Source organism: Rana temporaria, chromosome 9, assembly GCF_905171775.1.
Source record: "Rana temporaria chromosome 9, aRanTem1.1, whole genome shotgun sequence".
Classification (NCBI taxonomy): domain Eukaryota; kingdom Metazoa; phylum Chordata; class Amphibia; order Anura; family Ranidae; genus Rana; species Rana temporaria.
This window is the reverse complement of record NC_053497.1, coordinates 15,441,382-15,576,574: the sequence shown is the minus strand read 5'-3', so window position 1 is coordinate 15,576,574 and position 135,193 is coordinate 15,441,382. Positions and strand designations below refer to the sequence as shown.

The 135,193-nt window shown below is 45.0% G+C and overlaps 1 protein-coding gene across 2 annotated transcripts; it reads left to right on the top strand.

The window, feature by feature from the left end:
- Positions 1–52,457: 52,457 nt before the first annotated feature.
- ITIH6 (inter-alpha-trypsin inhibitor heavy chain family member 6) lies at positions 52,458–133,732 on the top strand. 2 transcript variants are annotated; one of them, XM_040322847.1, is made up of 15 exons: positions 52,458–52,755; positions 71,163–71,198; positions 94,665–94,819; positions 101,330–101,440; positions 106,313–106,560; positions 109,512–109,681; positions 109,777–109,893; positions 113,560–113,731; positions 115,562–117,115; positions 121,295–121,324; positions 124,349–124,405; positions 125,801–125,842; positions 128,150–128,263; positions 128,873–129,253; positions 133,381–133,732. In XM_040322847.1, exons 1-15 carry the CDS (start codon positions 52,651–52,653, stop codon positions 133,620–133,622), a joined length of 3,534 nt encoding a protein of 1,177 aa, XP_040178781.1. In that variant the 5' UTR covers positions 52,458–52,650; the 3' UTR covers positions 133,623–133,732. The 2 variants fall into 2 exon arrangements, with proteins under 2 accessions (XP_040178781.1, XP_040178780.1); XM_040322846.1 differs by having other exon boundaries at positions 125,798–125,842.
- The last annotated feature ends 1,461 nt before the right edge of the window (positions 133,733–135,193 follow it).

The window sequence follows — 135,193 nt, the reverse complement described above, 5'->3', positions numbered from 1 at the left end:
GTAGTGTGGCACAACGATGTATTGATGGATATAAATTCCTCCAACACCCAGTGACATGCATGCAGTACGTGAATTCCTCCACCTGAAAATCAAAGCCTCTTACCAGAAGGTAAGAACTCAAAGCAGATGGCTATAGCCCAGCCTCGGCCTTTATTTTCTCCAGGAATCCCGGATCAGGAGTCCGCAGTGTCACAATCAACAGATCACAGTCGCTCCATAGGAGGGAGTGTATAAAAAAAGGAAGACGCATATAGCGTAATACAGTACAGTACCGAAATTTATTGAAACAGTAGTCTACTTACATCAATGTTGATAAAAACAGTCATGTGTTTAAAAATTGAACAAGCCGGCCGGCAGACAGGAGCCCTTCCTCCCGAGCGTGGTGACGTCACTGACGTAGCCTCCCAGACGCGTTTCGTCACAGGTGACGTTACCCATTGATAACGTCACCTGTGACGAAACGCGTCTGGGAGGCTACGTCAATGACGTCACCACGCTCGGGAGGAAGGGCTCCTGTCTGCCGGCCGGCTTGTTCAATTTTTAAACACATGACTGTTTTTATCAACATTGATGTAAGTAGACTACTGTTTCAATAAATTTTGGTACTGTACTGTATTACGCTATATGCGTCTTCCTTTTTTTATACACTCCCTCCTATGGAGCGACTGTGATCTGTTGATTGTGACACTGCGGACTCCTGATCCGGGATTCCTGGAGAAAATAAAGGCCGAGGCTGGGCTATAGCCATCCGCTTTGAGTTCTTACCTTCTGGTAAGAGGCTTTGATTTTCAGGTGGAGGAATTCACGTACTGCATGCATGTCACTGGGTGTTGGAGGAATTTATATCCATCAATACATCGTTGTGCCACACTACATGGAACAAGTGTCTTTTTATCATTGAGTGCAACTTTGCCTCTGCTTTAAAACCCACAGACTTTATCCATCGATAATTTTTATATTGTAGTAGTGGACTTTATCAATCTAATCTTGGCGCGGCTTTTTTGTCTTTTATGTTTATTTGTGTACTTCACACGTTAGCAGCTGCCTTGGTGATCATTGTGTTGTAGCGCAGTTTTTTTTTGTTTTTCTAATTAATCGAAATTAGTCGATTAATCGATTAAAAAAAAAAACGATTGATCGAACAGAAAAATTTTGATCAGTAACAGCCCTAATACAGACGTATGAAAATTTGAGAAACAGCTCTCAAATTTTTGCTGTCGGAAATTCCGACAGAAAAAGTCCGATGGGGCCTACACACGATCGGAATTTCCAACCAAAAGCTCACATCAAACTTTTCTTGTCGGAAATTTCCGATCGCGTGTACGCGGCATAAGAATAGAGGTCAGAATGCAAAAAGGTTAACTGATGTCTTTCTTATGGTCTTTGCCATGAGATGTTGGCCCTGGAACTATGATAAGTTATCAAACCACAGATAAAGGAACCCCTAGTATCTTCTGGAGGAATTCTAAGGTCCCAAGGATTCCTGGTTAAGAACAGATAGTGTAGGGAGAGCTGCAATATACGAATGCAAAGAGTCAGCAAATATGTGAAGAGGGAACAACGTGTGAACAAAGAGCTCTGATTCTGGGTGGAGATAGCGTGACATTAGGAGCAGATTTTACCTTTGACCAATATTTACATTATTTATAAATGCAGTATCAATACTTTTCTTACATATGGTGATGGGATGGGAGTACATAATGGCGTTGTTGAAAAGGCCATGTTGTGATGGTGGACCAGCCTTGTGGCCTTTGTGACAAAAGCATTGGGGCTTTATCATGGTGATGGAGGGATCTATTATCTTGCTTTGGTGAAAGAGACATTGGCCCTGATGCAATGGCAATTCAAATGATCAGCCCTAGTGCCATGGTGCCAAATGGCACCATCACAGGCAACAGGTAACATGGCACCTTTGGATATTTTTGCTGGCTGTGAAGGAGCAAAAAGCTGACAGGGAGCACAGGTAAGGTAAAAATATGGGAGTCAGGGATTTCCTTTCACGACACTGCATAGGCAAGGTGACCTGTAGGTAGATTCAGAAAGAGTTAGGCCGGCTTATCAGTAGATAAGCCGGCCTAACTCAGAATCGACACCGCCGTATGTTTAAGCGTATGCTCAGAGATACGCTTAAACATATCTAAGATAGGACGGCTTGCGCCGTCCTATCTTAGATTGCAATTTTTCTGATGGCCGCTAGGTGGCGCTTCCATTGCGGCCGGTGTAGATTATGTAAATGAGGGGATACGCCGATTCACGAAAGTACGCCAGGCCGACGCAGTACTTTTACGCCGTTTACGTAAGAGATAGGCCGCGTAAAGTTAGAACTAGGCTCTAGTGGAATAGTAATGTTAAGTATGGCCGCTGTTCCCGCCGCGAAATTAAATTTTTTTACGTCGTTTGCGTAAGTCGTCCGCGAATCGGGAATTACGTCGTTTACGTCCACGTCGAAATCAATAGGCCCGTACGGCGTACTTAGCCGCAATGCACACTGGGAAATGTAGTCGCCCGGTGCATGCGCAGTGACAAAAAACGTCAAAAACGTGAGGTCAAGCCTCATTACCATGAAACACGCCCCCCCAACCCATTTGAATTAGGCGCCCTTGCGCCCGCTCGTTTTAGGCTACGCCACCGTAAATTAGCAGGTAAGTAGATTGAGAATCATTACTAGCCTAGCTAATTTACGGCGGCGTAGCCTAAACAGGCTACGCTACGCAGCCCTAAAGTTAATCCAGTGTACCTGAATCTACCTACTAGTACCAGTCTGCCCCTGGCCTCATCGTTCTAAAATACCCTACAACCTTTGTAGATAAAAACAAAAATGAAGACGGCTTCTCACCTACTTCCTTAGAGCACACTAAGCCCTTCTATAGCAAATAAAATGGAAGGTCAGTTTTACTGCCATAATGTCAGGATTGGCATGCCAGTAGATAAGGTGGCTCCTATGGGCGGACTTGTGTGCATCTTCACAGGCTAATCCACATTCTTTCTCATGCATGCAGGAATTGGGCACATGCTAATATTTATGCACATGCGCACGCATATTAGTGCGCATACACGTGCACGTCTGCATGCTCGTGTGCACCCATCACAGATAGAGGCACCAAATGGACCAGTGCTCAGGTTTGGGGGCTACTTTGTCTTCAGCCTTCTGTGTTCTGAGAACCTGTGATCCTGTCTTCAATTACTGACCTAACTAACTACTCCCTGAACTCTGCCTGTACTGACCCCAGCTTTCCTTCTGACCACCGCTTCCCGCTTCTGCCTGCTCCATTTGCTACTTTTCCACTGATCGGCTCTTGACCCGGATTGAACATTGACCATGCATTTGCCTGTGCCCCTGTACCTAATCTGTCTTGCCAGTGCATGACCTTGCTTGCCTGACTCTACTATTTCTTCTGCTGTCACCAGGACCTACCGGTCGATTGGCTGCACCTGCTTACCCACTGCTTGCTACCAGTGTATGCCTCACCTGCCTGCTATTGCCAGTACCAGCCTGCTTTGGTCTGCTGTTCACCAGCTGCCACCCAGCCTGCTTCACTTAAGCTCCATTCACATCTAGGCGTTTTCACGCCAGACGCCCGACGCTCGTGCCGCTGGAGGGAAGATTTCACATTGATGTCTATGGAGATGGTTCACATCTCACGCCAAACGCCGAAACGCTGTACGCCTGCCGCCTGAAAAAAAGCCCCAGACCCTTTTTTTCAGGCGGCATTGGCGTTCGGCCATAGACAACAATGTGTTGTCAAAAAAAAAAAGACCCGTTTTGTCGCGGCAAATCGCGGGTTAAATACGCCGCAATTTGTCGCGGCAAAATACGCCAAAATACGCCGCGTTACAGTGTGAATGCGGCCTTAAGACCTCTGGCGACTACATCTGCCTAGCGTGGACACCTGCTCTGCTAGCAAGACCTACAGGCACTCGTGCCTCTCTGCACTCCTACGCCTTCTGTTCACATTATCAGGGGCCCGAGTCAGATGTGTAAGAGAGGCCTTCCTCATCATATCAGGCTCTGCTACCAGGTAAGCGATACATGTATCTTAGTGGGAGGCAGTGGTGACTGGTACTCAATATTTTGCTGGGGGGGCACAGAAAACCAACACTGCCTCGAACAAACCAACCCCCCCCCCCCCCCGAGAGACGAACGGGAAGGCAGCAATTTCCCCTCCTACAGAAGACGGACGGGATAGCAGTGATCTCAACACCCCCCCCCCCCACGGGAAACAGACAGGTGAGCAGTGATCAGAGGCCTCCTTACCTTAGGAGGCAGGTGACAAGGATCTCGCTCCAGGGCCATTGCTTCTCCTCCTGGCTGAACAGGAAATGGGTCCTGAGACCCGACTGGCCAGGAGTTCTAAGTTCTAAGACCACTTCCTGATTGGCCGGAAGGAGAATCAGGAAGACAATAGTGAATATTAATTCGCTATTGTCACACAACTGGGTGGGCTCAGGGTGCAGTGCTCTGCGCCCTAAGCCCACCCCTTTTTTTAAGCTAATTAGAGCCTCAGGCTCTAATCACGTTCTTAAAAAAAAAAAAACCCTGTTGGAATCCATGCGTCCGATGCCCTGTATGTAGATTAGGGGCTGGGCACATGGATTAGGGGGGCTGCGCCCTTGTGCCTCGTATGGACGGGCCGCTTTTCAAGAAAATTCTACCCTTACATGGAAGGGCCGCTTTTCCCAGCCCTAGTAAGATATTCAACAGATGTTTAAAGTATGCAGTTCTTAAGATACTAAATCTAATCATCCAATCAAATTTCACAAATTAGAAAGCTTTTCCTATGCACACCAGTAGTAGTAGTTATATTTATGCTTTGCAGATTTATTGAAGCACAGTTCCTTAAAGACTGTGGGGTAGATTCACGTAGAATGGCGTATTTTTGTGCGGGCGTAACGTATCCTATTTACGTTACGCCTCCGCAACTTTTACAGGCAAGTGCCGTATTCTCAAAAGAAAGTTGCGGCGGCGTAGCGTAAATAGGCCGGCGTAAGCCCACCTAATTCAAATTGTGAAGAGGTGGGCGTGTGTTATGTAAATTAACCATGACCCGACGTGATTGACGTTTTTCACGAACGGCGCATGCGCCGTCGGTGGAATTTCCCAGTGTGCATTGCTCCAAAGTACGCCGCAAGGATGTATTGGTTTTGACGTGAACGTAAATGACGTCCAGCCCCATTCACGGACGACTTTTCAAATTTTGTCGCGGGAACGACGGCCATACTTAACATTGGTACGCCGCATATACGCCTCATATAGCAGGGGGTAACTTTACGCCGGGAAAAGCCTAACGTAAACAGCGTAACTGTACTGCGTCGGCCGGGCGTACGTTCGTGAATTCGCATATCTAGCTGGTTTACATATTCTAGGTGTAAATCAGCGTACACGCCCCTAGCGGCCAGCGTAAATATGCAGTTACGATCCGACGGCGTAAGAGACTTACGCCGGTCGGATCTAATAGAAATCTATGCGTAACTGATTCTATGAATCAGGCGCATAGATACGACTGGCCAGACTCAGAGATACAACGGCGTATCTGGAGATACGCCGTCGTATCTCTTTTGTGAATCTACCCCTGTATTTTCCCATCACATTACCAGTGCCTGACATAGACGCAGTTGGTGCCCTGATGGTAAATCTAAAGATCACACCATACAAAGCTCAGTAATGGAATAAAAAAATATATATCTCATTCAGTTGAATTTTTCATTTTTTTTTAAGCAGATTAGCATTACAGGGAATTTTAAGGCCCGTACACACGGTCTGACTTTTTGCCAACAAACTTCAAAATGAGCAACTTTTCAAAATAGTCCGACCGTGTGTACGCTCCATCGGACAAACTTTTTCGGGTTTCATAGGACAAAAAGTTCGGTCTGCGAACGGACAAGCTTTACGCCAACAAGAGTCCGATGGTGCCTAGTCTGACCGTGTGTACAGCAAGCAATCGGACTTTTGTACAAAGTACAAACGCGCATGCTCAGAAGCAAAGACCAGCTGGAAGCGTTCTGTCTGGTAGAACTAGCGTTCGTATTTGAAAGATCACATTCGTGAGGGTGCAAGTTCTAAAATCAAGAAAAGCAGCGCACATTTTCTTCTTCTTTATAATGTCATAATACTAAAAGCTGCTGTAGCGCCCGCTTACTTTCAGTAAAGGCACTACGCTAAAGTTAGTGGGAGAATGAGAGAGTTATGTTGCTCTCATTCCTAATTGTGTTAAATTTGGCTGTTGCCAAATCTGGATTGTTCTGTGGGTCAGACTGCGTTCTAGGGATGTGGTGCCATCCCTGGGCGACAGGTGGCGCCAGAGAGGTCCAGGCGGAGCCGCTTCTTCCCAGCAGCCAATGAGAGGAGTTGAGCCTCGCTGTGCATGCTGGGAGGGGGTGCAGCACCCTCCTTTAGGGTGCGCGCACATCGCGGGCCCCACCACTATGGCCCACCTGGCCTGGGGTCACCCGCTACGCGGAGTTCCATACTCTGGGCCCTCCTGGCTTAGAGCAACTGATGCCACAAAGGGGCCCCAGTGACTGACTGGGTCCCCCTTCTACTGAGGAGATCTCAGGCTGTGTGCCGTTCGGTGGGGGATCGGCTCAAGGAGAACCCGGAGGCAGGTTGTCTGAGAGACTTGAACGAACCATCGGGGATCTGGTGACCGGTTACTGACAGGTACACTGAAACTGTCAGACGGTGACCCTAACGTGACTTATTGGGAAGATTCGCTCTGCGTTCACGTTGTCAGCATTGAGCCTGTGGCAGAGGCCTCAACTGGCATCTTAATTCAATCAGAGCCAGGCCTGTTCCTCCCAACAATCCCAAAGTGACGCTCCGGCTGCCAGGCCTGTGGCAGGGGTCTGTCCGGGGGCACTTCACCCACTCTGGCTGGAGTGGCGACTAATTGTACAACTACTGCTGAGAGCAGGATTGCTTTCCTTCTATCCAAGCCTGATACTGCAAGGTTCTTCTACTTCATCAACCTTTTCTGTCCCCCTCCTGTTGATGTTGGCCATGTGTTGGGCCGAGAAATAAAGAATTTAGAAAAACCTCATTCGCTGATTGGACATCTACTAACTCTCGATTTGCAGAAGGAGCCCAAAGGGTGACGCCGGAGAATTTAACTACCTCTTTTAAACTCTCGTCAGTACGTTGAAACGTCACTGTTTGTTGCCGAAAAAGTTCGAGCGTGTGGATGCTATGGGTGTGACCGGACAACTCCCTTCGGACAAAAATCCAAGGGAAAGTTTGTTTGATGTCCGATTGTGTGTACGAGGCTTTAGAGTAATATTTTGCTGGAGGGGTTACAATAAAAGCCCAATGCCTCGTACACACAAGAAAGATGGCTAGAGAGAGTGATGGGGAAAAAAAAAGACATTAGGATAGAGAGAGATACAAGGGAAAGAAAGGAGAACAAAGAGAAAGAGTGGTACGTCCAAAAATGTACCATAACGTTTTAACACTGTACGAGTGGAAGGGACTCAGGGAGCGCTAAATGTCTGTGGGTTAGGGGCACAAATTACTTGTCTTGCCACGCAAATAATTTTACTGTTTGGGGTCCCCACAACTTGGGAAATTTTATCAAGGGGTCACGGCGCTAGACGGTTGAGAACCAATGCACTAAAGAGTTCTTGGGACCACTAGGGTTTCCAGCCCATCTCCACCACAAGGAGCTGTGGTGAAGACCAACTGATACTTATATTCCAAGCCCTGGGAGAACCAACGTCACCTGCTAGAGTATATCATAATATATTGTTGAGTTGAGTTGCCCTTTAAATATGGTGCAAGCGAACATAATAGAACAACGTTCGGTCCAGCAGCCAGCAATACAAATTATATTAGTATTGTAGCACTGGTATTTTTGTCATGTAATGCTAAAGATTGCATACCACTAGAGGGAGCCAAATGCCAATGTGAGAGATATATTAACTTACACATGCAGAGCAGAAAATGTTTATTGACTGTGAAGAGACTCACTTACCCATAATGCTCACTCACTTACCCATGAACACTAAATGGCTGAACCGCATGCTGGGTGGGAAATAAAAGGGAGAGTGCAGCCATTTTCTGTCTCTTCTGGATGCATGGTCTGCCTGCAAGGATCTGTGAAGGAGTGTTCAGAGAGGGCCTACATCGTGCAGAGCAGAACAACATCCATTGACTCTGCCTTACCACAGTGTGCTGGAGAGGCAGTGTGATCGGGTCTGAGGACCCAGGACCCTTGATGGAGCAAAGTGGATGTCCGGTTTGCTTGCGGAGCGGAGCAGTGTGACAGTGCTGACTGGCAGCAGGACTGAGACAGCCGGAGCGGAGGTTCACAACTTTCCAGACCTGGAGTGGTGAGAGGGCTGTCGCCCAGAAGTTATTTAACACCCGTAACACACTTAGACTCATTTCACAGTGTTGCTGGGACCTGTAGTCCTACGGGGAGGTCTCATTCAAATAGACTGAGTTCAATCTGGTTTAAAAGCCTATGCTTCATTGAGGGCTGACTGATGATTAAGTTATACCTACACCGAAGGCATCTACAAGTGTGTTGTATAGCAGGAATTGTTATCACTCTTCAGTTATGTTACTTCATTACTTGTTAAACCATTGGATTACAAACACTGCAGTATAATTGCTAGCCGAAGACAAAGAAGACCAGAGACTACACTTCTCATTGGGAGGGTTTGTGCTTTGGATACAGTAAGACAAAAGGCTGCCTTATACCTCAGGGGAAGCTCTTGAGAAACTGTATTGTGCTGTGTTGATATCTTTGCATTGGTATGTTTGGTGTGGCCGTACTGGAAGTGGGAAGGTGACCAGTGTCAAGGCATTGTCACTCTGAGCACTAGTCCCACTTGGAGACGCGCCGCAGTAGAGGCTCAAGGGACCTTTAAGTGTTAATAATTTGTGTACACTCATTGCACTATTATAGTAAGTTGTATGTTGATGCAGTTATTATAACTACTGTCTTTATACTAGTTCCAGTAAACTTACATTTTGGTTGATCACAATTGGTGTGAGGCTTGTTCATTATTCTAACAGGTGGAACAACGGATGCCCAGATAGCGATAAAGGTACACTATATACACACTGTTATGTGGGGTTGTTCCGTTTAGTGAAGGTTTCACATCCACACTGTTACACAGCTGTGTCAAGCGGGTTGAGACAAATTATTTGGGGTAGAAAAGCAGAGTACAGGCCCAATCAATTACCAGCAGCTCCTTCGGGGGTAAGTGCTACAAGTGGGGGCTCGTCCGGGATCCTGTTACTCTGAAATTAAGCCCACCTTCTTGGCACCAGTATGGACCCAGTCACAGTGGAGCGGTGGTGTGAAGCAGAAGGCGCTCGCTCAGAAGCGAGCGTGGCAATCGCACTCCCAGGAGAAGCTTGGGAGGAAGGACAGGTCAGCCAGATTGTAAAGGCATTGTCCCCAGATAGAAAGGCCTGGGTGATTGCCATCAGACCAGATTGTGGGACCTCTCACACTTATGCCCTATTGGAATGGAGAAAGGGAATTCCGGAGAACTTTAGAGGCTCGAGTGTGCAGCTAGCTGGCAAAACCAAGTTTTACCTGACGCACCCAGAGGGGGCTTGGAGGGAGCTCTGCCAACTCTAGACATGTTAAGCCAACAATGCTGGGAGTTAGTTTTGGGTCAACTCCAACCAAAATCAGTACAAGGCCCCCTTTGGAGAAGGAAGAGGCCGTGGTTGACACGCACAGGAGAGGTTCCCAGTCGGAACGACAACTAGCTGACCTAAAACGGCAGTACCGCAATATACAAGAAAGGTTCAAGGAGACCTCCGGCATGATCGCAGGACACATTGAGTTAAGTGTCCCGTGCAAGGACTCGAGCGGTGGTAAGCAAAGGCAAAGACCTGCTTCAGTCATCCAGAGACGCACTCATAGCCACTTGCCAGAGGTGACGATCCGGAAAGATTTCAAGATTGAAGGTCAGATAGGAGAGAAGGAACAGAAAGGCAACCTGTCCTATACAAATCTTCTGCATCAGATTGAACTGGGACTCCAAAGAGGATATCTTGAATCCGAAATTGTAGATGCTGTAGTCAACGCCATTAGCCCAGGTCTGAGTATCAGAGGCATGCTGGAAATGAAAAATGGACTGACTTTAGTACAACTCAGGAGAATACTAAAGAGCTACTACAAAGAGGAAGATGCTGCTGAGCTATATCATCAACTGATAAATATGGCACAGAGCAGTCAGGAGACTCCCCAGAATTTCTTATTCAGGGCCATTGAATTGAAAGAACGCCTGTTGTCTGTCTCGAAAGGAGAAGATTCAGATGAACACTTTGGGGCTGAACTGATCCAAAAGAAATTCCTGAGGTCTGTGGCTACAGGACTGAGAAGTGACTATATCAAGTTCCAGTTAAGGCAGTACTTGGACGATCCTTTCACTACAGATGAGGTGCTCATTGAAGAGACTAATGAAGCAGCCAAGATGGAGATGGAAAGGGAGAAGAAACAAAGGAAAATTCAGTCCAGCACCACAGTAAGAACCAAAGGGCATCAATCTGAAATTCTACAGGGCTCCCAGGAACCCAGTGTCCTGACGGTGAACACTGATCAAATACCCTGGTCCTTACCTGTACAACATCTGCCCCAGTCTGAATTAGGAAAACTGTTTCAAATGCAGAAAGAGATGTTGGAAATGATGGCCCTATTGACTGCTAAGCTGGTTGGACCACAGAGGGAGGAAGTCCCGGCACCTAAGACCCCGATGGATCCTACAGCCGCTCAGACTGAGAAACCGGCGAAGCCAAAGACCTGTTTCAACTGCGGGGGAGTTGGACACTACCGTCAAGTATGCCCAAGCCCGGCAAATCCTGAAAAAAAAACGTCAAAAGCCGGCGGAAAAACTTCAGAGGGCCCCAGTGAAGGAGCCAGCTGGGCGCCCTGTTACAACAGCCAGCTCCAAACAACCTCATACACACCAGGTCCCTGGGGACACACTTAGGCCGAATCCGGTCAAGAGCCCACAGAAGCGAGGCGTAAAAGTGCAAACTACCAAACAGGCTAAACCTGCCACTCCCCATGGATTCCCTCCTGAGCTAGTGGGACATTCTCCAATTGTCCCCATCCAAGTGGAAGGGATTTATACTAAAGCCCTGTTGGATACTGGAGCCCAAGTGACTTTACTTTACAGTGACTTTTATGAAAAACATCTCAGACACTTGCCACTGCAGAAGCTGGAGGAATTGGAGATATGGGGCCTAGGGACCCAGAATTTCCCTTATGACGGCTACCTACCCATTAAGCTCACCTTCGACCCGAGTGTGGCGGGAAAGGCCGAAACCTTCGATACCCTGGCAGTGGTATGTCCCCGCCCCCCAGGGGCTGATAGAAGTTCTCTCATCATTGGGACAAATACCGACCTGGTCCGAAGACTTTTGACACCGCTTGTCCAAGTACAGAGCACTCCAGCCACGAAGGTACACCCAATGCTAGCACAAGTGTACCAGAATCTATTGCATGAGCAGAAAGCCCCGGCGGAAGGAGTGGGAAAAATCTGGCGCCTAGACAGAAGTGAGAAGATTGTGCAACCAGGTGAAGTAGTCTGTTTGAAAGCTTCTATCAAACTGACTTGGAGACAACCTGGCCCTTTCATCGTCCTTGAGACGGACAGAGAGAAGGAAGATAAGGAGTTGGAAATAATCCCAGAATTGTTATCGACCAAGGCGCTGAAGCGGAGCAGAGGGAAGGTCTCAGTCAGTGTCCGGAACACCACAACCTCACCTGTGAAGATGCCAGCTAGAGTGTTGCTGGGGCAGGTGAATCAAGCAACCCCAGTCTTATCGTATGGTATCGTGGGTGGACAAGAGGGAGAGATTCCTATGGAAGAGTTCTACCCGAAAAACACCCCCCTAACACCTGATTGGATGGAGAGTGCAAAAAAGTCAGCTCCTAAGATGGAGAACTGCGTTTTCAAAAAGTGAGTTTGATGTGGGGCTTGCAAAAAGTGCTGAACACAAGATTAGATTGGAGGAAGATAAACCCTTCAGAGAGAGGGTCAGGCGGATTCCATTGGGAGACTTGGAAGATCTGCGGGAACAGCTGGCTGAGCTGAAGAAGACAGGAATCATCCGAGAGTCTCGGAGTCCGTATGCTTCCCCAATAGTGGTAGTGAGGAAGAAGAATGGGTCTTTACGACTGTGCATTGACTATAGGACACTGAACCGAAGGACCATTCCCGACCAATACACCACACCCCGAATAGAAGATGCTTTACAGAGCCTGTCGGGGGCAAAGTGGTTCAGTGTGCTGGATTTAAAAAGTGGGTACTACCAGATCCCCATGCACCCCGAAGATAGGGAGAAGACCGCTTTCATTACTCCTGTAGGATTCTTTGAATTCAATCGCATGCCACAGGGTCTGTCTGGAGCCCCAGCCACTTTCCAGAGGTTGATGGAGAAGACTGTAGGTGACATGAACCTGATTGAAGTGCTGGTATATTTGGATGACGTCATAGTGTTTGGCAGAACATTGGAGGAGCACGAAGAGCGCCTGGAGAAAGTCTTGAGGAGACTCCATGATGAAGGCCTGAAGCTCTCCATGGAGAAGTGCCAATTCTATCAACCTTCAGTGAGTTACTTGGGCCACATTGTGTCCGCCGAAGGAGTGGCCACAGACCCTCAGAAGCTGGAAGCTGTCACCTCTTGGCCCAGACCCACGAATGTGACCGAGCTTAGGTCATTTTTAGGGTTCTGTTCATACTACCGTAGGTTCGTAGAAGGGTTTGCCAAGATAGCTCATCCACTCAATGAGCTGTTGAAGAACCAAGAGGAAGCTGGTTTAGACTCGGACAAACCTGGAAAACCAAAAGAGGGACCTAGGAAGAAGAAAGAGTCCATCGAAGACCAGTGGACTCCGCAATGCGAAGAGACCTTTAGACAGCTGAAGTGGAGCCTTACCACTGCCCCGGTCTTGGCCTATGCAGACCCTACCAGACCCTACGAACTGCACGTGGATGCCAGCCGAGATGGACTAGGTGGAGTGCTTTATCAGGAGTATGACAGACATTTACGACCTATTGCTTATGTGAGCCAGAGTCTTACCCAACTCACAAGCTTGAGTTTCTGGCCTTGAAGTGGGCAGTAGTAGACAAATTAAAAGACTATCTATATGGCGCCGAGTTCGTGATTAAGACGGACAACAATCCTCTCACATACTTGCTCACTACAGCAAAATTGGACGCCACAGGCCATAGATGGTTGGTTGCCCTCTCTGCATTTACTTTCAGCCTGAAATATCGACCAGGAGTTGGGAATCGAGACGCTGATGCACTGTCCAGAAGGCCCCACTGTTCCCAGGACCACTCAGGAGGATGGACCCAGCTTACCCCTGAGAGTGTGAGAGCCCTTTGTGAGGGGGCGGAACAACAAGTGAAAGGTGGAGCCAGGGCTGAAGAAGTCGGAGTGTCCGCTGCGGGGGTGCCTAAGTGCTATTGTAATGTCACTCAAATTGTGGAGGAGGGTCTACCTAAGCTATCTAGGAAGGACCTCCGGAGAGACCAACAGGAAGATCCCCTTTGTGGCCTGGTATTGAAGGCTTTGGAGAGCCAACACCCTGATCTACTTCTCCAGAGCGCTCAGAAGGAAGCTCGCCTGCTTCGCAAAGAGTGGGATCGGTTGCAGCTGCAGCAAGGGGTGGTCTACAGAAGGGGCCCCTCTGAAGATTCTGAAGAGAAGTGGCAGTTGTTTTTGCCAGAGAAGCATAGAGAGAAAGTATTAATTGCCCTGCATGATCACCATGGCCACCTGGGATCAGAAAGGACTCTCCAACTGGTGAGGGACAGGTTCTATTGGCCATACTTGAGGACTGAAGTGGAGAGCTACTGTCATTCCTGTCTCAGGTGCATACAAAGGAAGACCTTACCCCAGAGAGCCGCCCCAATGGGCCATTTAGAGAGTCAAGGGCCAATGGATCTAGTATGCATAGATTTCCTATGTTTGGAATCTGACCTGAGTGGGCAAGGAAACATTCTGGTAGTCACTGATCACTTCACCCGATACGCTCAGGCATTTCCCACCAGGGATCAGCAGGCATCTACAGTGGCGAAGACCTTAGTGGAAAAATTCTTCATTCACTATGGCTTGCCTCAACGGATCCACTCAGATCAGGGAAGAGACTTCGAGAGTACCCTTATTAGACGACTGTTGGATCTACTAGGCATAAAAAAATCCAGGACTACTCCCTACCATCCACAAGGGGACCCTCAACCAGAGAGGTTTAACCGAACCCTTCTCAACATGTTGGGGACTCTGGCCTCTGAACAAAAACAACAGTGGAGTAAACACATCACAGCCATGGTACATGCCTACAATAGCACCGTAAGTGATGCTACAGGGTATTCGCCTTATCGTCTGATGTTTGGACGAGAAGCCAGACTACCGGTGGATTTGGCTTTTGGCACTTCTCTGGACCACACCTCAGAGACTTCTCACCGAGGGTATGTAGACAGATTGCGGAGAAGTTTGAAGGCCGCATATGAAAAAGCCCAAGCCACATCGGACACAAGAGGAAGTAGAAACAAGAGGAACTTTGACCTCAAGGTACGGATTCAAGATCTACAACCTGGTGACCGAGTCTTGTTGAGAAACCTGGGCATACCATGGAAACACAAGCTGGCTGATCGCTGGAAGTCACAGCCGTACATTGTATGCAAACGACTCCCAGGACTGCCGGTATATCATATCAAACCGGAAGGGAGTACAGGACCATTAAAAATGTGGCACCGGAATCACCTCCTACCTCTAACAGAAGCAGTCCGAATAACTTCACGACAGGAACTACCGTCCACGTCTACTGCTGTACCTCGACCTGTAACTAGGTCTCAATCTGGATCCCTTGCCACAGAAGGTAGTGAGGAGGAGGAGATGGAGATAAGCTGGTTGTGGTCACCTGAAATGCCAGGAGTTGATGCAAACTGTTCACCCCACAGAAGAAGAAAGGACAATGGAATTCTTAGACCAGAAGCCCCAGAATTTGTGTCACAAAATGGACATTCTGAGGATCACTCGTCCTTTAATGACATTGAAGTACAAGAGTCTGAAGTGGGAGAGGATAGTACCTGCTCGAAGATAGTGCCTACACCCAAGAGACAAAGAGTTAAAAGAGAGATTCATGCACCCAAAAGATTAACGTATGATGTGCTGGGTGAATGCTCCAACCAGACTCGGTTTACTGCCAAAAGAAATTCTGAAATGCCTGGTCTCTCTACTGTCAATTCAGAAAGAGAGAACCCCAACCCACCCCTTGACACATCTGTACCAGACACTACAGTGTCAGCTGTGAGTGCACAGAACAGTCTCCCATCACATGAGAACTGGTGGGAGGCTCCTCTGTCAGTATTGTGCAATCGCCTAGAGGCAAAAATGTGTAATAGAGCTAAGAGTTTGAATATCTTTGGGGACCAAAGACTTAAAGTGGTTGTAAACCCACTATTTGGACTTTTACCTACAGGTAAGCCTACAACATGGCTTACCTGTAGGTAAGGATAATATCTCCTAAACCTGCACGGTTTAGGAGATATTACCCCCGCAATGCGGGCGGCGCATGCGCAGGGGGGACTCCACGGCTGAAGGACCGGCATCGCCGGACCCTGCCGATTTTAAATCTCCCGCGCGCACGCGCGGGAGTGACGTCATCGCCGCTCCAGCCAATCACAGCGCTGGAGCGGCGATACCCGGAAGACACGCCGGAGCAAGATGACATCCTGCTCGGCGTGGACCAGGTAAGTGGTACACACCTCGTTCCGAGGTAAGTATTTCATAATAGGCTAGTATGCGATGCATACTAGCCTATTATGCCTTTTGCATTGCAGGTTTGGGGGGAAAAAAAAAAAGTTTATGCGGTTTACAACCGCTTTAAAGCAGGGGGAGTATGTAGCACTGGTATTTTTGTCATGTAATGCTAAAGATTGCATACCACTAGAGGGAGCCAAATGCCAATGTGAGAGATATATTAACTTACACATGCAGAGCAGAAAATGTTTATTGACTGTGAAGAGACTCACTTACCCATAATGCTCACTCACTTACCCATGAACACTAAATGGCTGAACCGCATGCTGGGTGGGAAATAAAAGGGAGAGTGCAGCCATTTTCTGTCTCTTCTGGATGCATGGTCTGCCTGCAAGGATCTGTGAAGGAGTGTTCAGAGAGGGCCTACATCGTGCAGAGCAGAACAACATCCATTGACTCTGCCTTACCACAGTGTGCTGGAGAGGCAGTGTGATCGGGTCTGAGGACCCAGGACCCTTGATGGAGCAAAGTGGATGTCCGGTTTGCTTGCGGAGCGGAGCAGTGTGACAGTGCTGACTGGCAGCAGGACTGAGACAGCCGGAGCGGAGGTTCACAACTTTCCAGACCTGGGGCCAGATTCACAAAGGTTAGCGGATCTTTAGATCCGTGTAACCTATGTGAATTAAGATCCGCCCTCGCAAGTTTGTGAGGAAAGTGTCAAATTCACAAAACACTTACCTCCAAACTTGCGACGGCGGATCCTAACTCCCCCAGCGGAATTCAAATTCCGCGGCTAGGGGAGTGTCATATTTAAATCAGGCGCGCTCCCGCGCCGATTTAAATACGCATGCGTCGTCCGGGGAATTTCCCGGCGTGCATTGCTCCCACTGACGTCAATAGGACGTCAGTGGTTTCGATGCGTACGCAAACTACGTAGTTCCGTATTCGAGAACGACTTACGGAAACTACGTAAAAAAATACAAATCGACGCGGGAACGACGGCCATACTTAACAATACTTACCCCTGCTTTTAGCATGGGCAAGTATACGACGGGTACCGCGCTACGGAAACGACGTAAGAACACCGCGTCGGGTCCGCGTACGGTCGTGAATTTCGCGTATCTCGCTGATTTACATATTATTCAGTGTAAATCAGCGGGAACGCCCCCGGCGCCATTTTTAAATCGAAAAAAAGATCCGACAGTGTAACACAGTGTGACACTGTCGGATCTCAGCCCTATCTATGCGTATCTGATTCTATGAATCAGGTGCATAGATAGGACCAGAAAAAATCCGAGATACGATGGTGTATCTGAGATACACCGTCGTATCTGCTTCGTGAATCTGGGCCCTGGAGTGGTGAGAGGGCTGTCGCCCAGAAGTTATTTAACACCCGTAACACACTTAGACTCATTTCACAGTGTTGCTGGGACCTGTAGTCCTACGGGGAGGTCTCATTCAAATAGACTGAGTTCAATCAGGTTTAAAAGCCTATGCTTCATTGAGGGCTGACTGATGATTAAGTTATACCTACACCGAAGGCATCTACAAGTGTGTTGTATAGCAGGAATTGTTATCACTCTTCAGTTATGTTACTTCATTACTTGTTAAACCATTGGATTACAAACACTGCAGTATAATTGCTAGCCGAAGACAAAGAAGACCAGAGACTACACTTCTCATTGGGAGGGTTTGTGCTTTGGATACAGTAAGACAAAAGGCTGCCTTATACCTCAGGGGAAGCTCTTGAGAAACTGTATTGTGCTGTGTTGATATCTTTGCATTGGTATGTTTGGTGCGGCCGTACTGGAAGTGGGAAGGTGACCAGTGTCAAGGCATTGTCACTCTGAGCACTAGTCCCACTTGGAGACGCGCCGCAGTAGAGGCTCAAGGGACCTTTAAGTGTTAATAATTTGTGTACACTCATTGCACTATTATAGTAAGTTGTATGTTGATGCAGTTATTATAACTACTGTCTTTATACTAGTTCCAGTAAACTTACATTTTGGTTGATCACAATTGGTGTGAGGCTTGTTCATTATTCTAACAGGTGGAACAACGGATGCCCAGATAGCGATAAAGGTACACTATATACACACTGTTATGTGGGGTTGTTCCGTTTAGTGAAGGTTTCACATCCACACTGTTACACAGCTGTGTCAAGCGGGTTGAGACAAATTATTTGGGGTAGAAAAGCAGAGTACAGGCCCAATCAATTACCAGCAGCTCCTTCGGGGGTAAGTGCTACAGTATTATATGAAGTTTACTTTACTATCCTCAACTGAGATGCTTCCTTTATGAAAGGAATTTTTGTCACCTTCGGCCCGTTGCAAGATACTGCCAAAACATCTGGTGGGGTTGCGTGATTATAGGTTTTTAAAGGAGATGAAGCAAGAGCTGAAACAAACAAAGCGTGGGCAGCAGTTTTTTATGTGGACCATCTGCAAGGTTTTGCTATTTTAGTTGTAGAACAACATATGGTACTGAGCGTGTTTGTGTAAAAAGAGAAGACCACTTGGGAGTCTTTTAATACATATTTCTGTTCCTATAATCTTTCCGCCTTTTCATGTCTCTAAATGTGAAACAAGACACACACTGAGTGAGTTAGACCTCTGAGTTCATCAGTTGTCAGGAAAACATATTAATTCATGGAACAGGTATGTTAGACATTGATGAGCATCATGTTTTTTTTTTTGTAGATAATAGAAAGCATCTGGCGCAGTTAAATTGGTGCGTGCAAGGTTTGGATGATCTACCTCACCTACCACCTGATACTTAACTTGTCGTTGGGACAGCTAATGAAGCAAGAAACAAGGCAAAGATAATAGACAACAACATTAAGGCCTGATTCACACCTATGCAAGTTGCAGTTTGCATACTCCGGGCCAGATTCTCAGTGGAGATACGACGGCGTATCTCCAGATACACCGTCGTATCTCTGAGGCCTCGTACACACGGACGGACTGTCCGATGAAAACGGTCCGCCGGACCGTTTTCATCAGACATGTCAACTGCCGGATTTTGGTCTGATGGTTGTACACACCATCAAACCAAAATCCCTGCGTACAGGATACGCGGTGACGTGGCCGCACCGTCGCCGCGACGATGACGCTGCGACGTGCACGACCCTGGAAGGTCAATGCTTCCACGCATGCGTCGAATCACTTCGACGCATGCGAGGGCTTTCGGCCGAGCGGACATGTCCGGTAAGTCGTACAGACGACCGAACATGTCCGACGGACAGGCTTCCAGCGGACATGTTTCTTAGCATGCTAAGAAACATTTGTCCGCTGGAAACCTGTCCGATCCGCCGGAAAATTGTCCGGTCGGACGTACAGACGACCGAACATGTCCGCTGAAACTGGTCTGCGGACCAGTTTCAGCAGACATGTTCGGTCATGTGTACGGGGCCTGAGTTGCGTCGTCGTATCTATGCGCCTGATTCATAGAATCAGTTACGCATAGATCTCCCTTAGATCCGACAGGCGTAAGTCTCTTACGTCGTCGGATCGTAACTGCATATTTACGCTGGCCGCTAGGGGCGTGTACGCTGATTTCCGCATCGAAATATGTAAATCAGCTAGATACGCGAATTCACGAACGTACGCCCGGCCGACGCAGCACAGTTACGCCGTTTACGTTAGGCTTTTCCCGGCGTATAGTTACCCCTGCTATATGGTGGCGCAAGTGCAGCATACCAATGTTAAGTATGGCCGTCGTTCCTGCGTCGAAATTTGAAAAAGTTACGTCGTTTGCGTAAGTCGTCCGTGAATGGGGCTGGACGTCATTTACGTTCACGTCGAAACCAATGACGTCCTTGCGGCGTATTAGGAGCAATGCACACTGGAAAATTCCACGGACGGCGAATGCGCGGTTCGGGAAAAACGTCAATCACGTCGGGTCACAGAACATTAACATAAAACACGCCCCCCTGTCCCACATTTGAATTAGGCGGGCTTACGCCGGCCGATTTACGCTACGCCGCCGCAACTTACGGAGCAAGTGCTTTGAGAATACAGCACTTGCCCATCTAAGTTGCGGAGGCGTAACGTAAATCGGATACGTTACGCCGCCGCAAGGATACGCGGATCTACGTGAATCTACCCCTCCAGGTGCATTTTGCATTTTTCAAGACACATTTTTGATCCATTGAAGTCAATGGAACTAAAAAAAACAGAAAAAAAATCCCTGGCCCTTTCCATAAAAATGCACAGATGTGAACGTAGGACACCATGTTAAATGGACTTTAGTGTGTTTCTGCAAAACTGAAAACGCACCAAAAAAATGTTTTCCAATGTCACTTCACCTAAATAGTTCAATGACAGACAGATGCTGGTTGGTTGCATCAACAAGTGGCTTCATATACTGTACCTCCCATTTATCCTTAACCACTTAACCCCCGGACCATATTGCTGGTCAAAGACCAGAGCACTTTTTGCGATTCGGGACTGCGACGCTTTAACTGACAATTGCGCGGTCGTGCGACATGGCTCCCAAACAAAATCGGCGTCCTTTTTTCCCCACAAATAGAGCTTTCTTTTGGTGGTATTTGATCACCTCTGCGGTTTTTATTTTTTGCGCTATAAACAAAAATAGAGCGACAATATTTTTTGCTATAATAAATATCCCCCAAAAATATATAAAAAAAATTTTTTTTCCTTAGTTTAGGCCGATACGTATTCTTCTACATATTTTTCGTAAAAAAAATCGCAATAAGCGTTTATTGATTGATGTGCGCAAAAGTTATAGCGTTTACAAAATAGGGGGTATTTTTATGGCATTTTTATTAATATATTTTTTTTACTAGTAATGGCGGCGATCAGCGATTTTTTTTCGGTACTGCGACATTATGGCGGACACTTCGGACACTTTTGACACATTTTTGGGACCATTGGCATTTTTATAGCGATCAGTGCTATAAAAATGCATTGGATTACTATAAAAATGCCACTGGCAGTGAAGGGGTTAACACTAGGGGGCGGGGAAGGGGTTAAGTATGTTACCTGGGTGTGTTCTTACTGTGGGGGGGGGTGGCCTCACTAGGGGAAACACTGATCCTCTGTTCATACATTGTATGAACAGAAGATCAGCATTTCCCCTGCTGACAGGACCGAGAGCTGTGTGTTTACACACACAGCTCCCGTTCCCCGCTCTGTAACGAGCGATCGCGTGTGCCCGGCGGCGATCGCGCCCACCGGGCACACGCACGGGAGTCGGGGGCGAGCGGCTGCTCGAAGAGCGGACGTATAGCTACGGGCTTTCGCCCAGGAGAGCCGACCTGCCGCCGTATAATGACGGTGCGCGGTCGGCTAGTGGTTAAAAGGGTTGTAAAGGTTTGTGTTTTTTCACCTTAATGCCGTCCCCCCCCCCCCCCCCCCCAAGCCCTGAGCCCCGAATCTCTGTGGGTGCGATCCCGCGTTGCTTTCCCCCAGCTCTCGTCGGCTCTTCATTGGATGATTGATACCAGCGCAGCCATTGGCTCCCGCTGATGTCATTCAAATCAATGACGCGGGGCGCCGGGAGCAGGGCCGAGTCATACACTTGGTGGCTATCGCCTCCGAACGCATCACACGGCCACAAGGTAACCCCCTCGGGAGAGAGCTTCACAGAGGGGACAAGCTCTTGTGGGGAGGAACCGCGAGAGCTGCTGTGGGACCCCAGAAGAGGACGATCGGGGCCACTCTGTGCAAAAACGAACTGCACAGTGGAGGTAAGTATAACATGTTTGTTTTTTAAACCGAACCTTTAGTATCCCTTTAAAGTAGATTTTCATACAAAACCTAACTTTTCTTAAAAATGCTTCTTCCCCCGATCGAACCCCTATTCTGACTAACCTGTGTAAGATAGATCTGCATACTTTAACTAGTTGCCGACCAGCCGCTGTCGTTTACGGCGGCAGGTCGGCTCCCCTGTGCGAGAGCCCATACTATAACGTCGGCTCTCGCGCAGGCAACTAGGGGCGCGTGACCCGCTTGCCCCCGACTCCCGTGCACGTGCCCGGCGGGCACGATCGCCAGCCGGGCACACGCGATCACTCGTTACAGAGCGAGGACCGGGAGCTGTGTGTGTAAACACACAGCTCCCGGTCCTGTCAGGGAGAGAAATGCTGATCTTCTGTTCATACAGAAGATCAGTAATTTCCCCATGTCAGTCCCACCCCCCCTACAGTTAGAACACACCCAGGGAACATACTTAACCCCTTCCCCGCCCCCTAGTGTTAACCCCTTCACTGCTAGTGGCATTTTTATAGTAATCCAATGCATTTTTATAGCACTGATCGCTATAAAAATGCCAATGGTCCCAAAAATGTGTCAAAAGTGTCCGAAGGGTCCGCCATAATGTCGCAGTACCGAAAAAAAATCGCTGATCGCCGCCATTACTAGTAAAAAAAAAATATTTATAAAAATGCCATAAAAATACCCCTATTTTGTAAACGCTATAACTTTTGCGCAAACCAATCAATAAACGCTTATTGTAATTTTTTTTAACGAAAAATATGTAGAAGAATACGTATCGGCCTAAACTGAGAAAAAAAAAAGTATTTTTATATATTTTTGGGGGATATTTATTATAGCAAAAAGTAAAAAATATAATTTGTTTTCAAAATTGTCGCTCTATTTTTGTTTGTCGTGCAAAAACTAAAAACCGCAGAGGTGATCAAATACCACCAAAAGAAAGCTCTATTTGTGGGGGAAAAAGGACGCCAATTTTGTTTGGGAGCCACGTCGCACGACCGCGCAATTGTCAGTTAAAGCGACGCAGTGCCGAATCGCAAAAAGTGCTCTGGTCTTTGACCAGGAATATGGTCCGGGGGTTAAGTGGTTAAAAACAAAAAACAGCACTAAAGTGTAAATTAACTCAATTACATAAAAAGAGACAGAAAAACTCAACAACAACTGGATACCAGTGTAACAACTTCCAGTCTGCGCCAATTCACTTTTTAAAAGGAATTCCACTTTAAAGCGAAGGTCAATACTCCCTAACGTTTTAGAAGGTCACCCATTATTTTACAGAGCACAACCAACATTCCATATTACTGATTTTTATTTTTATATATTCCAAAATGTTTTGTTCTCCATGTAACTGAATTCACATCAGTTGTACAAAACACGTAGATTATTAAACTGCTTTCCAGAGAACTTGAAGCTACAAATATTTGAATGGTCACTGTGGTGACATCTTCGCCCTTTTCAATGTTCTTTCTTCCAGGTTTTTGAAAATAGATCCCATAGTGATTCTTGCTTTGTGGAATTCTCTTGTAAAACGACAGTGAGACCCTCAGCCTTTGTAAAAGAAACTCAGTTACAATAGCAACAATGACGCTCATAGGTTAACTCAGTGTTTCTTAACCATTTTAACGTCGCCCTTTAGAAGTATGCAAAATCCCGAGGCACCCCTGTCTAAAAAATGCAAATGTTACTTATCAATGGGAAATCTGAGCCTGGGACAATGCACACAGCCATCGTGATGAAATTAACTTCACATGAGAACCCCCCTCATCACATTAGAGGTCCCACATCACATCAGAGGTTCCCCCATCACATCAGTGGCGCCACATCACACCAGAGGCCTCCCATCACATAAGAGGTTCCCCCATCACATCAGAGGCCTCCCATCACATCAGAGGTTCCCCCATCACACCAGAGGCCTCCCATCACATCAGAGGTTCCCCCATCACATAAGAGGTTCCCCCATCACATCAGAGGCCTCCCATCACATCAGAGGTTCCCCCATCACATCAGTGGCGCCACATCACACCAGAGGCCTCCCATCACATAAGAGGTTCCCCCATCACATCAATGGCCTCCCATCACATCAGAGGTTCCCCCATCACATCAGAGGGTCCCCCTTCACATTAAAGGGCCTCCCATCATGTCGGAGGTCCCCCTATTACATTAGAGGTCTCCCATCACATTAGAGTTCTCCAATCACATCAGAGCCCCCCCATCAGCTTAGAGTTCCCCCGTCACACCAGAGGCTCCACATCACATCAGAGGTTCTCCCATCACACCAGAGCCCCCCCCCCCCCAGTCACATCAGAGGCCTCCCATCATGTCAGAGGTTTCCCCTTTACATTAGTGGTCCCCGCCATCAAATCAGAGATTCCCAAATTCACATCAAAGGCTCACCCATCACATCAGAGGTTCCCCACTTCACATCCGAGGACTCCCATCACATCAGAGGTTCCCCATTTCACATTAAAGGTTCACCCATTACCTCAGAGGCTCCCTACAACATCAAAGGTTCCCCTCTTCACATCAGAGGTCCCCTCCATCACATCAGAGGTTCCCCCATCACATCAGTGGCGCCACATCACACCAGAGGCCTCCCATCACATCAGAGGTTCCCCCATCACATCAGAGGCCTCCCATCACATCAGAGGGTCCCCATCACATTAAAGGGCCTCCCATCATGTCGGAGGTCCCCCTATTACATTAGAGGTCTCCCATCACATTAGAGTTCTCCAATCACATCAGAGCCCCCCTATCAGCTTAGAGGTCCCCCATCACACCAGAGGCTCCACATCACATCAAAGGTTCTCACATCAAATCAGAGATTCCCAAATTCACATCAAAGGCTCACCCATCACATCAGAGGTTCCCCACTTCACATCTGAGGACTCCCATCACATCAGAGGTTCCCCATTTCACATTAAAGGTTCACTCATTACATCAGAGGCTCCCTACCACATCAAAGGTTCCCCATTTCACATCAGAGCCCCCCACCATCACATCAGAGGTCCACTCCATCACATCAGAGGTTCCCCACTTCCCATCAAAGGTTTACCCATCACATAAGAGGTCTCCAGTTCACAAGAGAGCCCCCCCCCCTCCATTCATCACATCAGAGGACTCCCATCACATCAGAGGTTCCCTTTGCCACACCAAAGGTTCACCCATCACATCAGAGCAGGGGCGGACTGACAACTCATGGGGCCCCCGGGCAATAGAAGATTATGGGGCCCCTGGGCTTACAGATGGCCACCACGCCAGGAGGCAGTGCAGAGGCGGGGCAGCTAAAATCTCGGGATTTTCACATCAAAAGCATGTCGGTTTTGGACATATCAGGGTGTAAAAAAAACATAGATTTTTACATACTGTCCCTGGTTTTACTGAGCTTGGCAACCCTGATGGGGCCCCCTAGTGGCATGGGGCCCTCGGGCAGTGCCCGAGTGACTCAATGGTCAGTCCGCCCCTGCATCAGAGTCTCCCTATCACATCAGAGGTTCCCACCATCACATCAGAGGCCTCCCATCACATCAGAGGTTCCCCCATCACATCAGAGGCCTCCCATCACATTAAAGGTTCCCCCATCTGCGCTTAGACGCTTCCCTGACGGGTCAGTATTTGGCGCATTACAAATCCATTAAATCAATCAATCAATCACCATCACATCAGAGGTCCCCTTCACATCAGAGGTCCCCATCACAACAGAGGTCCCTCCTTCACGTTGGAGTACCCCTTATACTTCAGAGGCCCTCCATCATCACTTAGTCCCCCCATCACAGAGTTAAAGGCCATCACGCCAGAGTCCCCCTATACATGAGAGCCCCCATCACATCAGAGTACCCCTAGACAGTGTCCCCCCCCCATAACATCACAGAGCCCTCCCATTCATCTCTGATCTAGGGCAAACTGAGTATTGTGCTTGCAGCACCATGGGGGAACCCAAATGGCACCCTGGCTGAGAAACACTGGGTTAACTAGTAATTGATCAGATGAGCTGTAATCTCAGATTATAAATTTTGGTCCTGTTTTTCAGAGAGTCAGAGGGGGGGAAGAGTAGGAAAGACAGTTTTACAGCACCCATGTACTAATGACATGTAGCACTCACCCCCAAAGGAGCCGCTGGATAATTTGGGGATCGGCGTATTAAACCAAGTTCTCTTGTCTAGGGGTACAACTTGTGAGTGTGGATAGGGAGCAAGTATTCAGACAACAGTGTGAGTTTATAATGCTTTATTCCAAGGCCAACATAGCCAGGGGTCAAGTCCTGGGGAAAAAAGTGTGGGAACTCCCACCCAAGATCCACTCCCCCACCAAAAAAAAAAAAAATGATACGCTCATGTGCATAATTACTAAACCGCAAGTTCTTTCTAAATCCCGCGATAACTCGCGGCAGACCTCCGCAATGTCTCCTGGGAACAATGACAAAAGTTCCCAGGAGACATTGCGGCATCGAGGAGGTGACGGAACACCCGCACAATACCTGATGAATCCAAATACAGGAAGCGGCCAGTAACAAAGGATTACTAAGATTCACCTGCCCCTGACAGTGACTCGAGCTGGGCATCGCCACTTAGTAAGGGATTGGCTCGGCTGCTCTAGTCCTGCAAAGGGAACTGCGTTCCTGCTGTGAAAAAAGTGCAGGAACTCCGTTCCCACGCGTTCCCGCAGGACTTGAGCCCTGAACATAGCCAACATCAACATGGCACACAATAGGAGAAGGGTTGATGAGCAGAGAGGAAAGAAACTGCAGTATCAGCCCTTGGATATATCAAGAACATGGAGAGCAAGCCTGCTCTCAGCATAGACAGTTCAAACGTCGCCACTCCCGCCGGAGTAGGTAAAGTGCCCCTGGACAGGTGATTAACTTGAGCCTGGCAGCCAGAAGGTCACTTGCAAATAAAGTCACTGGGAGGAAAACAGGGCCCCTGCACAGGCCTGGTATATATTCAAATATGGTTAAATGGTAGAACTAGCGAATCCTCCCAGTAAGTCCAATTTAGGGTCACCAATAGACAGCTGAAATGTACCTGTCATGTGGCACTTCCAGACCTCGCAGACAACCTCTGTATCTAGGTTCTCCCGAGCAGACCCCCCATCGTACAGCTCCCAGCTTAGGATCTGGGACCCAGCGAGCCGCTGGGGTCCCTCTCAGCATCAAGGTGAGATTTTGCTTGGTGCGTAGCTTCGGCCAAGCAGGCCTCGATGGCGGGGCCAATGGATGCGCGCACCCTGAAGGTGGATGCCGCACCTCGGACTCGGGCCCCGCGTAGAACAGAACAACTCATGGCGGTCGCCCCAGATATACCCCCCGCCAGCATGCCCGAAGAGGGAAAAACCCTCTGATTGGCTGCTGAGGAAAGATAGGTCCGTCAGAACCCCTCTAGCGCCAACTATCGCCCCGGGGTGACAACACACCCCTGGCACGCAGACTGACCCACGAGGCAGTACCAAACCGGCAACAGCATAAACTAAACAATTTGTGAGTGGGAGCAACTTAAATCTCCCACTCCCCACTAACTTTATCGTAACGCCCCACTAACTTTAAAGGGGGGGGCGCTACAGACATATTGGAAGAGTCTCGTATAATTTTCCACACACCTGCAGTATCCTCCAATACATTGCAGAATGCATCACATTCATAAAACTGCCATTCTAATGGCCTTTTCTAACCGATCAGTTATGACTTACAACAAGCCGAACAAAAATGCATGACGATTAAATCCTATGGAACTCTTTATACCAGTCAGTTGCACTTCAGTTGCATTTTTAAATGTCCTGCATGCTGCATTTCTGGTGCATGCTTGGTAAGATACCAAAAACGCACCTCCCTATTGAAATTAATAGAATTATGCAAAAATGCATCAAAAACGCACTTGTGCTTAAGTTTTGGGTGCTTTTTTTTGTCACATTTTCACGACTCAGGAAACCACAAAAGGCACCGGAAACGCGGGAAAAACACATATGCGTTTTTGCAACGGAGCATTGTGAAAGCAACCTTAGGGTCCCAATTGAAGCCCTAAGCAGACCTCTGTATATACATTGGTTACATCTCTGTCCCCAATATGCCATATTAAAAAAAAAAGTGCTGCTTTGCTGAGCAAAATTTGCAGTTTTGGCATACAAGTTGTCAGCAATTATAACAAAAATACTACGGAAACTGAGAAATGGGTGTGGAGCTGTGAAATCCCAAATTCACATTATCACTTTGAATGACCTCATTCAAAAGAATTTCCCTCTCCTGGGAGGGTGACCATAGCCAATTATATCTAATTAAATGTAATCCTTCTTTTAGTATATATACAGGGAGTGCAGAATTATTAGGCAAGTTGTATTTTTGAGGATTAATTTTATTATTGAACAACAACCATGTTCTCAATGAACCCAAAAAACTCATTAATATCAAAGCTGAATATTTTTGGAAGTAGTTTTTAGTTTGTTTTTAGTTTTAGCTATTTTAGGGGGATATCTGTGTGTGCAGGTGACTATTACTGTGCATAATTATTAGGCAACTTAACAAAAAAAATATATATACCCATTTCAATTATTTATTTTTACCAGTGAAACCAATATAACATCTCAACATTCACAAATATACATTTCTGACATTCAAAAACAAAACAAAAACAAATCAGTGACCAATATAGCCACCTTTCTTTGCAAGGACACTCAAAAGCCTGCCATCCATGGATTCTGTCAGTGTTTTGATCTGTTCACCATCAACATTGTGTGCAGCAGCAACCACAGCCTCACAGACACTGTTCAGAGAGGTGTACTGTTTTCCCTCCTTGTAAATCTCACATTTGATGATGGACCACAGGTTCTCAATGGGGTTCAGATCAGGTGAACAAGGAGGCCATGTCATTAGTTTTTCTTCTTTTATACCCTTTCTTGCCAGCCACGCTGTGGAGTACTTGGACGCGTGTGATGGAGCATTGTCCTGCATGAAAATCATGTTTTTCTTGAAGGATGCAGACTTCTTCCTGTACCACTGCTTGAAGAAGGTGTCTTCCAGAAACTGGCAGTAGGACTGGGAGTTGAGCTTGACTCCATCCTCAACCCGAAAAGGCCCCACAAGCTCATCTTTGATGATACCAGCCCAAACCACCTTGCTGGCATCTGAGTCGGACTGGAGCTCTCTGCCCTTTACCAATCCAGCCACGGGCCCATCCATCTGGCCCATCAAGACTCACTCTCATTTCATCAGTCCATAAAACCTTAGAAAAATCATTCTTGAGATATTTCTTGGCCCAGTCTTGACGTTTCAGCTTGTGTGTCTTGTTCAGTGGTGGTCGTCTTTCAGCCTTTCTTACCTTGGCCATGTCTCTGAGTATTGCACACCTTGTGCTTTTGGGCACTCCAGTGATGTTGCAGCTCTGAAATATGGCCAAACTGGTGGCAAGTGGCATCTTGGCAGCTGCACGCTTGACTTTTCTCAGTTCATGGGCAGTTATTTTGCGCCTTGGTTTTTCCACACGCTTCTTGCGACCCTGTTGACTATTTTTAATGAAACACTTGATTGTTCGATGATCACGCTTCAGAAGCTTTGGAATTTTAAGAGTGCTGCATCCCTCTGCAAGATATCTCACTATTTTTGACTTTTCTGAGCCTGTCAAGTCCTTCTTTTGACCCATTTTGCCAAAGGAAAGGAAGTTGACTAATAATTATGCACACCTGATATAGGGTGTTGATGTCATTAGACCACACCCCTTCTCATTACAGAGATGCACATCACCTAATATGCTTAATTGGTAGTAGGCTTTCAAGCCTATACAGCTTGGAGTAAGACAACATGCATAAAGAGGATGATGTGGTCAAAATACTCATTTGCCTAATAATTCTGCACTCCCTGTATTTTTCCAAAATAAAAAAAATGCATGGCAACACAGCAGTTTGTTGTGTAGCACTGAAGGTTTAATATCTATATATATATAAATATATATATAGGGCCAGATCCACGAAGCGCGACGCTTCTCTCCGTCCGGCGTAGTGTATCTCAGATACACTACGCCGCCGTAACTTACTATTTTTTTTTGTATCCTCAAAGATTTCCCGCCGTAAGTTACGGCGCCGTAGTGTAACTTAGGCGGCGTAAGGCCGCGCAATTCAAATGTATGTGATGGGGGCGTGTTTTATGTTAATACGTCGTTACCCGACGTTAATTAAATTTTTTTTGAACGGCGCATGCGCCGTCCGTGGGGGTATCCCAGTGCGCATGCTCAAAATTAAACCGTAACAAGCCAATGCTTACGACGGTGACGTCATTCTACGCAAAGCCCTATTCGCGAACGACTTACGCAAACGACGTAACATTTTCAAAATTAGACGCGGGAACGACGGCCATACTTAACATAGGATACGCCTCATATAGCAGGGGTAACTATACGCCGGAAAAAGACGAACGCAAACGACGTAAAAAAAATGCGCCGGACGGACGTACGTTTGTGGATCGCCGTATCTAGCTAATTTGCATACTCGACGCAGAATTCGACGGAAACGCCACCTAGCGCCCAGCGTGAATATGCACCTACGATCCGACGGCGTACTAAGACGTACGCCTGTCGGATCGAGCCCAGATTCCGTCGTATCTTGTTTTGTGGATACAAAACAGAGATACGACGGGGGAACTTTGAAATTACGCGGCGTATCCATAGATACGCCGGCGTAATTCATTTGAGGATCTGGCCCATAGTTTAGAGGCTTTTTGTGGAATGCAAAATACAGGGTTCAGAAGCGTTTGACGATTGAAACGCATATAGTTTATCTGTGTTTTTCGTTTTTTTACTATTTATAAAATAATATGTTTTTTTCTTTGGAAGCGCTTCTAAACACAAACGCAGCTAAACGCGGCATGTAAATGCGGCAAAACTGACGTTTTAAACGTGGGTTACTATCTGTCCAGTTAAATAGTTCAGGAGAGGTTGTAAACATGTTCCTTGTACATGAAGCCTTATTAGACTGGGATGCCATTAAAGTTCATGTGCGTGTTAAGCCTCGTACACACGATAGGTTAATCAGAGGACAACGGTCTGAAGGACAGTTGTCATAGGTTAACCGATGAAGCTGACTGATGGTCCGTCACGCCTACACACCATCGGTTAAATTACCGATCGTGTCAGAACGCGGTGACGTAAAACACAACGACGTGCTGAAAAAACGAAGTTCAATGCTTCCAAGCATGCGTCGACTTGATTCTGAGCATGCGCGGGTTTTTAACCGATGGTCGTGCCTACCAACGATCGGTTTTGACCTATCGGTTAGGAATCCATAGGTTAATTTTAAAGCAAGTTAGCTTTTTTTTAACTGAAGGTTAAATAACCTATGGGGCCCACACACGATCGGTTTTGACCGATGAAAACGGTCCATCAGACCGCTGTCCTCTGGTTAACCTATCGTGTGTACGAGGCCTAAAGGCAGACGTCCCAATACTTTTGGTAATATAGCGTACAGTAAAACCTTGGTTTGAGAGCGTTTTAAAGACAAGCAAAATTGTTTAATACATTTTGACTTGATGTACAAGCGATGTCTTGATATAAGAGTAACGTCATGTCACAACTGAGTATAAAATAGAAAAAAAAATAGGCACATCTAAGTATGCAGGCATCCGGGGTAAAGATGTCCACATAGAACATCCTCTGCACCGCCACTGATGTCATCCCTTCCACGAGCGGTTGAAGCCTCGCTTTCAGATAGCTCTACTGCAGGGTAGTCTTCCCGGTCATGATTGCAGACTGACAGCGGTGAGAGCCAGCGGTGAGGAGGACGGTCTATGTGGACAGCTTTACCCCTGATCCCTGCATACTTGGATTTGCCTCTTTTAATCATCAACCGTGTGAGTTGCTAAATGTTGCACCTTCATTAAATGTAACCATATTACTACACTAAAGCCACGTACACACGGTCGGTCCATCGGATGAAAACGGTCTGATGGACCGTTTTCATAGGTTAACCGATGAAGCTGACTGATGGTCAGTCGTGCCTACACACTAGGGTTGTCCCGATACCACTTTTTTAGGACCGAGTACAAGTACCGATACTTTTTTTCAAGTAGTCGCCGATACCGAATACCGATACTTTTTTTTAATGTCATGTGACCGTTTTCAAACCACAATACAGACCAAAGATATTTTCTTTAGAATTATGAAGAACTGGTACATCATGGTGTGGGGCTGTTTTTTAGCATACGGTACTGGAAAACTACATATCATTGAAGGAGTGATCACTGTCAGTGCAGCTCATCGGTGCCAGTGCCCAAAAGTGCAGCTAGCCAGTGCCACCTATCAGTGCAGATCAGTGCCCATTAGTGCATCAGTGTAGGGAGGCAGCTTATTAGTGCATCTCATCAGTGCCACCCAATCAATGCCAGTGCCACCTATCAGTGCCATCCATTTATGAGTGCCATTCAATCAATGCCAGTGCCACCTATCAGTGCCATCCAATGGTGCCATCCAATTTGTGTTCGATGTCACAAAAAAAAAAAAGTATTCTATTTTGGTATCGGGAGTATTTGCGCGAGTACGAGTACTAGCGCAAATACTCGGTATCGGTCCCGATACCGATACTGGTATCGGTATCTGGACAACCCTACTACACACCATCGGTTAAAAAAACGATCGTGTCAGAACGCGGTGACGTAAAACACAACGACTTGCTGAAAAAAAATAAGTTCAATGCTTCCAAGCATGCGTCGACTTGATTCTGAGCATGCGTGGATTTTTAACCGATGGACGTGCCTACTAACGATCGTTTTTTTTTATTGGTTAGGTATATATCGGTTAAATTTAAAACAAGATTGCTTTTTTTAACCGATGGATAAATAACCGATGGGGCCCACACACGATCGGTTTGGTCCGATGAAAACGGTCCATCAGACCGTTCTCATCAGTTTGACCGATCATGTGTACGCGGCCTTAGAGGCGCCTCTCTTCTCTTTTATACTCTGAAGCTCCTGCTGGATTTTGCTTCTAATCCCCTTGTGGAGGCTTCCATGTGTGGATGGACATTTTATGGTTAAACAACCCAATCACATTGCTATAATCTTTTTATATGGACTATAAACTGAAGGACTTATGAATAAATTATTGTGGAACGAACCATTTGAGTTTCCATTATTTCTTATGGGAAAATTTGCTTTGATATACAAGTGCTTTGGATTACAAGCGTGTTTCCGGAACGAATTATCCTCGCAATCCAAGGTTTTACTGTATGTGCCAATTGGGACCACTATACAAACACCTTTTTTTTTTTATCGAGTTGTACTCAAAACTTAGGAGTGCAGGTGTGTGTATTTTCATCCGCTGGCCGATGTGTTTTATAGCTTCCTCAGAACCAAATTATTGAGTATCATATTCTGATATAATATGGTGGAAAGTCACACATGCCAGTGAACATCTGCTGGGCGTACACAGGGGCACAACTCCTCAGTGTAGCTCAGAGAGATATAGGGGCAGATCCTCGTACAGCGGCGCATTTATGCGCCGGGCGTAGCGTATCTAAGATACACTACGCCGCCGTAACCTACTTTTTTTTTAATCCACAAAGAATCCGCGCCGTAAGTTACGGCGACGTAGTGTATCTTTGGCGGCGTAATAGCACGCCATTCAAATCTCTGTGATGGGGGCGTGTTTTATGTAAATACGTCGTGACCCGACATAAACAACGTTTTTTTTTAACTGCGCATGCGCCGTCCGTGGGGGTATCCCAGTACGCATGCTCAAAATAACCCGGAACAAGCCAATGCTTCCGACGGTGACGTCATTCTACGCAAATCCCTATTCGCGAAACGACTTACGCAAACAACGTAAACATTTCAAATTTCTACGCGGGAAGGACGGCCATACTTAACATTGAGTACGCCTCATAACAGTAGCTTTAACTATACGCCGGAAAAAGCCGAACGCAAACGACGTAAAAAAATGCGCCCGCCGGACGTACGTTTGTGGATCGCCGTAACTAGCTAATTTGCATACTCGACGCGGAATTCGACAGAAAACGCCACCTAGCGGCCGCCGAAAAATTGCAGCTTAGATCTGACGGCATACTAAGAGGTACGCCTGTCGGATCTAGCCGAGATGTCGTCGTATCTTGTTTTGAAGATACAAAACAAAGATACGACGCGCAAAATTTGGAATTACGCTGTGTATCAAGAGATACGCCGGCGTAATACTTTTGTGGATCTGCCCCACGATATAATAATATAGATGGACGTAACCATCCATGGTGCATTACCCAATATCCTCATAGGGATAAGTATATATCGCCCAACAGGGTGGAAATTATTATACTGAGGTTAATAGAGGGGAAACATACGCCCTGACCTTTAAAGTTCTCTTGTCACATGGAGCTTTGCATTGCCCTCTCCAAGAGTGGCATAAAAAAAATGGAGCACCAGCCATACTGTCAAGCCCAAATATGTGTGCAACAAGGTCTCCCAGGTAAGGTGTCCATCTGCCGTCAAGGGACCAACAACAACAACAATTCGGCATAATGACACCAATGATGGGGTACAATTCCTCCCTCTGACACCAGTAATGGGAAACAATAACTGCCACTAAAAAAATCATGGGACCTTTTCTCTAATCCCAATGGCCACAGTCCCGCCACCCAAAAGTCTTAAGCCTCGTACACACGATCAGATTTTACGACGGGAAAAGTGTGATGGCAGGCTGTTTGTCGCATAATCCGACCGTTTGTATGCTCCATCGGACAATTGTTGTCGGGGAAATTTCCCATTCACACACATCGCTCTTGCACTTTGTGATATGCCCATGGCGTTCTTCCAAATGTGAGTGTTAATTTTTAATATGTTTCAACCACTTCCATACCGCTGGACGTCATATGACATCCTGGACTTTCAGTGGGGATATCTGAAAGATGCCTGCAGCTACAGGCATCATTAAGATATCCATCTCTTCAGCCGGCGATCCTGTGCACAATACGAATGATCATAGCGGCAGTTCAGCCGCTTGATTGTTCTTATAGGCGACGGGAGGGGACGTCCCCCCCTCCCGCCGCCATCCGGTGCTTCTCCGGGCTCTCCCGTGCCATCGGAAACCCGGAGAAACGATCTGCAGGGATCTGGGAAGCATAGAGATGACTGGTGACCAGATGGTCACCAGTCATCTCTATGATCGTCTCTATGATCGTCGGAGGCCTGGGCGCGATGTTATGACATCACGCCCGGGTACCGGAATGTAAACAAAACCGCAATCGCGGCTGAAAGCATGAGATCCGTGATTTTTTTTTCAAGATCTCATGCTTTCCAGCCTGGAGGAGAGATGTGGGGTCTTATTGACCCCGCATCTCTCCATAAAGAGTACCTGTCACAAACCATTCCTATTACATGTGAGGTATCGCCGCGTGCAATACCTCCTCTGTAACTCTAAACTGGTAACCTGTGAAAAAAAAAATAAGCGACGCCTATGGAGATTTTTAAGTACTGAAGTTTGGCGCCATTCCATGAGTGTGCGTAATTTTAAAGCGTGACATGTTAGGTATCTATTTACTCGGCGTAACTTCATCTTTCACATTATACCAAAAAATTTGGCTAACCTTACTGTTTTGTTATTTTTTAATTCATGAAACAGTTTTTTTCCCAAAGAAAAGGCGTTTGAAAAATTATTGTGCAAATACCGTGCGAGATAAAAAGTTGCAATGACTGCCATTTTATTTCCTAGGGTGTCTGCTAAAAAAAATTTATAATGTTTGGGGGTTCTGAGTAATTTTCTAGCAATAAAAATTGGATTTTTGCATGTAGGAGAAAAGTGCCAGAATAGGCCCGGTGTAGTGTCACAGTTTGCTACCTATCGTAGAATTCTGCTGAAGTCACGTGGCGGCCAACTGCGCATATGCGCGATGCGTTCCAAACGCAAGTGCGATGCGTTCCAATGGATTTTCGACAGTACACACCAGCGAACCCGGCATTCAGGGCGACGTGGATTTAGAGATAAGTGGCCAGTCGGCCTCACGTCCTCGCTTCGCTCGGCCTCCTGCCTCTTTTTTTAACATCCTCCAATCAACTAGATTGTTAAGGAAAGAGCCTGGATGCCGACCGAGGTTTCACTGGTGTGCACTGTCGTGAATCCATTGGAACGCATCGCATTTGCGTTTGGAACGCATCGCGCATGCGCAGTTGACCACCACGTGACTTCCAGAGCATTCTAGGATAGGCAGCAAACTGTGACACTACACCGGTATGGAAGTGGTTAAAGGGTTAGTAAAGGAAAAATGTTTTTTGTTTTTTTTTAAATAACAAACATGTTATACTTACCTCCACTGTGCAGTTCGTTTTTCACAGACTGGCCCCCGATCCATGTCTTCTGGGGTCCCTCGGCGGCTGTCTCTGGTCCTCCCCGCAAGTACTGACCACAGTCATGTGAGAGAGCTCGCATGGTGGTGAGTAATTGCGGGCGCGCTCCCGTGATACAGCGATCGGCCATAGCCACTCACTGTATCACTCGGCCCCGCCCCTCGGCGCGCCCCGTCACTGGATGTGATTGACAGCAGCGCCAGCCAATGGCGCTGCTATACAGCCTGAAAAACTCCTGCCCAGCATTCTCAATGTGAAAAAAATCTCCTGCAAGCAGCATCTTTGAAGCGTTGAGAGGAGCGGTGTGTATACCGCTTCTTCACCGCTCCTTCCCATTTAAAACAATGGGACACCACGGTAATACCGCCCGCAATGCGCATCTGCAGAGGCACATTACGGGCGATATTAACCCTTTTTCGGCCGCTAGCGGGGGTTAATACCACACCGCTGGCGGCCGAATCCCGCGGCAATTCCAACGGTATAGCGCCGCTATTTTTAGCGGCGCTATACCGCCACCGCACCTCCCGCCCCAGTGTGAAAGGGGCCTTAATCCCATGAGCTAACAGCCTGATGCTAACAGAAGTCTCAGGCCTCGTACACACGACCGAACATGTCCGCTGAAACTGGTCCGTCGGACCAGTTTCTGGGAACATGTTAGGTCATGTGTAGGGCCGACCGGACAGTTTCCCGGCCTAGCGGACAGGTTTCCAGCGGACAACAGTTTCTTAGCATGCTAAGAAACTTGTCCGCTGGAAGCCTGTCCGTCGGACATGTCCGATGGTCAGTACGACTCATCAGACATGTCCGCTGGCCCGAGAAGCCGCGCATGGCTTTGAAGTGATTCGACGCATGCGTGGAAACATTGAACTTCCGGGTTTGCGGTCGTGGCGCCGTCAACATCACCGCCACGTCACCGTGCTGTCTGTCCGCGGGGATTTCGGTTTGATGGTGAAATCTCCGAGCAGACATGTCCGATGAAAACGGTCCGTGGACCGTTTTCATCGGACATGTTCGCTCGTCTGTACAAGGCCTAAGAAGAACCACAAAATCTAATTGAAGGGTGCGGGTATAGTAAATCTTGCATTAGTTGATTTCAAAGTGCATGCATCCACAATCAGAAAGAAATTGCACTAATTTAACCAGCATAGGAAGTGTGCCAGGAAAAAGCCCTTGCTGTCCAAAAGAACGTTAGCACAAGACCACAGTTTGCCATTGAAAATTCAGGTAAGGATTAGGCCTCCTTGTGTTTCACAAACCAAAGACTGCATTACAGGAGAAGGACCTCATGCCAACTGTGAAGCAAAGTGGTTGTAATGTTTAGGGTTGCAGTGCTGCTTCAGGACCTGAGCAGCTTGCAGAGTTCGGCCCATCTATGAATTCTACACCCTGTCAAAGTGTGTTTGATGAGTGTGAGGTCATCTGTGCGAAAGTTGAACCCAAAACTGACGATTCAATAAGATAGTAAGTAAATCCACCAAGGAATTGCTCAAAAAATTAGTGGCGACAATTGATGGGCACAGTGGCGACAATAGCATGGCACAGTGGCTGCTTTTGGCATGGCACAGTGGGACAATTGATGGGCACAGTGGCGACAATTGGTGGCACAGTGGCTGCGACAATTGATGGCATGACACAGTGGCGACAATTGATGGGCACAGTGGCGACAATTGATGGCACAGTGGCGACAATTGATGGGCACAGTGGCTGCGTTTGATGGCATGGCACAGTGGCTGCGTTTGATGGCATGGCATAGTGGCGACAATAGCATGGCACAGTGGCGAAAATGTATGGCACAGTGGCGACAATTGATGGTACAGTGGCTGCGTTTGATGGCATGGCACACTGGCTGCGTTTGATGGCATGGCACAGTGGCGACAATTTTATAGCACAGTGGCGACAATTTTATAGCACAGTGGCGACAATTTTATAGCACAGTGGCGACAATTTTATAGCAAAGTGGCTGCGTTTGATGGGCACAGTGGCTGCGTTGGATGGGCACAGTGGCGGCAATTGATGGGCACAGTGGCGGCAATTAATGTTTTCGTTTGTTTGCACCCCCCAAAATTTTTGAGCACCAGCCTCCACTGAACCAGACTAACTATGTAACTATATGTAAGAGTTGTATAGTTACACACTGATGTATACAGGTAGCAACAGCATTTGCCACATGTATTAGAATAAACTGACTGCACATATAGTTTGAGAAACTTTATACAGCCGCTATGAAAACACCTAGTCTACTTATTGGTTTTGCTATGAGGCCCCAAAACACATAGCTCTAGCCCTGCTATTCCCATCAGAACTTCTGGTTCTAATTAACTGCATTGACCATTTGCCAAATGTTGATGTCACGCACTACTGATGGATCTACTATAAGTAATGATATATAAACAATTAAAGAATCCAGCTGCATTGTAAGAACAGATTGGAGATACAGACCACTGTGGGGAATCTTTTTTAGTGAGTCACTGAGAAACATAAAAAGCCAGCAGGTAATTTATGCCTTCTTTGCTCAAACCTGGAATAACTGTTTTAAGGTATTATCACTTTTTTTCTTAGAACTTACATTATTTTACCATCTTACCTGGTAGCCAGACCTCATTATTAGGCTCAGCTGTCCATGGGCCGTTTATATGAAATCTGGGTGAAACTCAGGGCTTTTTTGCTGTTTGCTGTGGGAGCCTGCTGCTGGGTGAATAGGCTGAGTGCTGACATGCCACTAAAAAAGGCACATGTGCTGCCTGTTGGCTTTGGGGAACTATTAGGAGACACCCTGCCAGGAACTAACCTGAGTTTAGTTAGTAGCTCAGGTGAGCAGATGTCTGTTTGGAACTGACCTGAGTTTAGTTAGTAGCTCAGGTGAGCAGATGTCTGTTGGGAACTAACCTGAGTTTAGTTAGTAGCTCAGGTGAGCAGATGTCTGTTGGGAACTGACCTGAGTTTAGTTAGTAGCTCAGGTGAGCAGATGTCTGTTGGGAACTGACCTGAGTTTAGTTAGTAGCTCAGGTGAGCAGATGTCTGTTGGGAACTAACCTGAGTTTAGTTAGTAGCTCAGGTGAGCAGATGTCTGTTGGGAACTAACCTGAGTTTAGTTAGTAGCTCAGGTGAGCAGATGTCTGTTGGGAACTGACCTGAGTTTAGTTAGTAGCTCAGGTGAGCAGATGTCTGTTGGGAACTGACCTGAGTTTAGTTAGTAGCTCAGGTGAGCAGATGTCTGTTTGGAACTGACCTGAGTTTAGTTAGTAGCTCAGGTGAGCAGATGTCTGTTGGGAACTAACCTGAGTTTAGTTAGTAGCTCAGGTGAGCAGATGTCTGTTGGGTACTGACCTGAGTTTAGTTAGTAGCTCAGGTGAGAAGATGTCTGTTGGGAACTGACCTGAGTTTAGTTAGTAGCTCAGGTGAGCAGATGTCTGTTGGGAACTGACCTGAGTTTAGTTAGCAGCTCAGGTGAGCAGATATTTTGTTTGTTTTATGTTATGAATTTGCTGAATAACGCCCTCCTGCACTGAAACTGTTTCCTGTCGTATCATGGCAAGATACATTTGGGGTTGTGACTCCGCCCCTCACAACCTGATGGGACTGAATAGCTATAAATTGTATAAGAGGACCCACTTCAGTATTCTCCTTTTTTTCCTCACCTGTCCGGGACTAGATGGTACTTCAATGGGATCTGTAGTCCCACACAGCCATCCTGACATCCCTAAGATGGCGCCTGAGCATCTGATTCCTTCTGCGCATGGTGAGCGGGAGTGACGCAGCCAGGGGCTTGTTTTGCTAGCATCCATTATGGCAATGGGCTCCTCGTCGTGACATCATTCCGCAGCAATGGAGGCAAATTTAAAACCTCCAGCACTTCCTCTTTCTCCTGTCACTGCAAGACACCAGAGATTCCTTTTGGATTATACTAAATGCTAAAGACTACCCACTAACCTCACTATTCCTGCTCCTCCACTAAGGTAAGACTAACTTAGTCTCTACTATGGGTGACTGGTCTGCTTCTCTATGCATTCTCTAACTCCTACTGCATACTCTAGGTGGAAGCCTCTGTTCACTCCTCTTGGAGACCACTGCCCAAGCAGACCATCCACAGCTTTATATGTAAGGGGACAAATTGGTAAGTAGTGAAGATTGAGAAGAAGAGAGCCTTGCCACTAATGCTGCCTTATTGGACAGCCCTATCAGGTCCATAAGACCATCAGACTCAAGACGCAGAAGAAGCAACTCAGGACACAGAGGAAGTCGCTCAGATAACCAAAGGAGCCGCTCAGGGTCACAGAAGAAGTCACTCAACTTAGAGAAGCCGCTCAGGTCGCAGATAAAGTCGCTCAAAGTCACCCTGTCGACACCGTCACTCATACCACAGAAGGTCCTCTTCCCACAGAACATCTTCGGGCAGCCATCCCTCCCGCCCGACCACAAATGCTTGCTGGGTCTGTGGCGCCATAGCTCTTCCAGACAAATTGGCCTGTCATTCGTGCTTCGATGAAGCTACTACAGAAAAAGAGATGGACGCCAGAGAGGTGACTGACATCATTAGAGAATTGGTAAGAGAATCGATCCAACAAATATCAACACCTGAAGCAGATAAGCCTGCTCAGACTACCTCAGCGGTTACACCCAGCACATCAAAAACAGCAGATAGCTCATCTGACAGTGAAGAATTAGAGGCCTCAGCAGGATTTGACTTTACCATGATAGAGCCGTTTGTTAGGTCTGTGAAGGTAGCAATTGGATGGGAGGAGCCTAAAGAAGCCCCACGGAAAACAAACAAAATATTTTCCAAACCTGAAGAAGGATCCGGAATCATTCATTGATGAATTGGAAGAACTAATCAAAGATAAGTGGCAAAAGGCAGAGAAAAAACAACAGACTGACAAAACTCTACCCATTAAAAGAGCCTAAGGTAAATCCGTTAGTGTCAGCCAAACGCATCCATAATGCGTTTGGCCATGCATTTAACACTACACTCAGGTCTGTACTCACAGTGTCCCTGGATACATGGATGCCTCCTTCCTATATCAGCCAGACATTTCTCCCATTAACTCTCCAGACTAGATTCTCAGTGAAAAATCCCGTAATCAGTTCCAGCATATTTCAGCAGAACATGCCCCTCAGCTCTAGCATAGCTGGGACCTCGATGAGCTCATGTTAGAGCTACCACTGAACTGGGAACTTCTCCTACTGGACACGAACAGGGCTGCCTTAGACCCCATACTATGTATGCCATTCCCAGCCACCTACTGGGCACCCCACCCCCCTAGGGATTGGTTGAGACCACAAATATTCAGGCTGCAATCTGCCTTTTCCAGCTCATTACATTCCAGAATCCTCCAGAAGGCAGGGGGTAGCAGTCAAACCCGCAGTCAGGTAAGCCTAGAACAGCCCAAAGCAATCACAAACTGCTTCACTGATTACACGCGAGCCAGAAACTACTTTTATCCAGCCTTTCTAGCAATCTATGTAGGAGGGTGCTACAAGAAGAAGAAAAGTTACTATAGAGGAATAGTTACTCTACCAACATGCAAAATTTGAAGGACCTATGCCAGGTAATAAGAATGTAATGACCACTTTTGCAGTACTTTCCGTACAGCCCTCGTACGATTAGTACCCTCATTATAGATGTTTGCAATTATCAATGCCAATCATAATTTAGCCTGACATTTGGTCTAACAACCACTATGATAAACTGGAGCCTGTGCAAGCAATGTGATGATTTATCTAGTCTTGCTGGCCAAAGGGGCATAGGTAATTTTTCACCATTTACTGGGCTCTAATGGTCCTGGCATGGCTGCTGTGAGAGCACGTTCCTGGTTTTCTCTGCAGTTTAATGTTTTGAAAGGCCTTCCATTTACAGTTCTATAAAAAAAATCCGACATCATTGTTTATTTTTCTAATAGGGTCTCTATGTAACGGAGCTGTGGAGAAGGATGAGCCACTGGGGAGATGTTCCAAACTATCTGTCAGTTAACGTCAACTGACAGGGAAAGTGTGTAGAAAGGGAGTCCACAAACTAACACTATGATGACCTGAATTCTATACTCTCCTATAAACTCTAAATTACTTTAAAATTAAACAAGACTTCCAATCAGAAGAAGAATTCCATCATCAGTAGACTTACACATTCTCATGTTATGTCCAAATGCAGCTGATGAGCTACAAGCAGACCTGCACTGAATGCTGCAAATGTACACTCACCGCACACTTTATTAGGTACACCTTGCTACGGTAGTACCAGGTTGGACACCCATGTTGCCTTTAGAACTACCTTAATTCTTTATGGCATAGATTCTACAAGGCGTTGGAAACATTCCTTCAGAGATTTTGGTCCATATTGACATGATAGCATCATGGGGCGCTATTTCAAATTTAAGGGAAGTCTGGGCCAGTATTTGGGCCCAGACCTGTTGGATTAACACAAATTTGCCTCTGTTCTGGCTGTGGTACTACTTGGTAGTTTCCCTTGTTGCCTGCAGGTGGTGTTGCCATCTCGGCCCTATGTTGGAACGCAGGTGTACCATGGTCTATTGGGTGTCCTTTCTCGGCAGCGGTACAGTGGGAGTGGTGACCCCCCTGTGCATCCTGGGGAGGGGTACTTAACCACTTAAGCCCCGGACCAATATGCTGCTAAATGCCCAAAGGCGTTTTTACAATTCGGCACTGCGTCGCTTTAACAGACAATTGCACGCTCGTGCGAGGTGGCTCCCAAACAAAATTGACGTCCTTTTTTCCCCACAAATAGAGCTTTATTTTGGTGGTATTTGATCACCTCTGCGGTTTTTATTTTTTGCGCTATAAACAAAAATAGAGCGACAATTTTGAAAAAAATGCAATATTTTTTACTTTTTGCTGTAATAAATATCCCCCAAAAACATATCTAAAAAAAAATTTTCCTCAGTTTAGGCCGATACGTATTCTTCTACCTATTTTTGGTAAAAAAAATCGCAATAATCGTTTATCGGTTGGTTTGCGCAAAATTTATAGCGTTTACAAAATAGGGGATAGTTTTTTTGCAGTTTTATTTTTTTTACTAGTAATGGCGGCGATCAGCGATTTTTTTCGTGACTGCGACATTATGGCAGACACTTCAGACAATTTTGACACATTTTTGGGACCATTGTCATTTTCACAGCAAAAAATGCATTTAAATTGCATTGTTTATTGTGAAAATGACAGTTGCAGTTTGGGAGTTAAACACAGGGGGCGCTGTAACATTTAGGGATCACTGTGTATGTGTTTACTAGTGTAGGGGGGTGTGGCTGTAGGACTGACATCATCGATCGAGTCTCCCTAATAAAAGGGATCACTCGATCGATGCGCCGCCACAGTGAAGCACGGGGAAGCCGTGTTTACACACGGCTCTCCCCGTTCTTCAGCTCCGGGGAGCGATCGCGACGGAGCGGCTATAAACAAATAGCCGCGCCGTCGTCCCGGATCGCTCCCCGAGCGGACCCGACCTCCGCATGTACCGGGGGGGGGGTCCCGATCGGACCCCCCACCCACGTTTAGGCAGGCACGTACAGGTACGTGATTGTGCCTGTCCGTGCCATTCTGCCGACGTAAATGTACATGAGGAGGTCGGGAAGTGGTTAAATTGCATTCTTTATTGTGAAAATGACAGTTGCAGTTTGGGAGTTAACCACAGGGGGCGCTGAACGTGTTAGGCTTCACCTAGTGTGTGTTTACAACAGTAGGGGGGTGTGGCTGTAGGTCTGACGTCATCGATTGTGTCTCCCCTATAAAGGGGATGACACGATCGATGCGCCGCCACAGTGAAGCACGGGGAAGCCGTGTTTACATACGGCTCTCCCCGTTCTTCAGCTCCGGGGAGCGATCGCGACGGAGCGACTATAAAAGAATAGCCGCGCTGTCGTCCCGGATCGCTCCCAGAGGGAATCCGCCCGCTGCACGCAGCGGGGGGGGATCCAGATCGGACCCCCGACCTGCGGAAAGGCAAGGACGTATATATACGTCCTTCTGCCTGTCCGTGCCATTGTGCGGACGTAAATAGTCGTGCGGCGGGCGTTAAGGGGTTAAGGGGCAGACGCCATTTTATGGGGTCCTTCGCCTTGTGGCCCTCCTGGCGCGAGGTGCCTGCGTGTGAGTCCAACTTGTGACCTAATTAAGGAGGGATCCACTATATTGAAAGCCCTGCAGTCTGCCGGTTCCGGCTTGGAGGCTCTTCTGCTGTGCGGCTGGAGGCCCTGAAATCGGAAAACCATGCTGGAAAAAGATTGATGCCATAAAAAGAGACAAAAGGCAATAAACAGACCCAGCATGCAGGCTACTGGCGAGAACTAACAGATGAAAACAGAAAAAGAGAAATGGCAAAGTAAGAATGAGGAGAAAGAAAAAAAGGAGGGGGAAGGTCCACATCATAGAAAGTAGGCCTCACCCCAGGGAGGTCCAAGGCTACCACGGGTAGACTATACAGCAATTTAATAAGTCCAGAAAGTGAGTAGGCAAGGCTCATCATTGGAAAATGGTCCAATCAGGGTTGTCAAACGCAGAAAAATTTATCTTGGGCGTCCATGAGTATAACTGTAAGCTTCTTGTTCACCATGACTGAGTCATTCTTAAGGAGATTATAGCCGTATTAGTGAACTTGCAGCAACACCGTTGAGTACTGGAGATAAGTTCAGGTGTTCTCCATAACTCATTTCTATTTGAACTTCAATGTTGCACTCTCTTTTTTTTCCATTGACTCAGTATTGGCATGTATCCACATAAGGGCACTGATGTCACCAGCCAGTCAATGACCCATTAAACAGATGACTGGACCAAAGCAGAGCACAAATTTGAAGTTTGGATAACGACCAGGCTCATCTCTATCAAGTACACACGATAGATGAGCTCAAGCTCATCTCTATTGAGGATCACATTACTCAACTGGACTGATTTGGCAAAATTGAGGACACCTTTTTAGAACACAGCTCCTACTTGATTTTTAACAGTGGCCAGGGCCAGCCCTATGATGGGACCGGGTGGTACCATGGGTACCAGGCAGCACTTTTAGGGGGGCAGCATACTGATGCCCACCAGCTCCGCTACCCAAATAAACTTGATGTCCTTTTTTTTCCCACAAATAGAGCTTTCTTTTGGTGATATTTGATCACCTCTGCGGTTTTTATTTTTTGTGCTATAAATATATATATTTTTTAACTTTTTGCTATAATAAATATCCCCAAAATTTAGAAAAATAAACTATTTTCTTCAGTTTAGGCAATATGTATTCTTCTACATACTGTATATTTGGTACCAAAAAAAAAAACACAATTAGCGTACATTGATTAGTTTGCGCAAAAGACATTGTGGCCGCCGGCAATTTACAGGTCCCTTTATACTCCTGGATACATGCCGTGGCAGGTCCTTTTATACGCCTATATGCATGTATAGAGCCATGACAGGCCCTCTTTATACATCTATAGAGCCATGACAGGCCCTCGTTATACTCCTTTATACATGTATAGAGCCATGACAGGTCCTCTTTATACTCCTATATGCATTTATAGAGCCATGGCAGGTCCTCTTTATACTTCTTTATACATGTATAGAGCCATGACAGGTTCTCTTTATACATCTATAGAGCCATGAAAGGCCCTCGTTATACTCCTTTATACATGTATAGAGCCATGTTAAGTACCCTTTATAGTCCTATATACATTTATAGAGCCATGACAGGTCCTCTTGATATCCCTTTACATGTAAAGAGTAATGACAGGTCCTCTATATACATGTATAGAGCCATGACAGGTCCTCTTTATACTCCTTTATACATGTATAGAGCCATGACGGGTCCCCTTTAGTTATCATGATATAAAATAATGAATGTGGGGGCCTTTTGGTTGGCGTGATTTTTTTTCTGGGGGGGAGCATTTCATTCTTGGTCCCAGGCAGCACAATGTCTTGGGCCGGCACTGACAGTGGCTCTTATGTGTTTAGATCAAATGTACTCAGGCTGCAGAGACATATACTCAGTTTGATCTGTTGTGTCCAAGGGTACTTTTAAGATCCAAATATCCCTATATTTGAGATGGCACTCAACACTTGTGATTTTCATTGTTTCTCAACCGATTATACTTGGGATTTGCTATATTATTTTGCACTTTTCCCGTCTGTGATTGGGCCTTTTATTTTATTTTTCCTCCGCAATTGGATAACTTGACAAATGTCTATGTAATACATTCCTTCTTTGTATACTATATTGCAGAGGACTGTCACAGGAACCACTGTGACTTGGGATCCTGGAGGGGCCTGGGGGCCAGCCTTCTTCCCACTAACTACTGACCTAGGACTAAGGAGACCCCCCTATTGGGGTTACAAGGAACCTTTTCCCCAAAAGGGTTGTCACAGACACTGACTGAGGGGACCTTTTCTATCCACATCCACCTGTTATTTGGTATTTTTTATATTTCCTGTATTTTTTAAGGATTGTTCCCTTGTGTTTGCCCCTAAATTACTAATATTATACTGTATGGCTGTCTCTGTTCCATGCATTCCTATTTAGGCGCCGGGCTGTCTGAAGGGGGCATTGTTTAGGATAATGTGATTAAGCTTTTATTTGATTTTGTGTGGTATAAATTGTATGTGAATTTTCAATGAAGGCTGTTCCTGTTTGCACCTAAGCTAGTGTCGTCTAGTTCTTGGGTACAATTCCCAGCTATAATACCTTGTCCCACTGTTCCAGAAAGCAAAAGCACCTCTCTGGTGAAGATACCCAGTTGGGGTGTCAGGAGTCCGTCACAAGGACCTTGACTTATCTATTCCTTTTACTGAAAATGTACAAGGGTGGTTCATGTCTGTCAGCATTGATGTTATTACTTTTATTATGCTATATATATTTCAATATTATTAAAACTCTATTAGATTAAGAAAAACACTGAGAACAGGCTTTCTGTTTTTGGCACGTGGGCTGGGCCTACTCGGCCTGCACATGCACAGGGATACCTCTCCTTCTAGCGTGTGAACTCTCATCAATGCCCAGGACTAGACGAGGCTGCGTTCATGTGAAAATCGACATTATGGCAGTACCCTGGCTTAGAGATGAGCTGAATACTTGTGTTGTAACATAATGAACAGAGTTGCAGCCTTCCGCCCTGTGTTACTACACATCTTCATCAATGCATGTTGCATTTAGAAACTACACTGCTGAGCCTATGCCCTCTCCACCAGTCTAATGCCACTTCACTCCCAGTGACAGAATGGGGTCCTGCTGTGCACCTACCACAAACCTCATTCTTACACTTGTGGGCGGGGTCTAGCACATGGACATGCGCCCATGCACATGGGGTAGCACCTCGCCTGAAGACATGCTCACCATGGCCCGGGACAAGGTGGAGGCTGCGGTCACGTGAAGAATCAAACATTAAGTCCCTGAGAGATGAGCCACTTGTGTGCAGCAATAATATACAAAGTTTCATCCCGAGTAACTACACACTTGTACTGATGTATGTGTTGCATTCAGAGGGACATGCAGAGCCATTGCTCACTCTACCAGTTCAGTGTACCTCTGTTATTTCACGCTCAGTAGCAGAACCCCACCAGACACATAGCGCTGGTCTCATACATGTCCTGAGTTAACTCTTCCCTTTCTGTACCTAGTAAACAGGCCTTAGATCTCTGTAACGCTAGTCTGCTCTCTATGACTGGAGGAGATGGACAGCACCCTTGCTACCGGAGGAACTGTCACATAACCAGGTACCATGTCAAACGACTGGTTGCTGTAGCTGATGTACACTTCGGTTACCCATGGCAACTACCTCCTCTCCTTTGCCTTGCGAGTTAACCATCTGTAGTAGCGTTACCCATACCCCATAGTGCAACTACAGACTAAGGTTCTTTAGGAATACACCAAAACCCAACATGTACCCTTTTGAAAAACTTCAGACCAGGCTCATGGCAACTGAAATAACTTTACTGAACATTCGACATAACATGTAAAACATGAATAAACATTCTTCTCCTTACTACACCTAACTGTGGCTGCCCAAGTGTACATGCACAGGAGCAGTCCTTTGGGTGGAAGTCCATAAATGGCAAAACTCGAATGGAGATGTCCATGGCTATGGGTATTACATTGATTTGGCACTCTGGTGAGCCGCTGGTCCACTCCCAGCTGGATTCAGCAAGGCTCCTGTTCTTTATCAAGGCTTGACCCCCTGAGACCTGAACCTATTCCCTTTTTTAATACACAGCAAGGGTCCTGGACCATGGAAAAAGCCTGTGAACATACTCAGGGAAGGCGGCAAAATGTTAACTCCATTCATCCTGACCTAGGCAACCAAGCGTGCCCCTGGAAGATGTCATTCTACTGACGAAACGGCGTAGGGAGGAACGGCGTGCTGACGTCATCACTGTTTGCCCGCGACTATCCGGAAGGAACGAGCGGATTATTCAAGCCGGCCGGCTTTACATTTTAAACACACGCCAATGTACTACTTTGGACATGTGAGTGCATAATTTTTGTTTTATCAATAAATCGTTTTGTTAGCAGTACTACTCTATGTTTGCCCTTCTTGTCTTCACTCCTGGGTTCAACGCACGAGTGCGTTCTGGCTAAGGACTATCCATTTTTTCAATCTGGTGTGGAAGAACCTAGCTGGGGAACGGAGGTTATCTATCAGATACAGTGCTACATGAGATTTATTATTTGGTGTTCGGTAAGCAGAATATTTACTTGAGGTGGATGTGCTTCAATCAGCTGTCTTACACTTATTGTGGATTTTCTTTCCAACACAACTCGGGTGCTTACATGAAGATTTGTTACGTTCAACCATCTTTTAGCTGACCACAGCTATATGGACTATATATATTTCTGTGCACTATTTCACTTTTGTATTTTGTAGCACATAAGCACTTTTTTTATTGTGGTGTGTATAATGTTTACCTTATCATGTCGGTATTGATTTACACACACCATACTAGCAGCGCAGCATTCATCCTTTTTATATTCTATATCATTTGTTCATCTAACATTTTTTTGCTGCAGCAGCCACACTCATTAATATATTTTGATATCACGTCATTATTAATTATATTCATAGACCTGCGCTGTATTCCTCACATATATTAAACCAAGTAACTAACACAGTAGGCCACTCACCTACACACTTAATTCCATTCCCCGCCTACAGGCCTCAGGGCTAAGATTTTGTGGCACATTATCATTTTCTCTAAAAGGTGTACAGGTCAATTTGTACTTTATGTATACAAAAAAACTAAATCTGCCATTTTGCTTTGGGTTTTTAGCTAAAGACTAGGACAAACCCAAAGGTCAGAATGTCTCGTCAGCTCAACTCTTTTTCCACGATTAGTGTTCCTGTACTTTGAAACACATTTTCTATAAGCAATTTTTCTTTTGCCTGTCTAAGTGTGAGACAGATGTCACCGGAGGTACACCCACATACAGTCACAAGGGAGAACCTGGCAGAGCCTGGCATCTAAAAATAGGACCAGATGCTTTAGTTCATGGTTTAAAGAAAACCAACATGGCAAAAATATGGTAGATGACTTTGCTATTAAAAAAAAAACATAGGTTTGCAGATATTTATCTTCTGGCTTTAGAAATGAATAAGTTACAGACCACAGATGAACTACAACCACTAGGCTTTGGTTACATTGGCTATTGGGCTGCCTAAGCACTGTACTGCATCTATGTTGGTAAGCTACAGTGTAAAGAAGTGCTATAGCTTTGCCTGCCAGAAGGACCTAGTTGTGTAGAGGAACACCGCTTGTTGATGTCAGAGGAGAATGGGTTGGAAATGATAGAAAGGCAACAGTAACTCAAATAACCACTAGTCACAACCAAGGTTTCACAGTGGGCATTTGGCGCCTAATTAAGCTCAAAAATCAATCAATCAATCAATCAATCAATCAATCAAGGTATGCAGAATACCATCTCTTCATGCACAACATATGGAACCTTGAAGCAGATGGGCTACAACAGCAGAAAACCGCACCAGTTGCCACTCCTGTCAGCTAAGAACACTACACCAAGGCTACAATACACACATACTCATCAAAATTGGACAACAAAATATTCAAAAAACGGCGCCAGGTCTGATGACCCTCAATTTCAGCTGCGACATTCAGATGGTAGGCTCAGAATTTGGCATAAACAACATTAAAGCATGGATCCATCCTGCCTTGTATCAACGGTTCAGGCTGGTGGTGTAATGGTGTGGGGGATATTTTCTTGGCACACTTTGGCCCCTTTAGTACCAGTTGAGCATCATTTAAACTCCACGGCCTACCTGAGTATTGTTGGTGACCATGTCCATCCCTTTGTTACTACAGTGCACACATCTTTTGATGGCTCCATCCAGCAGGATACCTGTACGTCCCCTTTAAGACGCGGCATTGCGGGTACGCACGTGCGCCCGCCGCGAGCTCTGTGAGTGTAACTGCGGGTCCCGCAGGCTTGATGTCTGCCGGGTGCCCGCACTCGTGTCATGGAGCTGCAGAATGGGGGAGATGCCTGTGTAAACAGGGCATCTCCCTGTTCTGCCTTGTGACAGGACACTGATCTTCTGCTCCCTGTAATCGGGAGCAGTGATCAGTGTCGTGTCACATGTAGCCCAGCCCCCACACAGTTACAATCACTCCCTAGGACACACTTAACCCCTTCCTCGCCCCCTACTGGTTAACCCCTTCCCTGCCAGTGTCATTTACACAGTAATCAGTGCATTTTTATAGCACTGATTGTTGGGTAAATGACAATGGTCCCAAATTAGCGTCAAAAGTGTCTGATGTGTCGCAGTCACGATAAAAATCGCAGTTTGCCGCCATTTCTAATAAAAGAAAAAAAATTATTAATAAAAATGCCATAAAACGATACCCTATTTTGTAGATGCTATAACTTTAGCAAACCAATCAATATACGCTTATTGCAATTTTTTAAATCTCTAAAAACAGCATAGACAAATGGAATCCTTTGGATGGTAACGCCAACCCAAGATGTTCTCACTGATAAGTTGCCTCAAGTAGTGCCCCAGTAGAAGATATATGAAGAGAGAAGAGGGAACTCGCATAGCATAAAATCTTTGGGTGTTTTATTAAAAATATAAAGATGTGCACTTACATCAACGATGAAAGCATGGAGCATATAAAAATATCAAGCCGGCCGGCTTCTCGAACATGCAGCCCGTATCTTCCGGGTCTGATCACTTGACGCGGTGACGTCAGAACGTAGCCTCCCAACGTTTCGTCTCGATGGGGACGTGGTCACGGGAATATTGTATATTTGTACTATAAAGGGCTAATTCTAGTTTTTTTAACCCCATTATGTTACTGGCCGATTAATCGATTATGAAAATTGTAATCGATTAATTTCACAATCGATTAGTTGTCGATTAATTGATTAGTTGTTTCGGCCCTACTCTATTTGTGGGGGAAAAAAGGACGTCAATTTTGTTTGGAAGGAAGCCATGTCGCACGACAATTAAAGCGATGCAGTGCCGAATTCGCAAAAAATGGCCTGGCCCGGTCATTGGGCAGCCAAATCCTCCGGGGCTGAAGTGGTTAAAAATACACCCATGATAAAAATTATAGGGCCAGATTCAGAGAGAATTACGTTGCTCCACAGCGGCGTAACGTATCTGATTTACGTTACACCGCCGCAAGTTTACAGCGTAAGTGCCTGATTCACAAAGCTCTTACCTGTAAACTTGCGGCGGTGTAACGTAAATCCGCTCGGCGCAAGCCCGCCTAATTCAAATGGGGCGGGCACCATTTAAATTAGGCGCGTTCCCGCGCCGAACGTACTGCGCATGCTCCGTTACCCGACGTGCATTGCGCTTTATGACGTCGCACGGACATCATTTGTTTAGACTTTAACGTAATAGGCGTCCAGCACCATTCACGGACGACTTACGCAAACGACGTGATTTTTAAAATTTCGACGCGGGAACGACGGCCATACTTAACATTGCTTAGAACACCTAGGAGGCAGCTCTAACTTTACGACGCGTATCGCTACGGAAACAACGTAAATTTAGATCGGCGGGCATCGCGGACGTTCGTGAATCGCCGTAACTAGTCATTTGCATATTCTACGCCGACCGCAATGGCCTCGCCACCTAGCGGCCGGCCTAGAATTGCATCCTAAGATCCGACAGTGTAAGTCAATTACACCTGTCGGATCTTAGGGCTATCTATGCGTAACTGATTCTATGAATCAGCCGCATAGTTAGGACGGGCGGATCACAGAGATACGACAGGGTATCAGGAGATACGCCGTTGTATCTCTTTTGTGAATCTGGCCCATAGAGTCTTCATTTCTTTGTAAGTGGGCAAACTTACAAAATCTGCAGGGGACCAAATAATAATTTTCCCCACTGTATATATTATACTTACTATTTTAAATTAAAATATTTACTTTAACAAAACCGGTAAAGCCTAAAAATAAGATAAAGATTATATATAGAATATGGTGGGTTGCGTCTACAGCCCTTATAGCCCCCAGCTCCTGTATGGTAGCAGTTGTCAAAGTTGACCCAACAGTAAATAAGTAAACCGAACTTCCAGCCATCCACCTTCTTGGCCTCTTTGATGTCCTTCTCCGGCTTTGCCTTCATTTAAAGAGCTATTGACACACTTCAGAAAACTGGGCTGAACTTCAAAATATTTTGGTTTCATTTAGAGCGAAGGGGGAGGTTTGGAAGGAGCTGGCCTGGCTCCAATTAAGCGTCCTGAGCCTAACTCATCTGGACAATCATGGCTTGTAAAGGAATGAATGCATCTTTTATAGACCTTAACACCCAAAAGAAAAAATTCTCTAGGTTTAAAAGTGCAAAGGAAAGTCCGTCCGTCCAAAGTGAATTCGGAGAGCTGAGTCTTCCTTGTGACGCTTCACAGATCGCTCAGTAACAGTTTTTCGACTGTCAGGTATGGAGAACTTATTAAGAAAGTTCATGATACTACTGATTGGGATCCTATCCATTACTGACTTGTCTCTCCAAGATCGGAACAGACTGGAGAGCCCCTATCTGAAGGTAAGCAAGCTTGTCGTATTAGTTTGTGCTTAACACTTATGAATAGATTGTCTCCTTTCATGATTTTAGTTCTTGAAAAGGCTAAAAAAATAATAATTTTTTTTGAAGATGAGAAATTAAATACTTTAGCAAAAATCAAATTTTTGTAGCATTTTATATGAACTTTATAAAATATAAATATGCTGTGTTAAATGTTGCACATATAGTGTATTATAAGACAATTGTATATCTATATCTCAATATACAGTATAAACATATATATTTTATATGTGTGTGTGTATATATGTATATATATTATCATATACTGTATACTATGCTATATATACGCTCTATATATTAAATATTATCTATTGTGTAGATATACATACTTACACATATATACTGTGTAGCTTTAGATTTATATATATATATATATATATATATATATATATATTAAATATATACTATATACACTGGGCTAGATTCAGAAAGATCAGCGGATCTTTCTGCTGGCGTAACGTATCTTATTTACGTTACGCCGCCGCAAGTTTTTCAGGCAAGTGCTTTATTCACAAAATTATTCACAAAATTTGCAAAAATTGCTCTATATATTAAATATTATCTATTGTGTAGATATACATACTTACACATATATACTGTGTAGCTTTAGATTTATATATATATATGTATATATTATACACTGGGCTAGATTCAGAAAGATCAGCGTATCTTTCTGCTGGCGGTAACGTATCTTATTTTAAGTTTTTCAGGCAAGTGCTTTATTCACAAAGCACTTGCCTGTAAAAGTAAAAATGGTGATCAGCGCTACAATTTAAACAAAAAACAACTAAACTATAAAATAACAGTGCAAACTTTTACTTATTTATTTAGTTTAGTTGTTTTTTGTTTAAATTGTAGCGCTGATCACCATTTTTACTTATACTTCATTCACGGTTCTAGTGCACCCTAAGCAGCTTCAGTTTTTTACACGTGTTCATTTATTATACGTTCCAACACTCGCAGTAGCGCAATAGACCTTTTCACATATTTCACTTGCCTGTAAAGTTGCGGCGGCGTAGCGTAAATCGCCCGGCGGAATTCAAATTCGGCGGGTAGGGGATGTGTATCATTTAAATGATGTGCGTCCCCGCGCCGAACGAACTGCGCATGCGCCGGCCGCGACTGAATCCCAGTGCGCATGCTCCAAATGACGTCGGCAATTCGTCATGCTTTCGACGCGTACGTAAATTACGTCCATCCGTATTCGCGAACGACTTACGCAAACGACGTAAAAAATTCAAATTTAGTCGCGGGAACCACGGCCATACTTAACATTGGCTGCGCCTCATAGACCCAGGGGTAACTATACTCCAGAAAAAGCCGAACGCAAACGACGTAAAAAAAAAGCGCCGGGCGGTCGTCCGTTTCTGAATCGGCGTAAATCCTCATTTGCATATTCCTCGCGTAAAAATACGGAAGCGCCACCTAGCGGCCAGCCTGAAATTGCAGCCTAAGATCCGACGGTGTAAGACACTTACACCTGTCGGATCTTAGGGATATCTATGCGTAACCTGATTCTATGAATCAGGCGCATAGATACGCCCGGCCGGACTCAGAGATACGACGGTGTATCAGGAGATACGCCGTCGCATCTCTTTCTGAATCTAGCCCACTGTATATATAAAACTATGTTTTCAGCCTATTTGGAGCAAAGGGAAAATATGTTTTCAAAAATAATTATGTAACCAAAACTTCCAATTTTATTACATAATGTTTAAAAAGAGTGGTATATAACATTATTTTTAGACTGCAGTAACCCATAACAACCAATGACAGATCAAGGTATATTAGAAATATAAGTATTTATTATATCTCTTCTACACCATTTAAAAGTTATATTTGATTTGTGTAATTTGTGTAACATCAGTAGTGCTTGAGATGCATACCTCCCAACTTTTTGAGATGGGAATGAGGGACACCTATCAGCAAAAGTATGCAGGCATAGGACACACCCCCTGCCGAGCCCCTTAAAGGAGAATTGTAAAAATAAAAAAAAAACAGCATTGGTTAAAACCACAAGTGCTTTTTTACCACTACTATTCCTTTATATTGGCTTTTGGAATTTACAAATGCAGCAATTTAGAAATCAGATGAAAGGTTTAGCGCTGGAAAACACTTTTTGATAGATAAAAAGTGCATTTTATATACAACTATATAGATCAGATCAAAATGAGGGACAAATGAGGAGGAAAGAGGGACAGAGGGACATTGTTCCAAATCAGGGACAGTCCCTCAAAATCAGGGACAGTTGGGAGCAATGCTTATTTATTGTGCAATGATGGCTAGCCTTATTGGTTTATTGTGCAAGGATGCTTAACTAGAGGAAAAAAATAAAAAGGATAGACAGATAATAGTGTAGAGGCTGTAGACATGAAGCTTGGCTTGGGCAGATAAAAAGATGGATAGATAGATAGACAGACAGGTACACAGTCCAAAATTAGATAGATAAACTAGTAGATAGACAGGCTGATAGACATATACAGTGCCTTGAAAAAGTATTCACACCCCTTGGAATTTTCCACATTTTGTCATGTTACAACCAAAAACGTAGGGCCCCGTACACACGACCGAACATGTCCGCTGAAACTGGTCCGCTGAGGGCCAAATGCCCTCACATGCGTCGAAGTGATTCGACGCATGCGTGGAAGCATTGAACTTCCAGGGCCACGCATGTCGCCGCGTCATCGTCGCGGCCACGTCAACGCGTATCGTGTCCGTGCGGATTTCGGTTTGATGGTGTGTAGAACCATCATACAGAAATCTCTGAGCGGACATGTCCGCTGAAAACGGTCCGGCGGACCGTTTACAGCGGACAGTCCGTCCGTGTGTACGAGGCCTAAATGTATTTTTTGGGGATATTATGTGATAGACTAGTGATGGTGAACCTTGGCACCCCAGATGTTTTCGAACTACATTTCCCATGATGCTCAGCTATACGGCAGAGTGCATGAGCACCATGGGAAAGGACAGGGAAAGTAGAAGAGGGGGTGTGTCTATATGTCAAAAATTATGTAAGGGTGGTAGAAAGGAATGACATTGTGAATGGGACAAGGGGAGGTGGAATTTGTGCGTGTAGAACTTCAAAGTAAGTGTGCAATTAATAGTGGGGGTATGTGACAGGCCCCCCAACCTGAAGGAGGAGGAGGAGCTGGACCCACTATCACAGTTAGAATTGGCAGTGAGGCGATTGCTTAGAGGTTATCTTTTTAACACTTCTCTTGAACAAAACACCTGTGTCTTAGATTGACCTGGTTCTTACAAACTTATGCTATGTAAGTCTTGCATGATTCATGTCTGTTTTCATGACTGAGGCTATTGTCATTCTTACCTTATATTTGTGAAGCGTCCTTTTTTTTCAAGATGTATTGTTACTCTATGGCTACTCTTTGTTACTGTACCATTTGATATCTTTTTTTACTTTATTGAAAAAATTTCAATAACATTCTAGTAAAAGAAATGGCAGCGAAGCAGGGCTATGTCATCATAATGGGGGACTTCAATTATCTTGATATTGACTGGGTAGAGGCGACAGCTCACTCATTAAAGATCCGTCATTTCATGAATGTCTTACAGGACAACTTTATGTCTCAATTGGTGGATTCCCCTACTAGAAAGAATTTATTGCTAGATCTATGTTAGGCCAGATGACAAATGCAGCCTGTTGGAGACAGGGGTGCACCGCAAGGTAGTGAACCTAATAGCCGACTGCTGCAGATGGACAGGAAACGTGAGCCCAAGATTCCCCAGGGCGTGGAGTCTAATGTCTAGCAGGTGTTCACCAGAGCCTCTAGTGGTGAGGATGGCCTTCGCTGCAACTGAACCCAGGTCGCGGCCCCTGGGGTCCCCCAGGTCACGCTCCGTGGTGAGAGAGGGGAAGCAGCAGCTGAAGACACAAGGGATGGTGATGGGTAAGCTGAGGTCGGGCAACAGGCAGACAAGGGTAACCAAGGAACAGGCCAAAAGGTCAGGGTCACAGGCAAACAGGAGTAGTCAGAGACGAGCCAAAGTCGGTACACAGAAAGGTAAACATAGCACACTGCAGACAGGAACTCAAACTAACAACAAGGTTGAACAGCAAAACAGACCTGCAGTGCAACAGTTAATATAGGCTTCCTGGAGTGGGGCCATACAGGGAGGAGAGGTGATAAAAGGCAGCCAGAAGGAGAGTCAGGCCTCTAATGAACACATGGAGACAGGTAAGCTGCCAGACTTTATTGCATATCCATGAAAATCTATTAATTACGAGCGATCTAAGTCTGATCTCAGCTGTGACAATACAACTTGAACTCTAGCAATCACAGGATGACCACATTTAGCATAAATCATAGAAAAAGGAGCTACGAGGGTAGCACAAGAACACTAAATTTCAAACTAGCCAATTTTTCGGAACTGCGGTCAATACTACAAGACATCAATTGGGACCTAATCCTAGAAACATTGAACACGGAAGAAAAATGGGAATGCTTTATATTAAACAAAGGTATTAAATATAGAAGAGCGAAGGTTAAACCTGGGTGGCTAAACTGTAATGTAAAAAGTCTCATTAAAGAGAAAAAAAAATCCTTTAAAAAAAATATAAAGTAGAGAGGTCATTGTCAGCATTCCAACACTACAAGGAATACAATAAGAAGTATAAGAACAAAATCAGAGCAGCTAAAAAGACTAACACATAGCAGAGGAGAGTAAAAAAAATCCAAAGACATTTTTTAGATATATTAACAGTAAAAAGGCAAGATCAGAGCACATTGCCCACATAAAAGAAGATGATCGGAGGATGTATACAGATGACACAGCGAAGGCAACTGTACTAATTGCTTTTTTCTCCTCAGTTTTTACGCAGGAAAAGGAGGGGTATACTGACCACAACAGTATTGTTAGTGACACATCACAGGGCGTACCCTTATGGCCAACAGAGGCGGGAGTCAAGGAAAGACTAGATAAGCTTAACACAAATAATTCACCAGGACCAGATGGCTTACACCCGAGAGCACTTACAGAACTCAGTCAGGTTATAACCAGCCCGCTATTCCTAACCTTCATGGACAACATACTGACAGGATTGGTACCAGGATTGGTGTTAGGCCGCGTACACACGACCGAGAAACTCGACGGGCGAAACACATCGTTTTCCCCGTCAAGTTCCTTGTTCGGCTGTCAAAAAACTCGTCGAGCCAAATTTTCCCATTGCCCAACGAGGAAATAGAGAACATGCTCTCTTTTTGGCTCGACGAGTTCCTCGACGGGTTTCTCTGCGAAAAGTGTACACACGACCGGTTTTCTCGGCAGAATACGTCTCCCATCGAGTTTCTTGCTGAATTCTGCCAAGAAAGTCGTGTGTACGCGGCCTTAGAGTTCAAATGTAGAAACCTCCTGAATGTTCGGTATATCTCAACTAGGAACATGAACAGATATGTAGAACTATATAGAAGAGTTACAGATAGATAGACCGACATAGATTGAGAGATAGACAGACAGAAAGATAGATAATGTAATGAAATAAATTAAAAGAGATGGACTTAAAGCTTTGCTTTCTCCAAGTTCACGTGAACAGAAGAAACCAAGAGCCAAAAGATCAGTCCAAAAGTCTGATCTTTTGGAGGGGCTCCTTCATTAGGGTCTATGAAAGATTGCTTGCTTTCAAATGTGGTCAATGATGAAACCTCCTGCATAGATAACTCAACCAGGAACATGGATAGATGTGTAGACCTTAGTGGCTATATAGCAGCATAGCTGGTAACTACAGTATTTCCTAAACCTACACGGTTTAGGAGATATTTGCCACAAAGAATGCACTGTTGTCTACGGCGAATGCTGCCGTAGACATCGGCGTAGGCGCACTGAGAATCCTGGTTTTATCAATGAATGATGCCGGCTTTGACGGCTCCCGCGTGGAGTGGACATTATTGCCGCTCCGGCCAATCAGAGCGCCGGAGCGGCGATGCCCTAACCTTCCGTAGAGATGTCTGCGGCCGGAGGGGGAGAGGAGGACGGTTTCGGGGGCTTCGATCTAAGATAAGTAATGCATAATGAGTTAGTATGCTTGTCATACTAGCTCATTACGGCTTTGTCTTGCAGTTTTTTTTTTAATCTATTTTTGTGTTTAAAACCGCTTTAAAGCTTGCCTTTCCTCAGATACAGGTTGGTAGTATTTCTAATCAAATGGGGGATAGTCCCACAGCAATGAGACACACTCAACTTCAGAAGCTCATGTGAACAAAAGAAACCAAGTGCCAAATGATAAGTTGAAATGTCCATATATCCTTTATTCTTTACAGCGTCCCAACTAGTGAAACGATAGCCAACGTGTTTCGGGGTCCAAAGAATCCCCCTTCATCGGGGCTGAGGTTGGGTTGCAAGAGTTCAAATGTGTGTAGCTTAATGCCTATACAGCAGTGTTGCTGGTAACCAGTGCTGGACTGGGACAAAAGATTGGCCCTGGACTTCATCCAGACTGGCCCACTTTGACAGGTCTCTCCCAATGGCGGCCGGACAACTCCTGCACCCCCCCTTGCCGGCCACCCAAGCCCCCTCTCACTAGCCACTAGCCATTCTACTTTATTAGAGTAGAGCGACTGGTACTGGTACTTTTATAGGCAGTACCAGTGGGGAAGCTAGACATTATTTCACCCGGGGAAAATAATCAGTTCGGTGCCCCCCCTATGGGACAAGATTAGGCAGAAGTGAAAAACTCCCAGGCCATGCTGTTGAGTCAGCTGTCTGTCCCCTTCCCCATGCTCCTCTGTCATCCCCCCCTGCTCCTCTGGTCCTCCCCCTGCTTCTCTGTTCCTCCCCAGGTGAGCGCTGCGGGGAGGGAGAGGAGGTGAGCGGTGCGGGAAGGGAGAGACAGAGGAGCGGAGGGGGGGCGGTGGTTTGCTGTCACTGAAGCCGGCCCACTGAGCCATCGGCCCACCAGGAAACTCCCTGTAGTCCCAATGGCCAGTCCATCCCTGCTGGAAACTTGATAGATCGATAGAATTTTTTTTATATGGGTTCTACAAGCTGTTTCCCGCAATTTCTAACAGTCATATATCTTCTGTATGCAAAAAAGAGAACATGTGGCGCACGATCCAATAGAGCAAACAAAAATAAACTGAGGTATATGAAAGTCTAATTAAGAAGTCCAATGATAATAAAAATGTCCATGAGAGTCCTGGATTAAAAACTGTGGTATAAATGGCTGTGGAAGACACTTAGCGGCAGCACCTGAAGCAGAAGCAATGCTCTGAGAGGTTAAAAGAGAGAAGGACAAGATGCGCCAATCTGAGTGCAGTAAGCCCAAATTTAATTGATAAAACAAACAATATACATATAAAATGCCTACTCACAGACGAAGATAAATGGTAGGCAAAAGATCAGGATGGGGGGTGCAGATAATCAGCGATGGGGTGCGTAGCCTGGAGTCATACGGTGGTCTCGACTGGTGGGCATCCGAAGCTGCAGCAAGCTGATGTTGAGCGGTGTCAGGGGACAGGAACACCGAGGAGCCACAGAGGATGCGGCGTGCGCTTCACCGTGGAGCGCAACGTCCCGTCGTCGCACCGGAAGTGACGTGGAGGTCCAGGCCAGCCAATGGGATTACGCGTTTCACAGCGTCAGCTGTTTCTTCAGATCCATGCTGTCCATAGAGGACAGGCATATTAAAAAGGAAAAGGAACTGCTGTGATAGGCTGGCGGCAAGCGTCAATATGCAATCATGGATTAAAATAGACAGAGATGGCTAACATATGAACACTCGGCTAACATAATGTACAATGCAACCATAAAACATATTAATATATAAAAAAACGGACATCTCGAAGTATTTAAAAAAAGGGGACATCTCAGGGTATTTTACAAAAAACATAGAAACAAAGTATTAAGATCAAAAAGGATTAAAAATAATTATTATTATTAATAGATAGGCATAATAGGAGTACATATGTAACATGAGTATATAATGTATATAAAAGCTAAAAAAAGCCCATATATATATATATATATAAAAAATATATAAAAGATCATGCTATTTAAAAAATCATTATTATTTAAAAAAATTATTTTGTGGAAATGAATCTAAAAAACAAACAAATACAATTAGGATGTATCAAAAAGATGTGCTATTTTAACCAGTTCCCGACCCCCGCATGTACATATACGTCCACAATATGGCACGTACAGGCACATGGGCGTACATGTACGTCCTTGCCTATTAGCGGGTGGGGGGTCCGATCGGGACCCCCCCCCGCTACATGCAAAGGTCGGGTCCGCTCGGGGAGCGATCCGGGACCACGGCGCGGTTATTTGTTTATAGCCGCTCCGTCGCGATCGCTCCCCGGAGCTGAAGAACGGGGAGAGCCGTATGTAAACACGGCTTCCCCGTGCTTCACTGTGGCGGCGCATCGATCGCGTCATTCCCTTTATAGCCACACCCCCCTACAGCTTCCCCGTGCTTCACTGTGGCGGCGCATCGATCGCGTCATTCCTACAGCCACACCCCCCTACAGTTGTAAACACATACTAGGTGCACCCTAACTCCTACAGCGCCACCTGTGGTTAACTCCCAAACTGCAACTGTCATTTTCACAATAAAGAATGCAATTTAAATGCATTTTTTGCTGTGAAAATGACAATGGTCCCAAAAATGTGTCAAAATTGTCCGAAGTGTCCGCCATAATGTCGCAGTCACGAAAAAAATTGCTGATCGCCGCCATTAGTAGTAAAAAAAAAAAATTAATAAAAATGCAATAAAACTATCCCCTATTTTGTAAACGCTATAAATTTTGCGCAAACCAATCGATAAACGCTTATTGCGATTTTTTTTACTAAAAATAGGTAGAAGAATACGTATCGGCCTAAACTGAGGAAAAAAAATGTTTTTATATATGTTTTTGGGGGATATTTATTATAGCAAAAAGTAAAAAATATTGCATTTTTTTCAAAATTGTCGCTCTATTTTTGTTTATAGCAGATGTGATCAAATACCACCAAAAGAAAGCTCTATTTGTGGGGGGAAAAAGGACGCCAATTTTGTTTGGGAGCCACGTCGCACGACCGCGCAATTGTCTGTTAAAGCGACGCAGTCCCGAACTGTAAAAACACCTTGGGTCTTTAGGCTGCATATTGGTCCGGGGCTTAACTGGTTAAAAGGAGTCTATTCAAGATAGATCTATATATATATATATATATATATATCTACAAAAAACATATATATATATATATACATATGCATATATATATATATATGCATATATATATATATATATATATATATATATATATATATATATATATATATATATATATATATATATATGTTTTTTGTAGATAGATCTATATATATATATATATATATATATATAGATCTATCTTTAATAGACTCCTTTTAAAATAGCACATCTTTTTGATACATCCTAATTTTATTTGTTTGTTTTTTAGATTAATTTCCACAAAATAATTTTTTAAAATAATAATGATTTTTTAAATAGCATGATCTTTTATATATTTTTTATATATATATATATATATATATATATATATATATATGGGCTTTTTTTAGCTTTTATATACATTATATACTCATGTTACATATGTACTCCTATTATGCCTATCTATTAATAATAATAATCCTTTTTAATCCTTTTTGATCTTAATACTTTGTTTCTATGTTTTTTGTAAAATACCCTGAGATGTCCCCTTTTTTTAAATACTTCGAGATGTCCGTTTTTTTATATATTAATATGTTTTATGGTTGCATTGTACATTATGTTAGCCGAGTGTTCATATGTTAGCCATCTCTGTCTATTTTAATCCATGATTGCATATTGACGCTTGCCGCCAGCCTATCACAGCAGCTCCTTTTCCTTTTTAATATGCCTGTCCTCTATGGACAGCATGGATCTGAAGAAACAGCTGACGCTGTGAAACGCGTAATCCCATTGGCTGGCCCGGACCTCCACGTCACTTCCGGTGCGACGACGGGACGTTGCGCTCCACGGTGAAGCGCACGCCGCATCCTCTGTGGCTCCTCGGTGTTCCTGTCCCCTGACACCGCTCAACATCAGCTTGCTGCAGCTTCGGATGCCCACCAGTCGAGACCACCGTATGACTCCAGGCTACGCACCCCATCGCTGATTATCTGCACCCCCCATCCTGATCTTTTGCCTACCATTTATCTTCGTCTGTGAGTAGGCATTTTATATGTATATTGTTTGTTTTATCAATTAAATTTGGGCTTACTGCACTCAGATTGGCGCATCTTGTCCTTCTCTCTTTTATATATCTTCTGTACTTTGCATACCAATAATCTACTTTCAAGAAAAATGAATAAGTAGACTTTTGTGAGAGTCAGGTATTCAAGGAGCCCCCAAAGACCAACAAGGATATAAAATTCTCCTCCACGTATCAGCAGAACAAGGCTTCATGGTATATAAATCCTGGCTGTAACGATTATACGCTAGGACAAGCATTTTATTGTACTGTTCCTACGCGGTAACATCCCGGGCCAGTGGATTGTATAGTATGGATTGGTTTTGATGCATTTGCTTTATATAGTTCTATTGTGAAAACCACAGTGTACATAGAGAAAGTCATCTCATTTTGGAGCAGGGTGTATGTGAGTTTGTACAGTTTAAATGAATCCAGACAGGGACAAATAAACAGTGTTCCCAGCAAAGTTATGATGGTGGTGGAGTATGTAATTATAACCCATTTGACTTTTTATCTCCTGAGTATTGCAAATTATTTCCTGCTACATTCCCAAGCATGCAACTATTTCATGCAAAGCATGTTTACCAGTAAACTCTCCTTGGCTGGCCCCCAGTGCCATTGCCAGAGCTATTTTGTAGCTTGCTAAGGGTCTTATAGGGTTATGTACCATGGCAAGAATTGGTCGGTAAAGGGAAACAGGTGTCATTGTCACAAAAAAACTGCAATTTTTTATATTGGTCGTGAAAACCGGTCGTGTGTATGCTCCCTAGCCGTTTTCTCGACGAAAAAACTGGGCGCAAAAAAATAAAAAAATGAATAAAATAAAGACGAGAGATGATCCAGCCCCCTCCCTAAAACCTTTGCGGAATTGCAAGTTTCTACATGCAAATACAAGTAATGTTATGTAATTGTAGACAGTCATGCCATTCTTTAACCACTTAAGACCCGGACCTTTAGGCAGCTAAAGGACCCGGCCAGGTTTTGCGATTCGGCACTGCGTCGCTTTAACAGACAATTGCGCGGTCGTGCGACGTGGCTTCCAAACAAAATTGGCGTCTTTTTTTCCCACAAATAGAGCTTTATTTTGGTGGTATTTGATCACCTCTGCGGTTTTTATTTTTTGTGCTATAAAAAAAAATAGAGCGACAATTTTGAAAAAAATTCAATATTTTTTACTTTTTGCTATAATAAATATCCCCCAAAAATATATAAAAAAAACTATTTTTTCCCTTCCCCTTTTTTTCCCCTTCCTGTGTACCGTTTTTGGCTCGTCCCTGACTTCTCCTGTTTGCCTGTGCCCTTGACCTTTTGCCTGTCCCTCGGTGACCCTAGTCTGCCTGTTGCCCTGACCTCGGCTTACCCATCACTACCGCTTGTCCTGCTTGCTGCTTCCCCTTTCTCTCTGCGGAGCGTGACCTAGGGGATCCCAGGGGTCGCGACCTGGATCCAGCTGCAGCAAAGGCCATCCTCACCACTAGAGGCTCTGGTGAACACAAAGCTGGGTCTTAGACTCCGCGCCCTGGGGAATCTTGGGTTCACGCTTCCTCTCTGATAGCAGCAGTCGGCTATAGGGTTTACTACCCTGTGGTGCATTCCTGACCCCAACGGGGTGCACTTGTCACCTGGCCACAGGTGACCTGACAGTCAGTTTATTTTTTACCATCCCTGTCCCATTGCAGAGATTTCCCTTCACTTCCTGCCCCATAGCCAAACAGGAAGTGAGAGGAAATATATGCAAATGAAGGGAATCCATTCCCCCCCCCCCACCCCAGGCCCTCATAACTAGTGTCCCCACTCAAAAATTTCAGGGCGGTCTTAAACAGCAATGGGTGTGGCATTGACAGGAAGGGGTGGGTCATATTTAAATTAGTTAGTGCACAAGTTTAGTCAGGCCTAGGGCAGCACAAAATCTAAATACACTACTGCCTATGGGGCCCTGTAAATTAGCTTCTAAACGAACCTGCCTCTGTGTTCCTATTACCTGTTACTTTCACCAGATCCCTCAGCTTCTGCATGGGCAATCTTGTTATTTGTACAAACATGTAACTAAAATGATCGAAACTGGAAGAAAAAAAAACTGCACTTGAACGATCCAATCATTGTAGTGCTGTCATTTTTTCCACTGCCCCCAAAAAATTCTGAGGACTTTTTGGGGTACCCCTGCTGACAGAGTGCTGCCTCCATGAAGTTCAGAAATTGGACTATCTCTCTTTACCCAATTAAAGGAGTTGTAAATGATTTTTTTTTCACCTTAATGCAATCTATGCATTAAGGTAAAAAAAAACATCTGGTGTTGCCCCCCCCCCCCCCCCCCCCACACGAGCCCCCGTTTTACTTACCTGACCCGTCGAAAAATCCCGCGCGCTCCCGATATCCTCTTCGCTGCTTAGCCTGGCCGCTGATTGGCTAGAGCGGATGGATTGAGAGCAGCGCAGCCATTGGCTGGCGCTGCTGTCAATCACATCCAGTGACGCGGCGCGCCGAGGGGCGGGGCCGAGTGATACAGCGAGCGGCCATAGCTGACCACCATGTGAGCTCTCGCATGATTGTGGTGAGTAATTGCGGGGAGGACCAGAGACAGCCGCCGAGGGACCCCAGAAGACGTGGATCTGGGCGACTCTGTGCAAAACAAACTGCACAGTGGAGGTAAGTATGACATGTTTGTTATTTTAAAGGGAAAATTTTTTTTTCTTTACAAACGCTTTAAGGGGCCCACCTCTCCTACAATACGCATCTATTTTTTGCAATGGTAAAAGTGAACATTCTTACATCAAGGATAACCCAACATTAAAAAAGAGACATGTGCGTATCTATGGAGTGAATATTCCATAGAAGTCATGGATAATTCTCCGTTTACTAGCATGATGGAAAATCTTTCCACATCATTTGCACATTTTTGTCTGGATATACAGACCCCTTCCTGTTATTTTTGAGGGTAGAACATTTTCAAAGTTATTTCTGAATAGATAATGTATTTTTATTACTTTTCATATTACCACTATTGGAATTATTTAATAAAGTCAAGGGCAATGTGTAAAGTCACGTAACTCACACTAAGCAATCAGAATGTATCATCACTTTATTTATTACATGAATTTATATAGTGACTGCTGAAAATTTACATAGTAACTGTAATGCCGCTTACACACGGTCGGAATTTCCAACAACAAATGTTCGATGGGAGCTTTTGGGTCGGAAATTCCGACCGTGTGTAGGCTCCATCGGACATTTGCTGTCGGAATTTCCGACAACAAAAATTTGAGAGCTGGTTCTCAAATTTTCCGACAACGAAATACGTTCTCGTAAATTCCCATCGTGTGTGGACAATTCCGACGCGCAAAATTCCACGCATGCTCTGAATCAAGTACCGGACGGAAGCGATCGGTCTGGTAAAACTAGCGTTCCTAATATGTAACGCTGTAACGGACTGAAAAGCGTGAGGCTGAAAAGCGCAAATGGTCTCTCACCAAACTTCTACTAACACGACTGGTATTGAACTTCCCTTTAATAGTGCCATCATATGTGTTGTATGTGACCACGTTCTTGGCGTTCAGAATTTCCAACAACATTTGTGCGACCGTGTGTATGCAAGACAAGTTTGAGCCAACATCCGTCGAAAAAAAATCCACGGTTTTGTTATCGGAATTTCCGATTGTCTGTACGCGGCATTACAGTTCTAGGTCTAGTATTAGTAAAACCAAAATCAAGACAGACAGCTCAGTATTCCTGAATACATCATTAAATGCGTACCAGTCTTGCGCATTACCTTTTGTAACAAAGAATATATTTATTATATAAGAATTATACTCACAAACACAATGGTAAAATCAAGCACGGAATTTAAAAAGTCCATCCGGGGCCCCGTTCTACAAGGATCTACAAGGATCTGCAGACCAGTGGAACCAGGGTGGGGTGATGAAAGTCCAAAATGAGCAGACACATTTCAAGAGTGTCCCCTTGAAACGCGTCAACTCATTTTGGACTTTTATCGCCCCACCCTGGTTCCACTGGCCAGCGGATCCTTGTAGGATGGGGCCCTGGATGGACTTTTTCAATTTCGTGCTTGATTTTACCATTGTGTTTGTAAGTATTATTCTGTAACAGCACTGGAGAAACGGGAGTGAATCACAACTGCGGATACAAGGACCTCAATGCGCTTCTGTATGTGACAGGCCCCAGGCGTCACTCCTAGCAATAGGAGTTTGGGGGGTCTCTACATCATCTTCCTGTCACATATAGAAGGGCGTTGATTTACTAAGGATGGAAGCATTACAACATGTGACCAGACCTTAGCGATTAAAATATATATTTTAGCTTCAAGGACTATATTCCAATACACCTCTTAATGCGCATTGGACATTGGACCAGTGTTCTGCCAATCACAGGAGCTGGTCCAATGGCGATGGCGGAGGCGGAACTGTGTATGTAACTGCCGACTGAGAGCCAAGTACTGTAAACAGAAGATAACGGCTCGGTGATTTTGGCGGCGCTCGTCCCACTCCTGATTTCCTGCACTGCATGAGAGATAGTAAGGCTGCAGATAGGCATCAGGCTGCATTGGATGGGCACAGATCAGGCTGCAGATGGGCATTAGACTGCATTGAGGCTGCAGATGGGCACTAATCAGGCTGCATTGATTGGCACTGACCATTATTTTGCTTCAAAGTGGTTTACTTGAAAAAAAAAAACTTGTTTTTCCTGAAACTTCCCTCTTAAATTGGGGTGCGTGTTAAACGCCGATAAATACGGTAACTTATCTTGATTACTCACGTGAGCTATTCTTTGCTATTCAGCACTGCGCTACTTTAACTGGCAATTGCATGGTCATGCAACACTGTAGGTAAAACAAATTTATATCAGTTATTTCACACAAATAAAGCTTTTTTTTGGTGGTATTTGATCACAACTGATTTTTAAAATTTTTGGGGATATAAACTAAATAAGACCAAATTTTGCTGGTAGTTTATTCCAAGCATTAGTAAAATAATACTTTCTAAGATTAGTTTTGAACTTTCCTCCAGTTAGTTTGAGGTCAGTTTGAGGCCACTTATTAAAATGAGAAGAAAAGGAGGTTTAACCTTAAACTACGTAGAGGGTTCTTTACTGTAAGAGCGGCAAGGATGTGGAATTCCCTTCCACAGGCGGTGGTATCAGCGGGGGGCATCGATAGTTTCGGAAAAGGATTAGATAAGCACCTGAATGACTACAACATACAGGGATATACAATGTAATACTGACATATAATCACACACATAGGTTGGACTTGTGTCTTGTTTCAACCTCACCTACTATGTGACTATATATGTTCCCGTGTTCTTGATTTTGGTTTAATATTGAATAACATTTCTCCTTCCTGAACGTTATTCACCCCCTTGATGTATTTAAAGGTTTCAATCATGTCTTCTCTATAGAGGAATCAGGACCTCCTTCCTCCTGCTGGTGATCCCTCTAGTGATATAAAGATCTATATAGAGGAATCAGGACCTCCTTCCTCCTGCTGGTGATCCCTCTAGTGATATAAAGATCTATATAGAGGAATCAGGACCTCCTTCCTCCTGCTGGTGACCCCTCTAGTGATATAAAGATCTACCGTATTTGCCAGCGTATAAGACGACCCCCTAATTTTCCAGCTAAAATGTTGGTATTGGGATATACTCACCTTATAAGACGACCCCCTTCCTACTAGTCATGCCTCGCCTCACCTCACTGTGCCATTACATGCCAGACTGTGCCACCATCACATGCCAGACTGTGCCACCATTACATGCCTCACTGTGCCACCATTACATGCCTCACTTTGCCTCCATTACATGCCTCACTGTGCCTCCATTACATGCCTCACTGTGCCACCATTACATGCCTCACTGTGCCTCTATTACATGCCTCACTGTGCACCATTACATGCCTCACTGCGCACCATTACATGCCTCACTGCGCACCATTACATGCCTCACTGTGCACCATTACATGCCTCACTGTGTCACTGCATACCTCACTGTGCCATTGCATGTCTCGACGATCCCTTACCTTATCCCTGACATGCAGAATCTATCAGACCGCGGCCGTCCATTTTTCAAAAGCCGCACCTCCTCCTCGTGCTGTCCCATGATAGGCGAACACTCAGCTTCCCAGGAGACACTGTGTTCAGTGTTCCGCCTATCACGGATGCCCTCTCGTCCGAGACCGAGGACGAGAGGGCATCCGTGATAGGTGGAACACGGAACAGAGGCTCTGCTGGGAAGCTGAGTGTTTCCGCCAATCACGGAACAGCAGAAGAAGGAGGCGCGGCTTTTGAAAAATGGACGGCCGCGGTCTGCATGTTAGGTTACCGGCGTATAAGACGACCCCGTCTTTTAAGAAGAATTTCAGGGGTTAAAAAGTCATCCTATACGCCAGAAAATAAGGTATATAGAGGAATCAAGCACTCCTTCCTCCTGCTGGTGATCCTTCTAGTGCGGTTGTTCTCAACCTTTCTAGTGCTGTGATCCCTTGATAAAATTGTGGGGACCCCTAACAGTAAAATTATTTTCGTAGCGTGGGTTGTCAGCACCCAAGGCAAGACAAGTAATTTGCGCCCCTAACCCACGGACATTTAGCGCTCCCTGAGCCCCTTCCACTCGTACAGTATTAAAAAAAAAAACGTATAATACATTTTAGGATGTACTACTCTTTCTCTTTGTTCTCCTTTCTTTCCTTTTTATCTCTCTCTATCCTTATTTCTCTTTCCCCCCCCCCTCCCTCTCTAGCTGCCTTTCTTATTCTATCTCTTATTCTTTCTCTTCCTTTCTCTTTTCTTCCTCCCCCTCTTTTCCTCTCCCATGTATTCTCTATTTTCATTCCTTCTATTACTCCTTGGTGGTGGGGGGGGGGGGGGTTTGGTTTGAGTGCCAATACTCGTTGGAGTTCTGATCAGCCAACTTAGGTGCTCCTAATCATCTGCTGATCTGAGAACTGTAGTGGGGACTTTTAATGGCAACTATATTCACAGGTAGTGTTACCCACTGTGTCTCCGACGTTGTGGTGTCTCGTAGCAGTGACACCTATGTTGAAATCAGGAGATAGTCTCCATCAGCCCCTCCCACTTCACATTCTTCACCAATCAGATGACCTCTAGTCTCTGCCCCCCAACCATGCCATGAACTGAATGGGCAGCTGCGAAAAGGCTGAGTGGGCGGCCGTGGGCTCTAGGAACAGCCCAGCTGGGCAGCCATAGGATCCAGGGACAGCCCAGCTGGGCGGCCGCAACAAAAGCTAGGAGAGCAATGCGGATTTGGTGACCCCTAGCAATTCATCATTCGACCCGTGAGGAGGTCCCGACCCCCAGGTCGAGAACCACTGCTCTAGTGAAAACTAAAGATCTATATAGAGGAATCAGGACCTCCTTCCTCCCCTCTGTTGACCCCTCCAGCGATATAAAGATCTATATAGAGGAATCAGGACCTCCTTCCTCCCCTCTGTTGACCCCTCTAGTGATATAAGGATCTATATAGAGGAATCAGGACCTCCTTCCTTCTGCTGGAGGTCAGGAGGCCCACTAACATACAACTCCTTTCTCTATCTGCAACGTAGAGAGCGTCCTGACTCTCCTGTAGTTCAAGGGAGGGGGCGAGCATGACACTTCACACCAGGGAGAAAGCCTTGCATTACTGTGTGGAGTTACAGACAGAAGAACAGGAAGTGAGGATTTCTCAGAAGAAATAAGGACATTTTAAAAGCAAAATGGAAGGATGAGGTAGGTGAAGGAGGACTGCACTAAGGTAAAGGAAGCTATTTAGGGGAAAATTTTTTTACCTTTTCAACCCCTTTAAGTCCTAGCTTGCACAACTTTTGTATTAGATCTGTATGTAGAACTGTATCAAATGTCTTGCTGAAATCAAAATATGCTATGTCCATAGCACTTGGTCCAAACATTGGTAATGTAGTCGTAAAATTCAATCCGATTGGTCTGACATGATCTGCTCTCAGTAAAGCCATGCTGCTTTGGGTCCAGCAAGTTGTGCATTTTTAGGCGATCAATGATCCTTGTTTTCAGGACTTATAACTTGACTACAATTGAAAATTTAAAAAATTCTGATGGAAATAATATAAAACGGAAAATTTCTAATTCTTATAAAGGCAAATCATGACAAATCTATGATTTTTTTTACTTTTATGAATGCTGATTACTATGTTTATTATTGCAGAGATATAAACGTCAACTTCGCGCAACAAAGACAGAGGTAAGGAATATGTTGTTATTTTTTTTTAAATCTGCATAGTTATTGAAACTTGAACTGTGGCTACTTGTAATTGTCATTTACATTATTCCGGTCATCTGACGATCTGGTTCCGGCTATCATGATGGTTCCTGTAAGGACTGCGCAGCCGCAATCCTTGCCGACGGAAATCTCCGAACCTCGGCCGGCATCCAGGGCGACGTGGAATTTAAGGAAAGTGGCCAGTCGGCCTCACGTCGCTCGCTCGGCCTCCTGGCTCTTTTTTTAACATCCTCCAATCCACGGGGATGTTAAGGAATGAGCCTGGATGCCGGCCGAGGTTCGGAGATTTCCGTCGGCAAGGATTGCGCCTGCCCAGTCCTTACAGGAACCATCTCGATAGGGAAACCTTAACGACAAGTCACCGGCATGTTGGCAGGCAGCTCATACAAAGCAGCCTGGCTTCTTCAATTCCTCAAAGTTTAGCAGCAGTAAATTCCTCATTGATGATGTTGCTCTCTTCCATGCTCCCAGAACAAAGTGAATACGTCTCTGTGATTGACTTTTGTAGCTTCAAAATGCTTCAAGTAAAAGGACACAGTTGACAGATTCAGAACAGATAATAATTTAAAGCTCCTATTGTGTAAGTTGTCTTTTGTCTCCCCGCACCACAGCTTTTCTCAACCAGGGTTCTGTGGAAATGTAGGGTTCTTCGAGAAGCTGTTTGGAGTTTACTTGAGAAATTACACATCAAGCTTGAAAAATAAGCATTTTCTTCTTTATAATCAGTGCACCAGGGCTGATGCAAAGATTTTTGACACCCAAGGCAAAACCTAATTTTGCTGCCTCCCGTGGCTCCACCCATGACCCCACCCCCTTTTCCCTGCTAGAATTGGAAGAAAAAAGTTTGGACAGCCGCATTTCAAAAAAAACTTTCGGTTGCCTTTATTTGTAAAATAAGGATACAAGCACTACAAATCACAACAAAAATGAGGACACACAGCCGACACGTTTCACATGAATACTTAGGCCCAGATTCTCATACATTTACGTTGCTCCTGGGCAGCGTAACGTATGTGATTTACGTTACACCGCCGCAGGTTTACAGCCTGATTCTCAGAACACTTACCTGTAAACTTGCGGCGGTGTATCGTTAAATCGCTCGGCGCAAGCCCGCCCAATTCAAATGGGGCGGGCACCATTTAAATTAGGCGCGCTCCCGCGCCGAGCGTACTGCGCATGCTCCGTCGGGTAAATTACCCGACGTGCATTGCGCTAAATGACGTCGCCCGACGTCATTTGCGTAGACGTTTACGTAAATGGCGTCCAGCGCCATTCACGGACGTCTTACGCAAACGACGTATTTTTTTTTAAATTCGACGCGGGAACGACGGCCATACTTAACATTGGTTGCCCCTCCTAATAGCAGGGGCAACCTTGCGCGTCGCGTACGCTACGGAAACGTCAATTCTCAGCGTCGACCGCGTGTATGTTCGGGAATCTCGCGTAATTACCTCATTTGCATAGACGACGGGGAAAACGACGATGCGACACCTAGCGGCGGGAAAAAAAAATTGCTTTTAAGATCTGACAGCGTAAGAGCCTTACGCCTGTCAGATCTAATGGGTATCTATGCGTAACTGATTCTAAGAATCAGTCGCATAGATACCCGGGGCCAGATGAGGAGTTACGACGGCGCAAATGGTGTTGCGCCGTCGTAACGCCTTTGAGAATCTGGGCCTTAGTGCTTAATCACATGGAGCCTAAGGGAGGAATTCCTTCTCACTTACCACCAAAGTAAGGCTCATTCTTCCCACTGACCACCAATGTAAGGAGCATTCTGTTCATTGACAACCAATGTAAGGAACATCCTTCCTACTGCCCCCCAATGTAAGGAGCATTATGTACATTGAATACTAATGTATGGAACATTCTTCCCACTGACCACCAATGTAAGGAATGTTCTTCCCACTGACCACCAATGTAAGGAATGTTCTTCCCACTGATCACCAACGTAAGGAATGTTCTTCCCACTGATCACCAATGTAAGGAATGTTCTTCCCACTGATCACCAATGTAAGGAATGTTCTTCCCACTGACCACCAATGTAAGGGACATTCTTGAATTTTGAAAAGTTGGGAGTTACGATCTTGTAATGATGGGCTCACATATTGTTGCTGCAGTTTTTAGTACCATGGCTGATCGATTCCTTATGTTCATATATTGCTTTAGCTAGCCTGTTTCAATGCGCCAGGAACAAAAAAAGAGTGCATGTGTGTTTTGAAGGTGCATTGTATGTGTTAATGTATATACAATGAAATGAGAATTGCTGTGATGCAGTGCCAATCTCCTGTTCCTAAAACTGAACTTCGGGATAACAAAATATTGTCTAAATACATTCTAGACAATGTATTATTACTTGAATCTTGGTGTGCTTTGTGTATTTCTTTTATATCTGTGCAGTAATCAAAGTGAAAAAAAATTCTTCCTGTAATAAAGACCGCTCACTGCTGCTCTCTCTACTCGTGCAGGGTAATTAGTCTTGTATCCACCCCCTCCTGTCGTTTTCTACAGGCTGCCTTAGTGGGTGGAGCCTGCTGGGCCCCTCCCACAGCTCTGCTGTCTGCATAGGTTATGTACAGCACAGTGATGATGTCATTACACATTTTATAAGGTATTATCTAAGTTTGGAAAGGGATTTGGTGCACACAAAGTGGATTTTCATTCTTTGTGGCTATTGCGGAATATGTTTAACCACTTAAAGACCAGGCCTTTTTCTGACATTTGTTGTGAAAATCTGTATTTTTTGCTCGAAAATTACTTAGAACCCCCAAACATCATTTTTTTTCCGCAGAGACCCTAGAGAATAAATTGACTATGATCGTTGCAATATTTTATATCACATTGTATTTGCACAGTGGTCTTTCAATCGCAATTTTTGGAGAAAAAATACACTGTATTTTTTTCTCCAAAAGCTTAAAGAATTAAAGAATTACAAACAAAAACAATAAAGTTAGCCCAATTCGTTTGTATTATGTGAAAGATAATGTTACACCAAGTAAATAGATACCTGACATGTCATTCTTTAAAATTGCGCATGTTTGTAGAATGGTGACAAACTATGGCAATAAAAAATCTCCATAGGCAACGATAATTTTATTTTTTTACAGGTTACCAGTTTAGAGTTACAAGGGAGGTCTAGTTCTAGAATTATTTCTCTTGCTCAAACGATTTTGGAGATACCTCACATGTGTGTTTTAAACACCGTTTACATATGCAGGTGCGACTTACATATGCATTCGCTTCTGCTCGTGAGCTCGGAGGGATGAATCGCTTTGAATTTTTTTTTCTTATTTATTTTACTTTTTATTTTACTTTTTTACACTGTCTCTTTATTTTTTGATCACTTTGTTTCCTATTACAAGGAATGTAAACATCCCTTGTAATAGAAATAAGCATGACAGGCCCTCTTTATTGAGAGATCTGGGGTCAAAAAGACCCCAGATCTCTAATTTACCCTTAAAGGCAAAGCAAAAGAAAAAAGTTGGCGGTCGCTCTGGTCCTCCAAGGGCTCACTCGACTTCCTGTCTAGCCATCGACTGTATCGGGGATTACCGACGACTTCGGTAAGCTCGGAAACAACCAGGAAGCGACGGGAGGGGTACCGCCTAAAACAGTGATCTTGCGACGAATCTGACGCTGGGATTATTGTTATCGGAAAGCTGGCTGCCTAAGGGAAAAAAACGATACTGGGGTTATGGTAGCTAGCTGCTGCCGTAACAACGCTATTTACCATCAAAATCATGACGTACATTCCCACATAGCCGGTCGTCAAAAATTCTTATTCTTGGAGTTCGGCTTTCAAAAGTAGTGGATCATAACTCAACAGTCTGTAAAATTCCTTATGACATTTTTTTTTAGTTCCAAAATAATGTTATTCCACATTCACAAGAAGCAGAAAGTCAAATAGTATTTACTGTACATTCTTTATAGACCAACACAGAGTATATATAGCGTAAAGTTATAAATAGCTAACACATATGAATAGCCACTAAAACGTCTTGAAGCGGTTTTTGGAATTCAGTCTGCCAATTCTGCTCAGAATATTTGCCTCCATAAAATGGAAGTCGCTGTAATTTTTAACTCCCATATGTAGCGCTACCCCTGCAGGAGTCGCTGGTTGTTTTGGGATCGGCATATTAAGTTACCTTTTACCGTTGTCTAGGGGTGAAGTTGATGAGTAGATTAGTAAGCAAATGTCCAGTCAACAAATAAAGGGTTTTCTGAATGCTTTATTTGCGGCCCAACATGACCAACATCAACATGAGGTAGAGAGAAAAGGTTGATGAAGCGAGAGAGAACTTTGCAGTATCAGGCCTGGATATGGAAAAGAGCAATCCTGCTCTCAGTAGTATTAGATACAGTTCGTCGCCACTCTGGCCAGAGTGGGTGAAGTGTCCCCGGACAGACTCCTGACACGAGCCTGGCAGCCGAAGTGTCACTTTAGGTTGCTGGGAGGAACAGGTCTCTGCCACAGACCTGGCTCCAGGGACATCTGCCACAGGCCTAGTACTTGGATGAGCTGAATGGATCGAGCGAATCCTCCCAGTAGATTAAGTCAGGGTCACCGGTTGACAGTGGAAGTGTACCTGTCAATGTCCCGGTCACCGGATCCCCGATGGTTTGTTCAAACCCTCTTGGAGAACCCGCCTCCGGGTTCTCCTCAAGCCGATCCCCCACCGAACGGCATACAGCCTGGGATCTCCTTAGTAGACGGGGGACCCAGTAAGTCACTGGGGCCCCTTAGTAGCATCAGTCACTCCAGGCCAGGAGGGCCCAGAGTCTGGAACTCCGCGTAGCGCGTGACCCCAGGCCAGGTAGGCCATAGTGGTGGGGCCCGCGATGTGCGCACACCCTAAAGGTGGGTGCCGCACCTGGAACCAGGAACCCGCGAAGACCCCCGCAAAGACCCAACAAAAATGGCGTCCGCCACAGATATACTCTCCCCCAGCATGCTCCGCGAGGGAAAACTCCTCTAATTGGCTGCTGGGGAAAAGTGGCTCTGCCAGAACCCCTCTAGCGCCAATTGTCGCCCAGGGATAGGATCGCATCCCTGGAGCGCAGACTGACCTACAGGACAGTTCTGGAATGATAGCAGCCCAAAATTTAACAAATTATGAATGGGAACAGAATAACTCTCCCATTCCCCCACTAACTTTAGCGTAGTGCCCATACTGAAAGTAAGGGGGCGCTACACATATAACTACTATACAGTGGGGTTGATTTAATAAAGCTGGAGAGTGCAAAATATGGTGCAGCTCTGCATAGAAGCCAATCAGCTTCCAGGTTTTTTGTTCAAGCTTAATTGAAGAAAACTGAAGTTGGAAGCTTATTGGCTAGCTGGTGCACAGCAGGCACCAGATTTTGCACCCTCCAGTTTTAGTAAATCGATCCCGCTGTCTCTTGAGGCACTGGATGATTGGTACATCTATTGCCGCTGGTAACAACTTGCTTATAGTACCGAATTAAAGAGAAACTGTACGGTGGAAGTCACGGACAAAAAGGACAAAGTACTAGTCACCACATCAATATTGCCTGTAGACTCCCTACAGATGATATATTTTCTATAACTGGCTTACAATGCCATTCTTACCAGACCATGTGTCGCTATGTGGAGTTGGCCAGCTTAGCAGAGGCAGGGCATTGCCCCCTCTTATCAGAGCTGCCTCCTTCCCAATAACGGGGTAACTGATAACTGGTGGTCTAACCTTTATAGCAGTTCTTTAGCCAGGTTTAAAAAAATTAAGTCAGCAGCTACAAATACTGTAGCTTATCACTTTTAATAAAAAAGCACTTACCTATCCAGAGATCCAGTGCCCTCCTCACCTGGGACGGTTCTTTGCTGGTCTTTGGGTCCCCGGTGTTGGCATGTTTAGAGTGGGGAGTCGGCTGTGACTCCTTGCGGCTCCACAGCTGGCTTCCCACTGCACCTATGCAAGCTGTGCTGTGTGAATGGTCCCACAGCCTTCTGGGACCTGCGACATGTCCCAGAAGAAGGCTGTGAAAGGAGCGATAAAGCTTCTGGTGGAATCGCCTGGCAGATGAACTGCATAGGCGATTCCAGCAGAAGTGGGGAGTGGGTACCTGTCGCAAATCCCTCCAAAAAAAAAAAAGCTGAAGAGGACAGTAGGAGGACATATAGTGAAATTTAAGAAGCAGCAGGAAAGATAAAGGAGGTGCAGATCAACAGAATGAATGAAGCAGGGAGATGCTTGCACTGAAGGTCCTCAGGTACAGCTTCATCGCCATTAAGGAGAACATTGAAGAGCAACCGCAACCACATGAAATGCACATAGTTGCGGAGTGCTAGTGCGGAGTTCAAGGGGTTACAGCAGGCAGTGAGGCAATACCAAACCTTGTCACCGTCTTTCAAATGCGCCCACCTAGCATGACCCATTCAGATGAATGGGGCCGCTCTGCATGCACCCCGTAACCACATACAGTGCACGTGGTTGCTGAGTGCTAGTGCAGGGTTCAAGGGGTAACAGCAGGCAGTGAGGCAATACCAAACCTTGCCACCGCCTTTCAATGTTTCTCTGTATTTGAATGCGGATAGCTCTTGAGAGACCTTCAGAGCTCCTCAGAAAGCAAGGGTGAATGGGTCCTTATTGATGTAATCATGAATACAGAGCTGTATTATGTGCTTTATATCTGCCTGGAGTTCAGCTTTAACAGACCAAAGGGGAGCAAACAAGAGAAGATAATTGTTAGGGTTTACATAACTACATAACATAACTACATAATTACATTACATTACATAATGCTAACATAATAAATATGAATACCATCTGTCGTTAGATGGAATTTATTATAATATACAATGCAGAAATATTTTTAATCCCAGTGCATGACAAAATGTTCTGCAAAACACTGATTTTATTCTTGGCATCTTCATGAATACACTGATTAGAAGGTACCTCTTGCTAAGATCCTGAATTTTCTAATTTTAGAGGAAGCATCTGAAGAATGTTAGGTAGACAGGATGTTTACACAACAACTCTGTGCTCCCGCCTGCTGGGAAAACGGTAGAAAGGTCCCAATCATCAATGTACCTCAATGTCCCAGCATTCCTTTATGAATAACCATGAGCTAAATCTGTTAAGAGACGTGCGGCATCAAGATTTTGCGCTTAATTTCTAAAGCAGAGGCAGAAACTTACTGATTTTCTCCATCATCAGAATGTATTAAGGTGACAAAATTCAAAGAGACAAGTGAAATGATTCCACTTAAATCCAGAAAGTAATGCCGCGTACACACGACCATTTTTCATACAGACGTGAAAAATGCAATTTTTTAAAATGGTCATTAAAAACGAGCGTGTGTAGGCTCCAGAGCATTTTTCTCGACGTAAAAAATGGGCATAAAAAATTTAGAACATGCTCTAACTTTTTGCGTCGTTTTTCACGTTTTTTTTTTTTTTTTTCATGTAGTGAAAAACGGTCATGTGTAGGCTTTAACGACAAAAAAAAACAAAAAAAACGCGCATGCTCAAAAGCAAGTTATGAGACGGGAGCACTCGTTCTGGTAAAATTAGCATTTGTAATGGAGATAGCACATTCGTCACGCTGTAACAGACTGAAAAGCACGAAGACTGAAAAGTGTGAATCGTCTCTCACCAAACTTTTACTAACACGAAATCAACAAAAGCAGCCCAAAGGGTGGCGCCATCTGAATGGAACTTCACCTTGTTGTACGTCACCACGCTTTTTTACGATCGTGTGTATGCAAGGCAGGCTTCACAAGAATCACGTAGAAAAAAAACGTAGTTTTTTTTCTAGGACATTAAAAATGGTCATGTGTCCGCGGCTTTAGGGGCGTCTATGTAATGCACACTAGACATGTGCAGAACAGAAAAATGAGTGCTGGAATGTACTGGGGGCATTACTCAGCCCAAAGGGAATGCGACTAAACTCACAGTCCCAGGGTTGTAATAAAGGCAGTCTTTTCACGATCTTGGTCTTTCACAGTGACTTGCCAATAGTCGTTTGCCAAGTCAAGAGTTGAGAAATACTTGGCTTGGCCCAGTGCTATGAGTGACTCCTCCACCTGGGGTAACTGGTAGGTATCCCGGTGGATTCAGGCATTTAGTTTGCAGTAGTCTTCACAGATTTGCAGACTTTCGTCCTTCTATCCCATGGACTAAGACTTTCATGAATTATCCCAATCTGTAGCATGTTGCGAATCAAGTCCTTGACATCCTGACCCAGGGCAGGGGGAATATGGCAGTACTGCTCCTGGATGGGTGAAGCGCGGCCTGTATGAATCAGGTGGTCGATGGCCTATGTGTAGCTATAGTCTTCCGGGCTGGTGGCAAAGACCAATTGGTGTTTCTCCAGCAGTTGGTGAAGCAGTCACTGTTGAAGTAGTGGATGGTCCAGGAAGGGAATGGTTAGCTGTTCCTGCAATATTTTGTATTGTGACTCCTCTAATAAGGCCATGGCTGCCTGTAGTAGGGCGCAAACAGCTTCCACCCCTGATTTGGCCTCAGAGATACAGTGAGGGAGCGCCACATAGAGGTCTGCTATGGTGGCATGGTTAGGGAGTGGGACCGGGAAGGTCCCCGCATTGATGAGCTGCACCAGCACCTTCCCTTTGTGGACCTTGGATAAGGTACCAGAAACAAGCCACTCGGTGTCTGAATCTTTGTGGGGTTCAACCATTACTGTGGCCCCTTGTAGTTTCCTGTGGGCATGAGATCAGACTCTCTCTTGGAGGGGTGCCAGGAATAGTTTTTGCTTGGGGGGGGGGCATACTGACAACCCCTACTTGTTAAGTCTGTTTTCTTATTGCCCTCTGGTAAGCCTCATAGGCCAGGATCATGTGGAGCCAGGCAGCTTGCAGGCCACAACTTTGCGCACGCCTGCTTGAGTGCTCAAATTTGGCCAGTAAGAGGGGTAAGTCCAAGACCTTCAGTGTGTTCATGTCCAGAACAATAGGTACTGCTAAACTTACTGGCCCATGGGTCACCACAACCCCTATTCGCTCCACAACCTGGTCTTTTATCTGAATATTCACCCAGGTGACACCTTCAACCAGGATGAGTAGGTTTTTGGCCATCTTGATAGACAACCAAGAGGGGTCCAATGGATCTTGCATCCCAAACCACTGGGCATAGATGTCATACTCCAATTTGGGGTGGGCGGCAAACAAACCAGCCGCCACCCCCCCAGTCGGTCAAATCCCCCACCCCCTTGTTTGGTGGGTTGATTGGCAAACCCACCCTTACCCCATCTAGGTCGCGGGCCTGTGTCTCCTCCTCGGCGGCTTTCTCTACTTCTCCTCCTCCTCCTCCTCCTCCTCAGTGGACAATACAATCCCTTGTCCTATTGGCTAATCGGGTCTCAGGACCCGCTTCCTGATTGGCCGGGAGGAGAATCAGGAACACAATAGCGAATATTAATTTGCTACTGTCACACCCTACTGTCTGCACCCCGAGACCACCCTTTTTGAAGTCAATTAGAGCCTCAGGCTTTAATCATGTGCTTTAAAAAAAAAAAAACATTGGGCATTGCTTTTTTTTATATTTACAGCTTCACTGAGCTATCATTGATACCGTTTGAATGTTAAATTACTCAAGAAGACACTTAATTCTTTTTTTTGTACATTTTGTTTATTAAGTTTTAATTTGAGAGGTGGTTCAGAAAACAGAGCCTCTGGGCATACCCCATCTCAACATACCTAACAAACACCAACTGAAGTTAGTTACTAACAATACAACTAAATACCAAGGTTTAATGCTGCTCGTGTTCTCAAGTCAATATATATAAAAGGAGTAGGAGAAGATCAAGTTTGGCAACCACCAATGAATAGATCCACAGTTGAAGTACATGACTAACATAGAATCAACTGTAAAAGGTTAGTAAAGGTTAAACAAAGGTAACAAGTTTCCTAGTCTGAGTATGGAAACTGACTGGAATAGGTTGCATTATTGTGTGGCATTTGTTGTATTCGATTCTAGCCAAATGTGCCAGACCTTGTGAAATTTAGCTGGACATCCCCTGGCTTGATAAGTGGCCTTATATAGTGGGATTGTCGAGTTAATCAGTGCTTTCCAAAAGTTTAGTGAGGGCATTTCAGATTTTTTCCATTTTAAAAGCAGGGTTTTCCTTGCATAAAATAGCAATAGTCCCATTGGGGTCTTGAGTGCTTGGCGGTGAGCCAAAGCTCCCACCAATCCCAACAAGCAGACTAACACATATAAAGGTAAAGGGATTGTGGTGAGAATGGCAATAAATCCTGTGATCTTTTTCCAGAAGGTTTGATCCTTAGAACGAGACCAAAACATATAGTTGAAGACTGTAACAGGCGCTCTCAGGCGCAAATCACTGCGGTTTTCTTGCCTCTACCCTATAAACAGAGTGGTGTGCAGACTGCACACCATTCTAATATTGTCAGCCGTACCGGCCACGCTACAATATCGGCAACATTATGGCCAGCTAGCAAGACCTTCACTGTGTCCAGGCTGCCATCACTGCGGACAACCTAAGAGGAATTCCTTGCTGACTCCCTACACTATGCAATGCCTTGCTGCAAGACTCATCCTCTATAAAACGGATAAGTAGCCATTGTTTCACTTATAGTGCTTCAGAACCATCTACTACATATATTGCATCTAATCAATTGCTGTAATCAACATTGGCTTACTAAGTACTGTATTTATCAGCGTATACTGCGCACTTTTTTCCCCTTCTAATCAGGGGAAAATCGTGGGTGCGCGATATACCGCCTAGAGCCGAGGGTACTGCGCACTTGGCTCGGCTCTGCCCGCAGCCACGCGAGAGGAGCCGAACACACAGGAAATCCGGCTCCTCTTGGTGCCAAATCCAAAAAACAAACACCGCTGCAACCCCGTGCAAGGTGCGGATGGACACGCTGGACGGAGACGGACACCTGGATGGAGGCCGCAGACGGACACCTCCAAAGCCGCAGACGGACACTCATAAGGCAGGACGGACCCCGCGCAAGGAAGCCGCAGACGGACACCCACAAGGCTGAACAGACCCCGCGCAAGGCCGCAGACGGACGCCGGACAAGGCCGCCGATGGACGCAGGACAAAAATGTAAGTTTTCTTTCTTTTCCTTAAACTAACTTTCTAAGCTTGGGGTGCGCGTTATACGCCGGCGCGGTATACCCTGATAAATACGGTAATAACATACTACTGGAGATTGTCTGTTGTATTCTTGGCTACTTGCTGTGAGTATCTTAAAGGGACATACACTTTAAATTCGTTTACGCTAAAGTTGTCTCTCTAAAGTAAACTGCTATTGCATACGGTATTCTCATATGCTACGTACCTGACATACGTTGTTACTTGTATATGGGCTTTGCCCAAAAGTACTGAACATGTTCGCCTAAACTTTTCTATGCTAAGGGTTGAAGCTATTTCTTAACTGCACCCTTAGTGGCCTAATGCACTGCTGTATGTTTCAGGGATATGATGTAGAGAACCCCCAAACTCCTGTTCTCTGATTGGAGTGACGCCTGGGGTCCAATACTGATAATCACTTGCATACAGTTGTGCATTGGAATCTCCTAGTGAATCGTAATTTTTAACGCTAGGGTTTGGTTGCATGTTGTAATACATCCACCCCTAGTAGCTCAACGTATTCCTTTATGTGAGAGAGAGATGATGTAGAGAACCCCCAAACTCCTGTTTGTGTGAAGTGACGCCTGGGGCTCAGTACTAAAATCTCACTTAAATCTTTGCTATCCGTAGTTGTGGTCTACTCCCGCTCACCAGTGCCGTTACAAAGTCAGCATCTCTACCTTCACATTTCCAGCAGTTTGGGAAGACATCAGAGTAAATCCTTTCTAATTTTTGTGGTGTATACACCCAATGGAGCAGTTTAAATTGAATTAGACGATCCCTTACGGAGACTAATTGCAAAATAGTTTTTTTCCCAGGCATCTTCCCAGTCCTCTGCATCCAGGCCTGGGATCTCACTCTGCCACTTGGAGAAAAGATTCTCCAGGACAAAATGAACTAATGGCAGGAGTGCTGGATGTCGGTTTGGCCAATTGGCCATCCCATAACAAGGATTCCAGACTAGACTGTAGAAGAAGCACAGAGTCGGAGCCAAATTGAGCAGTAAACGCGTAGCGAAGCTGGAGATACCTGAAGAAATAATGGTTAGTAAATCCAAATTGTTCCTTGAGAGAGTCAAAAGACAGAAGGATGCCATCAACACAGATATACTCCAGCTTTTTGATTCCCTGGGCTGTCCAAATCCTTGGATCTGAGATAGAAAGGAACTTTGGAAGTATCGGATGAGTTACAAAGGAGTGTCCATGTGTGAGGGTCTTCTTGATGTTTACATACTAGTAATTGCCAAACTTTTATCACCTTTGTCGAGGACGTGAGGGGAAATGAAGCCCTGACACCTCTGTTTAAAGCGTTTCTCAGTGATTTGGAGGACCCCACATACGCATCTACAAGGACCACAGAGGCTTTAGACTCGTCAGAAGTCGCCCAATTTTTGATTTAAGTTAAGTGAGTAAAGGGTAAAGGTTTATTTTGGCAAAGTCAAAGACACTTGGGGAAATGGTAATGCCCAAATAATGAAGGGAGGAGGTCCCTGTTAAGGGGAGTGAGGGATCTGCCTGCAATCTGGCCTGCGGGTCAACAGGCAAAACTTGGGATTTGGCCCAATTGACCCGGAGCACAGACAATGCAGTAAAGATAGAAATATTATACAGAGCAGCTCAGAGAGAGGGTCCTGGATCACTGAGGAGTAGCATTTAATCATCAGTGTATAAGGTACGTTTTTCAACAATAGAGCCAACACATATTCCTTCCACCAAGTCTGATCATCTAAGGATGGTGGAAAGAGGTTCCATAACCAGAGCGAACAGTAAATTTCACTTCTTGGTCATATGTGAACATTTGGATTGGACTTTACACTTGAATGTATGCTTTCAACTGTATTTTAATTTAATTGGAATATAAGAGTGCACACACTAGCCTTGCATTTGTTGAGGAGTTTGGTTGGTCAAAGTATTCAAACAATTCTGCAAGTATCATCAAAAGTCCTGGCAGGGATTTTGTGTACCATTGGAAGTCCTGGCAGGAATTCTGATTACCATTGCAAGTCCTGGCAGGATGACTGAGTAACATTGCAAGTCCTGGCAGGGATTCTGAGTACCATTGGAAGTCCTGGCAGGAAATCTGCGTACCATTGGAAGTCCTGGCAGAAAATCTGCTTACCATTGGAAGTCCTGAAATCTGAGTACCATTGAAAGTCCTGGCAGGGATTGGGAGTTCCATTGGAAGTCCTGCCAGGGATTCTGCAAGTACCATTGGAAGTCCTGGCAGGAATTCTGAGTTCCATTGGAAGTCCTTACATGGACTATACAAAGTGTGCACTATGCAGCCTTGTTCTCTCTCACTCACAGCTGCTTCCCCACTTCTCCTGCATATGCATGAAATCATGTATGAACTACTGCAGGATGACTGTGCTGAAGACTCCTGAGATGTGTGACATATTCCAGGAGGCTATGGGCAGAGCTACGTAATCTTCTCCTAGGCGAAGAATAGGAAGGTGGGAGCAAGTACCTGTGAAAAAGGTACTTGCTTCCCCTCACAAAATATATACCTATAGGGCCAAATTCACATAGGTTAGCGGATCTTTAGATCCGCGTAACCTATGTGATTTAAGATCCGCCGCCGCAAGTTTTTGAGGCAAGTGGGTAATTCACAAAGCACTTACCTCAAAACTTGCGGCGGCATATCGTAAATCCCCCGGCGGAATTCAAATCCCGCGGCTAGGGGGAGTGTAGTATTTAAATCAGGCGCGTCCCCGCGCCGATTGAACTGCGCATGCGCCGCCGGCTAAATTTCCCAGCGTGCATTGGTCCAAATGATGTCGCTAGGACGTCATTGGTTTCGGCGTGAGCGTAACTTGCGTCCAGCTCTTTTGTGAATCGACTTACGCAAACGACGTAAAAATTCAAAACTCGGCTCGGGAACGACAGCCATACTTAACATTAGCTACGCCTCATAGACCCAGGGGTAACTATACGCCGGAAAAAGCCGAACGCAAACAACGTAAAAAAAAAACGCTGGGCGGTCATTCGTTTCTTAATCGGCGTATCTCCTCGTTTGCATATTCGTCGCGTAAATAAACCGAAACGCCACCTAGCGGGCTGCCTGGAATTGCAGCCTAAGATCCGACGGTGTAACACAGTTACACCTGTCGGATCTTAAGGATATCTATGCGTAACTGATTCTATGAATCAGTCGCATAGATACGACCGGCACAACTCAGAGATACGACGGTGTATCAGGAGATACACCGTCGTATCTCTATGTGAATCTGGCCCATAATGTGTAACATGGAGGGGGAAGCATTAGGCCCCGTACACACGAGAGGATCGATCCGCTGAAATTTATCCGCGGACCAGTTTCAGCGGATAGATCCCCTGGTGTGTACAACCCAGCGGATATTTATCCGCGGATATTTTTCGGGCTGATGGATTTCCAGCGGATCAAAATTTCTTAGCATGCTAACAAATCAATCCGCTGGAATCCAGTCCAGCGGATTGATCCGATGGTCTGTACAGACTCACCGGATCAATCCGTCCGAATCCATCCCTCGCATGCGTCGTAATGATTCGACGCATGCGTGGAAGTCCTTATATTACAGCGTCGCGCACGTCGCCGCGTCATCATCGCGGCAACGGCGCGACACGTCACCGCGGAGGGAATTCCTTGGGGATTTTGATCTCATGGTTAGTACAACCATGAGATCAAAATCCGCCAGAGGATTTATCGATCCTCTCGTGTGTACTAGGCCTTAGAATGATGGTAAGTTTTTGAGGGAAGGTTCACTTTAACTACTGTATATAGTTTATCCTAAGGCCCCGTACACACGAGAGGATCCATCCGCTGAAAAATCTCAGCGGATCGGTTTCAGCGGATAGATCCCCTGGTGTGTACGTTCCTGCGGATATTTATCCGCGGAGATTTCTGATTTCCAGCAGATAAAAATTTGTTAGCATGCTAACAAATCTATACGCTGGAATCGGCTCCAGCGGATCGATCCGGTGGTCTGTACAGACTCACCGGATCGATCCGTCCGAACCCCTCCCTCGCATGCGTCGTAATGATTCGACGCATGCGTGGAATTGCTTATATGACAGCATCGCGCACGTCGCCGCGTCATCATCGCGGCGACAGCGCGACACGTCACCGCGGTGTAAATTCGGCGCGGATTTCGATCCGATGGTGAGTACACTCCATCGGATCAAAATCCTCAGAGGATTTATCCGTGGATACGGTCCGGCGGACCGTATCCGCGGATCAATCCTCTCGTGTGTACCCGGCATTAGTCTCTTGATAGCCAGTAGAAACTCATCCATGACAGCAAAGCTTCTTTTTGAAGTTAGAGATGCAATGCTGAGTACTTTTTCCAGTGGTGCGTCTTTAAAGGGGTTGTAAAGTTAAAAATATTTTCCACTTAAACTAACGTCTTAGGCCTCGTACACACGACAGAGTTTCTCGGCAGAATTCACCGAGAAACTCGGTCAAAACCCGGATTCTGCCGAGAAACTCTGTCGTCTGTACAGTTTTGGCTCGATGGAGCCGCCGAGGAACTCGACGAGAAAATAGAGAACATGTTCTCTATTTTCTCGTTGTCCTCGTTGTTCTATAGGAGAAGGCGGCCCGCCGAGCTCCTCGGCGGCTTCATCCCAAAACTCGACGAGGAACTCGACGTGCCAAGCACGTCGAGTTCCTCTGTCGTGTGTACGGGGCCTGAGAGGTGCTGATAAAGAAAAAACTAATGATTGCCATTATAAATCCTTATATACACCTGTAAAAATAGAGCTCGTTTCTCATCCTCCATCATTCCTGAATCTTTATTGCCACTAATTTCCTGGTTTGTGGTGCTACGTCACAGCCTAATGGGAACTACACTTCCCATTAGGCTTAGCGGCATCACGCATGCACAGAGCCATTAATCGCCGAACGAGAACGAGTAAAGTTCTCGTGGACACACGCCGCAACACCACGCCCCTACCGCCCCTAGTATACACCCATTCCCGCCTCCCAAGCCTACACACATTCATGTCTGCCCAGTCTACACACATTCCCGCCTCCCCAGCAGACTAAGCCACATTATAGAAACGCCCACTTATGCCCTGCCTGTGAATTGTAGACAGTCTTCACGCAGCTCACGCAGAGCTGTAGTCATAGGGAGGGGGGCGAGCACGTTCAGCTTTCCACCATGCAAAACGGCTCAGATGCTGGTGGAAAGCAATATGAGGAGAGACAGGAAATGCCTTTTTGAAAGCTGGATTACTCACAGTTGGAGCGCAAATGGAAGGACGAGGTAAGTGACACTGTAATGCACTAGCTTACACCAATGAATTTAGGCAATAAAAAACTAAACTTTAGTGTCCCTTTAAGCCTCTCCCAAATGAAGCAGGTGTTTTAATACTTCCTGTGATGCCAACAAGAATAGTATCATGGCTCCTTCATACATTTCCTTCTTTCAGAGTTGTCTGAGAGCTTAAACATATGGACGTTGACAGAAAAGGCTGCTTATATAACTGCTTTTCTTGTGTAAAAAAAAAAATTATGAAATGGAAGTATAATCTCCTTGGTTCATGATTTCCAGTTATTTTCACTTTGAATGGAACTTTGTCCAGAAAAAGGAAATGAGCAACATTCAAATATTTTCTTACTACTAGAGAATGAAAAATTAGTTCCTAGACATACAAGGATAGAAAAAACATGATCATTTTTGTGCATGGAGGTCCACTGAAAGTAAGATGTAAAGCAGAGTTAAATTTAACCTAACATTATTCAGTATTTTCTTGTATAAATTTATTTGAGGTTAACCTGTACTACCAACAAGTGGCTCACTCAGTTTGCTTGCTGACTCAGCACCCTCTCACCTTTCTCTCATCCAGGGCAAACTGGGTCTTATGCTCCTGGCACGCCAGGGGATCTTAAAGAGCACCCCAGTGTGCCGCAGCACTCTGGTTGAGAAGCACTGCTAAAAAAGTATAGCAGCCCAATTGGTCATATTAAATCCCCTAAGCTATATGGGCATTCAATTATATCATGTTTAATCTTTATTAACTCATAATTTCGATCTGTTCAGTAATATGCTGGTTGTAGGTTAGTAAAACCTTGCCATCTGAAAATATGGATATAATTCGAATAACTAGCATTAGGAAGGTTTCTGCTGAATTCTCATAAAACACTTCAGCACTTCTATATCACCCCACTCACCAGTTTTGATTGGGTGAGGGTTGGCTCAGGACACCCTCTAGGGCAGCCTTTTTTAACCTTTTCAACACTGGTGGTGAGCCCTTGAAATAACTTTCCAATCTCAGGGAACCCCTGCTAAAATTTACTATAACTTATGATACATGAGTGTGATGGTCAATGGAAAGAATGTTCCTTACACTTGTGGCCATTGGAAATAATTCCCCTATTAGAGATAGCTAAAAAGATTAAGGGTGTCAGTGGGAACATATCTGAGAAGAAGGCATTTCTAATTGCTCAAGGAACCCCTAGAAACCTACGGAAGAACCTTAGGCGAACCCTGGTTGAGAAACCCCGCTCTAGGGTGTCAACATAAAGCTGTTGGCAATTGGCAGCTCCCATTTTTTTATTGAAAATGCTAAGGACACTGGAGTGGTCATTTACAAGGAAGACAGTGGGCCAGATTCATCAAGAGATACGACGGCGGATCTCCTGATCCGCCGTCGTATCTGTGAGAGCCGACGGTCGGATCTGTGAGATCCCACGGTCGGAGCTATGCGACTGATTCATAAGAATCAGTTCCGCATAGATCTCCCTTAGATCCGACTTGTGTAAGTGACTTACACCAGTCGAATCTTAGGCTGTAATCTCCCGCCGACCGCTAGGTGTCGTCGCTTTTTTTTACACGTCGCATATGCAAATGAGGAGAACCGCCGATTCACGTCCGTACGCCCGCCCGTCGCTCGTTTTCAATGTCGTTTGCGTTCGGCTTTTTCCGGCGGATAGCTACCCCTGCTAATATGAGGGGTAGCTAATGTTAAGTATGGCCGACGTTCCCGCGCCGAGTTTTAAATTTGTTACGTCGTTTGCGTAAGTACGTCGGGAATACGGATAGCCGTAAGTAACCTAGCCGCCGAAAACAATGACGTCCTAGCGACGTCATTTGGAGCATGCGCACTGGGCGGGAACGCGCCTGATTCAAATTGTACACTCCCCCTAGCCGCGGAATTTGCATTCCGCCGGGGGGAGTTAGGATCCGACGGTGCAATTTGCGAGGTAAGTGCTTTATGAATCATGCACTAGCCTCGCTAAATTGCACCGGCGGATCGTAAAACAGGTAGATCTGGCGGAAAGATCCGCTGAGCTACATGAATCTGGCCCAGTGACTTTTTCAGATCAGGCTTACTTAGAAGCGCATTGTACTCTGCACAGGAACTAAAGCCCAGGAAAACTTTGCTGAGTTCCCCTTCCCATTTATTTTACTATTATTGTCTTTTTTGTAAGATTCTTTTTCTGTAGATATTTCTTGCACCATGTTTTCATTTCTTTTATTAAAACAATATTTCAAAATCATTGAGCTGAATCTCTGAGTACTCTAAATAAAAATTATTTGTTCAGTCTGGGAAAAAAAAACCAAAACATTCAGTAGCTACAAATGCTGTAGCTGCAGACTTTTAATAAAAGAACACTTACCTGTCCAGGGACCCAGCACCATCCTCACCCGAGCCAGTTCTTCAATCTTCACTAGCCTTCAGGATCCCATTGTTGGCATTGTTGGCAGTGTTGGCATTCTAACTGTACGCAGCTGTATGCTACTTTCGTCTTGACAGTCGGCTGCCCATTTTCAAAATGTCGCCTATGGAGATTTTTAAGTAACAACGTTTGCCGCCATTCCATGAGTGTGCGTAATTTTAAAGCGTGACGTGTTAGGTATCTATTTACTCGGCATAACATCATCTTTCACATTATACAAAAAACTTTACTGTTTTGTTATTTTTTAATTCATGAAACCATTTTTTTTTTCAAAAAAAAAGGCGTTTGAAAAATTATTGCGCAAATACTGTGCAAGATAAAAAGTTGCAACGACCGCCATTTTATTCCCCAGGGTGTCTGCTATAAAAACATATATAACGTTTGGGGGTTCTGAGTAATTTTCTAGCAAAAGCATGATGATTTGTACATGTAGGAGAGATGTACCAGAATAGGCCCGGTATTGAGGTGGGTATAAAAGCCTGGTATTGAAGTGGTTAAAGAATCCTTGCCTCTTTTGAGAATGCTACCACATTTTAAACTCTGAACTTTCCTGTCTGGGTGTGGCAGCGGGTGTCACAGACATTACTTAAAATTCTCAATTGTTGTAGCAGATGCTGTGGACAGTCAGTGTGTATTACACATTGCTACTGTTTGGTGTGTGTATAGTGTTAACCACAGAGTTAACCCACCCCAGTGACTAGTGTCGCGTACACACGATCAGTCCATCCGATGAGAACGGACCGATGGACCGTTTTCATCGGTTAACCGATAAAGCTGACTGATGGTCCGTCGCGCCTACACACCATCGGTTAAAAAAACAATCGCGTCAGAACACGGTGACGTAAAACAAAACGACGTGCTGAAAAAAACGAAGTTTAATGCTTCCAAGCATGCGTCGACTTGATTCTGAGCATGCATGGACTTTTAATCAATGGTTGTGCCTACTAACGATCGTTTTTTTTTCCCATCGGTTAGGAATCCATCGGTTAAGTTTAAAACAAGTTGGCTTTTTTTAAACCGATGGTTAAATAACCGATGGCGCCCACACACGATCGGTTTGGACCGATGAAAACGGTCCATCAGACCATTCTCATCGGTTTAACCGATCGTGTGTACGTGGCATAGGACTCTCAGTCTACTGAAGCTTAGGTTGTCCCAAGAGTTGGAAAATCTCTGCAAAGTGCAGGCTGATAGTACAATAGTCACATTCTGAGGGTAGCAACTAGTGGTGGCAGCGGAAAAGAGAATAGCCGCTCCAGGTGGGAACCCAGATGAATATCCTCCGTTGCAGACAACTCAGGTGCAGGCAATGCACTCAGCAAAGCAGGAACAAAGATTGTCTCTGGACAGCCGCACTCTGAACAAATTGTAGCCTTTTATTAAAAGAAGGACAGCACTACAAGTCACAGCAAAATAAAACCTGACTGCTGACGCGTTTCGCACTGAAACTAGTGCTTAGTCATAGCTTAGTGGTGGCAGCGGTGGGATCTGAGACTAAGTAATATAGAAGCTGGTATGGATCATAAAGTTACAGTGGCCTCTTCTTGCTCTATTGCTTTGATTTCATGGCAGTGAACCAGAAACAACATCTATATTAAAAGAGATTCCACACAGTTGAGTTTGGGGAGAGCAGCAAAGACCTTCAAAGACATCAAAGACCTTCAGATTGGAACTTGGCTATACACAAACCATTACACAAACAGATTAAACGGTAAAATATTTGTTAAAGCGGATGTTCCACCAAAAAAAAATATTAAAAGCCAGCAGCTACAAATACTGCAGCTGATGACTTTTAATATTAGGACACTTACCTGTCCTGGAGTCCAGCGGCGTCCACAGCAGATGACGAGCGATCAATCGTCACCCTGCTGCTCCCCCCTCTATCCACGCTGAGGGAACCAGGAAGTGAAGCGCTGCGGCTTCACTGCCCGGTTCCCTGCGGCGCATGCGCGAGCCGCGCCCGCCGATTGGCTCCCGCTGTGTGCTGGGAACCGAGTGTTCCCAGCACACAACGGGGGGGGGGGGGGGCGACGGGATGTGACGCAATGCCCGTCTTTTGCCCGTGAATGCCGGGCCGGAAGTGGGTGCAAATACCTGTCTTTAGACAGGTATCTGCACCCCCCTCCCCCTGAAAGGTGTCAAATGTGACACCGGAGGGGGGGAGGGTTCCGATCAGCGGGACTTCACTGTAGGGTGGAGAACCGCTTTAACTTAAAGTTATGCTATCAGACTGGGATAGAAAAATAAAGAAACAGAAAACAGAGAAATAGAACAAAAAACATAAGTTTCCTGAACAAAATGTTACCCCCAGACTCTTCCTTCAGTATTGATCACATGGCTGAAATCCTAGGCCTGGGTCTCAGTGGAGAATTGGATTGCTGATCTTTCCCCCTAATCCTATTTGCGTGACCAAATAAATGCCAGGGTATTGGTTATTTGAGCAGCTTGGAAGGAGTAGAACATAGGTACAGTACCTTTAAAAAGTATTCATACCCCTTGAAATTTTATACATTTTGTCATGTTACAACCAAAAAAACGTAAATGTACTTTATTGGGATTTTATGTGATAGACCAACAGAAAGTGTCACACAATTGCGAAGTGGAAGGGAAATGATAAATGGTTTTCAATTTTTTTTACTAATAAATATGTGAAAAGTGTGGTGTACATTTGTATGGCGCCCCCCGGAGTCAATATTTTGTAGAACCCCCTTTCTCTGCAATTACAGCTGCAAGTCTTTTTGGGGATGTCTCTACCAGCTTTGCACATCTAGAGAGGGACATTTTTGCCATTGCAAAATAGCTCCACCTCTGTCAGATTGGATGGAGAGTGTCTGTGAACAGCAATTTTCAAGTCTTGCCACAGATTCTCAATGGGATTTAGGTCTGGAGTTTAACTGGGCCATTCTAACACTTGAATATGCTTTGATCTAAACCATTCCATTGTAGCTCTGGCTGTATGTTTAGGGTCGTTGTCCTGCTGGAAGACAAACCTCAGCTCCAGTTTCAAGTCTTTTGCAGACTCTAAGGCCCCGTACACACGACAGAGGAACTCGACGTGCTTGGCACGTCGAGTTCCTCGTCGAGTTTTGGGATGAAGCCGCCGAGGAGCTCGGCGGGCCGGCTTCTCCCATAGAAGAACGAGGACAACGAGAAAATAGAGAACATGTTCTCTATTTTCTCGTCGAGTTCCTCGGCGGCTCCATCGAGCCAAAACTGTACAGACGACAGAGATTCTCGGCAGAATCCGGGTTTGGACCGAGTTTCTCGGTGAATTCTGCCGAGAATCTCTGTCGTGTGTACGAGGCCTAACAGGTTTTCTTCTAAGATTGTCCTGTATTTGTCTCCATCCATCTTCCCATCAACTCTGACCAGCTTCCCTGTCCCTGCTGATAAAAAGCATCCCCACAACATGATGCTGCCACCACCATGTTTCACTGTGGGGATGGTGTGTTCATGGTAATGTGCAGTGTTAGTTTTCCACCACACATAGCTTTTCCTTTTAGGCCAAAAAGTAAACATTTTTCATCTGACCAGAGCACCTTCTTCCACATGTTTGCTGTGTCCCCCACATGACTTCTCGCAAACTGCAAATGGGACTTCTTATGGCTTTCTTTCAACAACGACTTTCTTCTTGGCACTCTTCCATAAGTCCTGGTTCACACCTATACAGGTGCATTTTGTGTTTTTCAATACACATTTTTGATCCATTGAAGTTTATGGAACCAAAAACCAGAAACAAATCCCTGGCCCTTTCTATAAAATGCACAGATGTAAACTACATCCATAGGAAACCATGTTAAATGGACTGTAGTGTGTTTCTGCAAAACTGAAAATACACTTAAAAATGCGTGAACCAGGCCTTAAGGCCAGATTTGTGGAGAGCACGACTAATAGTTGTCCTGTGGACAGATTCTCCCACCTGAGCTGTGGATCTCTGCAGCTCCTCCAGAGTTACCATGGGCCTCTTGGTTGCTTCTCTGATGAATGCTCTCCTTGCCCAGCCTGGTCAGTTTAGGTGGGCGGCCATGTCTTGGTAGGTTTGCAGTTATGCCATACTCTTTCCATTTTCGGATGATGGATTGAACAGAGCTCTGTGAGATGTTCAAAGCTTGGTATATTTTTTTATAACCTAACCCTGCTTTATACTTCTCCACAGAGTTATCCCTGACCTGTTTGGTGTGTTCCTTGGCCTTCATGATGCTGTTAGTTCATTAAGGTTCTCTAACAAACCTCTGAGGGCTGCAAAGAACAGCTGTATTTTTTAATGAGATTAAACTACACACAGGTGGACTCTATTTACTAATTAGGTGACTTCTGAAAGAAATTAGTTCAACTAGATTTTAGTTAGGGGTGTCAGAGTAAAGGGGGTGAATACAAATGCACACCACACTTTTCAGATATTTATTTGTAAAAAATTTGAAAAACTATTTATCATTTTCCTTCCACTTCACAATTATGTGTCACTTTGTGTTGGTCTATCACATAAAATTCCAATAAAATACATGTACTTTTTTGGTTGTAATATGGCTAAATGTGTACAATTTCAATGGGTATGAATACTTTTTCAAGGCACTGTATATATTTCAGCCTTTCTAATCTTCTTTGAGTAAAGGTCCACTTTAAGGTCTAGAATCAGATGTAATGTTTTACATATCTTAGTAATCTTCTTTTTTTTTTTTTATAGCTGAAAATCAGCAGCCTCTACATTCAGTCAACCATCGTATCCCGATATGCCCATACCAAGGTGCAAACCGTTATGGTCAATCCTCATGCTGAGTCGAAGGAAGCCATCTTTGAATTGGAGTTGCCCAGTTCAGCATTCATATCCAACTTCACACTGTAAGTAAATTACAGCTATTTTAACAAATTTTGTTCAATCACCATTAATCATTAATGTCTGTAATAATGGTCTAATATGGCATTTATTGGGTTCAGAAGTAAAACATTTTGGGCCAGATCCACAAAAGGGATACGATGGCGTTTCTCCTGATACGCCGTCGTATCTCTGTTTCTATCTATGCGGCTGATTCATAGAATCAGTTACACATAGATATTCCTAAGATCCGGCAGGTGTAATAGTTTTACACTGTCGGATCTTAGGATGCAATACCGCGGCCGCCGCTGGGGGCATTTCTCGTCGAAATTCCGGGTCGGGTATGCAAATTAGCACTTACGGAGATCCATGAAGCTTTTTCCGTTCGTTTTTTTTCTGTAAGTGTTAGTTTCCGTCGCAAAATTAGGGCTGCTTTTACAAAGTGTAAAGTAAGTACACCATGTAAAAGTAGACCCTTCTTTCCCGCGTCGCTGTCAAATTTTTTTAAAAAAAATTTTCCCCGCCGCAACTCTTTTTTTTTCTTTTACACCCGTCGCGATTCTTAAAACTCGGCGTAACGTAACTTCGCGCAAAGCACGTCGGTAAAATCGCGTCGGGAGCATGCGCAGTACGTCCGGCGTGGGAGCGCGCCTAATTTAAATGGGACTCGCCCCATTAGATTGGGCCCACCTTGCGCCGGACGGATTTAAGTTACACCGCTGCACATTTCTAGGTAAGTGCTTTGTGGATCGGGCACTTAGGTAGAAATTTTGTAACTTAAATCCGAATATTTAAGTTGCGCCCGCTGTACGTGGATCTGGCCCAGTATTCCTTATTTCTTTTTGTTCAGCTATATATGAAATATTGCCTATAAATGTTTATTATTTACCACTTGCAGCCAGCAGGTGGTATGCTCGATTTAACTTACTGCTATGATGTGACTAGCTAGTGCAGGGGTCTCCAAACTTTTGAAGCAAAGGGCCATTTTTTTGCCCTGCAGACTTTAGGAGGGCCGGATTGTGACCAGTGGGGGTAGAAAATGTCCCAGGCCCAGCATTAGTGAGAATAAATATGGCCTCAGGGTTGGTGGTCAGTAGGAGGAGAAGTAGTACTATTAATAGGGGAGGAATAGTATCCCATCATTGGTATCAATGGAAGAACTAGTGACCCATTGTTGGTGTAAGTGTGAGGAATAGTGCATCATTGGGAGTAATAGTACCCCAAGGGCCGGATAAAGGCTAGCAAAGGGCCACATCTGGCCCTCGGGCCACAGTTTGGAGACCCCTGGGCTAGTGTAATGTTGCCTCTTGCTATTCAGGTCTAACTACAACTACAACTGCTGCATAAGTAGGTCTGATATTTCATACAGAGCCACAGAAATATTTGGGTAGACAGAGGATGTAAAAATGTGAGCGGCAAGGCTTGCTTAATATGAACGTTTTTGTACCCAACAAGTTAGCAGAAATAGTAGAAAAAAAGGAGGGGGCACCAGATCAAATACATTTTTATTCGTTTACTAAGAGAAATCCAACGCATTTCGATGATCGGAAAAGACTCCGCCCTCATCAGGTCTTCAGTTAAAATAAGAACCCCGAATGGACTCGAAACAGGGCTTGATTGCTTATGTACTGTAGATGCTACTGACTGGTAACTCTCCGAATCCTGCAATTCACTTCCCTACATAGATTCGCAGGAGAAAGCCCTATTTTAACCACTTCAGCCCCAGACCAGGCCACTTTTTGCGATTCGGCACTGCGTCAATGTAACTGAGAATTGCACGGTCGAGCGATGTGGCAACCAAACAAAATTGACGTCCTTTTTTCCCACAAATAGAGCTTTATTTTGGTGGTATTTGATCACCTCTGCGGTTTTTATTTTTTTGCGCTAGAAACAAAAATAGAGCGACAATTTAGAAATAAATTCAATATTTTTTACTTTTTGCTATAATAAATATCCCCCAAAAATCCCCAAAAACGGCATGCGCCGTTCGTGAAAAAGTCAATCACGTCGGGTCATGGTTATTTTACATAACACACGCCCCCCTGTTCCAAATTTGAATTAGGCGGGCTTACGCCGGCCTATTTACGCTACGCCGCCGCAACTTACGGAGAAAGTGCTTTGAGAATACAGCACTTGCCCGTCTAAGTTGCGGAGGCGTAGCGTAAATCGGATACGTTACGCCCGCGCAAAGATACGCCGATCTACGAGAATCTGGCCCTATAACTTTTGCGCAAACCAATCAATAAACGCTTATTGATTTTTTACGAAAAATATGTAGAAGAATACGTATCGCCTTAAACTGAGAAAAAAAACGTTTTTTTTACATATTTTTGGGGGATATTATAGCAAAAAGTAAAAAATATCCTTTTTTTTTTCAAAATTGTCGCTCTATTTTTGTTTATAGCACAAAAAATAAAAACTGCAGAGGTGATCAAATACCACCAAAAGAAAGCTCTATTTGTGGGGAAAAAAGGACGTCAATTTTGTTTTGGAGCCACGCTGCACGACTGCGCAAATGTCAGTTAAAGCGACGCAGTGCCGAATCGCAAAAAGATGTCATTGACCAGCAAAATGGTCCGGGGCTGAAGTGCTTAAAGGGGTTGTAAAGACAAAAATATTTTCCTCTTAGGCCTTGTACTCACGAGCAGACATGTCCGATGAAACCGGTCCGCGGACCGTTTTCATCGGACATGTCTGCCCGGGGACTTCTGTTCGATGGCTGTACACACCATCGAACAGAAGTCCGCGTGTAAACAATACGTGGGGCGTGTCCGCGGTGTCGCCGCGACAATTGTCGCGGCGACGTGGGCGGGCCTGCCTTTTAAATGCTTCCACGCATGCGTCGAAGTCATTCGACGCATGCGAGGGATGGCGGGCGGCCGGACATGTACGGTAGGTCTGTACAGACGACCGTACATGTCCGGGCGGACAGGTTTCCAAAACCTGTCCGAAACCTGTCCGATCCGCCCGAAAATGGTCCGCTCGTGCCTACACACGGGCAAACATGTCTGCTGAAACTGTACCAGTTTCAGCAGACATGTTTGGTCGTGAGTACGGGGCCTAAAATTAAAGTCTGACAGTAGCTGATAAAGTAAAAAGTAATGTTTTGCATTATAACTAGTTTGATACCTGTTGAAATCGAGCCGTTTTATTCACCTCCAGCACTCCTGAATGATTATTCTCACTGACTTCCTGGTTTGCGGTGCGCATTCATTCTTGCTACATCACGGCCTAATGGGAACTACAGTTCCCATTAGGCTTGGCCTCCATGCCTGTGAGGGATAAGAGAGCATCTTCACGCAGGGCTGTAGTCATAGGGAGGGGGTGAGCACATTCTGCTTTCCACCATGCAAAACGGTTCAGATGCTGGTGGAAAGCAAGAAGAGAAGTGACAGGAAATGGCGTTTTCAAACCTGGATTACTGTATTTTGGAGGTCAAAAGGAAAAACGAGGTAAGTGATATTTAAATGCTCTAGCTTACAGCAATCAATTGATCTAATAAAAAAACAAACCTTTAGTGTTCCTTCAAAGGAAAAGTTGCGTCGCTCGTAGCCTTTGCCAACTCTGCCCCACGGTAGCACCCGCCATAATCTGAGAACGAATAATACCATTAAATATCCCAGCTGTCATCTTTATATCCTCAGGGAGTTTGTATGGAGCAACAATGAACTCCCTGGATGTTTTGGTCGGTGTATAGCATGCCCGTCTCTAGGTCATTAAAAGATGGAAGACATTAACGGAGGAGGTTGCTGCCTTTTTCATACAGTCCTGTTGATGTTGGCTACAGGAAAATAATTCAAAAATAACCCATGGCTTTGAAGTAAGGTTTGGAAAACAACCAAGGATACACAGAAGAGGGGGGAATAAGTGGTGCAACGCATCCGAGCGCACACACACAACTCCCTGTCACAAGGAAAGGTTTTGTCACTCAGGCCAAGTTAATCTTGGCTGGCCCCTGTCCTTCTCCAGTTTATGCTGGCCTGGCGTCTATGCATGTCTCTCCTAAACTTCAGCTTGCCTGGAGACCTGGAAACAGAGGAGCAGCTGTTTGAGTCTCTTGGGAGAGAAAAAAGAAAAAAAGAAGCAAGACTCAACATTATTTGTTCAAAGCAAAAGTTTTTTCTTCTTTTAATTTGAAGTCAGGGACATTACCAATTAGAGATGTTTGTGTCCTAAAGTCCATCGGTAATTAATTCTGCTAACCTTTCTTGCAAAAAAATAGGGAGATCGCCTAAGTTCAGAACACGGTGTGCTAGAATGTGAATTACAACTGGGAATAAGGAGTTTTCCTTTTCATTGGAGGCAATGGCCCAGATTCAAGAAGCAATTGCGCCTGTGTAACCATAGGTTACACAGCGCAATTGCTTACTTGCCCCGGCGTTACGAATGCTCCTGATTCAGGAACATCGTAACGCCGACTGCAGCCTAAAATCTGCGTGGCATAAGGCTCTTATGCCACGCATATCTTAGGCTGCATTCTAGCGATGGCCGCTAGGTGGCGTTCACGTTGTGCTCAGTGTATAGTATGCAAATTGCATACTAACACCGATTCACAACGTTGCGCGAGCCCTGCGTACGCAATTTACGTCGATGCGTACGTCGGGTTTCGCGTAAGGTTGCACATCCTAATAGCAGGCGCAGCCAATGCTAAAGGATACCCGTCGTTCCCGCGTCGCGATATTTGAAATCTACATCGTTTGCGTAAGTGATTCGTGAATGGCGCTGGACGCCCTTTTTACGTTCACTCTGAAGCAAATGACGTCCTTGCGACGTCATTTGCCGCAATGCACGTCGGGAAAGTTTCCCGACGGAGCATGCGCTCTACGCTCGGTGCCGTAGCGCGCCTAATTTAAATGATTCCCGCCCCCTACGGGATCATTTACATTAGGCGCCCTTACGCAGGGCAAGTTTACACAGCGCACATGCAATTTACGGAGCTACTGCTCCGTGAATCGCGGGTAGCGCAGTAAATTTGCGGGGGCGCAGGGCAAAAACGCTGCCCTGCGCCTCCGTAAATAAGGGGCAAATCTACATGAATCCGGGCCAGTGCTTTCAAAAGGCGGCGCTCAATGCAAAACAAGGCAGATAAATGATTCCCCCCGTAGATTATACAAATGTAGCACTATCCCCGAAGGAGCTGCTGGTTTGATATGGGTGGCATGTTACCTCTGTCTTCTCGCCATCTAGGGTACTGGATGAGAGTACAATGTCAAAGTCCACATGACAGGTGCAGTGGCGGCTGGTGCTCAAAATTTTTGGGGGGGCGCAAACGAAAAAGAAAAAAATTGCGGCCTCACTGTGCCCATCAATCGCAGCCACTGTGCCATCAATTGTCACCACTGTGCCATGCCATCGAATGCAGTCACTGTGCCATGCCATCAAACGCAGCCACTGTGCCGTCAATTCGCACCACTCTGCCATGCCATCAAACGAAGCCACTGTGCCATGCCATCAAACGCAGCCACTGTGCCATGCCATCAAACGCAGCCACTGTGCCATCAATTCGCACCACTCTGCCATGCCATCAAACGAAGACACTGTGCCATGCCATCAAAAGCAGCCACTGTGCCATGCCATCAAAAGCAGCCACTGTGCCATGCCATCAAACGCAGCCACTGTGCCATGCCATCAAACAAAGCCACTGTGCCATCAATTGTCACCACTGTGCCATGCCATCAAACGCAGCCACTGTGCCATGCCATCAAACACACACTGTGCCATCAATTGTCGCCACTGTGCCAATTGTCACCACTGTGCCCTTTAATTGTGGTCGTAACTATGCGACTTATTCAGAGAATCAGTTACGGATAGATTTCTCTAAGATCCGACCGGCGTAAGTGTCTTACACCGTCGTATCTTAGGCTGCATATTTACGCTGGCCGCTAGGTGGCGCTTCCGTATATTTACGTGAGGAATATGCAAATGAGCTAGATACGCCGATTCAGAAACGTACGCATTTTTTTACGTCGTTTACGTTAGGCTTTTTCCGGCGTAAAGTTACCCCGCCATATGAGGCATAGCTAATGTTAAGTATGGACGTCGTTCCCGCGTAAAGTTTTTAAAATTTTACGTCGTTTGCGTAAGTCGTTCGCGAATAGGGCTGTACGTAAGTTACGTTCACGTCTAAAGTATTGACGATTTGCGGCGTAATTTCGAGCATGCGCACTGGGATTTTTTCACGAACGGCGCATGCGCCGTTTGTAAAAAACGTCAAATACGTGGGGTCACAGTTAATATACATAAAACACGCCCACATCATCCACATTTGAATTAGGTGGGCTTACGCCGACACACATACGTTATGCCGCCGTAACTAAGGGCGCAAGTTGTTTCTGAATACGGAACTTGCGCCCAAATTTACGGCGGCGTACCGTATCTGCGATACGTTACGCCCGCCCATAGATAGACCATTCTATCTGAATCCGGGCCATAGTCTTTAGCACCAAAATGTAGGAAGCCTTTACAAATTTATGGCATCATGTTTATCACTGCAAAAGCATTTTGGGTTACCTAATAAAACAATTATTTTCCTGCAGCACAGTAAATGGTAAGACACACGTAGCAGAGGTTAAGGAGAAACATCAAGCTAAGAAGATGTATGATGAAGCAAGGCGTCAGGGGAAGACCACAGCCCACGTAGGAACAAGGTGAGCACCTTCTTTGCATTGGAATTAGTATCATACAATCCGATCATGGTTTATACTCAATTTGCCACTTTACCAAATAAATATATCTTAGGCCTCGTACACACGACTGAGAATCTCGTTGTAAATGAAACGTCGTTTTCCTCGACGAGTTTCTTGTCAGGCTTGTTGAGAATCTTGTCAAGCTTTCTTTGCATACACACTGTCAAGACAACATCTCGTCAAACGCGGTGACGTACAACACGTACAACGGCACTATAAAGGGGAAGTTTGATTCCAATTGCGCCACCCTTGGGGCTGCTTTTACTAATCTCATGTTACTGCGTGTTAGTAAAAGTTTGGTGAGAGACGATTCGCGCTTTTCAATCTGTTACAGCGTGACGAATGTGCTATCTTCATTACGAACGCTACTTTTACCGAAGGTGCGCCTCCCCCTCCTCCCTTTAGGTTAGGGGGCCTATAGCGTACTCCCAGTATTGATTATAGGGGGGAACTAATGCGCAAAACCACACTAACTAGAGCAATAAGTACTAAAAGCTAAAATTACACTTAGGCCTCGTACAGACGGGCAAACATGTACGATGAAAACGGTCCGCCGGACCGTTTTCAGCGTACATGTCTGCCCGGAGATTTCTGTATGATGGCTGTACACACCATCATACAGAAATCCGCGCGTACTCGATACGCGGCGACGAGGCCGCACTGTCGCCGCCACGATGACGCGGCGACGTGCGCGGCCCTGGCAGTTCAATGCTTCCACGCATGCGTCGAAGTCATTCGACGCATGCGAGGGATGGCGGCCGCTCGGACATGTACGGTAGGTCTGTACAGACGACCGAACATGTCCGACGGACAGGATTCCAGCGGGCATGTTTCTAAACATGTTTAGAAATATTTGCCCGCTCGAAAAAGGGCCGGCGGGCAAATGTACGCTGGAATCCTGTCCGCTCGGCTGTACAGACGACCGAACATGTCTGCTGAAACTGGTCCGCGGACCAGTTTCAGCAGACATGTTCGGTCGTCTGTACGGGGCCTTAAATAAAATACCAACAAGCAGTAGCCATGACAATGTAGTGTTCACACACTGATAAAAGTTGATATATGGGAGGGGTAATGGAGCTTGCTACTAGACAAAGATATAAATGAAATATTATATTAAATACAAACTGGGGTCTAAAATGCTTGAATCGCAATCCAAATCCAAATAAAATGAGCCAAATGGGCCAGAAGAAGATGTATCACTCTTAATCAATACCCAACACCAATCACAGGGATGATGAGGGGGGTAAGGCTGAGTGACGTTTATTGTAAACGTGAACCAAAAGGTGGTGTGAAGGATACCACCAGATATATTATGTAAAATAACACTGTTCAAGGTGAAGTGATATATAAATAATTATTTAACACCATGAACCACTAATAATTCAGGTGCATAAGAATATGATAATAAGTGACAAGACATGCAATAAATATATGAATAAATGACTTATATATATATATATATATATATATATATATATATATATATATATATATATATATATGATGTATAATAAACAGAAATATATGTAAAAAATTCTCTCTATATATACAAAAATGTGAGTCTCTGTGCACACTCCACACTCCAAGATATGTGCATAAATATAAGATACAATCAAGTGTCCAAAAAATAAATCAATAAGGTGCTTCAATCAACAGTATTTTCAAAAGTGCACATGTGCTCCAATAAAGTGCTTGACTCCACAGCAGGTCCCATGGTTCATAATGTGCAAAACCAGTGCTCCCTTTCCCTAAGCCTTTCACCTCAGGCTTAAAACAAGCCTATAGATCTCCAATGCTGCTGGCTTGATAGCACAGCAGATTCCGTTTCTGATGGAGGGCTCCCGGCCAGCCTAATTTCCCACGTCAAGATCTCAGGGTAGATGGCTCTCAAACACATAAAAGCTCCATAGCGTAAAACTGATAGATAAGTTTAATAGGTAAAAGCAATTACACTTACAGCAGGCTTAGATAAAGATAGCATGTAGCGTGTAGTTTAGATGTCTTAGCTCTCGGCCGCGAGCAGAGATGACGTCACCACTGGCTCTCTGACTTGCCTTTTTCCCACAGAGCATTCGGGTGCCATCTCCCAACCAGGTAAGCAACGCACATGCACATGTCCAATCACATGGTGTAAAAGAAAACGTGATTCATCAATCCAGGCCACCTTCTTGCATTTGTCTGTGATCCAGTTCTGATGCTCATTGTAGGCTCTAGACGTGAGTCAGCATGGGCACCTCCCCGGTCTGCAGCTACACAGCCCCATACACAACAAACTGCAAAGCACTGTGTGTTTTAAACCCTTTATATAGGAACCAGCATTACCTTTTCAGCAATTTAAGCTATAGTAGCTTTTCTATTGGATCGGACTACAAAGGGCCACCCTTCTCTCCCCATCCATGAGCCTTGGTCACCCATGACCCTGTTGCTGGTTGGCCAGTTTTCGGTCTTTGGACTACTTTTGGTAGGTTTATTCATTTTTTGTGTGAATTTTTCCATTGTAGCCCTGTAAACAGTAATTTTGGGAGTAAAGGTTATTAGTTTAAACAGTTAACTCTGCCGTGGTCTCTGGATAGCAATATATTACTAGTACCTGATTTGAAGGTCTTTTTTTTTCTTTCTTTCTTTATTTGAAATAAAATAACTGCCAACAGACAGTTAAATCTCCCACTCAAAAAATGTAGCCCTAGAGTTCTGTTTCAAATGCCGTTTTATGCATTGGCATACCAGACCCAGTCTGTCCGGACAGTAAAGCTATCTGCTGACTTGGCACCATTCACAAACCATAGAAATATAGAAAAGAGCGCCAGACCAAAACCAGATGAAAGAGTCTAAGATCATTTTAATTGTTGGTGAAAAAAGTCATATAAAAAGCGAACAAAATATCAAAACATCTTTTAAATTAGCATGAACATCTTACAACTTGTTGTATGAAATTTTAGAGCTTGAGATTAGATCTACTTTAAGTGCAGGAACCCAAATCAACACATAAAATTCCACCTTGTACTAGTCTGATATCAATACAGAATGCCATTTACGGGAAGCTTTGTATTTTGTTTCACAAAAGATGATTTTTTTCCCAGCAGGTACAATGTGTTATAGGGTACAAATGACATAACAGGATTATAACTATGAGGTAGAATTTCCGTTGTCTGGTTATCAAGAAGAATATCAATAAAAAAAAACAAGTAACACTTTTAAAAGAACAGCTTAATGATTCCGGCATGAAAAAACATGAGTGGTAGCTATCAAGTCTTTTGGGAGTTCCTCGTTGTCAAATCAATAATTATCATCAAATGGTTGGGCAAAGGAAATGTACAGATGATCTATATGTTGGAAAGTAAACAACTGTGATATAGGAGAAGGCTGAGAAAGAGACATAAGCAAGTGGAGAGAAAGGTAGGTTTAAAGAGGAAGGGAGTAGAGGGAACAAGGGAGAAGGGCAAGGGTGTAGGGAATTTTACGAGGCCCAACCTTGACAGTGCCCATGAAGCCCTGAGAGGTTGGTCATAGCTAGAGGAGGAAACTATGTAGGTGCAGGTACCCTTTGGAGTCCAGCTATGGACCCCAATCCTTCAAATATTTAGCATGGGTGTCAGTAAGTAATAGAGGTTAGCGTTTCATATATCATTGTCCCGATAAGGTGCTGATTAACCTCAGTAAAGCTTATTGACGGGCTAGAGCAGGGGTGGCCAACCAGTGGCCCGGGGGCCACATGTGGCCCGCGGAGCCCTTTGATGTGGCCCGCGACCTCCTGCTCTGGAATGGCGGGTTGGCAAGCCCAGATCGCAGATTGCCGACCCGTCATACCACAGCATCAGTGGTGTGAATGAAGCTGGTGGTAGAGGAAGAAAGTTGCTGCGGAGCAGAGCCCTATAAGCCAATGTTTCCTCTACAGCACTGGCTTTTGCCACAGGTGGAGTCAATGGCAAAGTTCAGCTAACCCGCAGGATAGACACAGGTGCACTACGCTGAACCCGCAGTGTGGGTAAACCGTAGCACATTAGTGTGAAAGCAGTCTTAGGCCCTTTTCACACAACCAGCCCGACCAAATGGGACCCTCAATTCACCTCTTCAGAGAGTCCGGTGTCCGTTTACGCCCGCCTACCTCCAATTGGAAAACAGAAGGGAATTCATCCCCTTCCATCAGGGCGGATCAGAGGGCCTATAGAGTAGCCGTGACCTGTCATCCGCCCGCTCCGCTCATTGTGGCCCGCGACTGGTTACGAAGTTGCTTAAGTGGCCCTCACTCTTCAAAAGGTTGGGCACCCCTGGGCTAGAGGTTGCCTGGACACCAAGAACATAAACCCCTCCAGCTTTAATTCATGCTTATGCAGGTGTGGTATGGATCTGTGAAGAAGGGCATCCCATGGCAAGACCAACTGGAGCATAGCGCTCTGGGGCTGGTACACCAAATATCAAGAAGCTTTGTATTTTATACAATGCTTCCTCTGATTGGCTAACGTAGAGATTGTGATTCATAAAACACAATGCTTCCTGCAAATGGCTGAGCAGTAAATCACTGTATACTGTATGTAGCTGATGCTACAGTATATACACATGATGCAGTGCACACAGCTGGTGCATGCATTAGTGAAGGAAATAGTTAATTTGGAACAGCTTGGTCCAAACAAACTAAAGTTAAATAAAACATGAACCTAGGCTTTAAGACTCAAAAGCTTTCGGATACCACTCCAATTCAATTGGCCAACCCAAAGTAATTTCTAACACAGAAGCCCTTCTAACAAATATTCTACTTGTCAGACTTTCAGCCCAATTCTACAGTCAACTTATAAAACATTGTACATAATAGTGTCTGACTTTACATCACCACAGGGACCGCGAGACAGAGAAGTTTCGTGTTTCAGTCAATGTAGAGGCCGGAGGTGAAATAACCTTTGATCTCACCTACGAAGAGCTGCTGAGAAGACAACTGGGAAAATATGAGTATGCTGTCAGTTTGAGGCCCAACCAGATAGTCCAGAACCTCACTGTACAGGTGACAATCTCTGAAAGAACTGGGATGGAGTATGTCCGGGTGTTGCCTCTGCGTACCAGCCGACTGATCACCAACTCTGTTCGAGGTATGTGTGGAGTACTGGTAAGGGCAAAGACCAGTTATGGTTAACATTTTAAGATCATGAAGCATTAAATTCTCAATTTTTTTTGTCAAGTAATTAATTTGGGGATTTGGGGGGGGGGGGTGTTGCTTGTAATTTATTGAGGGGGGGTTGTTGCTTGTTCGTTAACCTCTGGCTTCTTATGGACAAGTTGCAACACACTATTCCCAATGCACACATTCCTGTAGAATGGCTGTGCCTATAAGTGGGAGCCTTGCAGGACCCCTTCATCAGGCATGTGACTTGGGAGGCTCCGAAAAGTTGCTATTGACAGATTGAACAAATACTATGTCCGCGCCTCACCAAAAAAAAATAATCTAAAAAAGCACCACATTTCTACATATATGTGATTGCAGAACTCGAATGAAAAGGTGGATTTTATTGGTCCCCCATGAACTTTACAGCACAAATATAACAATCAAACATTTATTTCATAGCAAAACAAAAATAACAAAAGGTTTCTGATACCAATTTATTGTGATAAAAGTCAAGGGGACAATCCAAAAAGTAGCCAACGTGTTTCAGGGGGTCTGACAGCACAGGCCTTATCAGCAGCTGGTTTGGTAGCAACTTGCCTGCTGATGACAAGGTTTGTAATCACACTGGCAAAAACAATATTAAAGGTCCAGTTCACATCTAGTTTATTAACATTGTTGTCGAAAGCTGTCACGTACCTTGGTTGGAGGCCGAGTTGACCAGAGGGCTTCCCTTGTGGCTCTGGTCCGAGCACCCCTGAATATGGTGGCAGAGGTATAAGGCTCAAAGAAGCACGGTGCCAGTAGCTTTATAGCAGGTGACTACCATGGTATATCATATAGCCAAGGTGAGCCGGGGTCAAACATTGCGAGACAGCAGTGTGGTCAGGACGCAGGCCGGGGTTGGTACCAGGGAAGCAGGCAAGGGACAAGATCCAGTAGCAACTTGAGATCAGGCAGAGAAGTCAGAGGCAACCTGACATCAGAATCCAGAATCCACAGAGCAAGGTCAGGAAGAAGCCGGGTTAGCAACGGAAGATCAGTCAGCACAAGTAGGAACACAGGAACACGGATCAGGGAAGCTGAAGAACATCCAGCAGTTGGCATCCAGCAGGGTCTCCTTCAAATAGGCCATTTTGTGCCAATGCGTAAAGATGTGCGCACAGAAATGCGCCTATGTGTGTCAGGGCATACTGGAGATTAGCCTGAGCTCATCTTTGTGCTGATACATGTGCACGAGCATAAGCTGCATGGGAATGAGCAGTAGCTGCAGGAGAATGAGCATTAGCTGCATAATAATTAGCTGAAATGTGTCGACTACTTTTTAGATTGTCTCCCTGAATTTTATGTAAATAAAATTTTATCTGGGCCTCTTAGCAGGGGTTTTGTACTTCAATTTGTGTTACACTACACCCTCCAAGGGTTTATTAAAATGTCTCTGAAACAAACTATTAGTTTTGGATAGCGTGGTAAGGACTTAGAAGCCCTGCCTGGTTGTGTTTGCTGTCTGCGTCCCTGCTAAGATATTTATGCTCTCACAAGTTTTACATTGGTACCTGAAGATAGTGTGGCGCCCCTTTACTTTCAGAAAGGACACTATGCAAAATTTAGTGGGGGAATGAGAGAGTTATGTTGCTCTCATTCTTGATTTTTGTCAAATTTGGCTGACGCCAAATCTGGATTGTTCTGTGTGTCAGTCTGCGTTCCAGGGATACAGTTTCATCTCTGGGCGGCAGGTGGCGCCAAAAAGGTCCAGGCGGAGCCGCTTCTTCCTAGCAGCCAATTGGAGGAATTTTCCCTCGCGGGGCATGCTGGGAGGGAGTATTTCTGTGGCGAAGGCCATTGTTCTGGGTTCTTCGCGGGTTCCTGGTTCCGGGTGTGGCACCCACCTTTAGGGTGTGCGCACATCACGGGGCCCCACCACTATGGCCCACCTGGCCTGGGGTCGCGTGCTATGCAGAGTTCCTGACTCTGGGACCTCCTGGCCTGGAGCAACTGATGCTGCCAAGGGGCCCCAGTGACTTACTGGGTCCCCACTTCTACTAGAAGGTCCCAGGCTGTATGCCGTTCGGTGGGGGATCGGCTTGAGGAGAACCCGGAGGCAGGTTATCCAAAAGGGCTTGAACGAACCATCGGGGATCTGGTGACCGGACATTGACAGGTACACTTACACTGTCAACTGGTGACCCTAACGAGATTTATTGGGAGGCCTGTGGCAGAGGCCTCAACATTTAATTAGAGCCAAGTCTGTGGCAGAGACTTGTTTCTCCCAGCAACCTAAAGTGGCGCTCTGACTGCCGGGCCTGTGGCAGAGGTCTGTCCGGGGGCACTTCACCCACTCTGGCTAGAGTGGCGACGTATCGCTATAATTACAGAAGGCAGAGCTGCTTTCTTCATTCAAAGCCTGATACTGCAGAGTTACTCTATTTTCATCAACCTATCCTGTCCTCAAGTTGATGTGTTGGTCGTGTTGGACCAGAAAAATAAAGCATTCAGAAAAACCTTATCTGCAGATTGGACATTCAATTACTGCTCTACTCACTACCTTCGCCCCTAGACACTACATAGAGGTAACTTAATACGCCGATCCCAAATCAACCAGCGGCTCCTGAGGGGGTAGCGCTACATAGAATAAAGGGAGTCTTCTAATTGGGGCACCTGTATTAATGACAGTGGTGGACGGGATAGGGTTGCTTTCCGTTCCTGCTGTGTCTACAGGCTGGGAAGAGAAGGAAATCCTTCAAATGGAACACAGATGGAAACAAAAGATCAAACGTGGGTTTATCATTCCCTGCTCTATCCAAAGTTATTTATTGGCCAAACAAGCAGCCAACCTTATAGATGGGGTGAACAATTATGGATGTCCCACGTATGTGTAAAAAACAAACTACAAAAGAAAGCAAGCTTTGTTGAACCCTTTATATGTCTGTTTTTTTACAGGGGAGACAAAAATGCCTCCGTCCACAGAATTAGAGAAAACCCCCCACTGTGCTCGAATCACATTCAGTCCAACGCCAAAGGAACAAGCTGCCCAATCCAGTTCCGGCATTGCAGCAGATTTTGTTATCCAGTACGATGTGGCCTTGAAAGACCTTGCAGGAGATGTTCAGGTAGATGTGTGATATGTAACACACAAGGTGCTATTTATCACAGAGAGTTATAAACCTGTAAAAATAATTCACCATTACTCATGTCTGTAACCTAGATATACAATGGATATTTTGTTCACTACTTCGCTCCACGAGGGCTTCCGACCATCCAGAAAAATGTTATCTTTGTTATTGACGTCAGCGGGTCGATGTTTGGCTCGAAGATTAAACAGGTGAGTCCATCTGTGGCACGTCGGGTCCAGTTGTTGAAGTGAACCTGGCACCCATGCAAAACAGCATAACACATTATAGAAGCTACACAAGTTAGCAAATTGAATCTAGATGAGCAGACACAAGATGTGACTAAATATACAGTACAATCAAATTGTGCCCAGCCAAGGGGCAGCACAGTGGTGCAGTGAGTAGCACTTTCGCCTAGCAGCAAAAGGGTCGCTGGTTCGAATCCCGACCACTACACCTTCTGCCTGGAGTTTGCATGTTCTCCCTGTGCATGCATGGGTTTCCTCCGGGTACTCCGGTTTCCTCCCACACTCCAAAGACATGCTGGTAGGTAAATTGGATCTTGTCCAAATTGGCCCAGTATATATGTGTATGACTGTGTGTCCCCAGCGTGTCACGATCCTTCTGGGAAAAATGACCACACCAGCCAAGCAGACTCTGGCTGGAAACAGCGCCCAGAGGCGATTCAGTTCGCATGAGTTGCGCTATACAAGTCATTCATTCATTCATTCAACTGCCATCTGTTTTGGCAACAACTGTAAAAATTTGGCTTTCTTATTACATGGTCCCAATAACAATGGTCACTGGGGCAAATAGAAAATATACTCTATGGCACAGGTGGCAAACACAAGGCCCGCGGGCCGAATGTGGCCCCCCGAGCCTTGTCATGTGGCCCGCAGCGGCCGTCGTCCACCACCTCCGGCTCTCACCCGCTCTTCCTCCCGTCACTTGTGAACACAGAAACTTCTATGGTCTCGGCGAGTCCCGACTCCTGTTACTGCGCATGCGCCGATTTCAGGCTGTACAAGGCGAGCGCGGAGATGCTGCAGCCGAACAGGCAGCTTACAAAAATGAACTTACATGCCAAGTGGTCAGCCGGACACGCAGGCACAGGCTGAAATGGAGGACACACAGGCTGGATGAACCACTTGAATACCAAAAGTTAAGTGCTTATCCCTGGGGATTTCACAGGGGAGGGTGGTCTGCTAGTGGTGAGGGGCTGGGCGTTATTTAGGGGGTGGTAATTTGCCATTGCAGGGGTTTGTCAGTAGTGAGTGGCAGGGCAGTAGTTGGGGGCTGGGAGATCTGGTAGTGGTGGTGTGAGCTGAACCCCCCCTGAACCCTGCATGTAGCTCTCACATGGATCCTGCACTCTGTACACAGGGCACTTTTGAACCCTGCACTCTGTACAAAGCGCAACTCCTGGACTCTGCACTCTTTGTGTAGCACACCCCTAAACACTGAACCCTGCACTCTGTCCACAGCGCAAACCCCTGAACCCTGCAACTTGTCCACAGTGTGATCCCTAAACCCTGCACTCTGTCCACAGCTCAACCCTGTACCCTGCACCCTGTACACAGCACAAAATGCTGAGCCCTGCGCTCTCTACGTAACTCACTCCTGAACTCTGCATTCTGTACGTAGCCAAGCTCCCGAACCCTGCCCTCTGTGCACATCACACTCCTGAACTCTGAGCTAATTATTATATTATTATATTGATTGGTTTGCGCAAAAGTTATAGCGTCTACAAAAGGGGGGATAGTTGTATGTAATTTTTATTATTCATTTTATTTTTTACACACACAGATCCACGTCCCTGCCCTGTGATGAGCAATGGCGGGTGCCCGACGGCCTTCGCGGTTGCTGGGCATGAGCATCGAGTACACAGTGATGCGCTCTCCAGAATGCTGGGAAAACAAGGACGTCATATGACGTCCACCCAGAGGGAGGGAGGGTGCCTGCAGTCGTCATTTTACTATATGGCGGTAGACAAGTGGTTAATAAGACTGGAGAGTATAAAATCTGGTGCAGCTCTGCATAGAAACCAATCGGCTTCCATGTTTTTTTTTTTTTTATCAAAGCTGAAGTTAGAAGCTGATTGGCTGCCATGAAAAGCTGCACCAGATTTTGCACTCTCCAGTTTTAGCAAATCAACCCCCTGTGTAGCCTATGTATCTTACTCTCTGTGTGTGTCTATATATATTTGAGTGCTGTTATATCTCTACATTGTCATGTAAGTATCCTACTAGTTCTACTTAATATAGACCAGCCTTTCTCAACCAGGGCTACATGGAACCCTAGGATTCCTCCAGGGTTTCTAGGGGTTTCCTCAGCAATGGGCAATTTCAGCCTCTCGGGTAATTAACCACTTACACCAATGCTCTTTTTAGCAACCATCACACCAATGTTCAGTGATCTGTAGATATAGTAATTATTAGCAGGGGTTTGTTGAGACCGGAAAGTTTTTTCAAGGGTTCTTCCACCCTTAAAAGGTTGAGAAAGTATGATATAGACCAGAGGTCGCCAAACTTTCTAAGCAAAGGGCCAGTTTACTATCCTTCAGATTTTAGAGGGGTTGAATTGTGTCCAGTGTGCAGGGCCACCATCAGGGGGGTACAGGTATTACACCTGTAAGGGGCCCGATGGTTCCCAGGGGTCTGGCTGGCCCCCTCACATTTTTTTTGGCATTACACCTGTAAGTGGCTCGATGGTCCCCAGGGCCCCTTACAGGCCCGGCTGGCCCCCTCCCATTTTTTTTATTTTTTTGCATTACACCTGTAAGGGGCCCAATGGTCCCCAGGGCCCCTTAGGCCCCGTACACACGACCGAACATGTCCGCTGAAACTGGTCCGCAGACCAGTTTCAGCGGACATGTTCGGTCGTCTGTACGTCCGACCGAACAATTTTCCGGCGGATCGGACAGTTTCCAGCGGACAAATGTTTCTTAGCATGCTAAGAAACATGTCCGCTGGAAGCCTGTCCGTCGGACATGTTCGGTCGTCTGTACAGACTCACCGGACATGTCCGCTCGGCCGAAAGCCCTCGCATGCGTCGAAGTGATTCGACGCATGCGTGGAAGCATTGACCTTCCAGGGCCGCGCACGTCGCCGCGTAATCGTCACGGCGACGGCGCGGCCACGTCACCGCGTTTAGGGGTCCGCGCGGATTTCTGTTTGATGATGTTTACAACCATGAGACAGAAATCCGGCAGCGGACTGTCCGATGAAAACGGTCCAGCGGACCGTTTTCATTGGACAGTCCGTCCGTGTGTACGAGGCCTTACAGGCCCGGCCGGCCCCCCTCTCGGTTTTATTTTAATTTTATTTTTTGCATTACACCTGTAAAGGGCCCGATGGTATTATCTTGTGTCAGGAGAGAAGAGATTACACTTGTTTTTTTTTCATCAGCACCCCACGCCCCCACCGGTTTGCTCCAGGGGGCCATGCCTAAAACCGTGTAAGGGGCCCCAAAATTTTTGATGGCTGCCCTGCCAGTGGGAGTAGAAATAGTCCTGGCATCTATAATAACCTGCCATCATGGGTGTCAGTGGGAGGATTAGTGCCTCATCATTGGTGTCAGTAGCATGAATAGTGCCCCATCATTGGCGTCAATGGAAAGAATTAGTGCCACCATCATTGGTATCAGTGGGTGGAATAGTGTCCCATCATTGGTGTCAGTGGGAGGAATAGTGCCCCATCATTGGCAGAGGTTCTAATCCGTCCCTGAAAAACTAAAAACTTTTCCTTTACATTACTTTAATTGCCTTAGTTTTGGGTCTTTAAAAAACCTGTATAATTTCAGAAATAGAAGGTTAACTGTACAATTAGCCATCACTGCACTCAGACAAGTAACAAAGTACATTATAATTATCCTTTCAGACAAAGAGTGCTATGTACGTCATCTTAAATGACCTCCACCGAGATGACCACTTTAACATCATTACCTTCTCAGATGTAGTACAGGTGTGGAGACCCGGCACTTCCATCCAGGCCACAGCTCAGAATATCAAGAGTGCAAAGGAGTATGTGAACAAGATTGAAGCTGATGGATGTAAGTGAGATTATTTTACTGACCTGCTTATGTATTATAGAGCTATTTGAAGTGTTATTCTATTTCTAAAGTAAAAATGGAAATGAAAGGACATTAATCAGTGGCTCGTGCCATGTTAAAATCCCTGTAACTTCATGTACGATATACTGTATGGGCCAAGGTTTGCAAACCATTACCGGACCATTACACCTATCAGAGCTTGTTGGATATCCAAAAATATGGAGCTGTCCCCTCCCCCTCATTCTTCCTCGCCGCCCATCCTATTTAGCTAGAACAACCTCAACTCTTCTGGGAAGGCTTTCCACAAAATGTCAAAGGTTCTCTGTGGCAATTTGTGCCCATTTGTGAGGTCAGGTACTGGTGTTGAATGAGAAAACCTGAATTGCAATTGACATTCCAATTCACGCCCACCAAAAGGCCCCCACATCCATTATTTTATATTATAATTAAAACTAAAATTAAAATGATCAGGAAGTCATATTTACATACAACAGCACCTTGTCTATATGCAAAATTATATAACATATCATTATGTTCAATTCCAAACCACAATCTCCATATCACAGACCATCCCAGCACAGATCCCCCATCACAGACTCTCCTCATCATAGACCATCCTTTCACAGATCCCCCCATCACAGACTCGCCTCATCATAGACCATCCTATCACAGATCCCCCCATCACAGACTCTCCTCATCATAGACCATCCCATCACAGATCCCTCTCCATCACAGATCCCCCCATCACAGACTCTCCTCATCATAGACCATCCCATCACAGATCCCCCCCATCACAGACTCTCCTCATCATAGACCATCCCATCACAGATCCCTCTTCATTTTTTCCGTTTTGCCTCTTTTAGCTAACAGGGCATCCAAAACTGCTGGTGTATAGCACAGATATAGCCAAAATATTACAGAGTCAGTGGGCCAGATTCACAAAAGAGATACGACGGCGTATCTCCTGATACGCCGTCGTATCTCTGTGTTACGGCCATCCTAACTATGCGACTGATTCATAGAATCAGTTACGCATAGCTAGCCCTAAGATCCGACAGGTGTAATTGAATTACACTGTCGGATCTTAAGGATGCAATTCTAGGCCGGCCGCTAGGTGGCGAGGCCTTTGCGGTCGGCGTAGAATATGCAAATGAATAGTTACGGCGATCCCCGAACGTCCGCGCTGCCCGTCGATCTAACTTAACGTAGTTTCCGTCGAGTTACGCCGTGTAAAATTAGGGCTGAGCCCTAGTTGTTGTAAGCCATGTTAAGTATGGCCGTCGTTCCCGCGTCGAAATTTAAAAAACAACGTCGTTTGCGTAAGTCGTCCGTGAATGGCGCTGGACGCCATTTATGTTAACGTCAAAACAAATGACGTCCGTGCGACGTCATTTAGCGCAATGCACGTCGGGTAATTTACCCGACGGAGCATGCGCAGTACGTTCGGCGCGGGAACCCGCCTAATTTAAATGGTGCCCGCCCCATTTGAATGGGGCGGGCTTGCGCCGAGCGCATTTACGATACACCGCCGCAAGTTTACAGGTAAGAGTTCTGAGAATCAGGCACTTAAGCTGTAAACCTGCGGCGGTGTAAAGTAAATCACATACGTTACGCTGCCCAGGAGCAACGTAATTCTATGTGAATCTGGCCCAGTATTACTAACATGCATGCAGTTTCAGACTTTTTAGCCTTTATCAATGCAGGTAATGGTTTTAGTGTCTAAATGGTGTAGGGCTTGTAAGTAATTTATAATTGACATTATAAAATGTGTATGAGATTTTAGTGATCGGTTTTACTTATACAGGGATCTAATGTTGTATATCTCTTTAGGGACAGATATTAATGCTGCAGTTCTGGCTGCTGCTTCTATCTTTAACGTGACATCAAGTAAACCAGAAAAAGGAGGCACCAAGCAGAAGATCCCTCTAATCATATTCCTGACCGATGGAGAGGCCACCTCAGGAGTAACATCTTCCACTCGCATCCTTGAAAATGCCCATAAAGCCTTTAGAGGAACCACTTCTCTTTTCTGCCTTGCATTTGGCGATGATGCCGACTACAACCTCATGCGCCGGCTATCCCTTGAAAACCGTGGCATAGCACGTCGTATCTATGAACATTCTGATGCCACTCTGCAGCTAAAAGGATTTTACGATGAGATTGCCAGCCCTCTCCTCTTTGACATTGAAATGGCTTACCTTGGAGAAACGGCCCAAAATGTGACACAGACCCTATTTCCCAATTATTTTGAGGGATCAGAGCTGGTTGTCACAGGAAAAGTAAAATCGGAAGCCAAAAATCTTCAGGTTCGAATGACTGCACATAATCAGAAAGAGAAAATAAGTCTAGAAAATGACATCTCTGTCGTGGATAACGCTACACAGCCCAGCTTCGGGTGTTCAGGCAATGTGGATGAAATTCAGTGGTTTGTCCAGAGGCTTTGGGCCTACTTCACGATCCAAGATTTGTTGCAGGCTAGGATTAAAGCCAATGACACCATAGCTCGAAAGATACTGACAGAGAAGGCTACTAACTTATCTCTTAAATACAACTTTGTGACACCCGTTACTTCCCTCATAGTAGTGAAACCTGATGATTCAGAGGACCCCAAAACAACCATAGCTACAACTTCTGCTAATCCTACCACTACAGCCACTCCTTTAACTGCTACATCCCAGCGTGCTGTGACTACCCCTTCTCCAAGCACTACTTCCATAAAAGCCAAAATAACAACCACAGCCCGACCTACAAAACCAGTCACTAAAACCTCAAAGCCTTCAACAACAGCCAAGATAAGCACAACAAAGGCAACCACTTCTAAGGCAACAATTACCCAAATTATCATAACCAGGGGTCAGCCTGGTGTAACTCAAGGATTGACGACGACCAACACTTTGGAAAAACTGACGACCATGGCTTCAGTTTCTACTCCATCTTTGACAAAACTTCCAGTCATCCGTCACAGTACTACTTTGCTTCCCACCAACACACTTCACCCAACCAGTTTGGTTCCAACAGGAACAACATTACCCAGGACAGAGAAAATTCCTAGCATTTCCACCAGCTCAGAGAACCCAACTAACTCCTTGGTTTCAACCAGCGTTTCTACTGTCAATGTTACAGAAAGCACACAAGAGTCAACGACGGGTAAAGTTTCTGTCCCGTCATATGAAAGCACAAATACTCCTGGTGAAGGGTTTGTGGAAGGTGTAGAAGAGTCTCAAACTACTGTGCCACCTACATCTTTCCCTGTAAACCCCACTCACCTAAGGCTTCTTATACTTCCTGAGGACACTGAACTTTTGCCTGGTACATTCTCATATCCAACTTTTGTGGAGTCACTCAACCCACCTCCTGTCTACAGCTACTTTGAAGAGATCACAGGTACGATACATTTTAAAGAGGGCTCTTCAATATTTTGTGTCAGGATTATGCTCTTTTCCTCCTTTTTGATGGATAAAACAGGGAACTTTTGATCAAGTGTCCTGTTCTTGGCAGTTTGGCCAACTGTTGAGTAATTTTAATGCCATTTAATGTAAATTGAAAGTACACTTTACCAGCTCCAATTTTAAACTGGATTTGACTGGGCTGTTTGCATGTTCTTGTGCGTGGTTCTAATTTCCCTCTTCCATTGAAGTGGGGGAGACTGGGAAAAAAAACCACAACGGTTTGGATTTTCTGAATGTTCCGGACAGAACGTGCTAATAGTTTCAAAATATAGGGCCAGATTCTCTAAGAATCTGCATTGGCGTAGTGTAAGTCATTTACACTACGCCACCGCAACTTACTGGAGCAAGTGCCGTATTCCCCAAACACTTGCTCCGTAATTTGCGGCGGCGTAGTGTAAATGGCCCAGCGTATGGCCACGTAATTCAAAGGGGGCGGCTTGTATTCAAATTGTGCGCGCCCCCGCGCCGATTGAACTGCGCATGCGCCGGGCTGAAAAATAGCCCAGTGCGTATGCTCCAGCTCACGACGGAAAACGTCAATGACGCCGACGTGAGCGTCATTGACGTAAAGTCGTATTCAAGAACGACTTAGGAAAACGACGTAACCGGCGGAAAAAGACGACGCGGACCCGACGCCATACTTAACATGGCATACAGCGGACTGGCGTAAGGTTACCCTTCATATAGCAGGGGTAACCTTACGCTTACGGAAACGACGTAAGCGACGACTACGTGACGCAAATTCGTTCGGGAATCGGCGTATCAGGCTCATTTGCATAGTCAAATGAGAACTGAACGTAAACGCCAACTAGCGGCCGGCGTTGCATTACATCTAAGATCCGACGGTGTAAGTGACTTACACCTGTCGGATCTTGGCCGTATCTATGCGAAAATGATTCTAGGAATCACTCGCATAGATACCCAGGCTCAGAAACAGAGATACAACGGTGTTTCCTGAGATACACCGTCGTAACTCTTCTGAGAATCTGGCCCATAGACTTTTTTCATCATGGTATTGTGCATGTTGCATTTAGAAGGCGAGTAGGTATCCATAGATATTAGAAAATTGCCACTCCTAAGGACTTTGGTGGGATAAAGCGATAATCGGATTGATTTACTAAAACTAGAGAGTGCAAAATCTGCACAGTAGCCAACCAGCTTCTAATATCAGCTTGTTCAATTAAAGTGGATGTAAGCCCTCACATATACCCAATGAAGTAAACAGCCTCAGATGATACACAGGGATGAAACAAATCTCCCTACATACGTTTTACATGTATATCTGCTGTCTTCAGCTGTATATATCCTTTAGAAAGTGCTTTTTATGTTCGAGATTCAGCGCCACTACTGGTTAACACCTTCAATGCCATGTTTACAGTAATCAGTGCATTTTTATAGCACTGATTGCTTTATCAATGACAATGGTCCCACAGTGTCCGATGTGTCCAATAATGTCGCCGCCATTACTAGTAAAAACAATATTTATAAAAATGCCATGAAACTATCCCGTATTTTGTAGACACTATTACTTTTGCGCAAACCAATCAATAAACGAAAAAGAAGAAAAATTGCGCCAGCCAAATAATATAACAATCAAGTCCTTTGTGAATCCACAAATTAATTATCAATAATAAAGTCCAAAAGATGTACACTAGAAATCTTGAACAATAAACGCTTATTGTGATTTTTTTTTTACCAAAAATAAGTAAAAGAATACGTATCGACCTAAACTGAGGAAAAAAAATGTTTTTTTATATATTTTTTGGGGGATATTTATTATAGCAAAAAGTAAAAAATATTGCTTTTTTTTCAAAATTGTCGCTCTATTTTTGTTTAGCTAAGATAAGATAAGATAAGATAAACAAACATCACCACAGGTTACGTCTCAGCTCCATCAGTATTACTAGCGACCAGTCCGCTTGGCTTTTTATTTCCACATTACAAAAGCTATGACAAACAGGAAGTGATCGCCACAATAGCCAATCGTTTCCTCAATACAAAATGACATCACAGGAAATGACCTTCACACAAAATCCTTCCAACAGGATGAGTTAATACAAACAACCAATGAATAATGGCTAAAGGAGTCTTATGGGTGTGTTTGAGCAGAGACTGGGTGCATGGAAGCTTTGCAAAAGAAAGCCGCATGGCTGTCAAACATGTACTCCATCTCTGACCATAACAACCCAAAGACTCCCGTATTTCCGCTGATAGGAATCCTTATTCTGCGTTGTTCCAGAGAACAACGCATACCCGGATTATACTACCGTTCCTTGTGAATGAGAGGCTATCTGCAGGTGTACACTACGAATCTCAACCTGTGCTGATCAGACACAGCAGAGACGAGAGCGTACATCCACCTATAACCGATAATGTCCTTGCAGAGCGAACATAACCCACATGATGAATGTCTGTGCTAATGCACAGGGGCCCTTTCGCTGGCGGACATATCCCCACTCTGCAAACAGCTCTCTCCAACCTCAAGAAGTTTTCCACTACCAGACGGAACTCAACCAGCGTCAGTCTGCCCCAGTCAGCTCTTTTGAGCGGGCTGTGGGGGTACTAACACTGGGCGACACTATGACAATACATATTAAATACATCTTCATAAAATGTCCACAACACTCCCCACCACCAGGTCTGAAGAATTCCTTGATGGTTTGGGAGGTGTTGATAACTTCCACAGGATCTTATTATAGATTTGTTAGCAACTAGGTATTAATTCAGGTCTGCAAGCCTTTTTCAGTTGACGTCATATTGTCCACCACTTGACACTGAATTATGAAGACATTTGTACAACTATCATCTCTCTTTCCATATTTAAATCAGATCTTCACTGCGTCTGAGCACCACAAACTAAAAACACTAATTAATTCATTTTTAATATTCAAAGCAAACTCCTCCATCTATCCATTTCTCTATGCTTTATTTTTTTTGAGAAATCACTTTGATTTCCCCTAGCATTTCCAGCCACGGCCAGCTTGAGTAAGGGCAAATTATTCATGTAGCATTTACTTTCTGGAATTCATCTGCCCTTACCTCATGCATGCATTCAGGAGAGTGTGCTTAGCTGAGAAAACCCCTCCTCTTCTCCTTACCTCTTGAAATATATGACATAATTTGCCTAGGCAAGAAATCAGGAAGTTTAAAACAAGTAAATATGATATACCGTATATACTCGAGTATAAGCTGAGTTTTTCAGCACATTTTTTTTGTGCTAAAAATGCCCCCCTCGGCTTATACACGAGTCACCTTTTCGCACCTGAGCTCCCAAACTTTGGGGACCCGGTACTTGGCACACATGTAGCTCCACTTTTCCTCTACAAGTGTGCAAAGTTTGTTGTCCGGGGGCCCTATGGCCGGGGAGCACCGATTTTTCAAACCTGGGCACCCCTTCCATAGACTCCCATGTTAAACGTCAGTCTAGTCATGGACACAGTGAGCAGGGCCGATCCGCCCTATAGGCTCACTATGCAAGCCGCTTAGGGCCCCGCCAAGCTGCAGAGGGCCCCCCAAATTACTAGAGGTCACCGCCTATTGAGAAGTCATTTTCGGCCCCTCACCCCGCTTCTCAACTCGCTGGCTGCATGGGAGTAGAGGTAAGAAGTCAGCACCCCCCACTTCTCACTTTAATGTAAGATGTAATTTCCGACCGCAGAACACCCCCTCAACTTTAATCTTTAATGTGACATGTCACTGTCGGCAGCGCCCCCCAGGTGACATGTGATTTTGCTTAGGGCCCCAGGGAGGTCAGGATCGGCACCGACAGTGAGGCATGGACACAGTGAGGCATGCACATGGACACAGTGAGGCATGCAGATGGACACCCTAGGCTTATACTCGAGTCAATACGTTTTTCCATTTTTTTGTGGTAAAATTATGTGCTTCGGCTTATATTCGGGTCGGCTTATACTCGAGTAAATACAGTACTTTCCTGTTTATTTACTAAGGCTAGCAGCATGAGGACTAAAAATAATCACTGTTGATTGTGAGAGTGAAGTTCCACCTTAATGTCACACAACTAGTTATGCTTTCATTGCGTATAGGTGACTTGAGCATGCAAAGCAGATTAAAATGCATTTTATAATTTAACATAATTTTATTTATTTTTCAGGAGTGAGTAGTAAAATATATTCCACTGAAGGTATGTACAGTCACTTGTTAAATCCTGTGTAGTATTTATATAGAGGGCTCTTGTAATTTGTCTATATTTTAAAGAGTAATGCCGCGTACGCACGATCGTAAATTCCGTCAAGAAAACCGTGGGGTTTTTTTTCCGATGGAATTTTGGCTCAAACTTGAGTTGCATACACACGGTCACACAAAATTCCGACCGTCAAGAACGCGGTGACGTACAACACTATGACAAGCCGAGAAAAATGATGTTCAATGATTCCGAGCATGCGTCTAATTAATTCCAAGCATGCGTAAGATTTTTGAGCGTCGAAATTGCATACAGACGATCGGAATTTCCAACAAGAACTTTTCCCGTTGGAGAATTTGAGAACCAGCTCTCAAATTTTTGCTGTCGGAAATTCCGACAGAAAAAGTCTGATGGGGCCTACACACGGTCGGAATTTCCGACCAAAAGCTCACATCATACCTTTCTTGTTGGAAATTCCGATCGTGTGTATGCGGCATTAGATAATCAGATTGTATGTGGGGTCAGATCATTGACATAACAGTGCTTAGTTTAAAGACACCCATTGATCTCAGATTAATGTGAAGCCTCGTACACACGACCGAGGAACTCGGCGGGCGAAACACATCGTTTTCCTCATCGAGTTCTTGTTAGGCTTGTCGAGGAACTCGACGAGTCAATTTTCTCTATTCACGTCAAGGAAAAAGAGAACATGCTCTCTTTTTGGCTCGACGAGTTCCTCGACAAAAAATGTACACACGACCGGTTTCCTCTGCAAAAAATCTCTCCCACCAAGTTTCTTGATGGATTCTGCCGAGGAAAACGGTCGTGTGTACGAGGCCCCAGGCCTCGTACACACGACAGAGTTTCTCGGCAGAATTCAGCGAGAAACTCGGTCAGAGCCGGATTCTGCCGAGAAACTCTGTCATGTGTACACTTTCGGCCCAGATGGAACCGCCGAGGAACTCGTTGAGAAAATAGAGAACATGTTCTCTATTTTCTCGTTGTTCTATTGGCACGTTGAGTTCCTCGGCCGTGTGTACGAGGCCTAAGAGATCTTAATATTTTCTAACCTTTGGAAAAGGATTGTTTGATTAGATCAGGGGTCTCCAAACATTCTAAACAAAGGGCCTGTTTATTGTCCTTCACACTCTCGGAGGGCCAGACTTTGGCCAGCGAGAGTGAAAATTTCCCTGACATCAGTGGGAGTAAATATTGCCACATTTGGTATTAGGGGGAGGAATAGTGGCCCATCGTTAATAGGGAGGAATAGAGTACCCCATTTTTGGTGTCAGTGGGAGAAATGGTGTCCCATTTTTGGTGTGAGGTGGCAGAATAGTGTCTCATATCAGTGGGAGAAATAGTGCCCCAAGGGCCATAAAAAGGTAAGCAAAGGGCCACATCCGGCCATCGGGCCACAGTTTGGAGACCACTGGATTAGATGCAAAGAATAAAGGTGACCTCTCAGCTCACCCAAGCATTTGTTTCTATGCCAGTAGATAAAGGAGATACCATACACAAAGCTCCCAACTGTCCATGATTTCAAGGGACGGTCCCTGATATGGATCAAAGTCCCTCTGTCCCTCTTTTCTCCTCCATTTTTCACTCATTGTGGTCTGATCCATATACAGTGGTTTCCCACTTCACAGTGCTAAACCTTTCATCCAATTTCTAAATTGCTGCATTTGCAATTGTTAAAAGCCATTATAAAGGAATAGAAATGCAAAAAAAAGGTTTAACTAATCATTTTTTATAATTCTCCTTTAAGAAGGCGTGTCCTATGCCTACATACTTTTGGTAATAGGTGTCCCTCGTTCCCATCTCAAAAGGTTGGGAGGTATGACCGTACAGACTGTGCCACTGATGCTGGCTTATCTGCAGAGCAAGAACAGCGTGTAGCATGGCAAACCGTCTTTGTGGCACATGACACAAAATACAATATTCCACCTTTTATTATACCTCCAGATGTAAGTTCCCTTCCCCACCTATTCATAGCATAAATATTCATATAGTTGTATCACATAGGTGTTTATCCAATGCACTTCACACTACCTAGCTTGCCCATTGCCAGGGCAGTATTGCCATTCCTTTGGTGCCTCGAAATAGACCATTGCTTATCCTGGAAACAACAGCCATCCCGGATGCATGCATTGGGCGGTCATTATTGTCTATGACCACAACTGGTGCAATTGCTAGATTTGGATGGATTCGGGTGATGGGACCAGAGGGATGATTTGCTGCTCCCAGGCAAGCCAGGCAGTGTAAAATGTTAGTTTGTAAACATCTAACACAGGGGTGGAATGGGCCATGGGCAGGGTGTCTGCCCCCTGGTCTGGTTCCTTTACAACAGTGGTCTCCAAACTGTGGTTGACGGGCAAGGTGTGGCCCTTTGTTTGCCCTTATCCGGCCCTTGGGGCACTGTTACTCCCAATGATATGGGACACTATTCCCCCCACTGACACCAACCAGGGGGCACTATTCCTCCCACTGGCACCAACCAGGGGGCACTTTCCTTCCCACTGATACCAACAATGGGGAACTATTTCTCTTCCTACTGACTACAGATGCCATTTTTTTAATTCCCACTGACCACCAAGCCGTATTTCTTCCACTAATGCTGGGACATTTTCTACTCTCACTGGCCAAAATCTGTCCCCGCTAAATTCTGAAGGACAATAAACTGGCCCTTTGTTTTTTACGTTTATACAATATACTTGGTCTGCAACTGTTTGCCAGCTTATTGATATACTAAAGCAAGTAATAAAGGGGCAGACTGTGCAGCATAAAGGTGGGAGAGACCACGTGGTGGTAGAACCACAAGTGGCAAACCAGCTTTGCTGCTGATCTGTGACAATGTCATAACATTCCACCAGCACTTGAAGGACACTTATGCTGCATCATTAACATATAGTACATCTCCCCAATGTATGGTACATTTTAAATTCTACATGTTTTCCATGACATCCTCCTTTCATAAACCTGTATGTAGTGTTTGAAAATATTAACACTTCTTTCCTGGTTTTGCAGATTCTGATTACGAAATGATAGTAGACCCATTCATGGAACCAGATATTGACTATGATGGTAAGATACCTCTTAACCATGCTACAACTGGTTCAACTGGTTGGTTTACATAGCTGTGGAGCCATCATTACACACATAAAATGAGATAATTAAAACTATAATGGACCTAACTTATTGTCAGGGAATCCCTGTAAGGCGTCTGGCACATAGATGTCTTTGCAAGCGCATAGAGTTTGCCATGGAATGGCGAACAGGCACGCACATGCGTGCACCCGCACATGGGCTTAATACCTCTGGGTGCCCAACGGCCTATTTAAAGGGGGTCCTGTCTCCTATGCCTTGCTGACTGATCTTCAGCTGTACTCCTGAATCCTGCTCTGATCCTGTGTGCCCTCCTATTTTAAAGACCCGGCTTGTTCTTGACTTTGGCTCTGTGTTCTGTTCCTGTACTGCTGCCCATCTCTGACCCGACTCCGTTCCTGACTCTGGCTCTGTCTACGTTTTGGTACTTCACTGCCTGCCTGCTGACGAACACGGCTATCCCTGAGACCCTGCAACTGCCTATGTTCCTGGCTACTTTTAACTCTTGGTTCCCCTTCCTGCTCTGCACATCGCAGTTTACTCCAGACCTCTGAACCCTGACAAGCAGTTCACCCGGGACCTTCTTCTTCAGGCACTCGTGTCCCTCTTGTCCTTCGGCTTCCTCTGTCTAACCTTCAGCGGAGCCAGGACAGGAGATATAAGAGAGGCCGACCTCGTCAATTCAGTCTCCCACCTGTTCCATGACACTTATATTACAGTCAAACAGCCATCATTAATTAAAAACCTCCGGGCAAACTGTATGCATTATAAAGATTTTACAAGACGTTATTACACTTTATTAAATTATCTCTTGATTGACTGATTGGTCTTGTTCTGCTATCAGTCTTTTATGTATCTACCTAATGCTGTCAAGTGATGCTTGCATTAAGCTGGCAATACACATATAGAATATTACCGTTCAGCTTGTGGGGGTGAACAAAAAAAAGATCTAATAGAATCCTCCATTCACACTACACAGCATGGAAGTGGGAATCGCCCGCTGTGGCCATTGTATTTTGACAGCCGGCTCCACCAGCTGTGAAAATACCCGAAAAGTGCCTACATGCCTATTGGATGCAGGTGGTGTCCATCTGACAAATTTTTGCCTAGCTCCTTGGATTTTTCAGTTGAGAGTTGTCGAGCAGGAGGTGGACAACAGGGCCACCCACTGAGCGAATTTTTCTGCTGGGTCCTCAGGTAGTAGTTAAAATGTTCTCTGTGTATAGCAACTTTAGTTCCTTGTTGGCACTTTTCGGCCCGCTAATGACCACAATAATTACGTGTCTCACTGTAAAGTAACTAGCTAAAAGTAAACATATAGGAAATGTTGTAAAACTATTGACTATGCATTCTTTTTCCCTCTCTTGAAAGTAGTACCTGTTGGTGCGCCTCTGCTTCAGACTTTTATGTCTTCTGGTGAGTAAATTCTACAGATCAGACTCTGTTGGTATCTTCTTGGCCAGTGTTCCTCAACATTTTGATGTTTTGTCCACTATTTGCCAGTAAACCCTTCCCTTGTGATCTCTAATTCATATCAAATTCTTTTACACTTTAAACTGCGTATAAATATTTTCTAGATCCCCAAAGGTTTATGCAGGCTGTGCGCACATGCCATGCTTTGAATGTATGAATAATGTATGAATAAGTTCTTACACCAATATGTATTTTCCAATTCATCCAGGTCATGGACTCATGCTATACCTGGTAGTAGTAGGTTACATTCAACTGGACTTGTTCTGTAATACTGGAAATATTTCACAGCTTTCCAAGCCACATCTTCAGTTCCAATGCGTGTCCAAACGATATCACAGAATTTATAACCTTAAAACACCCTAATAATATAATCACCATGGAATGGGTAGATGTTGATTGTCCAAGAACAAGATGGGATGTGTGAAAGTTGTGGCACTACCCTGTTTTAGTTATATAATCCCATGGCAAAACGTATGCCAATAGACAATTCACATCTTTAGCCATATAAATCGAGGCACTAACACCTATGCATGTACCTGGAATCGTGTGAGGGATACCAAGAGCAGGCAACCAGTAGCAGGGATTGCCAGATTTGCTTAGCTACACTTAGGAAACTGAAGCCAGACTATATATGATTTAAACAAGTTTATTAGCAGTGAACCTAAACACATCAAACACCAGTAAACAGGATACACAGCAAACATGAAAATACAAGTGAGCCATAAATACATGACAAAACACCTAACCAGCAACAAAACCAAGTAACAGAAAGCCTAACTAGCAAACTAACTACAACCTGATATATACAAAATGGGGAACACAGAAAAACAGGGTAATACCTGTTGCAAGGAAGAAGGGAACCAGGACTGGGATCAGGAACAAGGGGAGTGACTACAAGGTAGTAAGGTACAGGATGCATGGCAAAAGAAAGATCAGAATAAATTAGCAAGTAGTATCTGGCTAGCAGGGCAAAACACTGATGCATAAGAGAAAGGTAGATGAGGAACTAAATACCCTCCCAGTAACCAGCATTAGGCGGAGACTGATTACTGGGATCTGCTGACTGTTGGGAGACACCTGCTTGTGGACACCAGAACTGCAACCGCTTGGTCCGGAAACCACAGTGCTACCGGCAGGTGATCCAGTTCTTGACAAACAGGGTAGTTCTACAACGTTCATATCTGTCCTGTTCTTGCATAATCACTATCTCCACATTCCATAGTGATTAGATTAAGGTGTCTTAAGGTGTCCCTGACACACGATGGGATTAAAGTAATGGATTGGTAAGCTACAAAATGCCTTCAACATTACATAAAAGTCCAGATGAATAGGACTAGCTACTACTAGCTATACCTACCAATATATGTTGAATTAAATGCATATGCTAACATTTTAAACTGTTAAATGAAATACATCTGCTGTGGAATAAGTACCTCTTGCCAGAAATACCTCTAAGTATATGTATCTCCATGAAGAGTAATGGAGTAATGGCACCGCTCACTCTCAATGGCCCCAAACATTTCCTTCTTTGACTTCAGTCAAGACAGAATGTGAATACTTCAGATGCATGCAAGGAGCACAGCCCACTTGCTCAATACTTCAGTTTTTCATGTACACTTTGTTGTTGTTGTTGTTGTAGTAGTAGTCCATCTCATGATCTGAGAACCTCGGTGTTAAGGGCAAAAGAACAGTTATTAAACCCACCCAGTGCATATTCCCTGCTGTTTCTCACATACAAAAAGTCTACAGTTCTGCCGTTTCGTAACCCGATCGCAGGACACCGGCGGACACTAAGTCCGCGAGTCCCGCGGGCACGGAGACCGCGGCGCACACGCACGCCCACTCGCTAGGGGGCAGGATTCAAAGCAACGTATATATACATTGCTTTGCCTGCCCGTGCCATTCGGCAAGCGGTTAAAAGATCCATTCTGTCATGCCCCTGACATTACCAATTGGCATTGGCCCTGGAACGATACGGGGGACCATCAAATGGGGGGTCAACCAGCCACAGCTCAAGGAGCCCATAGAAACCCCTGGAGGAACTCCAATTAAAAACGACTGCTCTAGATTCTGGCTGCTGTGAGTTGCAGAGACCTCAATTTATGGGAAAAGTTAGGAGATTTTCTGATTTTAAACAGAGCTACACTATTTCTCAGATAGATTAGTACCTCACTGATTATGTTTACTTGCTCCCTGGATTGTCTCTGATGAAAATATTAGCTGAAGTTATTTTTCTCTTCACCATACCAGTTGATGGAGATCCACATTTCGTGGTGAATTTACCTGAGATCCAGGAGAAGTTGTGCTTTACTCTAGATGGACAACCAGGAAATGTTTTAACGCTCCTCAATGACCGAGTTACAGGTATACATGCCATTTTGCCTAAACGTTTATACCCTTCTGTTAAGTTGGCTGGTTAGAGGTGGATGGAGGAATACACCCCAGATTTACTAAGACTGGAGTGTGCAAAATCTGGTGCATAGATATCAATCGGCTTCCATTTTTTTTGTCAAAACTTAATTGAACAAGCTGAATTTCGAAGCTGATTGGCTACCAGGCACAGCTGCACCAGATTCTGAGTGCATCCGTTTTAGTAAATCTCCCCAAAAATGTATTTCCACCTTTGCAGTCAAGTTTGAGAACCCCTCCCTAGTGTATGTTTGTGTTCCCATTCACACAGCTTACTTAAATATAATTCTTTATTATATTATAATTTATAATTTTGTTTTTCAAACTTTTTCATACCCGGGATGCCTACTAGACTCTTGTTTGGTCAGATTTAAGTGAGTTATTCCTAGGAATTGCAGGCCTACAGTATAAAACGCCAAATTTCCTTGCAAAATAATGGTACCGCTTTCAGCACCTAAAATCTGAAATAATCATACCGCCAGGGAGGTTAAAGCCAGCATTAGTCAACTAAAAACAAATGTGTCTTTTGTTAATAGAATATTGATCTATTGCTACCTTAAACAGGTATCACCGTGAGTGGTCATTTGATAAAGGCCCCACCACGAGTTGGCCATGAAGACCGGTTACGAACCTACCTCAATATTGTAACCATCACAATCAACCAGCCACGCTCCAACTACATCATCAACATAACTTTGGACAGCTTGACACTCAAAGGAGAGAAGGAACTTACTCTTCCAGTTAATCGACCTGCTTTAATACGAAAACCCAGACTGGCCTTAAGAATATCTCCTTCCACCAACATCACCATATGGATTGGGCGCAATGTGGAGTTGCTGATCATGTTTCATCACTACCAGCATCCAACGTACCTGCAGCTGAATCACCTGGGTTTCTACATAGTCAGAGGAGATGGCTTGTCTTCCAGCTCTAAAGGATTGTTAGGTGAGGCATTGTAACATGTACAGTGTTACAGTATGTAGACAATTTACACTGTGGATGCAGCAATAGTATTCAGTCACATCACAAACACAATTATTGTTATTGGTACACAACCAAGTTAAGAATATTAAAGCTACATGATACCACTATGAGGTTTAAGAATTAAAGGGTTGCTTGCACTCTTAAACCCCCTTTTTGAAGCCTCCTCTGTTGAGAGGATTTAGCAATATGTATACAGATGTTAGCAGGGCCCTGATTCGCCGCCAGCAATGTCCATATTGGCCAAGAGTCCCTCCACAGGGTACACACAACTGTAACATGGAGGAACTCTGACATCTTTGGTCACATTCTCCAGCCCGAGGCCCACCCCAGAAATAAGAAATGTCCACACTTTCAGCCTTGTTAATATTTTTACTGTAGCAGAAACATAGGGCCAGATTCTGAAAGGACTTACGACGGCGCAGCGCCATGTACGCCGTCGTAAGTCCTAATCCGACCCGTCGTATCTATGCGCCTGATTCTTAGAATCAGTTACGCATAGATATCCATTAGATCCGACAGGCGTAAGTCTCTTACGCCATCGGGTCTTAACTGCATTTTTTTGTTGACCGCTAGGTGGCGCTTCCGTCGAATTCCACGTTGAGTATGCAAATTAGCTAGATACGCGAATTCCCGAATGTACGCGCGGCCGACGCAGTAAAGTTACGACGTTTATGTTAGGCTTTTTCCGGCATATAGTTGCCCCTGCTATATAAGGCATAAGTGCGGCGTACAAATGTTAAGTATGGCCGTCGTTCCCACGTCAAAATTTGAAAAAGGTACGTCGTTTGCGTTAGTCGTCTGTGAATGGTGCTGGACGTCATTTACGTTCATGTCGAAACCAATGACGTCCTTGCGGCGTACTTTGGAGCAATGCACACTGGGAAATTCCACGGACGGCGCTGGCGCTGTTCCGCAAAAACGTCAATCACGTCGGGTCACAGTAGTTTTACATAAAACACGCCCCCCTGTTCCAAATTTGAATTAGGCGGGCTTACGCCGGCCGATTTACGCTACGCCGCCGCAACTTACCGAGCACGTGCTTTGAGAATACAGCACTTGCCCGTCTAAGTTGCGGAGGCGTAACATAAAGCGGATACGTTACGCCCGCACAAAATTACGCCGCTGGACGAGAATCTGGCCCATAAGGTACAGCTCTTGGCCAAAACACCCATCACCTCCACTTCTTTAGTCCCAACATCAGTAACTCTGCACAGTTCAGCAAAGAAGAGAAAAGGAAATGGGACTTTGCATGAGACATGTCATTGTGTATAGAATAATACATCTATCTGTACTGATTTAACATCTCAATCCTATATGGTCATCCATGATTATAGAAAAAATTGTAATATAACAATATCAATCATATTCAGAAAATATAACAATGTAATCATAAAAGATTTACTCAGCAAATGTATATAAACATATTTAGTACACGTAATCAATGGACATAAATGATGTAATCAGTACATAATGAATACAGATGCAATTCATACAAAATACAAAACATGTAGGTATATTTACACAGTACATGTACAAATGGTAAACATTAAGGTTAAAATGCATAATTTGGGTGAGCATGTCTCAGCACTCTTATTTGAAAACTCAACGCGTTTCATGGCTTTATAGCCAATCATCAGGAGTAAAATGCACAGTAAATGCTGAAAATCAAATAAATATCCATTAGTATAGAATGCCCTCTGAAGTAAAATTTGCAATATTATACACTGTATTGTAACCTATATTGCATATATGTATCAATTATATATCCCTATAATTGCTAGACTATCGATTTATGTGGAATAGACTCCCTGCAGAGGTGGTTCTGGCCAGCTCAGTAGATTGCTTTAAGTAAGGTCTGGATACTTTCCTAAATGTACATAATATAACTGGGTACTGACATTTATAGGCAAAGTTGATCCAGGGGAAATCCGATTGCCTCTCAGGGGATCAGGAAGGAATTTTTTCCCCTGCTGTAGCAAATTGGATCATGCTCTGCTGGGGTTTTTCGCCCTTCTTCTGGATTAACTGTGGGTGTAGATTGGGTATATGGGATTGTATGATATTATTGAATTTCTGTTTTTTTTGTAGTTGAACTGGATGGACTTGTGTATTTTTTCAACCTGACTAACTATGTAACTATGAGAGTATGCTAGGCCTAATGATATTAAGTTAGCTATGAAGACAGACACATATGCTAGTAAACAATATCTTATTTATTTCCCAAGAAGATAGGAATATCACACACTAAACAGAAGATATCTATAGAGCCTATAACAACAATAAAACAGTACATATACTTAACACATCCTCTAGGTAGGATCCTTATTGGCTGAGCTCAAGATGGCAAAGAGAGGGATAAGCCTCATGGCTTAGGCCCAATCCAGGGCGACAGAGAGAGCCAACAGGCTCCAGCAAAGGCTGAGACTGAGCTCACTTTTTGTGAGCTTTTTACTTAAACATACACCCCCACTCATAACCACCCCCACTTGCATTTTTGTCCAATTAGGTATTTGCCAAAGATAGCCCTTGTAATATATTGTATTGACCTCTAGGTGGCAGTATTGTCCATATCATCTCCATGCACCCTGGGCCATCTTTGTCATCAATAATTGGTCTCTTTGAAGCTTGTATCACACCAGGTGGGCTGGAGCCAAGCCCTCTTGCTATGCAGATTCTGATATGTTTCAAAGCTTTGAATGTCCTTACAATTTGGGGCCATCTGGCTGTATGAACCAGGATGCAACATTTTAGAACTATTATATTATCTCATGTTGTCTTCCAACACCCTCTAAAGAGGGAAAATGTAAGGGCAAGCTAATTTTAAGTTACTTACGCATACAGCTCACAGGCTGTACCCAGCTCCTATGATGTAATAGGGCGGTGGCCTGGGATGTACTGTCTCACCCGGGGGTTAAGGCTGACGACCCCTTTCAAAAGAAAATGGTGAAAGGGGACCAAGGGGGGCAACAGCCAAGGGGCATGCCAGACCAGCCACAACAGAAATTCCAAGGTGTACTATGTGTGCGCACTTTGCTTGTACCAAATCTGTGGATTTTTTTTTAAATGGGTGAAAAAAAAAAAGCAAAAATAAATAATAAAAAAAAAACATATATAACCAAACCTATTAATGAGACTGATACCATCTGTGTGTTCCCGCTGTGAGAATTTGTCTATGTGCATGATTAATAAAAATGATCCTAATGTTGTAATCGAGTGTGTGTAACGACACACCCTACATGTGAACAATGTTAGCACTTTCCATATGAGTGCGCTAGTGACTGCTAAGGATGGGTGTGAATGAAGTAAAGAGTGTGGCCCGGATTCACAAAGCACTTACGCCAACGTATCTCGAACTCTGAAACCAAGATACGCCTGAAAATAGGCTTCATCCGACCGACGTAACTTTCCTACGCCGGCGTTTACGCTGGACGTAGGTGGCGCTCCCGTTGATTTTCTATTCACATATGCAAATGAGGGAGATACGCCGATTCACGAACGTCCGTCCGTCCGACGCAGTGCGCATAAAGTCCTACGTCCGGGAAAAAAGTTATGCCCCATAAAGCAGGTGTAAGTCAGCAGCATCCATGCAAATGGCTGCACCAGGTAACACAAGCCGACGTATTTTACGTAGTTAACGTAGGAGGTGAATATGACTAGACGTAGGTTACGTTCACGCCGTAGGCAGTGATCCGGCGTATCTTAGGGAGTAATTCCGACGTGATTCTGAGCATGCGCACTGGGTTGTGTCCACGGGACGGCGCATGCGCCGTTCAATATACGTATCTGTCTGAGACTCAGCCAATCATTTGCATGGGGTCATGCCTCATTTGCATGGTTCACACCCACTTACGACGACTTACGCCTAAGAAACCCAGCGCAGATTTGGCAGCACTGGCTTTGTGAATCCAGTGCTTGCCTCTCTGCACTACGTCGGCGTAGCGTAAAGGATATACGCTACGGCGGCATAAATATGCGCCGATGTATGTGAATCCGGGCCTGTGTGTATGAAATACCTGGATGATGCAAATGTAATATATTTTCTACTCAACAATTTTATGTGGAAAAATGAATCCTGTTTTTTTCTTTAGGTCAGTTCCAAAACAGCCACATAGAAGTCACCGAGCAAAAGCAGAGCAATGACCTGACCTTCTCAGCCGTCTTGAAGAGAAATAACCAAACAGCTCCTGCCATTCTTGTTGTAAAATCCCTAAAGGACTCCACAGCACAAGCACACATGTCCAAATGTTGGCTGGTCAAACACACAGATATTGAGCAAATTCTAGATGGACCCTATATGTCATATGTGGTATCTGACCTCCAGGATATGTAAAGACACCAGTAGGACGTATGGACTTTATTTTGTAACAAATGTCATATATGGAGTCTGAAGGGCGATGAGACACTAAAAAAAAAAAAACATTGGCCAAGTTCTTGGGACAGTAGAGAGAGAGGTTATCCGATTTGTTTAGTAATCCTAAGATCAGAAATTGACTTGTACTAAAGCATATCGAAACCCAAAAGCAAACATTTCATAAATTGCTACTTACCAGTTCTTAGATGTGGTGACTGCATTAATTTTTATTTTTTATGCCTTTTTTTCTTTACAGTAAAACCTTGGATTGCGAGCATAATTATTTCCGTAAACATCCTTGTAATCCAAAGCACTTGTATATTTAAGCAAATTTCCCCATAAAGCCCCGTACACATGGTCGGACCTTTGTCCGACCAAAATCACATCGGAATTCCATTGGAGTAAAAGAGAACATGTTCTCTATCTAAACTCCGATGGAATTCATGGGAATTTCCGATGGGGCATACACACGGTCAGAATTTCTGATGAAAAAAGTCAGTCGGACTTAAGTAATAATGGAAACTCATATGATTCGTTCCACAACCATTCATTCACAAGTCCTTCAGTTTATAGTCCATATAAAAGGATTATAGCAATGTTATAGGTTGTATTACCATAAAATATCCATCCACAAATGGAAGCCTCCACAAGGGGATTAGAAGCAAAATCCAGCAGGAGCCACAGAGTATAAAAGAGAAGAGAGGCGCCTCTAATGCCGCGTACACACGTTTGGAATTTTCGACAACAAATGTTCAATGGGAGCTTGTTGTCGGAAATTCTGACCGTTTGTGGGCTCCATCGGACGTTTTCTGTCGGAATTTCCGTCAACAAAAATTTGAGAGCTGGTTCTCAAATTTTCCGACAACAAAATCCGTTCTCGTAAATCCCGATCGTGCTTGGACAATTCCGATGCACAAAATTCCACGCGTGCTCTGAATCAAGTATGAGACGGAAGACAGAGCTCCCAACCCACCCCAAAGATCTGCTTGCAGGACTTTTCGGAACTTCCTGCAATCGCACCGTCCAAGTGTGAAAAGTCACAATTGAATGAATGGGAGGCGGTTTTCAGATGCTTAGCAGAGGCTATATCCAGTGCTAAAGCGCCTGAAAACCGCCCCAGTGTGAAAGGGGTCTAACACCCCCCTCCTACAGGTGCTGTCCAAAAATGGCTCCATTGCTCTCCATAAAGTGGAGAACGCCCTAAGACAGCAAGTGTGCCAGTGGCTGGATCACCAGGTGAAAAAAAGAAAGACATTTATGAAAAGAAAACAAATTATCCCAACACATTTTAGAATTGGTAAACTGCAAACTATTACATTTGTCTTTTTGGGTTTAGATATACTTTATGTCCCACGTTGTCATCAGGTTATATATTGCCAGTAGTGCCTGAATCACTATGTTTGTACATACTAACTGCTGTCATGTATAAGGGCAAATTGAGGGCTCATGGGCTCATGTGCACAGATATTATGCATATACTATATTTATATGTACTAGTGAGTATCTGGAGACTCTGCTGCATGTTTTCTCATGGAAGTTGCATAAGGACC

Coding starts and splice junctions, on each gene's coding strand:
- ITIH6 (XM_040322846.1), top strand. CDS start 52,651: ATGGAGAACTTATTAAGAAAGTTCATGATACTACTGATTGGGATCCTA. Junction 94,820..101,329: donor TTCATATCCAACTTCACACT/GTAAGTAAATTA, acceptor ATTTTCCTGCAG/CACAGTAAATGGTAAGACAC. Junction 121,325..124,348: donor TAAAATATATTCCACTGAAG/GTATGTACAGTC, acceptor CTGGTTTTGCAG/ATTCTGATTACGAAATGATA.